The sequence below is a fragment of the Aptenodytes patagonicus genome, chromosome 7 (genome assembly GCF_965638725.1).
Source record: "Aptenodytes patagonicus chromosome 7, bAptPat1.pri.cur, whole genome shotgun sequence".
NCBI lineage: Eukaryota > Metazoa > Chordata > Aves > Sphenisciformes > Spheniscidae > Aptenodytes > Aptenodytes patagonicus.
The window spans coordinates 1859147-1978324 of record NC_134955.1 but is presented as its reverse complement, the minus strand read 5'-3'; the positions used below and the strand labels follow the sequence as shown (position 1 = coordinate 1978324).

The following is a 119178-nucleotide window of genomic DNA, read 5'->3' as shown; positions in this document are numbered from 1 at the left end:
CCTCCCCCCCCCCCCCCCGACCCCGGGCTATCAGGGAAGAGCATCGCTGACCAGTCCCTCGGGGAAATCCCCTCTCGGGGCGCCAGCACCCTCCCGGGGGGACGCGGCTCCCCCCAGACCGGCCACAGCGGTCAAGTTTGGCGTCTACCCCGGGGTCCCCCTCCTCCCCATCGCCGCTTCTCCTCCGAACCTTTTCTTCCGGCCCTAGTCCTGCGCCGCCGCTGCCGCGAAACCCACCTGCGCCCAAAACAACTCGCGCCCCCTCCGGCTCCTGACAGGGGCCAAGCCGCCCCCCCCCCCCCCCCCCCTTCCCGGTGCTTCCCCCGGGAGAACCGGCACAATCCCCCCCCTCTCCGCCCCCGCCGCTACCTTTGATGTCGATGAGCTGCTCCTCGGAGAGGGGCTGGTTGTTGACGGGGTCGGTGCCGTTCTCCGCGATGTACTTCTCGATCAGCCGCCGCTCGTAGACGTGGTTGGAGACCGGGGAGACGCAGGGGTGCTCGGGAACCTCGTTGGAAACTGGGAGGGGAGCGGGGGGGTTACGGCACCGCCGAGGGCCCGGCGGGCCCCGCCAGGGGCCTCCCCGCCAGGGGCCCCACAGCCCGGTAACCACCGCCCCCTCCCGCCGCCGCCGCGGGGCCTCCTCGGCGGCCGCCCGGCCTCCGCACTCACTGGAGCAGATGAGGGCCATGGCGGCGGGGGCGGAGGCGTTCCGGCCGTAGGCCGCTCCGGTTCCGGTGGCGGCTCCGGTTCTGGTTCTGGTTCCGGTTCACGGGCGGCGCGCGCGGCCGCCGCGACCCTCCCAACGGCTCACGCGGGCGCCGCCGCCGCCGGAAACGGAAGCGCTCCCGGCATGCACCGCGCCGCCGCCACCGCCCCCCCCCCCCCCGGGGAACGGCGCTTCCCGGCATGCCCCGCGCGCCGCCACGGGGCCGCTCCCCCCCCTCGTGTCCGTCCGTGTCCCCCCCCCCCCGCCGGGAGGGGGCCCGTTGCCATAGAGACCGGGTCCCGGCATGCAACGGGCGCGCGGCGGCTCCGGACTACAGTTCCCGTCGTGCCCCGCGGCGGCGGGCGGGCGGCAGGTCTGTCCGCGCGCTCCGGCCCGCCCGGCTCCGCAGCGCCCCCGCGCGGCGGCGGTGAGCCGCTGCCCCGCCGAGGGGGGGCCGGGGTGTGGGGGGGTGTGTGTGGATGGGGCGGGGGGGACCCGGGTGGGAGGGGGGGGTACCCCGGGGTGAGGCGGCGTGGGGGGGCCCGGGGGACCCGGTGAGGGGGATAGGTGGGGTGGTGGGCCCGGGTTTGGGGGGGGACGCGGGGGGGAATAGACGGGGTGGGTGTCCCGGGGGGGGTTGGGGGGGTCCCGGGGGGATTGGGGGGGTCCTGGGGGACGGGGTGGGGGACGAGGGGGGAGGGGGGTCATGGGGACTGGGGGTGGTTCTCTGGGGGGGGAAGGGGTACACCCCCCCGGGGGTCCCCAGAGAGACGGGGTGCTCGGGGGGGGGGCGGGAATGGGGCACACAGGGACCGGAGAGGGACAGGGCGCCCAGTGACCTGGGTGGGGGGCGGGATGGGGCACAAGGGGGAGCCGGGAGGAGTGGGGTGCCCGGGGGGGGGGTCTCCTGGGGGGGACAGCGATGGCTGCGCCCCATCCCGGAGCACCCCGCTCTCTCCTCCGGGACAGGGGGTGCCGGGGACCACCCCCCCAGCCGTGCCCGTGCCCTTGGGCAGGGCAGGCGCCCGCGTCCCGCTGACGCCCGTCCTAAAGATAGCCGGGGGCGGCCGGGCAGCGCCGGGCCAGCTCAGCCCCGGGGGGGGGACGACACGGCTGGGCCCCACTGCGGGGCCGTGCCCTCCCATCCCGCTCGGGGGTCCCCAAAGGCCAGCGGGGGGGACCCCGCTGCCTCCGTCCTCGGCCGTCCCCCAGAGACGGTTCTGGGCCGGCATCGGCGCTGCCGCTTACGGGTGGCGGAGGTGGCCCCGGCATGGAGGGGGGAAGGCGTCAGCGGCTCGGGGGGGGCGGTGGGGTCCCGCACCGCTCCCACCCGGCTCTCCCTCTCCCCACAGAGACCCCGGGCCGGAGGCAGGACCCAAGATGGGGAGTGACGCGAGGTGCCAGACCCTCCTGGCCGTGCTGCTGTGGGCCCCCTTCTCGGGAGGCGGCGGGGCACCGGGCGGAGGACGGCCAGGACGGCTTTCGGGGCCGCGCCGCCGCCGCCGATGACCTGCTGTCGCGGCTGGGCCGAGCCGCCTGGGAAGCCCTGGAGAGCTGGGTGGGACCCCAGGCCCTGCGGCTGGTGGCGGAGGTGAGGTCCCGGCCCCGCGGAGCACGAGGGAGCCATCCCCGGTGCCCCCTCCTGCCCCGCAGGGCAGGGACGCGGGGGACTGCCTCCCACCCACTCGTCGCCAACCCCACGGCTGCCCCCGGCACCGTTCCCCCCCGGCCCCCCAGCCCCGTTTCTCCCCGCAGAGCCTCGCCACCACCCTCTGGATCGTGTCCTCAGGGATCTCGGTGGCCCTGACCACGCTCTGCAAGATCCTGGGGGTTCTCCTGGCCGTCTCCGGCATCAGCGGTGAGCGGGGCGGGGGCCGGGGAGCGGCAGCCCCTGGGGTGGGGGTGAGGGGGAGAGCAACCCGGCTTGCGGGACGGGTTTGACGCCCAAGCCCCGGCGCGCGCCGCTGCCGTGGCCGTGCCGCCGGTGACACCCGCCTCCCTCCCCAGGGGACCGGCTGGTGCACGCGGCGGCGCTGGGCCCCGGCGAGGTGCAGCGGGTGCTGCTGTGGGGGCTGGCCGCCCTGGTGGGTTCCTGGCTGCTGTCGCGGCTGCGGGGGCTGCTGCTGCCCGCGCTCCGCTGGGTGAAGCTCTGCTGTTTCCTGGGTGCCTTCCTCCACGTCGCGGCCTCCCGGGAGAGCCCCACGGTGCAGGCGGGGATGCTGCTGGGGCTGTGGGTGCTCTACGCCCTGCTGGGGCACCTGGTGGGGTCCCCCGGCCCCAGCACCCAGCTGGATGCCACCGTGCGCAGTCTGGAGTGGAAGGTGGAGGAGCTGTGGCGGCGGCAGAAGTGGGGGGGCCCCCGTAACCGGGAGGAGTGAGCCCTCCCCCGCCCCCCCCCCCCCCCCCGGGGGACAGCCCGCCCCCCTGCACCGTCCCCAGCGCACCCCATCGGCTTGGCTCCGTCCCCCCGAGCGTGCGTCCTCCCTGCTGAGCCCCCGCGCCCCTTCCTCTGCCCCCCCCACCGCTGCCCCGGTTCTCCCGGGGGACCCTGCTCCCGTTAGCCCCCCACCCTGGGGTGGATGCCAGCCCGGGACCCCCCCCCCCCCGCCCCCCCGTCCTGCTGGGGGCACAGAGGAAGGGTCCCCCTCTCAGTGCAGCACCCCCAAAGCTGGGGCCCCGCTCCCCGTGCACACGCCACAGTGCCTTCATGCGAGCCAAGAGTGCCTTCCCCCCGGGGAGGGGGGTGGGGGGTCCTCCTACGGCCCTGGCAGCCCCCTGCACCCCCCCAGCCCCAAATCCAGGCCTGGCATGGAGGGGAGGAGAGTGTCCTACTCCCTGCTTGCCCGGCCTGGTGGCTGTTGTGCCCGTCCAGCCAGCTCCGGCAGCAGCTCGGCACGCAGAAGGGAACCCGTTCCCCACCCCGGGCATCTCCCCAGCCCAAAACGGGGGCTCCGCTTACGCGGGGGGGACACACGCAGCCCCCCTCGGGGCCGGCGGCCGGGCCCCACGCTGTCAGTCCTTGGGTTTTAAGCTGCTTTTTAAACTGTTTTGATACGGGGTTCTGAATAAACACGGTTTCATCCCGGCCCGGCTCGGCTGCTCTCCCCGCGGGGAAGGGGCACGGGGAGCAGCGGGCAGGCTTGCCCGCTCCGAGCTGGGAGCGTGGGGGCTCCCCTCGGGGGGCTGCCCGGCCCCCCCCACGCCCCACTCGGGGTGGACAGGCACGGGGCGGGGGGGGGAGCAGGCGCGGGTGGCTCGTTTCTGGGGCGCAGGGAGGGTGCCGCACACTCGCCCTGCGCGTCCCTCTCCCTCTGCTGAGAGGAGGAGGAGGAGGATGAGGAGCGGGGTGTGGGGGGGTGTTCATCCGTGCCAGGATCCGGCCCCTTCTCCGTGTCCCCATCGCCCTCCAGCCGTCCCCCGCTGCCCTGTGGCCGGCTACTGTGCCTCCCTCCCGCTGGCTCCGTGCCCCCCGGCCACGTCTGCCCTCCCGTCCCTCCCGCGTCCCCAGTCCCTCCCAGTGCCCCCCAGTCGCCTTGATTGGGGTGGGACGGGGAAGGATGGGCACCAGCTCCCTGCCCGGGGGGGGGGGGGGGGTGGGTGTCTCTCCACATGGCCCGTTGTCCCCGATGCTGTGCCCTGCAGTGGGGCTGGGGACGGGGAGCGGGGCTGGGGAGCGGGGCTGGGTTTGGGGAGCGGGATGAAGCTGGGGAGCGGGATGGGGATGGGGAGCAGGATGGGGATGGGGAGCCAGGGATGGGTTTGGGGAGCAGGATGGGGAGCAGGGCTGGGTTTGGGGAGCGGGATGGGGCTGGGGAGTGGGGCTGGGGAGCGGGGCTGGGTTTGGGGAGCAGGATGGGGAGGGGGATGGGGAGCAGGGCTGAATTTGGGGAGCAGGGATGGGGATGGGGAGCCGGGGATGGGTTTGGGGAGTGGGATGAAGCTGGGGAGCCGGATGGGGAGCAGGGCTGGGTTTGGGGAGCAGGATGGGTTTGGGGAGCGGAATGGGGCTGGGGAGTGGGGCTGGGGAGCGGGGCTGGGTTTGGGGAGCAGGATGGGGATGGGGAGTGGGATGGGGAGCAGGGCTGAATTTGGGGAGCAGGGATGGGGATGGGGAGCCGGGGATGGGTTTGGGGAGTGGGATGGGGAGCAGGGCTGGGGCTGGGGAGTGGGGCTGGGGAGCGGGGCTGGGTTTGGGGAGCGGGATGGGGAGCAGGGCTGGGGCTGGGGAGCGGGGCTGGGGAGCGGGGCTGGGTTTGGGGAGCGGGATGGGGAGCAGGGCTGGGGCTGGGGAGCGGGGCTGGGGAGCGGGGCTGGGTTTGGGGAGCGGGATGGGGAGCAGGGCTGGGGCTGGGGAGCGGGGCTGGGGAGCGGGGCTGGGTTTGGGGAGCGGGCTGGGACTGGGGAAGGGGGTCGGGGCTGGGGAGCGGGCTGGGGCTGGAGCGGTGCTCGGCGCCGCGCAGCCCGGGGGCTGGGGCTGGGTTTGGGGAGCGGGGCGGGAGCGGTGCCCGGCGCTGCGCAGGGCGGGCAGGGCCGGTGTTTAGGACCCGGCGGGACGAGGCGGCGCCGGTGCCGGTCCCGCCCCGGCCCCATTGTCTGGGCGCGGAGGCGGAGGGACGGGAGCGGCGGCGCCGCTCGCACGGACGCGCCGCGGAGCCCGCCCGGCCATGGCCCCCGCACCGGCCCCGGCACCGGCCCCGGGGACCCGGCTGGCGCTGCTGGCCGCCGCCCTGCTCTGCGCCTCAGGTGAGTGCGGCCGCACCGGCACCGGCACCGGCACCGGCACCGGCACCGGCACCGGCGCGGGCAGCGCCGGCAGCCCCGAGCCGGGGTCCGCACTCGATCGCGGGGGATCCCCGCCGTCCCGCGTGGATCCGCTCCCGCCGGGGTCCCGCGATCCGGGGCGACCTGCCTGGCCGCGTTCGGGATCGCCGGGATCCGCACCCCCTCCCCCCCCCCCCGCCCCGATCCCCCCCGATCCCCCCCGATCCCGAGGGGATCCGCTCCCCCGCGCACGCAGGACCTCCTCCCAGCCGGAGAGGAGCCGCTCCTCCTCCACCGCATGGGATCCCCCGCCATCCGGACGGGATCCCCCAAGGAACGTGGGATCCGCTGTGATCTCGGGGGGGGGGGGGGGGATGGAATCTCCCACCCCCATCCACACGGGATCCCAGCAGTCCGACGGGATCCGTTTCCCCCGGCTCACGGGAACCCGTGATCTGCCTCGGTCCTCCTCCCCCCCCCCCCCCCCCGCCGCTCACCGGATCCCCCGCGATCTGCCCGGGGAGCTGTCCCCTCCCATACCCGCGGGGAGCTGTGGATCGGGTGGGATCTGTCCCCGGGCCCGTGGGTAAGCCCTGCCCGGGCGTCCCGGGGGGGATCTGTTCCGTGCGCACGGGGATCTCCTGTGATCTGGATGCCGTGATCCTGGATCCCACCTTGCCGGGACACGGGGGGAGCGGGTCCCCACGCCACTGGCAGAGCGGGGCAGCCTGACGAGCGCCGCTTCGTTAGCGGGGAGCAGCCAGGCCTGGGGGAACCGTGCTGGCCCCCATGCTGGCCCCCCGACGCTGACCCTGGCGCTAGCGGGGTGCCACGCCACCCTCCAGCACCCGCTCCCGACGGGGGGGGGACGGGACACAGGGGGCTGCGATGGTGCAGCATCACACGAGGGACAACCCCCGGGGGCGTGGGGTGACCCTGTCCCCGAGGGGGCTGGGATGGCCGGGGGGGGGGGCGGGGGGGCTGTGCGGTGCCACGGCAGTGCCAAAGCCGGCTTGCTTCTCGTGGCACCAAGCTGCAGCCTCAGACACGGAGGTGGGCACGGAGACCCCCGCCTGCCACCCCGGGGCAGCCCTTTCCCTCCGTGGCCCCCAAGGCCGGTGACACAGCCCCTGTCCTCACAGCGAGGGGTGACGGGGACCCCCCCGACCCCGTGTACCTGCCGGCTGACCTGGAGGTGCTCGGCGTGCCCGAGTACTACCAGCTGCAGCGGGCAGACCAGGACCTGCCCGCCAACGCCTCCCTGCACGCCCGCACCGAGACCTTCCTGCTGCTGCGGCACGGCACCGCCGCGCAGCCCCTCGTCCAGGCCACCTACCCGCCCTTCAGCACCCGGCAGGTAAAATGGCCTCCGCCGCCCCCGCCGCCCTGGGGCAGCCCAGGCCCCCCGCCACCATCCCGGTCTCTTTGCAGGAGGTGCCCATGGAGAGCCCCCCGGGGAGGGACGGCTCGGCAGCCTGGGCCATCCGCGCCGTCTCCCTCGAGAGCGCCGTGTCCCCGGCCGAGCCCTTCGCCCGCGTCCTCTTCCACCTGCAGGGTCCCGACTGGTTGCCTGGGCAATGGGACCACCCCGGGGAGCGGGACCACCCCGGGGAGCGGAACCACCCCGGGGAGCGGGATCACCCGGGGGAGCTGCCCTGCGTCGCCCTCCATGCGCACCACCGGGGCCGGGTGGCCCGCGGGACATGCCGCCTGCAGGTCAGTGCCACCCACCGGGACTGGAGCACCCCCCGGGGTGGGGGGGCCACCCGGCTCGGCCCCCCCCCGTGAGCTGGGGCTCCACTCTCCCCCCCAGGCACCCCTGGGCGTCTGCGTGGTGGAGCTGGAGATCCCCCCACGCTGGTTCTCCCCGGCATCCCCCGCCCCACGCAGCCGCCGCCGGGCGACCGAGCACCCCGGGCGCCCCGAGCCCCCCGAGCCGGCTGAGCTGCACTACGGCGTGGTGGGGCCGGGGGAGTGCGGCCGTGCCGGGGGGCGGGAGCGGGGCCGCGTCGGGGAGGCACCGTGGTACTTGGGAGCGCTGGAGCTGCGGGCGGCCGAGCCGGCGCGGCGGCAGGAGGTACGGCTGGACGACAAGGTGCTGCTGCGGGTGCCCGACGCCACGCTGCGCCCGGGGCAGCGCTTCACCGCCACTCTCGCCCTGCGGCACAACTTCACCGCCGACCAGCTGACGCTCCGGTGAGACCCCCCCCCCTGCCCTGGGTGGGTGGGGGACCCCCGCGGAAGGTGGCGGGTGCCTGGAGGGGGGACATTTTGTGACGGGGGTCTGCCGGCAGGATCAAGGCAAAGAAGGGGCTGCAGGTGGTGGCCGCCCACCCCGGGTCCCCCACCGCCTGGACCGCCCAGCTGGAGCGCACCCGGGGCCCCAAACACTCGACGGCCGTGGTGACCTGCCGGCGGAGCGGGGACGCCCGCGGCAGCTGGAGGTAGGGAGCGGTGCAGCTGCCCTGGTCCCTGGGGACCCCCGGTACGGGAGGGAGCTTCTGCATGGGGGCCCAGTGCAGCCCAGTAGTGCCCGGTCAGAGCAAAGGGGACCTGTGCGTGACGCTGCCCCCGTCCCAGTATCACCCGGTTGGAGCAGGGGGACCCGTGTTTTGCACCGCTCCCATCCCAGCACGGCCCAGGGGGACCCGTGCGTTGCACCACTCCCATCCCAGTATGGCCCAGTTTGGAGCAGGGGCACCTGTGCGTTGCGCCGCTCCCATCCCAGTATGACCCAGGGGGACCCGTGCGTTGCACTGCTCCCATCCCAGTATGGCCCAGTGGGGGGGGCTGGGGGGCACGGGGCAGCCCCGACCCCCGTGCGGTGGCGCAGGGCGGCCGATTCCGCCGCGTTCCTGCACCTGGACCTGGCGGTGGAGAACGGGACGGGGGGCTGGCGCCGGCGCGGCCCCTCACCTGGCAGGTGGAGTACCCCGGCCAGGACCCCGAGGCCCAGAAGGACAAACTGGTGTGGGAGATCCAGGTGTCGGAGCGGGACGTCCGCGCCCTCGTCCCCCTGGTGCAGGTGGGTGCCCCCCATCCCGGCCACCCCCCCCCCCCCCCCCCCGGCCCCGCAGGGCCACGTGCTCAGCCCCGCTCTGCCCCGCAGGAGCTGGAGATCTTGAACACGGCCCCGCTGACAGGGGTCCCCCGCGCCGTGCCGGTGAAGCTGGTGGCGGTGGAGGCGGGGGGCGGCGTGGCCGAGCTCACCGAGCCGCCAGGCTGCGAGTCGGCTGACAAGCAGGTGCTGCAGGTGAGCAGGGCTCCCGGCGTCCCCTGCACCCTGCCCGGGGGCTGCCCGTTCCCCCTGCTCCTCTGCATGCCCCTCACCCAGGTCTCGGATGCCTGCGACGCGGTGTTCGTGGGGGGCAAGGAGAGCCGGGGTGCCCGGGGAGCGCGGGTGGACTTCTGGTCCCGGCGTTTGCACGCCTCACTGCGCTTCACCGTCTGGGCACCGCTGCTGCCCCTGCGCGTCCAGCTGGGCGACACCGCGCTGGAGCAAGTGCGGGGCTGGCGCCTGCCCGGCGGCCCCGAGAGGTGAGCCCCGGCGGCGGGTGAGGAGGGAGCCGGGAGCGGGTGCTGAGCCCCACCGTGCTCGTGACAGGTGCCCCTGCCCCGCTGAGCCCCATGGCACCCATGAGATGCACCCCTGCCCTGCTGAGCCCCACGGCACTCGTGACACACGTCCCTGCCCCACTGAGCCCCATGGTGCTGTGCACCCCTGCCCCGCTGAGCCCCACGGCACTCGTGACACACATCCCTGCCCCACTGAGCCCCATGGTGCTGTGCACCCCTGCCCTGCTGAGCCCCACGGCACTCGTGACACACGTCTCTGCCCCACTGAGCCCCATGGTGCTGTGCACCCCTGCCCCGCTGAGCCCCACGGCACTCGTGACACACGTCCCTGCCCCACTGAGCCCCATGGTGCTGTGCACCCCTGCCCTGCTGAGCCCCCACGCACTCGTGACACACGTCCCTGCCCCACTGAGCCCCATGGTGCTGTGCACCCCTGCCCTGCTGAGCCCCCACGCACTCGTGACACGTCCCCCCGTGGCACACACCACAGCAGCCCCACTGAGCCCCGCAGGGCTGGTGACACCGGTGTCCCTGCCACCCCCAGCGCCCCGGCAGAGGCGGAGGAGCCCGGGGAGGAGGCTGAGCGGCGGGCGCGGGGCTGCCGGCCCCAGTACCAGCGGACGGCGGTGAGGGTCCTGGCACACTTTGTGGCCCACCCGCTCGACGGCGGCCGTCACCTCGCCTACCTGCCCGGCCCCGAGTGGCTCCTGGATGTCACCCACCTGGTGGCCGGCCGGACCCGGGTGCAGGACCCCCGCGTGGCCTCTCTGGAGGGGGGCACCGTGGTGGTCGGCCGGGAGCCTGGGGTCACCTCCGTGGAGGTAGGCTTGGGGGCTCATCTTTTGGGGGGGGGGGATGCAAGGGGGTCCTGGGGGGGTGCGGGGGCTGGAGAGATGGAAATAGGAGGCTGGAGAGGGTCCTGGGGGCAGAGGGAGGGAAATGGGGGGCTGGAGGGGGTCCTGGGGGGAGCTGAGGGATGCAGGGGCTGGAGAGAGGGAAAAGGGGGGCTGGGGGACCAGGACAGGGCGGGTAGAGGATGGAGGCACGGAGGCCGTGAAGTGTGGGGGCTCACAAGGTCTCCCCGGTGCCCCCAGGTCCGCTCCCCGCTCTCGGACTCCATCCTGGGGGAGCAGATGCTGGTGGTGTCGGAGGAGAAGGTGACGGTGACAGAGCTGCGCTCCCAAGTGGTGTCGGGGCTGTCCCTGACGCTGCGGGCAGAGCCGGGCCACCCCGGCGTGGTCACCGCCACCGCCCAGGGGACGGCCACCCTGCGCGCCCCCAAGCAGGTGAGGGGGTGTGTGTGTGTGGGGGGGGCTGATCCTGGATGCTCGGGGCAGGTGGTGCCGGGGTGCCCGGTGTCGTGTGTGTGTCCCCCCCGCCCCGGTGCCATCCCGCTCGGCATCCCTGGCAGGAGGCGACGCTGTCCGTCTGGCTGTCCTTCTCCGACCGCACGCTGGCCCCGCTGGAGCTGTACGGCTGGCAGGACGCGTCGTTGACCGTGACCTCGCTGGACCCCGCCGTGGCCACCGTGGGGGGCTCGCCCGGTGTCCCCGCCGCCCGCCCGTGGGTGGTGGCGGAGGGGCCGGGGCGGGGGGCTCTGCTGCAGCTCAGCCTGCACCCCCCAGACGCCTGCCGCCGGGGCCGGCACCGGGTGGCCGCGCTGGCCGCCGGCACCGCCTGGCTTGAGGTGGGGGCTGGCCGGCGTGCCCCCACCCCTGGCAGCCCCCGGCCCCGCGGCGGCCGTCCCCGGCCCAGCTCGCCCTTCCCACGGGCCGAGGGGGCCATGTCAGGGGAGGCGGTGACGGTGGCCAGCGAGCCACGGCGGAGGGACCCCGCCGGCGTAGGACCTGCCTCCACCAAGCTCCAGGGGCTGGGGACTTCCTCCTCCTCCTCCGAGGAGGAGGATGGCTATGGCCACAACCGCGCCGGCGGGGAGGAAGAGGAGGAGGATGAGATGGTGAAGGCTCCCGAGCGGGTGACCGACCTGGAGATCGGCATGTACGTCCTGCTGGGCGTCTTCTGCCTGGCCATCTTCATCTTCCTTGTCAACTGCATCTTCTTTGTCCTGCGGTACCAGCAGAAGGAGCTGCCGGACGCCGGCGCGGCCCCCTCGGCCCCCCAGCCCCACAACTGGGTCTGGCTGGGCACCGACCAGGAGGAGCTGAGCCGGCAGCTGGACCGCCGGCAGCCCGAGCCCCCGGCCCCCGAGGCGGGCACTAAGGCCGGGCGTTGCTGCTGCGGGGTGCCCCCGGGCACCGCACCGGGCTCCGAAGCGGGGGGTCCTCCCGGCACCCCCATGCCCGGGGCTCCCCTGCCCCGCAAGGAGGGGGGTACGCCGGGGGGCGGCCGGAGGAAGCGGGTGGAATTCGTCACCTTCGCGCCCCCCCGGGTCCCCGAGGAGCCCCCCCAGCCCGCCCCCAACGTCCAGTCCATCCTGGTGGCCAGCGAGGATGACATCCGCTGGGTGTGCGAGGACATGGGGCTGCGGGACCCCGAGGAGCTCAGGAGCTACATGGAGAGGATCCGGGGCAGCTCCTGACCCCGGGGGGCGGCCCCCGCTCCCCCCCCAGCCCCGGGCAAACCAGTAAGGGACCAACCTCCTCCCCGCGCCGCCCCAGGGGGGGACATGTCCCCCCTTCCCCTGCCTGCAGCGGGCTGTGCCGCTCCTGGGGACCGCTGCCTGTCCCTCCTGGTGGCCTGAGCCCTGCCCCAGCGGGGCCACCCAAGGGACCAGCCCCAGATGCCCACCGTGGGGGGGAGGGTCTCCACCCAGCTCAGAGCATCCCCCTCCTCGGGGTCCGCGGCAGCCCCCCCCCCCCCCCCCCCCGCTTCGGTGGCAATGGGGAGGAAGCCGGGGTGCCCTTACTGCTTTGGGTCTCATTGCGACATTGTGTTCATAGTGATGATGATGATGATGATGATGAGTCCTGTGGTCTGATCCCCGGGGAGGGTCCCGTGCCCCCCGCCCCACCCGTGCCGCAGGGAGGAGGGGGGGGGGGGGCGCGCGCCCTCCCCACCTTCACCCCGGCCACGCATCCATTTTGTATGACTGGCATTTTCTACCTGTAACGCCCCGAGAAGGGGCTGCCGCGAGGGGCTGTTATTTATGGAAGATTTTTAATTCTGACGTTGTTACAAAAATAAAATATTTAAAAAAAACCTGGGCAGCCCCCCCACCCCCCTGGCATCTGCTCCCGCCGCCGGGTACCGGCAGGTCGCATCCTGCCACCGTCGGGCAGGGGCGGCAGGGATGGGGGGGGGAAGGATCTGGTGGTGGGGGCACCGCCGCGGTGCTGCCAGCAGGGACCGGCTCTGCCAGGCACAGCCAAGCCCGCCAGGCTCCTGGGGACGGGCAGATGCCCTTGACATTGATTCCACGTGGGGACGAACGTGGGAGCTGGTCACGGGAAGGGCTTGGGGGCCGGTCCTGGCCCTGGCCCTGGCCCAACCGGGTGACCTTGGAGGAAGGAGGTCCCTCACTCCCTTGTCCTGCCATGGGGAAGGGGCTGCCGCCTTCCTCCTCCTTGGCCCGTCCAGCCCCAACACCCAGGACCAGGGAGCAGCCCGTCCCTGCCCGGTCCCGAGTGTCCCCCCCCCGCAATGGCTGGTCCCTGATCCCCCCCAAACCCCAGCAAAGTGTCTCTCCTGCAATAGCAGCCACAGGCAACGGGCCAGCAGGTCCCTTTATTCAGGGATGCCATGGGGATTTCCACCCCTTCCAGTCCCCCCCCCTACCCCCCCCCCCCCCCAATCTGTCCCGGTGATCCCGAGACACCCCCAAATCGCCTTGGGTGATAGCAGGAGACACCCCGCCTCCCGTCACCCTGCTCCCGGCAGTCTCCCCACACTGGGCTGGCACCCACCCAACCTTCCCCCTCCCTCTGCCCCACACCGGGGCTCGAGCCGTCCCCGCAGCTCCCCGAAAACCCGGGGGACCACAGAGATGGGGTGACCGCTCTGGCTGCCCCGGGGTCCTGTCCCCCCTCTGCCCTGCTGGCACTGGGACCGGCATCCCCGTCCCCAGGGAAGCGGGGTGAGGTCCCGTCACCTCCCCGCGGCACCGCGTCAGCTCTCATCCAGCCCCGTGCAGAGGTGGTGGTGGTGGTGGGGGGCAGCCGGCCGCGGCGGTCGGCTCTGGTAGCGCCTGGAGATCCAGGCGAAGAGCAGGCAGGTGACCGACTGGATCCCCGCCAGCAGGAAGAAGTAGTTATCCATGCAGCAGCTGTTGATGCTCCCTGCCAGCGGGAGGGTGGTCAGAGCCGGGGGTGGGGGGGGGGGGGTGGCCCTCAGGACACCCCCGTGTCCCGCATCCCATCCCCGCTGGCCACAAAGGCACCCCAAGCAGGAGGTGACACCCGTGTCCCCATGCCAGCGCTCACCGTAGCCCTCTGGGCAGCGCATCCACCCGCGGGCGGGCAGCGAGAGGAGGGTCAGCAGCCCCGACCCCAGCAGCGAGCCCACCCCGGAGATGAAGAAGAAGAGACCCATGATGGCTCCTTTCATGGACTTGGGGGCCTCGGCGTAGGCGAACTCCAGGCCTGCAGGAAAGCGGAGAGAACACGGGGAAAGGCTTGAACCCTTCGGGGTTCCTCCGACTGCGGTGGATGCCCCGGGGCCGGGGAGAGGTGGGCACCGCTCACCGGGGATGCTGGCAAAGAGCTCGCTGACGCCGATGAGCAGGTACTGGGGGACCTGCCACCAGATGGGCAGCGCGGCAGCCAGGTAGCGGTCCTTGCCGATGAGCTGTGGCACCGTCTGGTTGCGGCGCACGTACTGCAGCCGCTCCCGCTCCAGGACGCCTGCGGGATGCGGGCAGGGGGCTGAGCGCCCACCGAGCCCCTGCCTGTGCCGGCATCCCACCCCAGCCCGGGGTCCTACCTGCCGCGAGGATGGAGGCGAGGATGAAGAACATGCCCAGGGCCATCCGCTTGAGCGCTGAGGGCAGCAGCCTCCGCCTGGCTAGGAAGGGGTCGATGACGTGGTCCTTGAGGGGCACCAAGGCCAGCAAGACCACCACGTTGGCCAGGAGCAGCCAGGCATCCGGGAACTGCGGGGCAGAGGCAGGTCAAGCCCCAGCCCTCGCCCGCGGCGGGGAGCTCAGCATCTCATGGGATGCCCCAGCTCCCGCCCCAGCCCTCACCCATCAGGTCCACGGAGCTGCCGGCCCTGTCCCTCACCGTGTAGCCCTGGAGGGTGCTGGCGCGGTCCTGACCGCGCTGGAAGATGCTGGGGATGTAGAGGTGCAGACCTTGCAGGTAATACGTCGACTGCATCTGAAAGGCAGCGGGACAGTGGCTCCACGGGCTCAGCTCCCGGACGGACCTGCCACCACCGATGGTCCCGGCTTGGTGCGGAGCCCACCCCGCGCCTCACCTGGAAGTAGACCATCCAGTAAGGGATGAAGGTCAGCATCACGGGCAGGATCCGGGCCAGCACCTGGAAGTTGGCAAGGTCCTCCTCGAGCGAAGGGGCTCCCGGCTGGGCTCCGCCGCTGGGGAGAGGATCCCCGGCCTCCCACCGGCGAGCGCTCAGCCTGGGGAGAGGGACAGCGTGGGAAAGGCCAGGGCTGGGAGGGTTCAGCCCCCCACAGACATTCCCCCCACCCCCCACCCCCCCTCACCCCTTCTCACCTGGCCCCGGTGCCCCCCAGCCAGGCGCAGCCGCAGCTCTGCAGGGCCAGCTTGATCATGGCAGAGACCTGGCTGCCCGTGGGGGGCTTGGTGATGAAGGTGGGGGTGGCCAGGAGGAAGATGAGGAGAGCCAAGGCCAGACAGGCGACGGGGATGAGGTAGCCGGCCAGAAAGCTGATGTTCTGCTGGACAAAGGCCACCACCAGCAGGGAGAAGACGGCCCCGATGTTGATGCTCCAGTAGAACCAGTTGAAGAAGCGCCGCGTGGCGTCACCGCCCTGGTCCCTCACCTGCCAGCGTGGAGGGACGGGCCCCGGGGCCGGCTCTGAGCCTCGGCAGCGCCGAACCTCAGCCCTGAATGCGGGGCTTCTGCTTCATCCCCTGTCCCACCGCCCTCCCACGTCCCCCCATGCCCCATCCCACAACCCTCCCACGCCCCATCCCATCCCTCACCTCCCGGCTTCCCTCCCTCCTTCCCCCAGCAAGGATGTCCCCAGGGTCTCGAAGGGTTTGGGGGTGATCTATGGGGTGCAACCACATCTCCTCCGCCCCACGGGAGACCCTACCCACCTTGGCTCGGCAGAAGGGGAAGGGAGACCCACCGGTCCACGGCAGCCCGGCGCGGAGCGAATACCCAGCCGGGAGGAGGTGGTTGGGAAGGGGGCAGAGGGAGAAGGATGCCGCCGGCCGCCGCGCTCACCTGGTCGGCGCCGAAGGAGGTGAGGTTGGCTCTGACGGAGCTGACGCCCAGCGCCAAGAGCAGGAGGCCGCTGTAGATGGTGGGGGCACAGTACTGCTGGGGGGGCTGCCCCCGGCACGTCCCGCCGCGCCGCCAAGAGCAGTTTTGGATGGTGTCGGCGGGCAGCTGCCCGCACACCGAGAGGCGCCCGTCCAGCCACGTGGCGACGGGCAGCAGGCACGCCGCCAGCAGGTACAGCAAGAAGCTGAGGGCCACGGTGCCGTAGCGGCCCAGGTAGACGTCGGCCAGCCAGCCGCCGAGGGGCGAGAGCAGGTAGGAAGCCCCCAGGAAGAACAGGCAAGCGCGGGACGCCTGGGTGCCCCCCCAGCCGAAGGGGCCGCTGGTGAGGTAGAGCACCAGGTTGGCCGTGATGCCGAAGAAAGCCGCTCGCTCCAGACCCTCCACCGCCAGCACGGCCGCGCACGCCGCCCTGCACCCCTTGAGGGGTGTCCCCCTCAGCAAGGGGCTCCGCTCCCCGTCATCCCCCGTCCCGGCCATGCCGTGCCCCGGAGCACTGGGGCTCTCGGCGTTGGCTCCGCTGCCCTTCACCACCTGCGCAGCCGGGAGCCCCCGTCCCGCCACGGCCCCTTCTCCGTCCCCCTTGGCCCCTCTCCAGGCTTTCCCCCTCGCCGGGTGGGGTGTCCTCCGCTCCTGTCCCTCCCCGGCTCCCAGTTCCCTATTCCTGTTGAACAGACACATCATATGACGGCTCGGAAGCGAAAATCCCCATCAGCCAGCGTGACTTCTCCTTCCTGGGGGCTTTCCCCGTGCCTCCCCACCTCGGGCGGGGGCTTTGCTCGCCCTCCTTCCCCCCCCCCCCCCCAGCCCCCCGAGCTTTTCTGGGTCCTGGGTACACAAACCCCTTGCTGAGGTTGGGGTCTCCCCCTGTTACGGGGGTTTCTGAGCCCCGTGCTGGGGGGATCCCGTGCGCGGGGGGGATGTCGTGCACCCACCAGCACGCACCTGGAGCCTCCCAGGGCCAGCGCAAAGCCAGGTTGAGCCGAATTCAGGGCTGCCACGCCAGCTCCCCCCCCCCGCCCCCAGCATGCACACCCACCCCCGCGCCCCCAAAATCCCTGACCCACGAGTGCACGGGGCTTTATTTTGCAGCCTGATTTCCTAAGGAAATGGGGCCGGGGGGGCTGTGTGTGCCTGTTTGCTTCTCGCGCTCTGGTATTTTCCACCTGACTCGGCAGCGAGACAGACAACGCAAAGCTTTTAAGTTTCCGTAAGTTTAAAAAAAAAATAAAAATAAATTAGTAGCTGAGAAAGGCAGGAAGCTCAGGCGTGAGACACAACGGGCAGGCACCTTCCCAGCCCTCCAAACCCCCAAACTCCCACCCAGACCACAGGAGTTTCCACCCCCTTACAGCATCCTCCAGCTCCTCCGTGCCCTTGCACCCCCTCCTGCCCAAACAAGCCCCTCCGGGCTCCCCCGGGGCAGGGGAAGAGCCCAAAGACAGCGCTCCCCAGCCCGCAGCCGTGGACTCCCGGCATCCTCATGGACTCCCGGCATCGCCGTGGTCCCCCCCCGGGCCATCAGGCGGCCCCACCTGGCAGGGGATGGGGGGACGGGGGTGTTTGATGAGCTCTGTGATGACCAGCAGCTGGGCAAAGGCAAAGGGAAGAGCCTTGAATCCCTGTTTTCGGCCGAGGCGGGGGGAACCCAGCAGAGCCCGGCTTGTTCGTAACGTCTACCTACCTGCCGCCGACCTCCCTCCTTGCGGGGGCTCGGCAGGCAGAGAGGCAGGGGAGGTGGGTGGGTGGCACATCTTCGGGGTCACCATAGGTTGTCCCCTGCGGGTCTCTGGTGCCATGGGATGGAGCAGGGTGTGAAGGACCCTTCAGCAGGCAGCACCGAAAGGCGCCGGCCATGTCATGCCCGCCCGTGGCCTCGCAAGCATCCTCCTGCCCACCTCAGCCCTAGAAAATGGGGGAGAAAGAGGGAGCCCCACGCTCTGCTCCATCACCCCAGGGAGGTCCCAGAGCTTGGGGGAGCCCGAGTCCCGTTGTGTCACCGGTGATGCTGTCCCAAGCCCGTGACATGGTGGCACACCAGGAGCTGCAAATCGTGGCTCCTGCGAGATCCGCGTCCCCCCGGGGGGGGGGGCTGAGCGTGACCTGGGGTGGGACTGCCAGGTCCCCGTGGCTCCCGTGACCCCGAGGGATGCCCGCAGGCATGTGGCGGGGTCCCCGAGCGGAGCCCACCTCCCCCCGACCCCCCGCTTTCCCCCCCGCCAGCGTGCGAGGATAGAGCCACCCCATCGCGCTCCTCCGCCCCACGGCGCTGAGCTGGCTTCCTGCAGCCCTCGACCACAAGCCGGGAGCAGAGAGCGCGCTGAGCGGCAGGCAGCGCGCGGGGCCGCGTCCAAACCATGTCCCCGAGCCGCTGAGAGAGGCGGCGGGAGGACGGGACCACCCGACCCCCCGGGCTCCCCAACCGCCATGGGGCTGCCCCACCGCCGCTGAGCAGAATGGAGGGGCTCTGCCTGCTCTTGGCGGCTCTCTCCGCCGCGGCGCCCGGACAAGGTACGTCAGCGTCCCCACCCTCTCCCTTCCCGTCCCCCTCCGCGTGCTGGGACCCCGGGGTGGTGATGGCTCTGCTGATTTTGGAGCCGGGTACCCGCCGCCTCCCCGGGCTGGGTCCTGCTGGGGCAGGGGGGTGCTGGTGCGTGCACACGGATGTTACCGGCGGTGGTTCGGCTCTGAGCGGGGTTGCTCTGCAGGCAGCTCTGCAAAATCGGGCTCTTCTCCTCCCCGAGGCGCTCGGCACGGCCCGTCCGACCTGCGCCCCTCCTCAACGCGCCTTTTGCTGCCTGGTGGGAGCAAGGGAAGGGGGTCCCTGCTTGGGGGCTGGGGACTCCGGGGACCCTAAAAAGACCCTCTGGGCCGTCCTGCCCGCCAGCTCCCACCCTCGGCCCCGTGGGGACAGGGCGATGCTCTCCTGGTTTTGGCAGGCGCAGGCCAAAACCCATCCCGTCCGCTCCTGTCACCGGCGTCACCCCGGCACGGTTTTTGGGGATGATGCCACCTGCTCCCCCTAGCCCGGCAGGGTTTAGGGTGGTTTCGCACCCGAAATGGCCGCCAGAAGCAGCCTCGACACCTCTGATCAATCGGGGAACGGTTGCCGTCGCCCTCGTTTCCGCTAACGGCTCCTTCCCGCACCTTCGCCGACGCGCTGCCGGCTGCCTGCGCCCTGCCTCCGGGCTCGAGGCACGGTGCTGCCCGACACCGGGACCCCGCGGGGGCGGCTCTTCCCCAACACGTCCCCCTCTCCTGCGCTCATCCCTTACCTTTTCCTTTAACATTTTTAACGCTAAGCCAGAGCCCACCGGCTAAAGGTGGTGGTTTCCCGTGGAGCCCACCGGCTCCCCAGGACGCCCACCCGATGCACCCCCCCAGCCCCCCCCCCCGCGCCCCCCAAATAGCTATAGATGCCTCTCGCAGCGATCGATGAGCAAAGGTGGGAGCGGGCTCTACCAGCACGGCGGGCTGACGGCGCGGTTGCAAAAAAGTGCCCTTTTTTTGGTCGGAAATGATTATTGCAATAATTGCATTATCGCGCCCCGCGCAGTCGGGGTACAGAGAAAGCCGCAATTTCGGCGGCGATGACGGCGAACGCACCTCGCCTCGCCCGTGGGGGCGAATCCTTCACCCCGGAGGAGCCAAATGGTGAATTTTTCCGTCGATAACCGCGGGAGCCCGGCGAGCGGCTCGGCTGCAGCGGGCTGCTGATGCGTGTTGAGGCAAAAGGACGGGAGAGAGGGGACAGGGAGGATGGGATCGAGCCCCCGCGCCCGAAATGATGCCGTGCCCTTGGGGTGCCCGGGGAGAGGGAAAAACCTAAAATGAGACCACGTTGGCAGCAGCATCCACTCACCCGCGGCACCGACCCGCAGGGGGCCGTGCTGGGGGTGCGGGCAGGCGGGTACAGGCAGCGGGCAGACCCTCTCTGTCAGCAGGGGCGGCGAGCCGGGAGGCGGCAGCGGCGACAGCAGCCCGGGCGCGTGACGGCACCCCACGCTTCGGCTTTCCCACCGGTGAGTCGTGTCCTAATATCGCCATATTTAGGGCCGGATTCTGCCTCTCCCGTCCTGCGAGCAGACCCCACGCCAGGATTTGGCCCCGGGGCATGTTCCGCCCCTCGGAGGGCTGATGTGAGGACACGGGGATTGACTTTTAGGGGTGCGAGAGAGCCGTGTCCGCGTGGCCAGGGCTCGAGGGGGCTCCGCACGGCGCCATCCATTTTGCGGCAGCCCGGGGATGCCATTTTGGCCATCCTTACCTGGATCAGCATCACTTTTCTGGGGGCCAGGGTGCACATTCCTGCACCCTCTCCTTCTGCTCATCACCCTCCCCGTCTGCCACCCACCCTCCCCACGGCTGTGTGCCGGGGTCCAGCAGAGCCACATCCCTCCAGTTTGCCATCTGTGAGCCGCCGAGCGCCCAGCAGCCGGCACGGGAGCGGTGAGGCGTCCGCTTCGCCTCCGGCGCTGGCAGCAGCCGGCCCGTCTGCTCCTCGCCGCATCCCCGCGCCTTGCCAGGAGAGCCGGGGCTGAGCCAAAAAAGGGGGTGGGGGGGGGTGGGTTTGGCCCCCCGATACCCACTGACCTCACTCCTGCTTTCGCCTCGACGGCTGCCAGCTCTCAGCGGGGCTCTGGGTGTGCATCTGTCCGGCGGCACATCCGTCTGTCCCGCAGCCATCAGCCCCATCCTCCTGCCGTGCTCAGAGGGGCCGTCCAGCCCCGGGCAGGGGGACGGGGGGGGGGGTCCCGGCAGGCTCAGCCCCTCACGCCCTCTGCCCCTTCCTCCTTGCAGCCCCGGCGGAGCGGACGGGACCTCCCAGCACCCTGGCGGGCAGCGTGGCTGGAAACGCCTCAGTGGCACCAGGTGGGCGTGGGAGGGCCAGGGACCCCCTCGCACCCGCATTTCGGCGGGGAGGGGGGAGCCTGGGGGCAGAGCGGCATCCCATCCCGCTGCTGCTGCCACGTGGAGCCGGCGGTGGCATGGAGGGACAGCGCCAGGGCCACCCCTACCCCCTTCCCCTCCGTCTCGCCCAGGTCCCCGTGCGCTGCGGCTGGCCGGCGGCCAGAGCCGGTGCGAAGGCCGGGTGGAGGTGGAGCAGGCGGGTGCCTGGGGCACGGTGTGCGACGACGCCTGGGACCTGGCCGACGCCGACGTCGTGTGCCGGCAACTGCGGTGCGGCCGGGCCGTGCGCGTCCACGGCGGTGCCGCCTTCGGCCGGGGCAGCGGACCCATCCTCCGGGATGAGGTGGGCTGCGAGGGGCACGAGGAGCATCTCTGGGACTGCCCGGCCGCGCCGGAGCATGACTGCAGCCACAAGGAAGACGCCGGCGTGGTGTGCTCGGGTGGGTCTGGCGTGTGCCGGGTCCAGCAGACGTCAAGCAGGGTTTGGGCTCCGGTGGGCAGAGGTATCTGGCAGGGTGCAGGCAGCGCATCCCCAGCTCCGCTCTCTGCCCGCAGAACACCAGGAGTGGCGGCTCTCCGGGGGCCGGGACGGCTGCGCCGGCCGGGTCGAGGTCTTCTTCCGCGGCACGTGGAGCACGGTGTGCGACAGCACGTGGTACAAGCTGGAGGCGAGCGTGCTGTGCCGCACGCTGGGCTGCGGGGAGCCCCTCCGGCAGCTCTCCTTCGGCCACACGCTGCCCGGCAGGATGCTCTACCAGTGCGAGAGCCAGCAGCCGTCGCTGGCCCACTGCCGGTGGACCTACAATAAATCGGCTCCCTGCCACCAGTCCCGGGCGGCCGGCGTGGTCTGCAACGGTACGGGACCCCACCCGCCTGGCCCCGCGGGTGTCGGGGGGGGGGGGGGGGCTGGCCGCCTGCTTGCGGCCGTGGGGGGGGTGTGGGGTGTGTGTGTCCCCTGCAGATGAGCTGCAACCTGGCTTCTTCTGCCCCCCGTCCCTCTCCCGCTCCTGCCAGGCTCCCAGGGCTTGCAGACGCCGACCCCGATGACCGTGGTGACGCTGAGCAATGTCACGCTCCTGAGCGGTGAGTGTCCTGCAGAGCTTCAGCCATGACCTGGGTCTGGGAGTGCTGCAAGGGAGCACCCAACTCGCCCCCCCCCTTACCTGGAGAGAGGACGTCCCAGGTGTCACGAGCTGTGTCCGTTCTCTGTCTCAGCTGAGGAGGGCTCCCCGGCTGCGGGGGCACGGTCCCCTCTGCACATGCCCCTCTTCGTCCTCTGCCTGGTCCTGGCAGCACTGCTCCTGCTCACTGTGCTGGCCTTCACCGCCACCCTGCTGAGGGTGAGGAAGATGAGCGGTAAGGAGCCCCCGTGGGGGCATGGCAGGCTCTGGCCATGGAGGGGGTGACACTGCCAGCCCAGCCAGGGCCACCCCACTTCCTGGGCTCAGCTCAGCCACGGGAGCGGGGCCGGCTGCGCCATGGAGCGGCTGAGCGGGTGCACCCCTCTCGTCCCCGCAGCCCACGCCGTGTCCTCCCTCGGGCTAGCCGGGCCGGTCCTGATGACTCACAGCGCCCAGAACCCCAGCGTGCCCTCCGAGACCTCCAACGACTACAGGGACATGCCCCCCAGCCTTCCCAAAGGACCAGGTAGGTCTGGCAGGTCACTGGCCTGCCCCGGGGGCTGTGGGGCAGGAGGTCCCGGCTGGCGATGGCTGCCCCGTCCCCGTCTCGTCCCCCAGTCCCACCGGTCACAGCCCTTCCCACTGCCAAGGACTCCGACTCCGACTACGAACACTACGACTTCAGCAGCAAGCCGCCTGTGGCCCTCTCCACCTTCTACAGTGAGCATCCCACCCGGCCCCGGGACCCCCGCCGTCCTGCCCCGGGGTGCCCTGGGGTGCCCCCTCTGATGCCCCCTCCTTGCCCTCTCCGCAGACTCGCTGCGCCGGCAGCCCGGGGAGCAGCTGCTCCCGCTGATGCCCAGCCGGGATGGGATGGAGCCAGTCCCTGCGGAGGGTATGACACGAGGGGTGCCTGTCCCTCTGTCCTGCAGCACTGGCCGTCCGCCCGTCCTGCCCGTGGGTGGGTGAGGGGCCTCCCTGCAGCCCGGGGCTGACGTGAGCCCTGTTGCTCCGCAGTGCCGGCCAGGCTGGGCCCCCCATCCCGCGGCAGGGCGAGCAGCTCCTCCACCTCCTCCTCCTCCTCCTCCACCGAGCCCTATTGCAATGACGGCGCGCCCCCCCCGCACGCCTGGGTCTGCCCGCCGCCCCCCGCCGATGGCACCCACCGGCACGCAGCACCCACCACCCACGGCTACACCGACTACCCCAGCACAGGTGGGCACAGCTGGTGGGCTGTGTGGTCCCAGGGATGGGAGCAGGGATGGGGACAGCCCTGGGGACAGGAGCAGGGATGGGGAGACCCCAGGGATGGGAGCAGGGATGGGGACAGGAGCAGGGATGGGGAGACCCCAGGGATGGGAGCAGGGATGGGGACAGCCCTGGGGACAGGAGCAGGGATGGGGAGACCCCAGGGATGGGAGCAGGGATGGGGACAGCCCTGGGGAGGGGAATGGGGGTGGGAGGACCGCAGGGGACGGGAGCAAGGGTGGAAGGTGCCAGTAAGAGACCCTGTTTCCCCCAGCTCCCCCAGCAATGCCCCGTGTGCCCACCCCAGGCCTCTCCCGCTCCTGGGTACCTGTGTCTCCAGCAGACCCCGATCCCGCCGACAGCTCCAGCACCTCCTCCGAGGAGTGGTACGAGAACGTGCAGGGCGTGGAGCCGCCCGGGGACCCGTCCCCACACCCCGGTGAGGACCCGCGCTGGCAGGGCAGGAGCGGGGCTGCGCGGGCGCAGGGCTCCTCTGTCCCCGCAGCATCCTCCTCCCGCTCCCTGCCCATCTACCTGACGGGCTCTCTCCTTTGCAGGCTGGCCGGCTCCGTCCTGTCCCTCGGGGGGACACGCGCAGGACCCTGACTCCTCTGAGGGCAGCGACTACGATGACATCCAGGGCTCTGCCTACTGAGGCTGCCCGACCGCTACGGACGGAGGGGCATGGCAGGGGGGGACCTGGCGCTGCGTGCAGCCGAGGACTCGCCATCCCACTGCCGACGTCTCCTCTGGACTTCTCCGGCTGTCACCTCCGTGCCGGGGCGCGGGCACCAGTCCCGGCGGCACCCGGGGGATGATCGGCACAGGCGAGCTGTGCCGGCCTGCGTGCTGTGATTAAAAGCTTTTCCCAGCAGGTCGCCGTGTCCCTCGGCCATAGGGGTGGCTGGTCACCGAGCCCTCAGCGAGGCTGGGTTGCCAAATGCTCTCAGGGGGTCCCAGTTGCCCACGGGGCAGCAAGGGATAAGTGACCCAAAGATGTCCCTTCCTGCAGTCCCCTGCCTGGCTGGTTATGGGGAGCAGCATCACCTGCACCGGCCGCAGGACCCGGCTGCCAGCGGAGGTGATGTCCCCTCTCTGCCCGCAGAGCTTCCCCCAAGCTGGGCAGGGCAGGAGCAGCCGGACCCCCCCCCCCGGTCCCCAGCCCACGGCAGCAGGGAGGGGGGAAGGCAGGGCCTGATCCAGCCTCACAGCACTGGAGATCCCCGTGGCTGGGGGTGACGAGGCCAGTCCCCGGGGCTGGCCCTGCAGGGAGACAGGTGGTGGGGACGTGGGGTGGCGGTGTCCCACAGCCGTCCCCGACACCCTGTGGCCACGCAGCAATGGATACAGAGGCCCCCCCCGAGCTTCCCCACATGCCGCTGGGCCATGGTCCTCCCCATCCCGCGGACACGCTGGCCACCGTGCCCGTAAAACCTAGCCGGCGGGCTCGAGGGATGCTGGCAGGGAAGGCGCTGGGGTCCCATCCCAAGCACACCGGACGGTGCTGTATGGTGATGCTGAGGGGTCCCGGACCCTTCTGACCCCAGCCTGGGGCTACGGGGCAGATACCAAGCCGGGAAATGGGACACAGCCAGCTTCCAGCCCTGGGTGGATTCGTCCCCCTTGCCCAGAGCTCAGGGGGTGGGGTACGGCCCCCGAGGGAGGGATAACCCCCCTCCAGCATCCCCCGGGCCGGGGGGAAAGCTGGGGCATCCCACGGTCCGCCCGAGCCCCGGCAGGATGCCTGAGCAAAGCAGCGTCACCCTGTGCCAGGCGCAGTTTGGGGACAGGGACACTGGTGGGCCGGGGGCTGCACCCAGCTGAGCCAAGCACAGCACCCAGCCATCATCCCTGGGGCTGGGACCCCTCCATCTCCCCGCCCCCGGGGGGCTTCCCTGCGCCCCGCATGGCTCTTTCCGCCGGCAAGCCGAACCCCGCAGCGCGTCTCCCACCCCGGCACCCGCCGGCGGGTTTCCATCTCCCCGGGCGCGGCGAGGTGGAGCCTGGGCAGAGGTTGGGGTTCAGACCTGCCCCCGTGGAAAATTTGCCCCCTGCCACATCCTTCAGCTGTTTACCGAGGCGAGAGGCTCCGGCGGCCCCGAACAAAGAGGCCACGCCGCAACAACGGAGGAAGCACCAAAATAGCAACAAAGCCCCAGACAAAGGGGAGAGGAGCGAGGTGAGAGCAAGGAGACGGCTGCTGCGAGCAGAGCGGGGGACAGGAGCGGGCGCGGGGTGGGCACAGGGGGTGCCCCCCGCCACACTCGCGGCTCCCCGTGCCAGGGCGGCGAGGCCGGGGAGAGGATGATGGCACCTTTGCAAGGGCGGCTGTCGGGACTGCTTGGACCGTGGCACGGCCGGGCAGCGACCCGAGGGATGCTGATGCCTGGGGGGTACCGATGCCCGGGGGATGCTGATGCCTGGGGGGTACCGATGCCCCGGGGGGGGGGGGGGGATAACCCAGTCCCCATTGGGGCATGGGGCAAAGGGCCCACGTGTCACCTCCGGCTGCAAGACAGGTACATCGGCGCCAACCGTTTATTCGGGCTGCTGCTGCTCCTGCGTGGGGTGACAGCTGCTGGGAAATGCCACTTCCACCATCATTAGGATAACAGCGGCGTGCTGACAGCCGACAAGCCCATTCCCGCTCACACCAAAGGCAGCTCCTGCCTCTTAAAAGTCTTCTCACGGGCAGGCAGCATGTCAGCACGTCCCAGCGCTCTCTCCCCCCCCCCAAACTCCTCCGGCAAGATATTATAATCATCCTTATCTGTCACAGCGTGCAGACGATGCTGAGCTGACTCGCGTTGCCGGCAGCAAGCAGGGATGCTCTAACCGAGCCACCGCGCAAACCCTGCCCACGGCATCTCTGAGACTCCAGACCCAGCCGCGGCTCGGAGGGGAGGTCTGGACCCCCGGCACCCCACGTCCATGGGGGTCAGGCATCTTCGGATAAGCGGGGGGAGGTGGACCTTCCCTAGAGGCGAAATGTCCCGGGATGCTTGGGGTGAATCACCAACCTCAGGTCGATTTGGGGTGAGGGAGGCTCGGCTCCCCCCCCCCTCCCCCGCAGACCCCCAGGGCTGGTCCCGGTGCAGCCCCAGCTGAGTCCCACGGGAAGGGTTGGCCCAGGAGCAGGTCTGGCTCTTGCACCCCTTCCCCAGTGCGTTGCCAAAGCCGTGCCAGCCCAGAGCCCGTGGGCAGGTGGGGGGCAGCACCAGGATCCCCAGCGCCCCAGGAGACACCCTGGCAGGGCTCGCTCCCGTCACAGCCCCAGCCTGGCCTTGGGGGCCAGCAGGACCCCCGGGATGACCGGGAGGGGATGGGAACGAGTGGGGGCTGCAGGGAACAGCCCACAGCTCTGCACTGCAGGGGGCTCAGCGCTGCCCAGCGCAGGCAGGGGCAGGCAGCGGCCCTGCTCTGCCTGGCCAAGGGGACGTGGAGGCTGCAAGAAGAAGCCAAAGGAGCCGGGAGGGGATTGCCGAGCTGGGTTACCTCCAGGGATGCCGGGGCCTGGCTGGAGATGGCGTGCTCATGCTGCCGGCATCTCCTGGCATCTCCGCCCGACCTCCCTGAGCATCTCTGCCTGGCTCTGCCTGCGCCTGGCAGCCCACGGCCGCCTGCCGCCCACCGCGCCCCAGCGAGCTTCCTCTTGAGTCATGGAAAATCTTCAACCTGGAGAGAGTTTTGGGGCAGGAAACTCGCAGGGGAGCCGAGTCCCCCGCTCCGGGGTTGGGGACCAGAGCATCCCGTGGCTCCGGGCAGCAGCCCAGGGCGGTGACAGCAGGAGGGGACGGGAGTTCTCCTTAACCTCACCGAGCTGCCTGGGAAGCCCAGTCGTCGTCGTCGTCGTCGTCGTCCCCGTCCCCCCCCTGCTCCCCAGGCACCAGCCGGGCGCTCTCCTTTCAGCAGAAATGCCACCGGGTCAATGGAAAACAGCTGCCTTCGTTAGCATGCATGACCTGGATTTGGAGGAATTAATTAGGGCACAATCAATTAACGCCTCTCCCTTCCCCGGTCCATCACCGCCCGTGCCCCATGTGCCCTCGCAGGGGATATATGGTGTCCCTGGGGTGCCAGCAACCGGGAGAAGCAGGGACATGCCCGGATGAAACCTCCCCGGTCCCCATCCCGTGGGGTCATCACGGCGCTTCGGGCGCTGCCGTGGCCCGCGGGGCACGTGGCGGCGCGGCGCGGCGCGGCACGCCATGGCGCGGCGTGCATCAGCAAGGAGCTCCTTTGCAGGAGCCGGCGGCACGGGCAGCGCCCGCCACGACACGTTTCCTGCCCCTGTGCAGCGGTGCCGCTCGCCTCGACCGGTGACCGCAGGCGGTGGTGAGGATGGCGGCGCAGCCGGAGCAGAGCCGGAGCAAGGCGGCAAGGAGGGAGGAGGGAAGCAGCCGCCGGCACGGGGAGGCTATTTTTGGCAGGGACCGGTGTTACGTGAGAGCGGCCTCAGGTCTCCCCACAGCAGCGAGGGTGGGATCCGGCCCTTGTGGGAGCTTGGGCTGTTGGGTTTAGCAGCCGTCGCTGGTTTTCCCCGCTGCAATCCAGCATGCCGGCTCCCGAAACAGCTCACCGGCACCAGGGAGCTGCCGCCGGGGCTGGGATTTCCCCTGGTGAATGCCGCCAGCTCCGACCACCCAGAACGCCCCCCCAACGCCCCCCGGCTCGTGCCCCCCAGCTCTCCTTTGGGTGCCAGCTCCGGGTGCCCGGGGGCTCTCGCTCGGCCACGCTGCCTTCCAGCCACCGGCAGCTTTGTGGGGACCCAAGGGACGGCTGGGGTCCCCCCGACCCCCCTAGCACTGGGTACATTCACCGTCCCCCGGGCTCACACCCTCTGCAGAGATGGGGGGGCTGATGGGGGGACCCTGGGACGGGGTGGGGGCTGAGCCCCCCGGGTTTCTCTCCCCTTTACTCTTGCTCTCGTGCTCGGCAGGACCTGGGGAGGCAGCTGCCAGGTTGAGACTTCAAACGAGCGTAGACGTGACGCAGAAAACCACAGAGGGAGGAAAAACAGCCTGTTCCTGCCCGTCCCCCCTCGCCTGCTTCCCCGGGCCGGGTAGCAGAGGCGGTGGTGCCCCCGGCAGCCTCCCGCTCAGCCGCCAGCGCCAGGGCAGAGGAGGCGGCCGGCCGTGCCGATGGCAGCCCGGTTGCCCGCCCTGCGCCTGCTGCTCTTGCTGGGGATGTGGGGTGAGTACGGTGGGGGGCTCGGCGCGGCGGAGGGGTGGGGGGCGCTGGGGCCCTGGCTGCTTTACCTGAGTGCACCCGCTGTGCCGGTAGATCCAGTGCCGGGGGTGCCCAGGGGGACCCAGCCTCGCCGCAGCCCAGAACCCCTGCAATCCCATGGCGAAACCCCCCGGCTTTCCTGCTGCCAGGCAGCTGGGCACATTTCGGGGGGCTCAGCCCCATGCGCTCAGCTGGGGCTCACCGATGCTCCCGTCTCGGCTCACTCACAGCCCCATGCCAGGGGTCCCACGTGCCCGCCCTGGGCAAGCCCCAAGCACGGCGGCTTGGGCCAGGCAGGGGGAGAGGGGCTGGTGACCAGCGTCGGAGCTGCCGAGCCCACAGCGAAACGCGGGCGGCGAGGGGGGGGGGGGGGGGGGCCTCGGCTGGGGCCGCGCACGTCCGGTCCCCCCAGCTCTGGGGGTCCCCAGGACGCTCGTCACACCCCGGGAGTGAGCCTGCAGGTGCTGGGGAGCAACCAGCCATCCCCCCATCCTCGTTCCCTGCCAGCTCCTGCCATCCCCAGCCGCCCCTTTTGACCCAGATGGCACAGCGGGCAGCCGCCCGCACCGTGCCGCTCCGGCTCATTGCGGTGATGGTGGCACCATCCGCTGCTGCTTGGCCGTACCTTCTTACCAGGAGTGATGTTAGCTAGTTAGTGGTAATTAGCAGGCGCCCTTGTCTGTCTTTTTTCAGCCATAATTATCCACCAGCAGACGGATGGGCAGCCTGGCAGGCAGCGCTACGGCCAGCTGCGTGAGGTCGTGCGTATTTATTTATTTTAATTAAAGGTGTGAGGAGGAGGAGTGAGAGCAAATTCACCGAGAAAGGCGGAAAATTGCCAAGGAAAAAGCCGGCACGACCCAGCCTCCTCCTCCGGCCCCTGGTGCCGGAGGGACACGTGGCCAGCCCGGGGCTCTGTCCCCACCGCTGAGCTTCGGGGACAGAGGTGTCCCCCCGGCATTACAGCCGGGTCGGCGCAGAGTATGGCATGGCCGGGGGAGCTCCTGGCCGTCACCGCCGCCACCGCCGGCTCCTTTCCACCGGCAGCATCTTTACCCCGGCGAAAGGCTGACCCGAGCCCCCAGAATCACCTTTCTCCCCCCCAAAAATAAGCGGCAACAGGCCAAGAGCCGGGAGCCGCTGCCCCAGCCTGGGGGGTCCCGCCTCCCCCGGGGCGAGGAGCAGGACTGATGCCCCGTCCCCCTCTCTCTTGCAGCTGTCCCCGGCCATGGAGGAGCCACCCCGAGCCCTGGAGGTGAGCGTGCGTGGGGGCAGCGCCTCGGGGACCGTGCCGGGGCTTCGTTAGCAGCTCCTCGGCCCCGGCTTCGTTAGCGTGGCGGCTGCCGGAGCTGCCTTGGCCGGGAAGCCGGTTCCACTGCCTCGCGGGCTTCTTGCAGCCGGGTCTCCCAGCTCAGCCCCACGGTGCCCGAGCCCCCTGAGCCCCCCGCCTGCCCACACAGCCCCCAATACGCACCGTTTCCTTCCTGCTCCACTTTGCGAGAAGCCCCGGCTGCCGTCGCGGGGGCACGCCGGTGCTGAGCGGCACGCCCGGCTGCAGCGACGAGCCGGCAAGGGCTTTTCCAGCCCCGGGGTGGAAAACGCGCTGGGAAGGGAAGGAAAGCCCCTGACACCCGTGCTTTCCCCGCAGAGCCCAGTCTGCAGCTCACCGGCAGCGGCTGCCGCTGCACCGGGATACTGGAGGTGAAGTGGGAGGGCAGGTGGAGCCGCGTGTGCCGGGACAGTGTGAGCGAAGTCGTCGTGGACGGCATCTGCCAACGGCTGGGCTGCGGCCCCCCCATCGCCGAGCCCCTCCAGCTCGTCTCCACTGGTGGGAAGGAGCCATACATGTGGCTGCTGAAGTGCCTGGAGTCGGCGGCCGCCCCGGCAGGGTGCTGGAAGCCAGCGAACTGCACAGAGCATGCCGTCCTCGCTTGCAGCGGTGAGCCTGGACCCCCACCCCGGCCACCCCCGGCCCTGGGGACCAGCCGCCCCGACCTGGCCCCTCTCTTCTCGTTTCAGAGCCGGTGAAAACCACTCCCGAGCCCCCGCCGACCACCAGCCCGGAGCCCACCGGTAAGAGCCCCGTCCCTGCCCGGCCCCGGGCACGGTGGAGGGGAGCGGAGCGTCAACGGCCAAACCGGGGGGCACACACGGCAAAGCAAACTGCCCCCCGCCTTGCGAGATCGCCTGATCTCATTAATAGCGTTTGCAGCATCAACGGGGCAATTAAGCTTCAGACGTGGCGGGCTCGGGGACTTTCTGCTCAATAGTGGAAAGAAATGTCGTCCCGGTCTGTAACGAGATGCTTTTTCCCCCATCCCTCGCCAGGACCCGCCAGGTTGCGGCTGGTGGATGGGAACTTCAACTGCTCGGGCTTCGTGGAGCTGCACAGGCAGGGGCTGTGGGGGGCCGTGGCGGGCAGCCCGGGCATCTGGCCAGAGCTGGCCACCCACGTCTGCCAGGCTCTCAGCTGCGGCACCGCCATCGACGGCCGTGGCCATGTCAAGCCAGAGCGGGAAAGCCACTTGCCGGTGCGGTGGGAGGTGGTGGAGACCTGCAAGAGCCATCGGCTCCTTGACCATCTGCTCCTCAACTGCTTCAACAGGACCAGCGCCCGGCGGGGGAAAACGCCCGCCTTCATCATCTGCTCCGGTGAGAGCTTGCCCCGGCACAGCCCCGCTCCTTCCCCCGGACCCTCCGCTTGCTCCGGCCAACTGGCTAGGCTGCCCCCGGCGTGCTCCGGGGCCGGAGGCTGCTTTTCCCCCCTGCAGAGGTGCCCCGGGAGGAGGGGGGGGGGGGAATAGCTGGGCTGGATGCCCAGCTGCGGGCTGGCCGGGCGGCTGAAGCCCTGAGCAGGGCAACAGCCCCATCCCTGTCTGCCCCATGCACCCCGTCCACCCACTCCTGCTCTTCCTCTCCTCCGTGCGAAGGCAAAACAGGAAATCTCCCCGGCGCGCTCGGTTCCTGGCAACGGCACCCCCAGCCCCGAGCTTCAAATGCAGCAGCGCTGCAAGTAGGAAAAGCCGGGGAGCGAGCGCAGCGCGCAGCAAGCGCCGCGTTAGCACCCCGAAACCCAACACGGGCGCGCGGGGTACGCCGGCAGAGCCCAGCACCGTGCTCGTGCACGCCTCTCGAGCCCCCGCCGTGAGCATCATCTCCCTGCCGTGAGCATCTCCCTGCGGAGCAGCTCGGTGCCGGCGCCGCAGGACGGAGAGCCAACCTGCAGGGCGAGGAGCGGGCTTGCTCCGGGTCCTGCCATCTGCCTGAGCTTAGAAGCCCACCTGCGGGGATTTGGGGGTTTAACGGGCTGCCCCGCGGCAGCTGGCAGAGGGGGCTTCCCCGCTGCGTTTCCCGCGGGGACAGCTCAAAACTCCTCAACGTGTGGGCCCGGTACGGCTCGCGCGCATCCCCCGGTCCCCGTGGCCCAAGGGGAAGCTGAGATGCCGTGAGCATCCCTGTGCCGAGAGCCGGTCCCGGGGGAAAGAGGACCGTGCGCCGGCAGGATGCCGAGCCCCATCAACCTGCCACGATGTCTCCCCGTGGGTCTGACCCCTCTCCGTCTCTCTCCCCCAGGTTCCCAGCCCCAGGCCCTGCGGAGGCTGGCGGCCGGCCCCACGCCTTGCGAAGGGGACATCGAGGTCTTTCACGAGGGGCAGTGGCGGGTGCTGTGTGACAACCAGGCGCAGCGAGCCGAGTGGGGCAGGCAGCTGTGCCGGGAGCTGCGGTGCGGGAACCTCTCCTCCAGCACCGAGGTCCGGGTCCCCTCCTCGGTGGGCGTCACCTGCGGGGTCCCCACCCTGCAATTCTGCCCCGCCAGCTTCAGGGCCTCCCGGACCTGCTCCCGGATCAGAGTCGTGTGTAAGCTGCCGTGCCGGGCCCCGATTCCCGGGGGACCGCGGGGTACGGGCAGTGCTGCCTGCGGCACCCGGTGCCAGGCATCCCCGGCTGACGCTGGGAGCTGGGATTTCCACGCGTGAACGCCTGGGGAACGGGCAGAGGGTGCGAGCTCGGGGCAGGGGATGGGAAAAGCCTCGCCGGGGCTCCCTGCAGCCCTCCCGGCGGGGCGGTGGGTGCTCAAGCTCTCGGCATCAGCCTCTGCCTGGGCACAAGGGTCTCGCCCGGTGACACTCGTCCTCTCCCCAGGCCAGGACTCGAAGCCCCATCCCACCGGCATGGCGGCAGGCACCGTCGTGAGCATCTGCCTGGCCCTGCTTCTCTTCGGCATCCTCTTGCTCATCTGCGGCCCTCCTGCCTACAGGAGGCTGATGAAGAGAAGTAGGTGACGAGCTGTGGAGCCTCTCCTCCTCCTCCTCGTCTTCCTCCTCCCGCTCTGCCTCCCTCAGCCCTGCCATCGCCACGTGGCAGCTCAGGGCTGGCAGCTCCGTGCATCTATCCCTGCCGCTCCCCCCCCCCACTCCCCCCGTCCCCCATCTCCTTGGGGAGGGTTGGGAGATGCACGTGCCGCTTCAGCCTCACAAATCCCCCCTGCCCCATTGTCCCCGAGCCTGCCCCGCGCGGTGTGGGCGCAGAGAGGGGGGTGGCCGGGGGAGCGGGGTGCGCTTTGGAAGGCTGCGGGGGGATTAGGCACCGAGCAGACACAGAAGAGCAGGCGGAGGGTCTTGCGGGGCGGCGGGGGGATTACCGGCTGGGGGAGATTATTCGGGACGGCATATGGGGCCGGTGGGGGGGGGGAGGCAGCTGGAGGAAGCGAAGCTCAGGGCAGGGACATCAGGCCGGTCCTCAGAGAGATTTCCCCCCCCCCCTCTCACCGCCCGCCTCCGCCTTCCAGTCTCCAAAAAGAAGCAGCGCCAGTGGATCGGCCCCACGGGACTCAACCAGACGGGTGAGGAGCAGCGCGGCGGTGCCACCGCCGCCACGGGGCTGGGGCTGGGTTTGGGGCTGGCTCGGGGGCCGCTCGCCCCCGGACCGCAGCAGCTGCCGGCGGGCGGAGGTGTGAGCGGGCTCGATCTTGCTTCCTGCCACTGCGTTGACTCATCGGCGCGATATTAACTCAGCCGGGAGAGCCGAGCCCCGGCTCGCGACGCAGGAGCGGGTCCCGCTTTTACTCAGCCCCCTTCCCCTCCCGGGCGGTGGGGCGGGTGCGTCGCCTCAAAGCTGCTGCCGCAGCTCCAACCCCCTCTCCCTCCCTCCCTCCCCAAAACCTGACTCCTCTCCCACCATCTCTTCCAGTCTCCTTCCACCGCAACAGCACCGTCACCCTGAGGCCGCGGGCAGAGGGGCAGCGGGCGCAGGGTGGGGACAACGACTACGCTCAGCCCCCCCAAAAGAGCTCCTACCTCTCGGCTTACCCAGGTAAGCAGAGGAGGACGCCGGGAACGGCTCCTCCGTGCTCCCTTCCCGCGTGCGCCGGTGGGGGATGAACCGCCCGGGCAAGAGCATCACGGCAAAACTTTTGCCGACACCAGGCGAGGGGCTGCGCCGGGGCCGGGGTGCAGCCCCAGCTTGCCCTGACGAGCCGCATCCATTCCCCCGCAGCCCTGGAAGGCAAGCGCAGAGCTTCCAACCAGCCGGACAACTCCTCCGACAGCGACTACGACCTGCACTCTGCCCGCAGAGTGTGAGCCCCCTCGCCGGAGCTGGGACCCCCCCCTCGGGCTGCCCTGGTCCCCAAGCGAGCCATCCCCTCCCCGCCCGCCACCCAGCGCCGTCCCGGGGCGGTCACGCGCGTGGCGGCAAAGCTGTGCAACTGCTGAATTAGCGGCTTTTCTTGCATTTTTGGCAAGCGACCTCGTTTCCTTCGTCGGCCGCCTTCCCGCCCTGCAGGCAGAGGTGGGACGCGGCGCGAGAAAGGTAAATTTTGAGCGACCCGATCTAGCAGAAGACGTCCCTGCCCAGGGCAGGGGGTTGAACAAGACGATCTTTGAAGGTCCTATCCGACCCAAACCCTTCTGCGATTCTACGCAACGATGAACCGAACGAAGCCGACGGAAGAGACGACAAATAACCTGCGCTGCTCACCTCGGATGAAAGCCTGCCCGCGTGTCCCCCCCCCAACACACACACACCCCCCCAACACACACACCCCTCCCAAAGTGCGATGGGAGACCTCCGGGGCCGGGTCCCCCCAGCCCCTGCCAGGCTCGGAGCCAAACCCACCCGTCTTCCTCCCTACCTGCTCGGTACCGGGCATCAGGCACGCGATCGCTCAGCTCTAACCCAGCTTAGCTCGGCTTCGGCTGCGCCCCGGTACCCGAGCACCTTTCCGAGGAAGCCGCTTCTCGCTTTTGAGCCTCGTGGGAGAGCGCGAGGTGGGGGTGGTTGTTTTTTAAGCTATTTGTATGAGTCTGAGAGGCAGCTGGGTTGCAGCAGGCTTCATACCTGCACTGAGAGCAGAGCAGCCGCGCTCGGGGCCGTCGGGAGGGGGTTTGCCGGCTTCCCCGTCTCTCAAAACCGGGATAACCACGCTCCTCCTCCCGCCCAGGCCGGGCCGAAAGCGAAATGGGCTGCTGTCTGCCAGGCGTTCCGATAGCGGGGCGCTGAGCTTCGCGAGAAAGACTGCGAGACCCGCGTCTGCCGGGTTCCCGGGGGGGGGGGGGGGAAGCTGCGGAGAGGCGCGCTTGGCTGCGTCCGCGTGGGACGGTTGCGAGATTTGGGCAGACGTATAAAGCAAAGCGCGGACGCGAGGAGCACGGGGAGGGCAGAAATACCGAGAACGAGTCCTGAGATATTTAATAAGCAATAACCGTTGTAATAAAGTTGTTTTTTCTAGTAATCGCATCTTGTTCTCTTCCTTCCAACGCTACCGGCGCCGTTCCTTAGACCATCTACTTCCCGGCCGGGGAGGGAAAATGCGGGACGGCGCCAGAGGAGGGGGAAGGACGGGCTGATGCGGAAGAGCCCCACGCAAACGGGCCCCTTAGGAAAGACGAAAACAAGCAAGCAGGAAAGACGAGTCTGAAGGAGACGGTCCCGCGAGAGGGCGAAAGGCTTGAATCGACAAAAATCAAGAGGAGGCTGGTGGAAGGATGCCGGGAGGGCACAAAAAGATCGATAGAGCGCGTCAGCTGGATGCCCCGAAAGCAACTACGGCCGTGACCCCGCGTGCAATTCATCAAATTTTATTACTGTAATTAGCCACAGACAGGGAATTGTTTCCATCAAACCCCACAAGCGTTTGCCTTGTTCTAGTCCGTTAGTAATCTTTCCTTATAAATAACTTACAGGGACAGAGGCAGGATCCGTAGGATAAAGTGCTGAGCAAAGCAAATCCCATTCCCCTTAATGCTAACTCGCCGCTCCCTCCGTTACCTAGTGTTTCCTGAGAAGGGGGAACGCGAGGAAGGCCGGAGCCCGTAGCGCCCCAAATTAACCGGCCCGTTCCCCCGGCGGGCACCGCGGGAGAGGCCGGGGATACAGGAGGCCGCCCGGCCCCAGCGTTTCACAGAGCTGGGCACGGGAGGCACGGACTCCCGCTCCTCCCCGTGACCCGAGGCGCGGACTCCCGCTCCTCCCTGTGACCCGAGGCGCGTGCCCCCAAAGCAGCAGCAGCAGCCCGAGACGTCGGGCCAGCCCAGTTTCCTTCAAAAGCACGGCTAATATCCGCGCGTCGAACTCCGGGGAGCTGCCAGAACCTTCACGCCCTCGGCGAGACGGCGTACGGCCGGCGCAGGCTCCGAAAGGCTCCCGCGCCGGACAGAAGCAGCAGCAGTAAAGAGGTGTTTGCTCCCCGGTGAGCTGGGAGCACCCGAACCCGACAGAGTTGGGAACAGCCTCCGTTTTGGAGCACGCCGGTACTCGCCGCGCAGGCGAAGCGAGCGCTGCGGAGGGCAGGGGGGGGAAGCCTGACCTCACAGCCGGCCGGGAACGGCTGGAGCAGAGCCGGTGTGGAAGTTAGCCCGCACCAGCGTGAAAACGCAGACAGATCTCAAGGCCCGGCCCAGGCGAGGGGCGAGCTAGCTGCTTCTCCCCACCGCCATCAGTTACAAATCGGCCCGCGAGCCGGGCCGGCTCTGCCGCCGGCTTCCAGGAAGGTCCTTGGAAAGCGGCGAGCATCGTGTGTCAGAAACGCCGTCAGAGATCCCCCACCGTGTCTTTCGAACACCCGTGAAAAGGCTTAGAATTAGGATGCCGCGTCCGTTACCCGCACGGCGAACGACAGGCGCGCACGCGGCAGCCTCTCTCGCTCACCCACGCACGCACAGAGACGGGGGGGGGGGGTGGTGTGGGGGTGTGTGTGTCCGGCTCTCGGCGGCCGCAATCGGCGTGCGTCGTTCCCCGCGTACCCTAGATGACTACCTGGCTTTCACGCCAGAGCCTGGACGAGCCGATTCGGAAGCTGCCGCTTCAGCCCGCCGGCCATCGTCACAAACCGAAGCTGAAGGGGTGCAGCCCGCGGGGAGGGGGTGGAGGTGGGGGGGGCGGGTCAGCGTCAAGCCCTGCCCGACCCCCGGAGCCGCTGCCGTCTCTTATCCTGCGTAATGCTTTCGCGCCGACGAGTCGAAGAGCGGTGCTCTCGGCTTGCTCTTCTTCCTCGGGCCACAAAAAGAGGAGGGAGCAGCAGAGGACGCTCCCCAGGAGTCCCGATTTAGTAGCCAGGCCAAGCAGGGCGCTGAGGGTTTGGAGGAGGGGGGTACCCAAAAGGTGGGGACGGTCCAGGAGGATAGGGAGGCTGCGGGGGGATTGGGAAACTAGGGAGAGCGGGCTGGGTCGGGTAGGGGCACTGCGGTCTCCCCGCCCCGGGGGGAAAGTAGGGAGGGTACCCGGATCTGGGTGGCGGCGGAGAGGGGTGAGAGCCAGGAAACGGTGGGGGCCGAGGCGGGCCCCTGGACGGAGACCAGGAATAGCCCGACGCCGGAGACGAGCCTCCCGAGGCGGGGTTGGGATACCCCGGCGCGGAGTCGGCAGCCTGCGCTGGCGGGTATCCGGGACCTTGAGGAGGCTTATAGGGAAAGGCGGGCTGGGTGCTCGGCTGAGAGGAAGCGACGTGTCCCACGGTGACCGGGGAGCCAGGGAAAGGAGCGGGAGGGAGAGCCCCGTGGGCCGTGGGGCCGACCGGCATGCTTGGGGCCGGGCTGTAGGGCAAAGGGAAGGAAGGAGCCCCCGAAGGGAAGGGCTGCGGCTTCGGCGGGTCTGCGGGCCCAGGTACGGGAGGAGGCAGCTGCTGCCGAGAGTCCTTGCCGGGCTCCTGCGCCGCTTCCGACTTCCTCAGTATCTCCTGCAGCTTTTCGACTCTGACCCGGCGCAAGTGGGACAACTTCCTCATCACGGCAAACCGCTCGAGAAACGTCTCCAGGGGCACCTCGCCCTCCAGGAACTTCTCGGCCATTTTCTGGAAGAGAAGACAGCCTCGGGTTCAGCACCGCAGCCCGCTACTCTTCCTCCCCAAGCCCAGCTTCGGATTTACGTCTCTGCCGGAGACACGCAGGGGACCACCGCGCCACACACAAGCAAACGAAGGGCAATCCGATTTTTTCGGAGCAACAAGGCCAAACTACAAAGAGATAATCCTTGATTTAAGGGATTAGGCTCGGGAGCGTAACTGCCAGTCTCCGAGGGCTAATCGCTTGAACTGCTAATGGATTTAAACCCTAAGCTCACCTCAGACTCCTCTTCGATTTTCTGGCTTTCCACCTGCAGGAGATCCAGCAAGGTCTGAGGATGCATCGCCGCTGAGAATTTCTCTGGGGAGACAAAAGAGAGAGGCAGAGCAAACCAGGGAAAAATCATTAGCACGCAGCCGTGCTGATCTCTCACGGGAGCGCCCTCCCGCCTTGGAAACCGCTGATGCAAGGAGAAAACCTGCAGAGGAAAGAACCGTAGCCACTGCTGCACGAGAAGGTTTTTTTTTTCCCCCCGGGACAGCATCCTCGACCTGTCCAACTGATTTTGACCAAGAAACAGGAGAATTTAGGTTTTATACCCAGCAGAGTCCCTTCCGCCGCCACCCTAAAGAGTTTCTCTGCTCCGTACGACCAAGGTAGGGAGAAGCAAAAGGGAAGGATGTTGCACTAACTACAGCCCACGTGACCCCGTCGGAAAGCGCGCAAGGTCCGCAAACCCTCACCCAGTTTTGCCTTTTGCTCTTTACACCGCTCAGCCAGCTTCTGCAGCTCTTCGTATTTGTTGGAGAGGTCGGCGCGCCCCATCTCCAGCGGCGCCTGGAACTTCAGGTTCTGCTCGGCCAAGCTCCGGTTGGCGGCAAGGGCCATCTCCCTCTCCAGCTGCAGCTCCTGAACCTGCGGAAGGAGAGGCGACGCTCGCCGCGGGCCGGGTGCTAAGGAAGGCCGGCCTGCTCCTCGCCGGCGTCACGTCGTCCGCGCGTACCTCCCGGGATTCCAGGGCCAGGCGCTCGATCTCCTCCGCGTTTTCCTGCAGCTCCCGGAGCTCCTCCACCGTCCGGTTCCTCAGGGCGTCCATCCTCCCAGAGGAGCTGCAGGCTCCTAGGACGGGGGAAAGGGAAGTCAAATAAAGAGGAGGTTTTCTAAAGCCAGCTGCAAACAGGCACTAACCCCGCTAGGGATTTAAAACCAGCTCTGCTAAACTGCTGGGAACGGCTGTGCCAGAGGGGTTCCCCTGCGCTACAAGGAATCCGCGAGGCCGAGGGCAGAGCGAGAAGGAAAACAAGAACGTATCGACTCGTTCCCGCTTCGGCAACTGTCGTCTTTTTTTTTTCCCCCCCCCTTTTCACAGCGTGTTTGGCAGGATTACTCGTGTGCGCCAGACGGTTTTGTCAAGGAAACGCCTACTCACAGCCACTCGATAGCAGGGCGACGTCACCCTGCCTCTCAAACCCCAGCTGGCTCCCAACCGCCCCGTCCCCTTCCAGATTCCCGTTCTGCCGAGCGAACCTCCCGGATCTGCTCGCACCCGAGCCTGCCCAGGGCCCGCGGTCGCCAGCGCCACCGCCGGCGCTGCCCGCGTCTTCCCGTCCCTCGCCACCTCTCCAGTTCCTCGGAACCCGTCTCATTCGATGCGTTTTCTTTCCGCGTTGTTTTCCTTTCTAGCTACGAGGTGCCACCGTTTCCCTCACTTATTGCTGCCGCCCTTCGAAAACCTTAAGCGACGGCATTATTCATAGGTGGTGAGCTCCGTCCGACACTTGTGGTTTTAAAAATCGGCGAAATGTTACTAAAATCAGGGGAAATAACGGATTTTCTGCGCTACGTCCACGACTTGGTCCAAACAATCCGGGCTGGCTGATAATATTTAGCAAACATCAGGCGTTCGTGTCACAGGTTCTAAGAGGCGGGATGCGATAACGCGGGAACGCGCCAAAAACCAGGTGAGAAACACGGGAGCCGCGCGCTCCCCGCCGAGGGGGAAAGGGACGTACCAAGCAGCCGACGGGGATTTCAGCGTCGTCCCAATTGCTCGCGGCTCTTCCGCCTTTCGGCCGGGTGAAACATCCCGACGATATCGCTCCGGGAAGGTTGCGTCAGCCCCTGCAGGTACCGCAGAAGGACAAGGTTAAGGCTCAGCGTTACCCAATCTCTTCAGCCGGGATCCGGCCAAACCCGTCCGAGCAACAACCACCTAAAAGCTGGGAAATCGGCTCCCCTCCCGTGGACGCGTACGTCGTTTCAGCGCTCTGCAAACAGAAATAAACTTATGGGGGGGGGGGTTGTTTTGTTTTGTTGTTCGTGAGGGTCACGGAGAGTGAGGGGCGAGGGGGGGGGGGAGAGGGGGAAAAAGCAGGAGTAGCGGCAAACGGAAAGCTCAATCCCCGGCGCCGTGCGGGCACGGAGCTCGCGGGTGGTCTGTGGGGAGACGGCCGAACGGACCCGCGGAGCTCGCGGGTGGCCTGCGGGGAGACGGCCGAACGGACCCGCGGAGCTCGCGGGTGGCCTGCGGGGAGACGGCCGAACGGACCCGCGGAGCTCGCGGGTGGTCTGCGGGGAGACGGCCGAACGGACCCGCGGAGCCCGCAGGTGGCCTGCGGGGAGACGGCCGAACGGACCCACGGAGCTCGCGGGTGGCCTGCGGGGAGACGGCCGAACGGACCCGCGGAGCTCGCGGGTGGCCTGCGGGGAGACGGCCGAACGGACCCGCGGAGCCCGCGGGTGGTCTGCGGGGAGACGGCCGAACGGACCCGCGGAGCTCGCGGGTGGCCTGCGGGGAGACGGCCGAACGGACCCGCGGAGCTCGCGGGTGGCCTGCGGGGAGACGGCCGAACGGACCCGCGGGTGGCCTGCGGGGAGACGGCCGAACGGACCCCAGGAGGGCGGACGCGAAGTGCCGGGCGCTGCCCCGGCTCCGGCCGGGCGTCAGCACGGGGCAGGGGCTCTCGCCTCGGGGCTCTCGCCGGTTCCAGCCCGCAAGGCGACGCTTTGGTCTCTCCGAGGGGTAAGGCACGGGCCCCCCCGTGGCTCGGAAAGGCCGGCGGTACCGGCGAGGGGCCGCCGCCCGCAGGACTGCCGCGCCCCGGTCACCGCCTCGGTGCTTTGTCCCCGGTTAGGGAAAGCTCCCCCGGTTCCCCGGGGGTGCCCGCCCAAGGCCTCCTCGCCGCACCGCCCCGGGGGAGCGCAGAGCCAGGCCCGCCCCGGGGCCGCTCTCCAACCGGGAAACGGCGGAGGATGCTCCGCCAACGTCAGGCCCCGTCCTCGGTGGTGGTGGTGGTGGTGGTGGTGGGGGAACCGGCTAAACCGGGAGGCTGCGGCCCACGGAGCGGGCGGAAGGGGGCTTCCCCCGCGGCTGCCGGTACGAGGCCTGGCCCGGCTGAGCCCCCCCCCCCGCGGAGGTCCCGGCGGGTAACGGCTGCAGTCGCCCACCGGAGGGGCCGGGGCCGCGTCCGCCTCCCCTCGCGAGACACCGGGGAGGGGGAGGGGGGGGGGGGGGAGGAGGGGGCGGCGGCCCCGTTACCGGCTCCGCCGCCGCCCGGGACTCACCGCCGCGCAACCGGGACCCTCCCTCCGCCGCGCGCTTCCGGCTTCCGGCGCGGGAGCGGAAGCGGGCGGTGCCACCGCGAGGTCGGGGCGGGGGGAGCGGTTCCCCTTCCCGGAGAGGGGGGAAGGAGGAGGAGGAGGAGGAGGAGGCGGCGGGTGGTACATCCCGCCGCCGCCATCTTGTGGCGGCGAGGCGGGCGGGGGGCGGCGGGGGCCGGCGGGCTTCGGTGTCAGGGCCGCCGTGCCGGTGCAGGGGGGCTGTATTTTATCAGTACCGTGACTTTTTTTTTAAATGAATACCGTGTCTTCTCCTGCCGGTGTAGCTCTCCTCGAGCTACGGCCTGCTTGAGCCTTTACGTCCCCCGTGTTTGCGGCGCGCGGGGCCTGCCCCGACACTCTGGTACCTTCCCCCAGCTGCCTCCCCTTATGACTGACTCTAATTGGGTTTTTCTTCTGCGCCTTCCTGGAAGGATTGGCAGTCTGCTAAATTATTTTGTGTTACTATTGACGCGTCCTGACCCCGGCCTTCCAACACCATGGCAATTAACCTGGGTACGGCCGGCAGCATTGCCCGACTCCGGCGTGAGCTTGAGCACTGCAAGCAACGGGTCCGTTCAGCTTCACGTGTCAGCCCAGGGACGGTAAAGCAGGAGCTGCTCTTCCCGGCTGCCGGCGAGCACCCGTTCTCCCCCCCGGTCGCCCTGCCTGCCCTCAGGGCCATCGAGGTTTGGAGCGGTGAGGGCAGCTCTGCGGTTCTTCTGTACGTTGATTCAAAGTCTCCCCCTGAGCCCTGAGCAGCAGCTGCTGCGTGGACACTTTTGTCTTCACCGGCTCGTTCAGAAAAGCGGAAAGCCGTAGAGCCACAGACAAAGATTAGGCGAGATTAATCATTATGACAAGAGTTAAAAGGAGAGCATTACAACAAAGCTTAGCGTCGCGTACAGAGCAGGCAGCTGGTTGAAATTCAGGCGTAGCGGGTTTGGGTTGGATTTACAGTGAGATTTGAAGCAGTTTCTGCCTTGTCATGACCTCATCAGCGCCTTGCAGCCGGGGCCTCCCACGCAGGCAGCCTCCTCCTGCAGCTCGTGTTTTGCGGAGGTTTAAGAGCAAGGAGAGCCGCTGCGAAGCCACGTTGTTCTCCGCAGGTCGTCTCGTGCTGAGTAGAAGCTGGTGTTACCAGCACTCAAACGCCTGTTGTTTCGGGTGACTCGGAATTCTGTTGGCCGTAATCCTGATAAGTCCAGCCCTGTGAGAAATGAAAATTCAATTAAAACTGCCTTGACGGGTAAAGGGATGGAGGCAAAGTGAGCGTGGAGAGGGAAGTGGCAGTAAAGGTGTAGCAGAGCTGGAGATGGGAGATAAGAGTTGATGGAAGTGCGAGAGAAGAGAGGACAGAGAAGCAGAGGAGGTGAGATAATGGATACAGAGTGCTTAGCTGTGGGCTGAGATATCGCTGCGCCGAGGCAGTACGTACAGACCTCAGCAACGTGCCAAAAATTCATACAACGGCGGTTTTTTTTTCAGGTGGCATAGCCGGAACCAAGAGATGAAAGCAAATCCCTCTGGAATACCTGCGTTAGCTCTTCCTCGCGTGAAACAGGAAAGTTCCTGAGCAGCACGAGACAGCGGAAGCTCTGATCCCGTCACCCTCTACGCGAAGCCAGCCTCCGCTTTTCCACCCGTACTTCCGCATTCCCGCAGACGCGAGCAGGGCTGAGGATTGTGTTAGGATGAGGAAAAGCTCCGCGTTGCCGGATGGGACGTGCTCGGGGCGCTGAGGGGAGAGGAACGTGAAGGAGGCCGCGGACGGCTGGGCAAGGTCACCCAGCTGTTAACAGAAGTGCTGCGATCCAGGTGCATGTCTCAGGAAAGGCACCTCTCGTCCCTGCCGGAGACACACGCCACGTGAGGCCTGTTGACTGTTGTATAATAAATACGAGTCATATGAATCCTAAGAGATACCCTATGGTTTAATCAAGAACAATTTGTCCGTAGCGTGGCTGATAACCAGGTCAAAACCCAATGTTACTGCAAGAAAGGGGACTTGACTTTCCAAAGGGAGATCGATATTTTCAAGGCTTGTTTGAGAAGCAGTCTCCACAGACGTAGAAGGGCTGGAGCACACTTAGTCAACAATTTATATTAAACTGTAAGGAGTGAGTAGAGGATAAACTAAGTTGTGTTCAAATTTGCTCTTTGCAGTGAAGGAAGAAACAGAAAAGTATCCGGTTAAATGATAAAGTGTTACCCAGCAAGCAAAAATGGGATAAATGGGTGTTTTCTGGTTAACACTGAAGGCTGTGCCCATTATCTGTTTATTAGCATCCTTAATTTGTATAAGAGATGGTTTCAGCTGGTCATTGTGACACATCACGCAGTTACTTTATTAGGTGAAAGACTCAAAAGCCGATATCCAATAGGCGCCGTGAGCGAAAATGACTGAAAATGGGTAAGTGTTCAAATGACGCCAAAGTACCAAATTTGGAGCCTGCGCACCAGCTGAGCTGTTCCGGATCAACAGAGCGCTCGTGGCTTAGGACAAAGCTGGCAGAAAGGAGTAAAACGTTTTCGCTAAGGAGCGTTCAGCTACAGAGCCGGCTTCTGAAGCGGCTTAGGTCAGTTGGAAGTCTTTCTACCCCGAGGAAATGAAGGTGTAATCCAGAAAGTGTTTTGGAGTGAGATGGAAACTTTCCGGAGGCTGCTATCGATGCAGGACCTCGTTAGCGCAGCTGATGTTTGCGGCTCCTTGGGCTCCGAAGTGGAGGGTGGCGGTGTAAGACTAGAGAGCAAATTAATGGACAGTCAGTGAAAGGTTAAAAAAACCCCAAAAAACCCCTCGTGCAAAGTCGATCTCGGCAATCCCAGTCCTTCGTCAGATTTCACCTTTTGTTTATTATCGGGCCAAGTTAATTTGTGGTTTTGGTTGAACGTTCCTTCTGAGCCCAGGAGTCAAATGAAATTTGAAGCGTTTCCCAACAGAAGGAAAAAAAAAAAAAATTGATAGTGCTGTTCTTTTTTCTTTTAACGTGATGCTATTTGTTTTCAAGACAATGGTGTCTGTGTTCCTCAACAGGGAGGGATTTGGATGACAGAAGAGCCTTTCTCGGAATTCCAGCCATCTTTTAATCGGGAGTTTATCAGAAAGCACCATTTCTCTCAGCTCTTCTCGGCACCGTGTCACAGACGTACCTCTGGCTTGGCTGGCGGCTCGCCACCGCTCGCCTCTCCCACAAGCGAGCCGCAACCGAACCAGTTCTGTTTCTGCACTTGCCCTTGTACAACGAGGAAGCTTTGTGGTCCGTGTGGTCCAGCCGCTATCTAGGCAGCCCGGTCAGAGAATAACGTTCGCTGATTTAGCGACCACAGACCGAGGCCACCAAAGGTGTTAGTCACCGTCTGGGATCACCCACGGGAGGTAGAGAGAGCTGGCCTGACCGCCCGGAAGGTCCTACCCCGGCAAAAGTCCGCCCACCACCGTCTCAGGAAGGATCAGCCTACATCTTTGGGGGCTTCCTTGATAACTTAATCAAATATTCTTGCATCAAATCGTAGGAGTTTTGACACCTCGGGAACCTCAAACCGGAGCGCTCTGCCTTTGTGCCTTTCATCTGACGGTTCTGATAAAGCAAGTGTGTGATGTGCGATAACGCCTTTATGGGAGGGACAGGAAAGACCGGGAACAGGGACTGGAAAACAAGTTTGCTTCCTTAATCTGCAGTTCCTAAGATAAGGTATATCTCAATAAGGTGATTTTTTCCAGGCTGAACTTTTCAAGCCCGCACAGATAAAGTTAAGGCGGTTCCTGAGCTTAGTCAGCAAAGTCCTTTGCCATACAGAAAGCCTGAAAATTCGTATACGGTCCTGTTTGGCCCAGGGGGTGAGCCCTGTGACGGTTAAACGCATCCTAAGTGGCGTTGCCTAATCTTGTACGGTTCCCATTGAGACTTTCAGGCACCTGGCCGCCAGGATTGATCGTATAATTTGCAGCGGTCTCCCGGCCTTGCGGCCACTGCGTTCCTGACAGGGATCCACACACGGGGATCGATTTGTTTGCCGCTCGGGGCCCATCTTGGAGCCAAGGCAGCTTTTGGGGGTGCCCATCTCCTGTCGTTCGTGACCTAGATTGCTCAGGGTGTCGTACGAGTTCCTTCCAGTGCATCTCGTGTAGCCTTTAGAGGGGCTGTCTCTTCGCACACGAATTGCTGCCAATCGCTGGAAGCAGCAAAGCATAAAACTTTCCTGTCACCGGTCCTGCACCGCCTCAGCCGCGGCCCTTCTCTGCGGGGGGGGGTCAAGGTCACCACCCAACTCTTCTGCCTTTGCAGTCAATCACAACCGCTTCAACCACCAGCTGTCCTCCACCCACCAGCCAGCCCCTCTGGGGCTGCCGGGTGCTTTGTTTTGGTGCTCCGTACGAGTCATTTAATGGCTCTGCATAGCCCAAGCCCATCGTCAGCCCAGGTAGAGCCTCTGCACGCCGGGAGTCAAATCCAGCCTTACTCGGGCATCAAAACAACAGACACCGAAATCTTAAATTTTCTGGGCACAAGCGTAACTCTCCGGGGATTTTATTGAACAGGAATCCTACCCCAGCCACAGCTGCATCAGGAACAGGCAAACCAGGACTAAAAGCCTCCAGATCCATCCCTCCAGCTGGTCTTCATCTGCTTTTGGAGAGCGCGGCGGGGATCTCCGCATCGTTTGGTGCCCTCTGCCGCCAAGCAGAGCTACAACAGAGCGGCCACCCTCTGCCACCCAACCCCGCGCCCAGCACGCCCCAGCACCCAGCCTGTGCCCCGCCGTGTGCCGCAGACGCTGCCTGCTCCCTGCCCTCCCCTCAGCCGCCTGCTCTGCCGCGGTGGGGATGCAGCGGAGTTGTGTTTCGAGCTCTTCGCATCTTGGTTTTGAATTTCCTCAGGGTTCCCTGCTCCCTCTGAGGGCAAAGGGCAGATTCTTCCAGAATCCGGCGTGTCTCGTTCCCTCCATTTCTCTACCGAGGTTGGAAATATCCAGGTCAGCAACCAGACCGTTGACCTGAGCCTGGCTCCTTTTTGTGCTACACCCCCTTTCGACAGCATCCCGAGCCTGGCCGTCCCCAGCATCGCTGCCTCCGGAGCCATCCCCCTCTTTACCAACAACAACGAACCCACCAGGCTGTTTGTGCTGCTGATTCCCCCCCTCCCATCCCAGGGCATGAGGCTGGAAGGATGTTAAGTGACAGACGGGGTCACACCAGATCTGCCACCAAACTCCCAAGGGTCTGACGTTCCCCAGAGGGCTCTGAAAATTGTAATAATAAAGGCTGAAGGGAGCCTGGGCGGAAAGGGCTCGGAAAAAGAGGTGCAGCTGCGGAATCACGCTGTCACCAGCACAGGGAAGCAATAGGAGAGGTCTGAAAGCCGGCTGTCCTGCCAGGCAGCTGGCTCCGGCTGCCTCACTGCAGTGGACCTGCCCTGGGGGATCAGGGCCAAGAGCCAGGTCCTGGAGGGAGAGGACGCACATCTCTGGAGCCATCAGCGTGAGCCGCTACCACTTCCAGCCCGGGAAAAACCAAGCCCGTATGTTTCTCCAGCAAAATCCTTCCCCCGGGAATTAGCCATCAAGATCGAAGGGAGCGGCGATGCCAAGTCCGTGTTGAGAGCTGTGCAGTGCCCAGGGCAGGGGGCTGGCTGACCTGCTTTAAACCTTCCCTCCAGTCATCAGATGCGCTTCAGGGCTTCTCATCTGAGAAAGTGTCTCCGTAGCCCTGTCGGAAAGTCATTTTGCACCCTAAAAGTGGTTATTTTCCATCCTCCCCCCTTTCTTTTGTTCTTGACTTCCAACGGTGCTAAATATTTGTTCTGAGATTTTTCTGGTGCTGAATTCCACAACTTCTTCATTCTGGGTATAACGATACATCCAAAAATCAATACCTGTCTGAATACACAGTTTTTCATTGGCTCCTGGCGATGAGATCTATTGACAGAAGAAGGAGCTTATCCTAAAACTTCCCATAATTTGACAAATTCTTTCTTTCCATTGAAAAACTGAAATCCTGCTCCTCAGTGATCACAGCTTGGCACGTGGAGCTCTGTTTCAGCAACAATTGCGTGCAGTAAGGGGTCTGCAGGAAAAGACTGGAAAATTGCTTTGAGTCTTCATTACGCGATACGAATCCCTGAATTTGGGATAGAGTTTGGGCGTTCGGAAGAGGCCGGCTCACCTAGAGGCCCGTATATCAGCACAGAAACACAGGATGCAGCTTTTTATCCAAACGGAGCAGGCGTTCCGCTGCTGCGGCTTCTTTAGGCCGTTTGCTGCTCTGGGCAAGGGAGCTTTAGTTGTTGGCAAACCCATCACTGCCAGGGCGACCAAGTTACAGAATAAAACAAGTTATGTTTCCCTAACATTACAAAACAAGTTACATTCCACTAAAAGGCTGGTCCTGAGCGTGAGGCTTTTCCAGTTTGTTTTTTAAATACAAGGAGAGCATTCACCCCAAACGTCCTCTTTGCCCGGGAAAGAGGTTAGTCCCTGCCTTCCGTGCCCAGAGAGGTTTATGTTATGTCTGAACGTGCTGACTGGCAAAATAAAAAAGAATTAAATTGATAAACAGCTCTTGAGAAACTTGTCATTTTCGTTTGCTCTAATGTTCTGGCAAAAAAGCGCAAAACTTGGCGGCCCCGAAAGCAAGGGAGACCAGGTTGAAGTGAGGCGTGACAGCGAGTCCAGACTTCAGTCCCCGAAGCCCAACTCACTAACTTGCTTCGAAGGAAGAATTTAGCGCTTGAAATGTTAGTGCCCTTCAGCTTTCCGTTTCTCAGGGAAGTTTCTCAGCTCGTTGCCAAAATGGATGCAGGATGAGCGTCGGTGCAGAAGGGCACCTTGGAGGCAGCTCACCCCTACGTCGCCCCACCCTGAGCAGATACATTCTGCTGAACGGGTGTCCCAGCTAACGCCTTTCCCGCAAATAGAGGAAAGCCCACCCTGGCATCACCGGCACCTCCATCCCTGCCCGAGGAGAGGGGGCACTTACCGCTCTCCTCCCCCACCTTGTCGCTCCTTGCCCGCACCCACCGGTTACCTCCCGTTCCCCGCTGTGGGCCTGGACCGAGGACCGTTTCCACCTTCCAGCAGGACCTTCCTCCCCATCGCAGGCTCTCTGAGGCGGGAGCCGCACCGACACGTGCCCGTGGCTACCGGCTTTGCAGAGCTCCGGCCGCCACCTCCGGCAGCCCGTGTCGGCTCCCGTGGACCTCCTACGGCATTATCTGCCCCGGCGCGGAGCACATGCCGAGCCCAGCGGCTCCTGAGCAGCCTCCCCGGAGGAAGCCCCAGGTCTCAGCCCTTGGAAGGTGAATGGGCGGGAAGGTGTGAGCTTTGACAGGTCTCCAAACTGCCCCCCCCCAAAAAAAAGCACTGCCATTGAGGGGCCGGGCTCTGCAGGGGTACAGGCTCTGCCTTCCACCAGCACAAAGGTGCAAGGAGACTTGCAAAGGGCTCCCAGCACAGGGGAATCAAGCAAGAGCCAGGCAAACCAGCAAGCTCCAGCTCTGAATCTCCCTTATATACCAAGGGGATTTGCAGCAGCTGTTCCTAATAGCTGCAAGCAGCCCGGGGAAATCACCCCGAGCCCCCGTGCCGGCTGTCCCCGTGGAGCAGTGAAACCCCCCCGCGTGCCATGAAGGAAGAGGCTTTGCCCGGCGGGAACAGCCTCTTCCCTGCGTGCAGACACCCGGTGTGTTGGGGGAACGAAATGCAATCTAGCAGCCCGTCGGAACAGTCCCAGGGCAGCTGGCTACGGCAGCTTCCCCGCCGAGGGACGCGTCCTCGCGCGCCCTGCTCCGATAACCTTCTGCAAATAAGCGCTTTCCACGCGTAGCGCGGCAAGGACGTGTTTGCAGCGAGCTAGCCCCTTTGCTAGGGCTGCTCCTTATCTGAGCTCGTATTCATCAAAACGCCCTGCTGCCTTGTGCGGGGCCGGGGGAGCGAGGGAGCGAAGCGTGAAGTAGATGCTGTTGTCTAATCTCTGATTTTCTTTGTAGTTTACAGCTACCTGCAGGCACAAGACTGGCTCACGAGGCCGGCGGGGAACACGATGCCAAGGCTCCACGCAGGGTTTTCAGGCTGTGGCCTCCTGCCAGGTCCAGACTTTCCATTTTGGGGGTCAGCCAAGACCTTCTCCTTTCCAGATCCCCACCCCCGAACCGAACGCATCACATCTTCCCTTTCGCTCAGGGAGAATTAGATGCCTCATCCCTTTTCTCCCAACATCACCCGTCAGATCCTACCAGGTTCTTACTCATTTCATTCCCCCAGTGCAATTTAGCATCTATCCTCAATTCTTTTATTATTCAGAGCTGGGTTGAAACTGGTGCCGAGGGAGGAGAGCCAGCTTCAGCCCGTGTGGTGCCTCTGGGCGGGCTGGTCCCCAGCTCGTGGGTGCAGGGTCTGGCTTTGTTTTCCCCCAAGCGCAGGACAAGGTGACCGTGCCGGCAACCACATCTCACGCACGTGGTGCTGTGACGGCGGCCGGGACGCCTGGTCCAGCGCCGGGCACCTCTGACACAGCCCGGCGTGGGCGACCTTGGCGTTGTTCAACCAGCGGCATCCCGAGCTGGTCTTTCCCTCGGCTGGTCCCAGTTTCACCCCCACACCCCCCCCCAGGCTGGTCCCAGTTCCGCAGGCAGCCCTGGGACAGGTGGAGGAAGATGAAGCCCCAGCATAAAAAAGACATGGACCTGCTCGAGCGGGTCCGGAGGAGGGCCATGAAGATGATCAGGGGGCTGGAGCACCTCCCCGTGAGGAAAGGTTGAGAGAGTTGGGGTTGTTCAGCCTGGAGAAGAGAAGGCTCCGGGGAGACCTTCCAGTTCTTAAAGGGGGGGGCTACAGGAAAGATGGGGAGGGAGTCTGTGTCAGGGAGCGTAGTGATAAGATGAGGGGTAACGGTTTTAAACTGAAAGAGGGTAGATTTAGATTAGATATTCAGAAGAAATTCTTGACTGTGAGGGTGGTGAGACACTGGAACAGGTTGCCCAGAGAAGTTGTGGGTGCCCCATCATTGCAGGTGTTCAAGATCAGGTTGGATGGGGCTTGGAGCAACCTGATCTAGTGGAAGGCGTCCCTGCCCGTGGCCGGGCGTTGGACCAGATGATGTTTAAGGTCCCTTCCAACCCAAACCGTTCTGTGATCTAGGACTCTCAAGCCGGGCCCCAGCAGCGCAGCTCCTCCGCCACGCTCTGCCCAGGCTGACCCCAGCCCCGGGGGCAGGGGAGGCAGGCGGGGGGGGGGGGGGGGGGGGCTGCAGGCAGCAGCTCGGCTCAGCCGCGGCGGAGGACGTGGGCTTCCACCTCCCCGCCCAGAGCCCCGGGGCAGGCGGACAGAGAGGCGCTGTGTTGAGCTAACAGGAGCCGGCATCTGTAATGGATAAAGCCGGTGAGGAATGACCGTGTTTGCCCGTTGGATGTAGGTGTAAGATTAAGCGAATTTACCCCGGTGTCGCTACCAAGCCCCTGGCACTGGCGTTCGGTGGAGCCCCTTGTGCAAACCCCTGTGTCTGCCGCAGGGTGACGGCCAGCCACGTCCCACGTGCTTGACGAAGCCGGGGCACGGCTGCCACCCGTGGGTGGGCACCCCAAGGCAGCCCGGGGCGCTCAGGGCAGCGGCGAGGGGCCACCATCTGTCCCCAGTCCCCCCCAAGGGACGTGCACCCTGGGCAGCAGCTGCAGGAGGGGCATGAGGCCGCAAGCCTGTCGTGGTTTAACCTCAGTCGGCAACTGAGCACCACCCGGCCGCTCGCTCACTCCCCCATCCCACAGTGGGATGGGGGAGAGAATTGGAAGAGTCAAAGTGAGAAAAACTCGTGGGTTGAGATAAAAACAGTTTAATAATTGAAATAGAATAATAATAATACACAAAGCAAGTGATGCACAGTGCAGTTGCTCACCACCCACCGACCAATGCCCAGCCAGACCCCGAGCAGCGGCCCCCCCGGCCAGCTTTCCCCCAGTTTATGTACTGAGCATGACGTCCCATGGTGTGGAATGTCCCTTTGGCCAGTTTGGGTCAGCTGTCCTGGCTGTGCCCCCTCCCGGCTTCTTGTGCACCCCCAGCCTTCTCAGTCGGTAGAGCGTGGGAAGCTGAAAAGCCCTTGACTAGTGTAAGCACTGCTCAGCAACAACTAAAACATGGGTGTGTTATCAACTTTGTTCTCCTCCTAAATCCAAAACACAGCACTGGACCAGCTACTAGGAAGGAAATTAACTCTGTCCCTGCCAAAACCAGGACAAACCCCCAGGATCAAACCCTCCAGCGAGGGGCTGGGGGGGACTAGGGGACCCCGAAGGACCGGTGCTCCCGTACCAGCCCCACATCTCCATGCCGGCTCCACCCTGACGAACCCCTCCAGACAGAAACTCCGTCAGGGCAAGGACAGTCCGGAGCAGCCCCAGGACCCTTCGTACCGCAGCTTCCCCGGGGCTGGGGAAAATGTCATCCCCTGCGGCGGCGGTGGCTACCCCGGCCAGGTAGAGCCAACTGGAAAATAAGTGCTTTTATCTAACGGCGTGTGATTTACGCTGCGGTTCCTCGGCCGCAACGGTGTTGTCGGCTTGTGTGATGCATGGGTAGTCAGATGGGGGGGGGGGAATGCCCAGAAATGGCCGCAGCCAGCCCCGCGTTCCCCTTACCAGCCCCCCCTGTCCCCCAGTGCCTTCCCTCTCAGGACGCAGAGTAACTGGAGGGTGCTTTTCTCCCGGTCCCAGCCTGCTGCAAGCATCCCTACGCCCCAGCCGTGGCATTCGACCCCAGCGAAGGTGGAGAGCCCTCAGCTTGACATTCCCCCTGTATCCGTTAAGGACATTGTGATAACTCCCCCCGGAGCTGTTTACCTTTCTTATCGGGGACGCTGGACAAACAAGTGTGGTTGGGATATAAGGAGCCGGGCTGGGGCTGGCGGCATACTCGGTGTGTCTCTTCACCTCGGTTGCTGGCTGTCAGCAGTCACCATGAAGCTGCTCCTGCTCCTCGGCTTGGTGACCCTGGCCCAGTGCCTTGTCTCCAGGTGAGCACCGGCGTGACGGGGTACCCCCACAGCCACCGCGGTCCCCAGGACCCCCAGCACCCAGGCTGGGAGAGGCAAGCGGGGCGACTGCCCGGCTCCCGGCACGCAGCAGGGATGGGGGGGGACAACCTGCAAGCCCCCCCCCCCCCCCCAGCCATTGCCATGGCTGAGGCTCCCCACAGCGAGGACGGCCCCCGGGTCCCACACGAGGGGCTGTGGGATGGAGGCACAGGGCAAGTGCACGGCGGGGATACCCGCCGCCCCCCCGAGGCACTTCCCTGCCCAGCTCCCGGTGACGGACCGGCTCCCCTCTCTCTTGCACCCCAGGATCCCTCTGAGGAGGGCGAAGTCCCTGCGGCAGTCCCTGCGGGAGCACGGCTTGCTGGATCGCTACCTGAAGCAGCACCCCTACAACCTGGCTGCCAAGTACTTCCCAACCAGCACCTCCGCCGAGCCCCTGCAGAACTACCTGAACGTAAGCATGGCGGGGCGGAGGGGCCAGCACCGGCGGGGCAGCCCGCGGGGCCACTGGCCTTTTACCTGACCCCCCTAGCCCCTTACCCATCCCGCTAGCCCCTTACCTGATCCACTAGCCCCTTACCTGACCCACTAGCCCCTCACCTGATCCACTAGCCCCTTACCCATTCCTCTAACCCGTTACCCATCCTGCTAGCCCCTTACCTGTCCCCCTAACCCCTTACCTGACCCACTAGCCCCTTACCTGATCCACTAGCCCCTTACCCATCCTGCTAACCCCTTACCTGACCCACTAGCCCCTCACCTGATCCACTAGCCCCTTACCCATTCCTCTAACCCGTTACCCATCCTGCTAGCCCCTTACCTGTCCCCCTAACCCCTTACCTGACCCACTAGCCCCTTACCTGATCCACTAGCCCCTTACCCATCCTGCTAACCCCTTACCTGACCCACTAGCCCCTCACCTGATCCACTAGCCCCTTACCCATTCCTCTAACCCCTTACCCATCCCGCTAGCCCCTTACCTGTCCCCCTAACCCCTTACCTGACCCACTAGCCCCTCACCTGATCCACTAGCCCCTTACCCATCCTGCTAGCCCCTTACATGATCCACTAGTCCCTTACCCATTCCTCTAACCCGTTACCCATCCCGCTAGCCCCTTACCCATCCCCTTATCTATCCCACTAATCCCTTACCCATCCCGCTAGCCCCTTATCCATCCTGCTAGCCCCTTTTATCTATCCCACTAATCCCTTACCCATCCCGCTTTGACAGACCGAGTACTTTGGCACCATCTCCATCGGTACCCCAGCCCAGGAGTTCACCGTTATCTTTGACACCGGCTCCTCCAACCTGTGGGTGCCCTCGGTGTACTGCTCCAGCCAGTCCTGCAGTAGGTATCTGGCAGCCCCGTGGCCGGCCGGGCAAGGGGTGAAGGCAGCGGAAGCCTCGGGCTTGGCCAGCCCCCTGCCCTGCCTGGCTCTGGGAGCCCCTGACGGGGCTGGGAGCCGAGGACGGCTCTGCCCTGTCTCTCCCGAGGGACGTCGGGCGATGGGGGAGGCACTGGAGGGTCATCCTTGGTCCCTGAGGACAGGACGGACCGTGACCGTCTTCCTCCTGTACCCACAGAAAACCACAAACGCTTCAACCCAGCGGACTCCTCCACCTTCATCAGCACCAACGACAGCGTCTACATCGCCTACGGCACTGGCAGCATGACCGGCATCCTGGGCTACGACACCGTCACCGTAAGGCGGGGCGCACCAGACGCCCTATCCCACGGGAGCGGGGCCACCGGGGCACCGCCTGCCCAAACCAAGCCCCTCTCCCTCTCCCCATCTCCCCGACCAGGTCACAAGCATCGAGGTCACCAACCAGATCTTCGGGCTGTCTGAGACCGAGCCTGGCGATTTCTTCTACTATGCTCCCTTCGACGGCATCCTGGGGCTGGCTTTCCCGAGCATCGCCTCCTCCGGAGCCACCCCCGTCTTCGACAACATGATGGCGGAAGGCCTTGTGGCCAGGGACCTCTTCTCCGTCTACCTGAGCAAGTAAGCCCTGGCCGGAGCCGCCCAGCCCTTGCCGAGGATTTTCTCCCGTTTCCCTCCCACTGGGGCTGGCTCCGGCACCATTCCCCGGTGGCGTGATGCCCCCGTGGCTCCCGGGGGACATGGCTCACCGGCGCCAGCATCGGCGCCAGCAGAGGAGGATGGCAAAGCCCCCCCCCCCGGCGATGGCACTGCCAGCAGAGTGGTTGTGGCGGGGTGGGACTTCCACCTGACTGCTCCCCCCTTGCAGGAACGAGCAGAGCGGCAGCTTTGTCCTCTTCGGTGCCATCGACCCCTTCTACGCCACCAACGGCATCACCTGGATCCCCCTCTCTGCCGAAACCTACTGGCAGATCACCATGGACAGGTAGTCCCGGCACAGCCCCCAGGCTCAGTGGCTCCCCTTGCCCTCCAGCCAGTGTTTTGGGGGGGGGTAGCCCCTCGTCCCGCGCCCGGGAGGCTCACCTCGCCGCCCCTCTTCCCCAGCGTCTCCATCAACGGGAAATCTGTCGCCTGCTCCTCGGGCTGCCAGGCCATCGTGGACACGGGCACCTCGCTGCTGGCCGTGCCCAACGGAGCCCTCGGCACCATCCTGCGCACCCTCAGCGCCAGCTCCGACGGCGAGGTGAGGCCCCAGGGGAACGTGCAGGGCTTCGGGGACCTTTGGGGCTCTGCGGGGTGCCCGGCTGAATGCCGGGGCTGCTCCACGGTGCACTGGTCCCCATCGCTCCTCGGGGCACGTGGTCCTTCTCGGGGTGGCTGCTGACCCCCCATCTGCCACCATGTCCCCCCCCCCCAGATCAACTGCAAGTCCGTAAGCACGCTGCCCGACGTCGTCTTCCACATCAACGGCAAAGCCTTCCCCGTGTCGCCCAGCGCCTACGTGATGGAGGTGAGCATCCCGCCGGGGAGGGGACCTGGGGGGGGTTTGGGGGGGTCCGGCAGCTGGTAACCACCATCCACCACGTCCTTGGCTGCAGAGCAACGGGTTCTGCAGCCTCGGCTTCGAAGGCATGAACGTCCCCACCGAGTCGGGCGAGCTCTGGATCCTGGGGGACATCTTCATCCACGAGTACTACGTGATCTTCAACAGGGCCAAAAACATGGTGGGGCTGTCCCCGCTGCCCTGAGCGTGCCTCCGTGCTGGGGACGGGGACAGGCAGCGTGCCCCGCTGTCCTGGCGTCCCCAGCTTGGTGGCTGGCAGGGCTGACCCTTGCCCAGCACTCCCGTCCCCTCCCGTTATGGCCACCGAGCACAATAAAGCCGTAGAGAAGCCTCCTTGTGCCGCGTCTCTCTGGGAAGGGCTGGCTCAGCTGCCACCACGTCCCTGGGCATGGACACCGGTGGGTGGGCAGGCGGGATGTCACCCTGGGTGCCAGCCTCACCCCGCAGGCAGAACCACCCCCTTGCCCCGCACCCTGATGATGCCCTTGACCGTGGGTGGCGGTGCAAACACCCCCGGCGCCTGTGCAGACCTGGGGCTGGAGGTGCCCGCAGGCTGCCCGGGGCAGAGCCGTGCCACCAACCGGGCGCCCGGGCAGGCTTTATCGGGGCGGCCGGTGCTCCTCATCCGGGGCTGGGGCGTGCTTCTACGTACCCCCACGTAAAGGCAGGTGCCCCAGGGCCACCGCTTTCCGTCCTCACAGCCGTGAGGCGGCTGTGGCTGCTGGGGTTGGCGGAGGCCAGGTGGGATGGGGAAGGTGTGGGGAACCACGAGGGACCAGGATGGGAGCACGGCTGCGGCTCTGCCCCTGCCAGCATCCGATGCCCACGTTCGGGGCTGGGGGGACCTTGCCTGCTGCGGCGCTGGGTCCCATCCTGGTGCTGGGGGTGCTTTGCGCCGCTAATCGCCATCTTTCCTTGCTGGACACTGCCTGGGGGAACCCCTGTGAAGCTCCCAGGAGCCACGGACCTGTCTTTTCGCCATCTCCCTGGGTAGAGCCGTGCTCTGGGAGCCCCTTCGCAGGGGCAGCATCAGCCTCAGCACCTTGCAAACGTTTCCTGGGACCGGACGCTTTGCTCGGGTCAAACCCCTGGCAAATCTCAACCAGGAGCAGCCAAAATCTGGAGCCAGCCCCCAGAAACCCCTCTCCCCCCGCTCAGCTCTGCTCCCTCGGGGTCAGCCTGCAGAGGCCCCGGCCGGCCGCAATGAAGTCCTCAGCCACGCTCCTGCCACTGGGGCAGGGCGCGTCCCTCCTGTCCCCAAACCCCGCTCGGGGGGGGGGGGAGGGGGATGAACACCTCCGGCACTGCCCTATTCATGCCGGGGGGGGGTCACTCACCCCAAAGCCCTCCCCGAGGGAAAGCCCCGTGGCTGGGTTCAGCATGCCAGCGGGTGCAAGCAGGAGCAGGGGGACGGGGCATAAATACCAGGGTGACTTTATTGGTGGCAGGGAGGGCAGCTCGCCCCCTCCCCGCGCCAGGAACCGGGGGCAGCGCCCACCCCAGGGGTGCGTGCCGTGCTTGGGGGCTGGCACGGGGCACCCCAGCCCGGCCAGGAGCATCTCCCAGCCCCGCATCCTGCGCCCAGAGAGCCGGGGAGGCTCGGGGGGGGACGACACGGACGGACGGACGGACGGGGACTTGTCCTGCCCCACAGTCCTGCCCCAGTGGGGCGGTGAGGGGCTGGGGGACCCCGGCACCCCGGGGCAGATGGGGACCGCCCAGCCTCTGCCCGAGAGAGAGGCAGTGCCCATGCACCCGTGGGAGCGGGGATGCACCCGTGGGAGCGGGGATGCTGTTGCCCACCCTGTCTGCTTGGCACCCCCTCCCCAGCCACCCACCACCCCGGGGGCCTGGTGGGCCAGGCCTGCTGGTCCTGCAGACCCCCCCCCCCACCTCCTCCTCCTCTCCTTCTTCATCCTCTTCCTCCTCTTCATCCTCCTCCTGCTCACGCCGTGCCAGGCACGCATGGCACCTGGGCCCTAGGGAGCCACGTGCCCGCTGGGGCTCTCCCCGCTGGCCGGTGGCAGGGCAGAGGGGTCCGCGTCCCCAGGGGGTCCTTGAGCCTCGGGGCTCGAGCTGGGGCTGTCTGTGGGAGCTGGGGGGGTTGCGGCCTCAGAGGGGGTGTCGGGGGGCAGAGCGGCTGTTGATGGGTGCCCGGGGGGGCTCAGCGTGGTCGGAGGGGGCTCCCCAGCCCCCGCACTCCCCAGAGAGGGGCCGAGGGGGGCTGCGTTGGGGAGCAGGAGCCGGGCCAGGCGGTGGCGGGGGGGCTGGGTTGATGCGGGGGGGCTGGGGTGTGGGGTGCCAGTGGGCGAGTCCTCGTGGGTTGGGGACAGGGACGGGTCGCTGCTCTGCAGCGGGAGCCGGACGTCTGTGGCTAACGGAGAGATGCTTTTAGTTAGCACCCGCCTCTCCCCGGGGACTCCCCAGCCTGCGCGGGGGACACCCAACCGCCCCGGGGTGCCGCAGCACGGCCACGTCCTGCAGGGCAGGGGGTCCCAAGCCAGACCCTGCCACCGGCATCCCGGAGCCCGGGCATCCCCCTTACCTTGGCAGGGCGGGCAGCAGGCAGCGGGCAGCGCGGCAGGCTCTGCGCAGGAGCGGGGACACAGCCTCTTCTCGCAGCTCACCTCCCCGAGCTGGCAGCGAGGGGCGAAGGCGGGGGTGAGCCGTCCCCGCCATCCCCTCCCCGGTCCCCTCTGCCACCGGCGCGGGCACCCTGTGGGCGCGGGCACCCCACGGGCACCCCCCTCACCTGGCAGGTACAGCGGGTGCAGGGCTGTCCCTCGGGGGTGAAGGTCTGGCCGTTCGCCACCTTCCTACCCTGGTAGTTGCAGTCTGCAGGGAGCGAGGCAGCGCTCAGCGCGTGGCGGGGGGCTCACCGGGCAGGGGGACGGGGCCCCCTGCTCCCCCCCACACACCCCCCCCCGGCTCCTACCGTTACAGACGGGGCAGCACTCGCCCTCGGGGTGGAAGGGATAGGTGCAGAAGATGGCACAGTCCACGGGCGAGCAGGCCACCGAGCCCAGCTGCGAGAGACGGGAGAGACGCGCGAGGGCCGGGCGTTAGCGCCCGCCGGGGTGGGCTGGGGAAAAGGGGGCAGCCCCGAAACGCCCGGGAGCTTTTTCCTGCAACGGAGGAAAAAACTGGGGCTCAGCCCATGGGGCAGGAGCCGAAAACATCTCGCCGTCCCCGGCGCGGCCCTCACCAGGCAGATGCAGCTGAGACAGGGGTCCAGGACGGAGGGGAAGGTCTCGTTGTTGTAGAAGATCCTTCCCATGTAGGTGCAGCCTGCGGGGAGGAGAGGGGCACTTGTGGTCCCCAGGTTGGCTTGGGGACCACCGGGAGACCTCTCTGCTTTAAGCCCAGGCTTGCTGGGTCTGGTCCTGCCCGGGACTGCGGGCAGGGGATGCGGAGGGGATGCAGTGGAGCCAGCACCCCTCCAACAAGCACCCACCGCCCCCATCACCTGCCGAGCAGTCGGGGCAGCACTGCCCGGGGATGCGGATGGGGTAGGGACAGGTCTCCACACAGTCCGTCCGCTTGCAGCTCACCGAGCCGTCTGCCTGCAGGGGAGAAGCACTTGACAGAGACCTTGGGTTGCCCAAAACCGCGGGGTTTAAAGCCCACGAAGCCGGGGAGCTGCTGGGGACCACGGCCACGAGCCCGGCATCCCAAGGGAAGGAGGGGGACAGGAGCCGTGCGCCGGGGCAGGGGCAGGTAGGAGGAGTGAAGCAGAGCAGGTTCTCATTCACCTGGCAGATGCATAACTCACAGGGATCGCCCGGAGACCAGATCTGTCCGATGGGAAACTCCACCCCGTTGTCATCCACGAAGCAACCTGGGGGGGGGGGCAGAGGGGGACACGGGCACCCCCAGCCCATCACCCTCCTGGTTGCACGCTCAGGCGTGTGCGTGCACTGCTGGACACGTGTGCCGTTCCCGTCCTGTGCCCACTCCCTGCCTCCAAACCCCATGGCCGTGCAGCCCCCCCAAATACCCTGCCGGTCCCCGTGCGCCCCCACATCCAGCTCCCCTGCTTTCTCCTGCCCTCCCCTACATCCCGTCCTCCTTGTCCCCAGCTGTCCCATACATCCCACCCTCCCTCTGCCCAGGTATTCCCCACATCCCGCCCTCCCCGTCCCCAAGCGTCCCCCACATCCCGCCCTGCTCATCCCCAGAGGTCCCCCACATCCCACTCTCCCTGCCCTCACCTGTGTCGTCCCCCCCCGATCCCACCCTGCCCGTCCCCAGGTGCCCCCCAGCGCGGACTCACCGGCGGGGGCCGGGGGGTCCCGGCAGGTGAAGCAGCACTGCCCGGGGCCCAGGTGCCGCTGGTGCTGCGGGCAGTCCAGCACGGGGCAGGGGGCGAAGGAGCACTCCACCTCGCCACCCTGGGGACATGGGGACGCGTCACCCACCGGCCCCAGCCCCATGCCCACCCGTCCTGCCTCAGCCCCGAGCAAAGGCTGGATTCCGCTCCCCCCCTCCCCCCCCCCCCCCCGCCAGGATGGTGCGGGGAAGCCCTGGAGCATCCCTGGGGACCCCCAGCCCCGGGGACCCCCCCAGTCCCCCGGGACCTACCCGGCAGACACAGGTGGTGCAGTCGTCCCCGTCCAGGCTGAACCGGGCGCCGTGCGCGTACGTGCGGCCCCGAAAACTACACTTTGCTGGGGAGGAGAGAGAGGCAGTGGGGCCGGGGCTGGGGTCGGGGGGCGAAGCACGGCTCCTGCCGAACGCCCACCCTGAACCCCCCTTCCCAGCAGAGCCCCGGGGTCCCCCGGCCCCACACGCCCCAGGAGCTGGGGGTCCCGGGGGACCCACCTGGCTGGCAGGAGCAGCAGTCAGCCGGCGAGGCGCTGGGGCAGGAGCCTGGGGGGCACTCGGGGGAGATGCAGGAGACGTTACCGGCCTGCGGAGGAGAGCGTGGGGCTGTCACGGGGCAGCCGAGGGGCGACGCGCCCCTTCCCCACCATGGGGGGACGGTGCCGGGGCGTCATCCGCCCCAGCTCATCCCGCTCCATCGCCCCGGAGGTGCATCCCCGCGGATGCGGGGGCACGCTCCCATCCCCATCCCGCCCCGGGACGGCGCGGGCTCACCAGGCAGACGCAGACAGTGCAGTTCCAGTCGGATGGGGAGAAGACGTCGCCCTCGGCCCGGGCCACCCCCTCGTGCAGGCAGCCTGCAAGGCAGGCGGGTCAGGGGGGGCCGCCCCGGGCAGCGGGGCCGGGGGGGCCGGGGCTCACCTGCGCAGCTGGGGCAGCAGCCCCCGGCCGGGGCGGGCAGCGGGTGGGAGCAGGCCGCCACGGGGCAGCTCACGGCCTCGCAGAGCACTCGTCCCCCCTGCAAGGGCGCACGCCGGCTCAGCCCAACGTCAGGCTGGTGCGGCGGGGAGAGGCGCGGGGAGGACGGGGTGTTTACCTGGCAGGCGCAGCTCCGGCACCCCGGCTCTGTCCAGCGAGCGCCGGGCTCCCGGGGGGCCCCCCGGTACCAACAGCGAGGGGCCGATGGGGCGGATGTACCGGGGGCTCCCACAGCACGCGGGGACGGCTCGGTGGCCGGGGACGCCGGGGAGGGAGAGGAGAAAGGGAGTTGGGTACCAGGAGCCGCGGCAGGGAGGTGGGGCGAGGGGGAGCCCCTGGGGACCAGGAGGGGTCCCCCAGAGCCAGGAGGGAGCAGGACAAGGGTGGGCGGATGCTGCAGGGACTGCAGGATGGGCGATGGGGCCAGGATGGATTTGGGGTAGCCTAGGAAGGAAGGAAGGAACAGACGTCACTTGGGGCAGGCAGGGAGCTGGGGGCATCCCGCCCCGCTCCCCTGGCCCGGCCCGGAGAAGGAGACCGATACCTTCGCAGGAGACCCTGTCGCCGCTGAGCCGGTACCCGGGGCGGCAGGAGCAGAGGTAGCTGCCCGGCGTGTTGTGGCAGGCGTGCTGGCAGGCTCGGCGCTCTCCCGGCCGCCGGCATTCGTTGACATCTGGGGGACAAGGGCACTTGTCAGTGCCCAGGCAGGAGGTGCTACACGCCGGGAAACGGCTCGGGAGGGAGCCCGGTGCCACCGAGCTGTCCCCTCCAGCACGGCCCGTGCAAGGATGAGGACGAGGTGGCAGCACCGTGCCGATGGGCTTCAATGGCCACCTCCATCCCCTGGGCTTTGTGGCACAGAGAGGGAAGAGGGGGCCGGGACACGGTGCTCACCCACGCAGGAGTGCCGGTTCCCATGGAGGTGGTAGCCAGGCCGGCAGGAGCAGCGGTAGCTGCCGATGCTGTTCTTGCAGCGATGCTGGCACGGCGTGGCCAGGCACTCGTCCGTATCTGGGGGGGCAGAGGCTGAGGGTCAGCAGCCCCGGCTGGCCCCCGCTTGCCCCCCGGCCGGCCCCCCGGCCCCCACGCACCCTGGCAGCTGTGGCGGTCGGTGGAGAGCTGCATGCCGGGGCCGCACTCGCAGACGAAGCCGCCCTCGGTGTTAACGCAGAGACCCTCGCAGGCAGCGCTCAGGCACTCGTCGATGTCTGGGGGCAAGAGGGGAGAGCTGGAGATGGGGGGCCGCCGCCGCCGGGACCCCCCGTCCCACTGGGACCTCCCCGTCCCGGCTCACCGGTGCAGCGGACGCCGTTGGCCGTCTCCACCATGGAGAAGCCGAGGGGGCAGACGCGGGCCACCTCCTGGCACCCGCCGTGGTTACAGGAGATGTCGCAGCCGTACTCCCCGCACGTCCCCGGAGGCTCTGAAACACGGACGGGGGTCCGCAGGGCACCGATGCCACCCCAGCGCCCGCCCGCCCTCCCACCCCAGGCCCTGCACTGTGGCACCCGCTCCCCGGATCCCCCAGGGTCTGCACCCTGCCCTGGGAGCATCCCTACCCCTGCCAGGGACGGGGACGGCGCCGGGGGGATGTTGCAGGGAGAGGTGACAAGGAGCAACGTGCCCTGCCAGGAAAGCCCGGGGGTCCTGGCTTTTGGCGCGACCGGGAGCGGGAGGGTACCTGGGCAGGTGATGCCCTGCTCTCCATCCGGGCACGAGCAGAGGTTGGGGGCGATGCACAAGCCGCTGCCGCAGCCGAAGGAGCAGAGCGCTGCGGGGAGCGGGGACAGGCGGCCGTCAGGAGGGCAGGGACCCCCACCCACCCCTGCACCCCCAGAGCCCATACTCACGCAGGGTGCACTGCCCGCTGCCCGGAGACAGCATCCACCCGGGGCAACATCCGCTGCCGAAGCCCGAGAAGCAGACGTGGGGCCCCACGCGGCGCCTGCGCGACAGACGGGAGGCTGAGGCCACCCTGCCCCGAGCCCCCAGGGCAGAGAGCAAAGGTCCCGGGGGAGCTCCTCCGGCCGGCGGGGAGCCCTCCGCCCCGGGAACGCGAGGACAGGGGGACACACAGGAGCGGTCACGACGTGGCCCACGGCCACCCCATCCTGGGCAGCGGAGCACAGCATGGATCCAGGGGGAGAGACAGGCACGTGGAACCGGGGTGCGGTGTGACCCCAAAACAAGGTGGGATGGAGGGAGAGGACCGTGCCCCAGCTAGCCTGGACACCCCAGCACGCGGTAACGGGGGAGAAACGTCCCCCAGCAGGACACGGGGAGCGGGACACGGATGCGGGGAGCAGGACCCCTGCGAGGGTCACGCTCCCCTGGTCCCGGCCACCCCCGGGCAGAGGGAGGGACGCATGGGGTGCCACCCCCTTCGGCTGGGACGGGAGGCACGGCCTGAGCCCCGAAGGCAGCCGAGGGGGCGGATGGCCGGAGCTCGGCACGGGACGGCACGTTGCCGTCCCCAGGTGTAGCTGGGAGAGGGAGAAGGAAAAGGGGAGGGGGGGGAACCCGGCTACCTCTCCACGGCAAAGCTGGCCGGCTTCTTCCTCCCGGGGTACACCCTGCCCTGGCCGCCCGGGAGGAACAGGGACACACAGGCAGCTTGGAAGAGCAGCTCGACCAACATGACAGGCGGCTCCAGCCGGCGGCACGCTCCCAGCGCCTGCCTTCCTGCCTGCCTTCCTGCCTGCCTCGGCGGCACGGGCGCCTACCGCATGCTGGCCCTTGGCCCTGCTCCTCCTCCCGCCCGCCGGGCCGGGAACAATGCGGGGGGTGGAGGGAGGCGAGAGCGGGGAACGCTGCGGGGGGAAGCCATCGGCACCCTCCTCTCCACCCACCCACCCACCCCGGCACGGGGGGGAAACCGCGTTGGCCCGGGGATGCTCGCCCCGAGGTTGGCTCGCTCGGCCGATGCCAGCGGCTCCATCCCGGCCACGAGCGCGACGGCTCTAGGACAGGGAGGGGTGGGGGTGGGGGGTCCCCCAATGCGGCGGGAAGCAGCAGCGAAAGCGTCCCCCCTTCTCTCCTTTCCCACATCTGGCAAAGCTCCGGCATGGCCTCTCCCCACCCCTCCTCCTCCTCCTCCTCCTCCTCCTGGCGGCACTGGGCCGCCTTCCCAGCCCTGCACAGGGACCCACCAAAGAGGAGCACGCAGCAGATAAAGGGGCCAAAGTGGAGCCGGGACGGTGGGGTGCAGCCGGCAGGGAGAGGGGCGCGGGATGCTGCGGGCCATCCGCACAGCGGCGTCACCGCGCTCTGAGGCAGGGGGTCACCCCCCCAGCCAAACACCCCCCCCCCTCCCCTCCCCGGCCCCTCACAACCCTTCCCGGGCTAGGGGCTGAAGCGAAGGTCGCAGGCAGGTAAATGATTTATACCAGGGAGCAAAGGGCTGGCGCTGCTGGCCCCCCGCGTAGCGCAGAGACGGGGTCAATACCTGCAGCCTCGCTGGAGAGGGACCGACCTGCAGCCTCCAGCTCCCCATGCGGTGCGGATTTCCCCCCAAAAACTACGTCGCCCCCCCCCCCCCCCCCCGCCCAAGGGTTGGTGTCACCCAGCGCAGCCCAGCCCCAGGCAGGACACAGCATCGCCCCCAGCACGGTCACCCCCTGCACGCTTAGAAGTTAAGAGTTATGGGGGTGCTGGGGGGGGGGGGGGGGGGGGGCACATGCTGGCTCTAGGGGCGCAGGACCCCCCAAGGAAGCCCCTGCCCCGGGAGGGACAAGGAAGCCACCGGCCCGAGGAGGCGGCCGCGCGAACACGGCTGGAGCATGGCCGGTGGCACGGGATAAACACCCGGCCCTGCCCCGGCCAGCAGCGTTTCTAACCCGGCCGCGGGAGGCTGTTTGCAGGGGGGAAAAAAAAAAAAACCAAAGGGGAGGCTGCCAGCATCGCGTCGGCACCAGCATCGCGTCGGCACCAGCATCGCGTCGGCACCAGCATCGCGTCGGCACCAGCATCCCCGGTTTTGCTGGGGGAAGGATAGCGCGTACAGGAGCCGTGCAGAGCCAGGGGTGCCGGTCTCCGCAGGCTGGTGCGCTCCCCGGGACCCCCTGGTTTTGGTGAGGGGCCAAGGAAGTTAAGTGGGCTCCGGGCAGGGGAACGCGGAGCCCAAACACCCGAGCGAATATAAAAAAAAAAAACCCAAACACACCCCCGTCTGCTTGCAGGCAGCACGAACACGCAGCCCGGGCTGGTTGCAAAGGGTCACAGTCCGCTTCCCCCAGTCCTAAACAGCCTCTCTGGGCAGAGACATGTCCAAATATAGCCTCCTCCCTGCGACCTCCTCGAAGAAACCGGGGCTTGCCCAACAGTTAAAGAGATGGCAGCGGGAGCCCAAGGATGCTTGCGGCACGAGCTGTCTTTCAGGACGCTGTCCGCCTCTTGCTGCTGCAAACGGCGCTGCTGCGGGGGGGGGGGAAGGATTTGGGGAAAACCTGTGCTGACGCAAACCTGCCCGGGATGGGACTTGGGGGGGGAGGACGGGAGGGGAGGGGGCTCACGGGATCTTAACAAGGTGGGTAACGGACGGGGCTCGCACGCCGGGTGAGCTCCAGGCTGGCTCAGGTGGGGAGAGCGGACACAGAGCCACGGAGAGGCCCAGGAGGAGGAGGAGGAGGAGGAGGAGGGCGGCAGCCAGGGACTCCTCTGCCACCCTCACGTGCATTTCGGCAGTAACCCATAGGCGAGGGCAGCGGTGAGCCAGGGCCAGCCCCTGGCTTGGACAATTTACAGCGTAAATAGACAACCGGAGGCTGGGAGGGTAATTATTAATCGGGATGCTATGCCCAGACAACCGCTGCCCAGCGGGGAGCGAATCGCTCCCCCCCCCGCACCCACGCCGCGCTGGCGGAGGGCGCGTTGGCAGACGTGGCTCCGCAGAACCAGAAGCGCCCTCGGGACGATTCCCCCTCGCGGGGAAGCAGCAGCCCAGGCCCTCGAGCCGCGAGTTACCGGCGGGAGGATTCAGCATCGTCAGCGCCAGTTGATGCTGGAGGAGGACCAGGCACTCCCCGGCGTCCCAGGAGGGCGGCGAGCGCTGCTGTGTCACCGCCGCCATGCGAGCTGGGCCCACAAGCTGCCGAGAAGCGCTGCTCCAGGGGAGAGGCAAGCCGCAGAGATGCGTTTCTTCCAAGAGGGACGTTAACGGGGTCAAGGTCTCCTCAAAAATTCAGCACGAGATCTGCCTCCCTCTGGGGGGGGGGGGGCACTCGGCAACACCGCTGCCAACCCGCTGGCACTAGGCCGCGGCCAAGGGGCGAAACTAAAATTTCTTTCGAGTCAAAGAAAAGCCATTAAAAAAAAAAAATGCGTCTGGAAAACAGACGCAGGCCCCAGCACCTGCAGATCGATCCGCTGAGCCTGCTGCCGCCCCCCCCCCCCCCCTCGCCCCCGGCTGCTCTCGCCGACACCAAGCACGGGACGGCGTCTCAACGCGGGGAAAACTGCCTTGGCTGGGGAAAGGGGGGGTGGGGGGGTGTCACTCTGGCTGGCCGAGGACCCGGCTCGGCACAGCGGGTGCCACCCCCGCAGTCAGGACGAGGAGCTCGGCGCCAGGAGACAGACCTTTCCTCTTGGACTACTTTATTTGGTAAAACTCAGAAACCAACGACTGATTGAGCTTCCCAGAACTTCCCTCCCTGAGCGAGCCACGGATCCTGTGGAGAGAGAGAGGGGAGCGGGCTGTCCCGCTCAGCTTCGTCACCCAGATGTAAAGAAGTCCTCCCCCCTTCCGCGCCCGCACGTCTCGCCAGCCCCAGATGACTCCTCCAGCCCTCGCCCTCACCCTACAGGCAGCTTCGCTTCCTCTTCCAAAAAACACGAATCAAAAAGAATCAAAAACGAAACCGAAAGCAAAAAAAGGAAAGAGAAAAAAAAAAGGAAAGGGGGGGGGGGGGGAAAAGGGGGAAAAAAAAAGATACTAAAGACAACAGTGAAGAGTGAATCCAGACAAGGGCATCGCATCAGCCGGGCGCTACCGGTCACCCAAGGAGAGCGACCAGCGAAACCCAGTTCTGGGTCAGCAGCCGAGTCCGCAGGATTCGTGAATCCAAGCAGGCGATGACAACGGTGCCTGACCAACGCCCCCCCCCCCCCCCCCCAAAATCCCCCAGCAAGCTGGCTCCCCTTCAGAGACTCCTTCCCCCACGTCCCCTCGGGCAAAGGGCCACCACCGCTGGTGTCCAGTGCAGCCGGCCAGGGGTCCCCAAGCTGCAGGGGGGTGGGGGGGGGAAAACAAAAAGACTCCCTTGCTCTACGCGGAGGAAGGTGCTAGGGAACGACTCCGAATCCTGCTAATGGATGCGGGTCAGCTCCTCCACAATCTTTATCAGGTCGTCTACGGTGGCCTCCCTCTTCATGCCGCTGCCGTCATCGATCTGCAAGGAGAGGGAACGGCGTCAGGGCACGGGGACATCGGCAGGCGCTGAAGAACGCTCCCAGACCATCGCGCGTTTGGGATTTACTGCAGCCTGGATTCCTCGAGCAGGGTCCCCGCTGCTGACGTTGAAGGGCCTCAGCTCGCATCACCCGTCTCACCTGCAAGTTTGCCACCACCTCCTGCATCTTGGGCCTGCTGATGTCCAGGAAGCTTTCGATCAGGTCACCGTCAATGAACCCCGTAGCCGGTTCTGTCTTGCGTTCGGTGTGAAACGATCTCCAGGTGCCACCGTCAAGGAGCCGAACCCACATGGAGTAACACCAGCCCCGGGCTACGGGTGCGCACAGCAGCTGGGCCAGACAGACTGACGATGCTGCGTCAGGAGGATCACAGAATTTGTGCCGCATTTTTAGGGCTACCGCAAAGCCAGATTCGTCCTTAAACCCTGCAAGGTAGACTCTCTACCGCAGGCGCCTTTCTCTTCGAGCACAGAGCCCCGGGCACCCGGCAAACGCGCTACCACCCTCTCCAGCTGATGTACGCTCCCACCGGAGCGTCCCAACCTCCAACACCCCACCCCGCGCCTGGCTCAGGCCAGATTCACAAGCCAGCCCCCAGCATTGACCGGCACACGGGCTCCTGACCGAACTGCGAAAGGATATAAGGAGTGCTCAATCTTGCCCACGCTCTTGATGACTTTATTCAGCCTGTTCTGCATGTCCAGGAGGAGGTTGTACCAGCTCTCCGACAGCGAGGTCACCAGTCCTGCAAAGGGCAAAAAAAAAAACCGGAGACGAAGGTTCAGAGCTCAGCCCAGGGCGTCCCGGCAGCTCCCAGCAGGCAGGGATCGGCAGGCTGCCGGGACTGGAGTCGTGCTGGAAGCCGATGCCTGGGAGGGCTTGGGACAAGGAAGGAGTTTTAAAGAAAGCCGGGGCACTTTCCTCTCCCGGAAGCAATCCGGAGAGAAAAGCAGGTTGCTGAGGGTAGTACGGCGCAGACCGTCACTCGACTGGGGAACAGAGAAGAACGGAGACGTGAGGAAACCCCAGCCCAGGTTCAGCAGCAGGGAAGGGAACCTGTTACCCTCCCGCTCAGGCTGGGGAACCCTGACCCTTACCAATCATGCCGTTGACCGTGCCGAAGAGAACCGAGCCCTGCGTTGGCGTGGACGTCTCACCCAGGTTCTGCATGACCAGAGACCCATGACAGAAGACATTGACGAACTCTCCGAGGTGGGACAGCCCCACCTCCTGCAAGTGCTGGCGCTCCTCGTCGGTCGTGGCCGCACTGAAATCCAAAGCACCCTGCTCAGCCTGTGCTGGGGCGACATGAAAGCTTCCCCTGCTCCCACCTCGCTGCTCCTCAGAGCTGGGCACGCTCCTCCCAGCTTTCCTGCCTGACACACGTGCCTCTGTAGCCGTAACGCGGAGGAGACCAGAAGGTCCCATCACCCCATCCCTCCCATGACACATTGCCACATCCCCCTCACAGCCAGCTCACCTGTCCTTCTGGCACACAAACAAATTGAAAGCGTTCTCCGCTCCCAAGAAGTTGTCATCGTCCAGGATCTCCACGGCACTCATCCAGTTCGGATTAAAGTCCCGGGCAATCTGGAAGGGAATGAGGGGAGAGGCAGCGTGCACAGATGGCCGGTCCTGTGATCCAGCATCTTCATTCCACCCAACACCAACGTTCAGGAGCAAGGTGGGACCCAGTCTGTCCCTCTCTGCTGGATGAAGCAGCCGAGCGCGAAAGGCGCCAAGCACCTTCCGGAGGTGGCCCTGGCCCGAGTGGCACTCGGACAATGCCGGGGCACTCCCTGGGGCAAACGCAGACCGGCCCGTGCCCAAGCCGTGCCCAGAGCCATTCTGACAATTTAAGCGCACAGGCTGTCTCAGGGCCCGGTCCGTCCCCCAGCTACGCTGCATTTGCCGACAGAGACGCAGCTACGGTCGCACCAAGCCATTCCAACCGTACAACAGGCGGTCCAGATGGCAGCTCCCCACCCCTGGCAGGCAGCAATCATGCACCCAAAGCCTGCTCTTCTCAAGGCTGCCGATTCATTGCCCAGTTTCCTGGAAGCCCGGGGATCCGTCTAAAAGCATGCGCAGGTGACGCTGCTCTCCTTGCACAGCCCTACAGCCTTGTCTTCAAAGGGCTAGCAAGGCGGGGTGGGCCAGGCTCCTTCTTTTATCACCTTAAACACTGTTCCCCCTGCCCAGAGCCTGTTGGAAGAGGCAGCACGGGCTTCCAGCACGCCTTCGACCAAGACTATTTAACAGCATTGATACCTCCTCGAAGTTTCCTTCCATGGGCTTGTATGCAAGGAGGAGGACAGACCGCATCAGATCTCCCACAAGGATGAAGTCTCCCTTGGTCTTCAGGTAGAGCGCCATGATGTTGTTGTAATGGTTGCACTCCGTGCGCAGCTCTTTCTCCGCTGTCCACTCATACAGGCGCACCTGAAGGAAGGGACACGGCTCTGAGCCGGCGTGGACGCCCGCGCCAGCCAAGGCACACTCCCCAACAGAGCCAAGACACACTCCCCAACAGAGATCGGGGACCCGGCTGACATCCGCACAGCTGGAGCGGCTTCCAGCTCTGAAACGCACTCCTAAAACAAGTCAGGGTCTTGCGAGAGCCCTACCGTGCTGTTGATGCTGGCTAACAGCTTCCCGTTGAACTCCACCATGGAATACACAGCCCCCTTGACCTCCTTCTCAGCCAGGCTCTGCAGCTTCCCTGGAATAAACCCATGCACCGCCCGGTTATTTGCCCTGCACCCCCAAGGGTGGCAAGCCCAGGGGGTTCAGACGAGCTGCTCTAAACATTGCTCTCCCTACAAACTGTCTCAGAGGATCTGCGGGCAAGTAATGCAGGAGTGACGTGGCAGCGGGGGCAGACACGGAAAGCAAATCCCAGAATCCAGTTCCAGTGCGGGATTCTTGGGCTTCTCGGGGAGATGGGAGGGAAAAGGGAACACGCCGTCATGGCCTGCAGCGGAGTGACAGCACCTACGGATCCTGTCTGCGGGCAGCCGACAGCAGGCCCCTCAGGAAAAACCTCTCTGCCTGCTACGGGGACGTGAGCTCTCCCGGGCCTGAGGAGCTCATCTCTGATCTCCCTCAAGCAGCTGGACTTGGCCACGCGAGAAGACCTTGCTCTTACCGTCACAGTAGTGGAAGACAACGATGCGGCCCTGTTTGGGCTCTGCCTCCTCGGGATATACCATGGCGGTGCCCACGATGAAGTAGGTGTTCGGATCCTTGCCAAGCTTGCAGGAGACCAGGCTGAGGGCGTACTCGTTTTGCAGAAACTGGTGAGCATGAAGCACTGTGCAAAGAGGGAAAAGCAGAAACAGCTGGGTCCCCCGGGTCCCGGCAGGCAGCACCTCCACGCGTGGGCAGAGCGGCTCGCCTAGGAGCAGCTGAAAACTTAAGACACGTCCGAGATGGCTGCCTGGAGATCCCCTCTCCTATTCCCCACCACCACCTTGTGCCATCAAAAAAAACCCAACCCACCCCACTATGCCCTGTGGCTGACGCTCCTCCAGGAAAAATGCTTTGACCGAAGGAAACGTGCGAGATCACAGATCTTCACAAGTCTGTGAAGATCACAAGTCTCAGCCGCACGCTGATGGGCTCGTCCTGGAGGAGAAAACTGGCCTAGGGTATGGCCAGCATTCGGGACTGGTACCTTCGAAGGTGTGCTGGTCTATGATGAGCAGGTTGTGCACCTCCACCTCCTCTCCGAAGGATGTCTCGTGTGGCGCTGTGCTGCTGGAGAACAGCTTGCTGGTGCTCACGCTGCTGGACAGGGCCTAGGACACAGTAATATCGGTCACATCCTTGTGCTACTCGGCACGTCCTCACGCTGCTCCACGTGGGCTGAGGCAACCGGGAACCAGAAGAACGAACGGGAGAGAAGGTGAAACAAGGAGCCCACTGGACCTGGGTAAAGGGACACGCTCCCTGCACCAGCAGAGATGTGTGACACGCACGGCAGAGGTAGCACTGCCGAGCAACAGCGTTAATAGAAGAGTTTATGCAGCGTTGTGGCTTCCACCAGAGCTACTGCCTGAAGGGGACTTGTGCCTGCGTCCCCGGGAGAAGGAAACCGTTTGAGACCAAACAGAAACCTGTACGGGAGACTGAAGGAGCAGCAGCACCCAAACCCAAAGGTGATCTGACAGAACAGTGAGCATGCCAAGGCTGCCAGAGAGCAGCACAGAGAGCCCTTCTCACCACCACGGGGAGATCTTACCACCCCATCTCCGCCCAGGCTGCCAAAGGGAGAGCTCGCACTCAGAGCTTTGGAAGAGAAGATTGTCAAGGAAAATCCGCATCACGGTTTGGCCTGAGGAACTGCGATACCCATAGCCCAGAGCTCAGGGACGATCTAGCAGCTACCCCTCACCTGGGTGCTGGCGCTGGGTCTGAGCGCAGTGGTGCCCCCACTGGCATCCTGCACCTCGATACGACTTGAGAGCACGCCGAAACACTGCGATACCTCTTGGTAGCAGATCTTCCTGCGGGACAAAGAGAGCTGTGTGGGCAGGAGAGCCAGGACAGGCCACTCCAAGGAGAGCACAGAGGCTCTGGAGACAAGAGGCAGAGCTGCTCACTTGCCCAGCCTGCTCTCAGCACAAGCCACCAATTCAGTCTGCGTGCTAACTGAGCCCCCAGCAGGAACGCTGACTGCGAAGTCTCCCCCCCAACCTTGCCCCATGCAGCAGAGCACGGGCCCTCAAGCCAGGCTCCCTCCCGCTGCTCAGCTCACCTGGGCGATTCATAGAGGGGAACCGTGCGGATGTGCAGCTTCTGGATCTCGTCGATGGTGCCGATTGTCAGGGTGCTGTTATTGGCCAACGCCAAGCTGTATGGGGGGAAAAAAAAACCACAACCACCAAACCCCATGAGCAATGGCGCTTATAAGGTGAGTGGCACAGCAAGAACCTCCCTCTCCTCCGCGCCCCTCAAAACTGCCGATCCCAGGATCCCCTCTGCCGATCCCAGGATCCCATTGCAGAGTCCAGACCCCCCCCCCCACCCCGTGTCACACAAGGCAAGGTGCAGGCTCACCTGTCAGGATACCCATCCGAGTTGAGGGGACACATGTAGTTCACCTCCTTCAGGTTGACATTGGAGAAGACCAGCTTGTGGTTACTGCTGTAGATGACGGTGGGGCGGTCAGAGCAGGCGAACACGTTGGTGGTGGAGAGAGAGCGGAAAGTCCTCAGGACGGTGGGCTGGGTCCCAAGGGTCACCTTCTTCCGGTCACTCAGCAAGCCTGCAGAAAAGGAGCACCGGTGTGTTGGGAGCCGCCGCAACGGAGCTCGCAAGAGCAGGACGGCAGAGTGCACCGCGGCCGCAACACCTTGGGAAGAAACGAGCACGGGTAAACGCATCCTGCTGTCAGCACAGGGCAGCAAAGGAACGGACGTAAGCATCAATCTCCCTTCTCCGGAGCCCACTGGAGAAATCCACCAACTCCCAGTGCCCACAGCCAGTCCCACCTGAGCACGACCCCGTCGCAGTGAGAAAGCAAGGAAGAGAAAGATCTCTTCAGAAGGATGAAAGAAAGCACGTCAGGCAAGTCAGAGGGCACGAGTCCAGCCACCCTCTCCAGCAGCCCGCTCAGTGCTAGTGCCTGTAGTCACCTGTCTCGAGGCTGAGCCCGAAGTAGAAGAGAGCTCCATCCCCCAGGGCACACAGAAGGTAATGGCTGCTCTCAAAGGTCGTCATCAGGATGGAGCGAGGGATGATTTCTGCAGGGAGCAGGAGAAGAGAAGGCTGATGTCACTCACAACTCAGCCAGGTCAGCGACCGCTGCCACCACCCGGCAGCCCCAGGAGAGCCCCACCTCCTCCCAGCATCTCTTTGTGCAGCAGTTCAAACGAAGGCAGCTTTAGGATGCGGGCGGAGATGTCAGTCCAGAGCCCAATCGCACACAGCGGGGACCTGCCGTTAGTGTCCCCCAAAGGGGTGATGTCCAGGCAGGCAACTTCATGCTCCATTTCTGTGCAGCTGGCAGGAAGGAGGAAGCAGACAGAGGTGTCAGTCTTGAGCCCAAAGACAGACAGCAGAGGCTGAGAGCCCTCGGGCCAGGACGAGACACATGCACCCACCTGATCTGCCTGAGCTCCTGGGGTCGGATCTCCAGGTAGTACAGGGCTCGTCCCACAGCCACCACTACCTGGTTACTGTTACAGGAAGCCACGCTGATGTTCTTTCCGTTGGGCTCTTTCCACTCGCTCACCAGGGCTTTGGGGTCCTGACTAACCAGTCTCACAGAGGCAGAGGTGATCTGGGGGCGGGGGGGGGGGGAGAGAGAGAGAACACTTCTGCTCAGAGCCATCTGACATGCTCCCTTCTGACATCGGTGCAGGAAAGTACTGCAAACCCTGCCCCTGATGAGCAGCACAGATCTAGGTTAGGCCCATGATCAATAAGGGCTGTAGGGTCACCGTGAGAGAGACATCTGCATTTCCCTAGAACTGGCATTACCTGGATCAATTGCTGATGTGCCACATTGCCACAGAAGAAAGTCTGCTGATCATCAACAAACCCCGTGAGCTCCGTCTCTTCTACTTCCTCTCCATTTAACATAAGAACCCTGAACAGAAAAGGGAACTCCTGTTACATCATGCTCCAACATGTGGCTAAGAGCCTGGCTCAACGTTAACCCCACCTTACCTGGTCTGGCCAACAAAGGACAGCACCAACGTATTGTCCGTTTCACGATGAGAGTCCGACCTCAGGGGCCACAAGCCTGCAACAAAGAGAGGCCACGTTCGCTCGCAGTGAATATTCCACAAGCTGGTGGGTGGCAAGCCCCCTGCCCCACACCCCAACCTCAGCCTGCGCACACGGCGTGTCCCCCACTGGGCCCTCGCAGGCTGCGGGTTGTATCCGACAGCACCGAACAGCTCACGCACCTTTAATCCCCGGCAAGTCAATGCTGGCGTGCTCATGAATCCCAATGCCGTTCCGGATGATCCGCAGCGAACCCTCTTTAAAAGCACCCGAGCACGTGACCAGCTGGAGGAAAAGCAGATGATCTTTACCAACCATTGCTGGGAAGCTTCCCTACTCCTCCTTGCAGCGACGGGTTCAGGGGAAGATGGGGTACCCATCTCCTCCACTTCTCGGAGGAAGTTTTTTGGCAGCTGATCCTTCCCCGTTGCACGAAGGCATGAAAAGGGGTATCCAAGAATTAGCCTCCCTACCCATACCACTCTTCAGTGTAAGACCTCAATACCATCCCTGCACCTGGACAAGACTTCGACATCCTCCAATAAATGGTTTGTAGACTTTTCCTTCCACGGACAACCCACGCATACATCTGGCCGGCCCAGACATCCCCAGCACCGAGAAAAGAAAAGCAGAATCGACGTTACCTGCCCTTGGCCTTGTCTTTCCAGGTCTACCACGCACATGTCGACGATGGGACCGAGGTTGGTGAAGGTCTCCATAGCCACTACATAGGAGCCCTGCTCGTTGCTGTCCACGTTGAGCTACGAATAGACACAAACAGCAGCTTTCAACAAGCAAGACCAAGCAAGCGGAAAGGGTGTGGGGCAGACAAGGAGAAGAAAGGGAAAAAAAAGTTATCCACATACACCTCTCAAGGCGACGATGAAAATAAATATGTACAAAATCCCGTCTGAACACACAACTAAGCCAGAAGACAGCTGCCATGTACCTTCACAAGCTGGGAATCCCCAAGCCGAGAACCGACAAACACAACTCCGTTGTCCAGGTAGGTCAAGCACTCCGCAATGGATGTCTGGGAATTGAGAAGACGCAGATGAACCGCCACTAGCGTGAAAAGGACCCTGCCACAGCCCGCAAGCAATACATCTGAGCTGCGGCCCAACAGGAAGACCCGGGGCGCAGGAGGGGAATTTAATCCCTTTACAAAACCCACAGAGAGTCCAAACTTCTCCCAGGAACAGCGCACAAGCACTAGGCAAAAACCTGGGAAGATGGTGTAAACTTTCAAGTGCCCAGCTCGGGAATTTCCCAGCAACCAACAGTTTCAGAGCTGTAACAACTGTGAAACTTCACCCCACCCCAGCCTTCCAAAAGGAGACACCGTTCCTACCGCTCAGTCCTCAGCGGAGCATTTCCAGGCTGCAGAGCCTCCCAGCCCCGCGGTGAGGAGCGACAGGGACAGCGCACGCGATGTGGCCGAGTCCTACCTCGCCGAGCAGTTCCACGCGCAGGTCCTTCAAGGTGACAGTGCCGTCCATCTGTTCCTCCTTCTCCAGGAGCAGCATGAAGAGGCGTCCTTCCATGTCCCCCAGCAAGTAACGGGACCCATTGGGATCCACACGGTTGTGGCACACAATCGTACTTTGCTGCACGCAAAGGAGGGGGGGGGAATTTTTAAGAACCCGTTGAAACGGCCCCAAATGGGCATCTAGCAAGGACCACCGCTGTACACGCCAGAAGGGAACAACCACATCCACGGTGCACCAGCTGCTGGCCGTAACCCCAGCAGGGTCCCGCTCCTCCTGCCCAGAGGGAGAAGGCTGGATTCGCCCTTCAATAAACCGTATCAGCGAACACAACCAGAATCTGTGGTCAAACGGTCTCGCTTTCGGTCACTAGGAACCACCTCACGTTCCTAAATTAAACATGTCGCTAGCTCGTTCACAGCCCAGGAAAGATGCCATCAGAAAGGCTGTTTTCCTAATGCTGGGCCTTCCACAGATGCAGGGATGCTCTTTGGGACCTGCAGAGCTCTAAGCCTGCTGCATCTCCGGACCCAAGCTCTGCAGACGTTTTGCTCTGTTGGTGGATGCTGCCTGGCCTCCTGTCAACGTATTTGGCTCTGGTTTAAAAACCCCGATCTTGCGGATCTTCACTGTATGCAGACATCCCACTGGCCTCGAGTACAGATGTGCCTGCACTCTGCTTGCAGGTCAAGGCCCAGATCTGTATGGCAGCAGAGCACAGGCGACTCGCTCCGCCTGCTCCAATATAACAGACTCTCCATCAGAGCCTCAGCAGCGGTCCGAGAGCCTGTAGGCATTCAGGCAACAATATTAGTATTTCTTTACCCAAGATTTATAGCTCTTTTCTAGCCCGTCATTATTTCCAGCTTAAAAGGACCTTCTGATCACAGCTCAAGCCCTCTTTCAGCCCCGAGCGGCACCTCAGCCGTGCCATTTGTGCTTCCTGCACGATTTAAATGTGGGAACTGGCCCGTCCCTCTGACAAAAACCACGAGCTCAACTTCTGTCACAAACTCTGTAAGTCTTTTTTCCTTTGAACAAGTGCCCCAATCATACACCGGTGGACTCAAGTCTCCAAAGGGCTCATTCATATCTTTTGCTGCCTGAACTGAAACCAGGCTCTGGCCTGGTCCCATGCCCAAACCACGCACTACCTCCTAATTAATCCCCTTCTCTGGGGCCCAAACAAGACTTCCGCTTCACTCCGCCATTTCCGAGCACTCCACAGAGAACAGAGCCACACGCTGCAGCGCAGGCACACGCTGCCACCCGTACAAGGATCACATACATCCCTCAGTCCCCAAAAACACAGACCAGGCATCGTGTGAAACACCCACGCTCGCCAAACCTCTGGGAGTGAGTGGTCCTACTACAGTGGCCCTACTCCAGGACTACACCTGGAGACAAGAGCAGTTTAAATTCTTGAGTACAAGTAGCCCAATACCCTACCAGCACCCTGAGAGACGCCTGGGAATGGAGGACTTACACGGGACGCGTTTCTAGATCTCGGTAGTCACTCACCTTGATGATAGGTGGAGCGATAGCTAGGTATTTATCTCCGTTGTGATAGGTGATAGACTCCTGCCCAATGATGATCGCGCCTCCAAAAGGCTCTGGCACTGTGCAGGGGAGAAGACAAATGTCTTATTAGAGAACCCGCGCAGCACGACTGAGGCATTCAGCCTTGAGAAAGAACCGGGAGGGGAGATCTTTTACAAAGAAGGACCAACCTGCGATGACCATGGAGGCTTCAGCCTCCACGTTCTCCTGTTTCCAAGGACCTTTGTTAAACTCCTTCTCGCGCAGGGACACCTCGTACGTCTTGACGTGGCGACCCTGAGGGTCCTGAAAGAGAAGCCACAGATGACGATGTACGCTGACGACAGCCTCGCGTGCGCAGCGACAGAGGCTCCAGAAGCAGAGCTGACTAGCAACCTGCGAAGCAAGGGGACTCCACCTCACCTCCTGCAAAAGCACCGTCACCAGCGAGCTGCTGAGGCTTCCCACCCTGCCCACCTCCTCTTCGGTCTCTCTCAAACCACACACGTGTCTGAACATACGCGCACTAATGTCCTCCCTAACTTTATCCATATGTTGAGCAACCTTTGAATAAAGCCCTGTGCCAAAAAAAGACTGAAAACTATTTTTGTGTTTTTATACAAGTGATTTTCTGGGACTCATATTCATCTGACGCACAGCTCTACAAATCTGGGCATGAGTGGCACTACGCAGTACCGCCACCGCCTCCAGCTCCAGCAAGGCGTTCAGGAATTCAGCTCTGCTGTAGCGGCGCAGGTGCCAGAGCAGCTGAGCTCCCGTCTCGATGCTCCTCAGGCCTTTCAGCCTGGTTTCCCGAGGAAACATAATCTGCTTGCCGAATAATCCCCCGACGGCTCTGCCGTCCCAGTAATTCCTAGCCCAGTGGGCAATTTCAACCAAACCTGACACGCACAGAAGTCTCCAAGGCAGCGAGTCCACGCAGGCTTCACCGAAACAAGCGGTGGGTGGAAAAGAGGCCCCCCCCAAATCAGCACCCCGCTACGGGAAAGGTGATCTACGCTAACAAGCGCTTGGGAACCCGCATGGGGAGAAGACGTATGAGCACCCAAAGCAGAGAGAGGGCTTTGAACATAACCCACTGACCAATTTCACGTCTCAAAAGCTAAGACAAGGCTCTAAACCACAGGGAGCCAGGTTTCCTAAGTCACGTTGTTCACAGAACTACTCAAAAAGAGCTGTTCATCTTTTGATTTATTATGCCCCACCGCTTTCCAGATCTGAGTAAAAGCGGGGTTTGTTTCCCCCCCCCCTCCCTGTGGCCGCCAGCTCTGTAACCAAACACTCGCAGGAAAGCTGGGCACCTCCTGGCTCACCCCTCACAGCCTCCGCCGCTTGGCAAACATCCTCACCGACGGCGCTCCAGAGCCCGAGGTCCGGGCGAGAGCCAGCGGCGCAGCACCGAGGGAAGCAAAGAGCAGTATTGGCTGACAGAGAAGGGGAAGCCAGGAGGAGAAATAGTTCCGCGGGGAGGAGAAAGTTGAAGTGGGGCTGTTAAAATGGCAGAGGAGCCATCAATGAAACTTTTGACATTTCTGGACCTTTTCACTCCACGCCACAGCAGCTCTCAAGCCTTTTTTTATCGTTATGAACTTCCCCTTTTTGCGGTATCTTCTTCTGGTTTCAGAACCACACAAAAATTCTCTCAGACACTGCTATTCTATTCAGTCCAAACCCTGTGATAATGATTAATAAATTAAGAAGGAATCAAAGCAGCAGCTTGGAAACGTTCCCCTCTCCACATACACGCAAGTCAGACACCCAGGGACCAAAACAAAGCCAGAGTTTTATGTAAGGCCTAATGAGTCAGACAGAACTTGTATCTCACTCCTGCTGCGAGTCAAATCTAGAAATACGCAATAAGCCAGCCGCCCTTAGCGCGTATTTCTACAGCAAAGACTGGCTACGAGCGTCCCTTCCGACGCCACGTTTCAAAGTCAGCGCGGCTGCGTGGGATAAAAATACGGTCCCCACGTACGCTCCCCGGTCACACGGAAACAAGGCGGCCACGCGTTGTAAAAGCGCGCACGACACAGCCCTCCCGGTCAGGCTCCACTCCGTCGTACGAGGGATCACGGCTCCCCTCTCCCCTAAATAGGAGAAGAACGGCAGTGCTTTTGGTAAGAAAACGGTGCTTGTTCCTACGCATTTGCTGAAAATCCTTTGCTTTTTCAGGTGGAGCCTCTTAATCAAACCCCTCCCTGTTTTCTTCCTTTTTTTTTCTTTGTGCACACCGTTAAATCATCACGCAAGCGCCTGCGAGGTGGGCGGGATACGCGGCGGCTGGGGACGCTTCCCGGCAAGGCTGGAGAGAGCACGCTGACGTTCGTTCAGGTGACAAGGGAGAGCACCAGCTACCCACAGGGCAGGGGAAGAGCACTGTCCCGACACGGGGGGAACCCGGGCTGCCCTCCCAACCCCCAGTTACACGGCGACAAAGTGATTTCTGCCCCGTGCCTTTGCTCAGTAACTGTCAGGGGGGCGTTCAACAGCACCCAGATAGGGAACAATCAAGTCACTGCTGCCACGTGGTTAGTAGCTCTTACGGTACGAGTTTGCCGCTAAGAACCACACCGAAGCTGAACCAAATTCACAGCAGATCCTGTGCGCTGCCGTCTCAGGAACTTTCAGCTAGGCCCAGGCTAGCCCAGAATTCGACAAAGCAAAGATAATCCCTCGCCCAGTCAGCACAGCAAAGGCTCTTTGGTTCAAAATAAGCATTTAGAGAAGGGCCTGCAAACGCTGCCTCTGTGAGGACCCAGGCGACAGGAGAGGTTACGGCCCCTCTTTACGCTCCTGGAGCGGCCTCCCAAATACCAAACAAGACATATCGCCTTTTTTTTTTTTATTATTTTTTTAAGGGGAAGGCTCAAGTCTCACAGCAGTGCTACAAGAAACAACTGACTCTGGCTCTAATCCACCCGCTCAGCACTCGCTGGAAAGACCCAGGCACTCCTCCTGAGTGTTTAACAAGGAAAAGGTCCCATCCGAAGCATCAGCTGCCCAGCTCTCGGGTGGGAGGGCGTTGCTTCCTCTCTCCCAGAAATGGAAAAAAAAAAGCAGCACAGAGGAACACGGACTTTCCTCGGCTACACAATGAGCCTGCAGGAGCCAGAACCGTCTCTCACCCTGTCCAAAGCACTGCTTTCCATTGGCTCCGGGACACTGCTGCTGCTCCAGGTCCAAGGAAGGCCTTTAGAGACCTTGGCTGGTGCACCAGCAACCTCCAGCACCCTCCGCCCGAGTCACCAATCGAGAACAAGGTACCTGGTAGACGAAGCAGATGGTTGGAGCCTGACAGCCATAGAGAAACTTCACATCGATGACCTGGAGCTCTTCCAGGCGGATGTTAAAAGCCTTTAACTCCTTGTTCTCCCGGTCCAGGGGAATGACCTTGAAGAGGCCATCATAGAGCCGCAGGCCGATCATCCGGCACTCTGGGTCAATGATGCCAATTATGCCGGTCTCTGAGGGACGACCGATGCGATCCTGAGCGAGAGATCCGCGGAGAGGGGAAAAGAGAAAGGGCAATTAGCATTAGAAAAAGATCCCCGCGGAGGACTTGGGAATAGTAGGTACAAGAGTTACCACCCTTTGGCTGAGGAAGGGCTCCCTGCACACCTCCCAGCAGGCTTTAAAATACCACCTGGCAAGCCAAAGGCGAGTCAGGCATCTCCTGCCTAAAGCAGCAGGTCCTTTCCACCCAAGGGCCTGGCAGAACTCCCACGGCACACACCTCCTCTCTCCCGGGAACCAGGCGCTCCAGGAGCAGACCCTGCAACTGGTTTTCTAATCCCAACTCTCTACTGAACGGCCTCAAGAGAAGCCGCACCGCTGCCCCGCGCCTCCGCTTTCTGTCGCTGACGGAGAGCGATGCCCTCCGCTGCTGTGAAGTGCTTTGATATCCATGACCCAACATCAGCCTCCAGAAATCCAGCCCTGTTTATCAGCCTCCACAGACCCCTCGGCGTTACTCGGCGGGGGCCGATATCAGCGTCTCCATACGTCACGAGGCAGAACCTCGGCACGGGAAGATTAAACACTTTTCCCCAAACACTCTTAACGCGTTACTGACAGGACGTGCCCACCTACGTCTCCTGTCCGTAACCCCCTGCTCAGCTTCACCAACAGTAAGTCAGCAGAAGCTCAGTGCCTGGAAACAGATGGAAGATATTTTGGCTTGGCAGCTGATGGGAATCATTTGGCTAATGACTAACAAAAAGCCAGGGAGACGTGCGGATTTCTGACCTGCTCAGAAGGCGTGATTTTAATCCACGTAAAACAGAACAATGGAGAACGTCTACAATGGTAAGAGTAGCTTCAGCAGTCAAGCTTCTGGTATGCAACGTGGAGAGACCAGCCACGAAATACCGGAGGAGTCATTTCCCAGGGAAAACTCTACCTTACCTTGAGTTTTGAGCGCTAATTCTCCTTGCAGCGGGAGTACCTCAAATTAACCTTGCTATCCTGCAAACTACCCCGAGAACACAGCTGTAGCCGTGGCCTCAGTCCCTGAGCCCGAGACTGACTCACTGCAGGCAAAAACCTCTGGAAACGCCAGTGGCAGCAGGTGAACCATATCGGAGTCGGCGGTAGGCAAAGAATCATAAATAACAAGGCCAAACCCCGTCACCTAGGCGCATCCTCGTCACCAGCAAAGTAAAACCACCCCTAAGGAAGGGAATTCGCCCCTTCCAGGTGCTGCGGCTTCACTCACCTGCACGTTGCCGTGGGCACGTGTTATAATATCAATGCTGTCCCCGTTCTGCTTGTACTCGAGGATGCAGGCGTTATACTTGGCTGTCAGGATGAACAACAAATCCTTGCTCTCCCCCTGCCAAAGCAGAGCGGCGGCGTGCCTTCAGGAGGGCGTCAGAGCCAGCGGCCCCGGCGCGCCCGCGCCTGCCCTCCCCAGCTGGCAGGCGGCCCCCTCCCCGCAGCGCACCCACCTTGGGGCGGAAGAGCTCCATGACGGCGGTCTTGCCGTACATCCCCACCTCCTTGACGGGCCGCAGCCCCTCCGCTGTCACCACGTAGATCTCCAGTCGCGTATTCTTGGCGATCAGCAGGTTCAAATCCTCCGCCGAGGTGAAGTGCCCTGGAAAAAAGGAGAGAAGAAATCACCGCTGAGCCGCAAAGAAGCGACGAGGCGGCACCTTGGGGTGCTCTCACTGAACAACCTGCAGGAGTCTGCTCATTCTAAGGGGGGGTCTGGCCCGCAGCCCCACAGCCTCAGACCGAGCACCAGCCTCCCTGTGGCAACCCCCCCCGGCCGTGGCATCCCGAAACCCCAGCACCTTCCTCCCACGACACCTGGCCCCCTCAGCCACCGCCTTCCCTGAGCTCTGACTTCTCGTCTTTCCTCAGGGAACCCCACTCCCGGGGGCCCTACGGCCTACCACACCCCCTCTCCAGAGTACACTGCAACACCCCAGAACACCTCGAAATAAGCCAAGCCACAGAGACAGACATCGTCACCACCTCTCCCCGCAGCACCCCAAACCTCTGCTGCTCTCTAACCCCCCCCAAGGAACCCCGCTTCACCCCAGACACCAAAACCCCACTCAGCTCTCAGAAACCTCAAGCCCGGCCCAGATCCCCCAGAGAAACCCCCCACTGCACCCCCAACTCCCCCCCACCCCCAGGAACCTCAGCGCAACCCCAGTGCCCCACACCACCTCCATAAACCTAACCGCGGCCCCAGTGCCCCACAGCCACCCCCCCCCCAAGAAAACTCAAGACACCCCAGCTCCCTCAGGGCCCCACAGCACCCCAACAAACTTTTAAGCCCCCCCCCCCCAGCTACCCCTGGTGTCCCACAACACACCTACGAACCTCAGGGCACCCCCAGAACCCTCAGCGCTCCCGCAGCCCCCTCCCCCCCCCACCTCAGCACGCCCCAAGGCACCACAGTGCACCCACAGCCCCCCCCCCCGGACCTCGGGGAACCCCCTGCCCGCCCCTCCCCGTGCCCCCCCCGGGGCCTCAGCACCCCCCAGCCCCCCGCTGAACCCCAATGTCCCTCCAGCCCCCCAGCGCCCTCCAGGCACCTCCGTGCCCACCAAGCCCCCCCACAGCGTCCCGCAGCCCCCCGTCCCCCCCCATGGCCGCACAGGCCACGCCGCCCACCCCCCCCAGGCGCCGCGACCGTTAGGCCGGGGGTCCTGGCGCCGCTCCCCGCCGGTACCGGTGACGCAGCCGTTCACGGCCGTCGGCTTCTGCGCCGTCACGACGTAGTTATAGGACATGGCGGCGGCGGGCGGGGGTCGGTAGGCCGGAGCAGGACCGGGGCAGGACGCAGCGCGCACCGGGAGCGGGGCCTGGCGCGGCCTCTCCGCCGCCGCCACCGCCCCTTCCGCCCGCCGCCGCTGGGACGTCAGCGGAAGGGGCCGCGCGGGGCCGCTCTAGGCGGCCGGGAGGACCCAGAGGAGCAGACGAGAGGGCAGGTGGGGAAGGGGGATGCTGCGGCGGGTCCCTGCTCCGGGGGTCCCCGCTGGGGGCGGGGGGGGGGGGATCTCCACTTCGGGGTGCACCCCCTGGCCCCTCCCACACCCCGGGGGATCCCTGCTGGGGAGGGGATGCTCCCACCCTGGTCCCACCCCGTATGCCGGGCGGGACGTCCTCATTTTGGGGGGTGCAGCCCCCCCTGGTCCTTCCACTGCGACCCGGGAGGGGGGCCGTGCTGGGAGGGGGTGTGCACCCCCTGGTCCCCCCCACGCAGCCCGAGAGGGGGTCCCCGATGGTGGGGTGCATCCCTCCTGGTCCCCCCAGACCCCAAAAGGGGGTCCCTGCTGGGGGGGTGCACCCATCGTGGTCGCCCTCTGCCCCGGGGACAGTGCCCCCCCCCCTTCCCCTCCACCCCAGGAGGGGGTCCCCTCAGGGGGATGCTCCCACCTTGGTCGTCATCCCCCCAACCCAGGAGGGGATAACTGTCGGGGGGGGTGCTCCCACCCCGGTCCCCCCCCACCCCAGGATGGGGTCCCTGCTCGGGGGGGGTGCTCCCATCCTGGTCCCCCTCCCCATGAGGGGGTCCCTGCTGTGCGGGTTGTCCCACCCTGGTGTGTCCCCCCCGACACCCCAGGAGGTGGTCCCCGTTCGGGGACGACACTGAACCCAGCTCCCCCCCACCCCCCCGATCAGGCACCCCATATCCCACCCCGTCCCCCTCCTGCCGTCCCTGTGCCAGGCCAGGCCGTCCCCGCGGGACCCCTGGGTGGGACGGGGGTCTGTCCTTGCCGGCGGCGGACCTTGCCCTCCCTCAGCCCCCGCCGCCTCCCGACAGAGTTTGGACTCGGAGCTGAAAACTGCGCGGGATCCTCCGCCATCCCCACCACGCCGCCCGCATGGAGGTGAGCCCGGGGCGGCGGGGAGCCCCCTGCTTCCCCCCCCACCCCCGTGGGGTTGAGGTGCCACCCCCGTGCCCCGCCACCGCCACCCCTCTGTGCCTCCAGGTCCCCAAGAAGCTGGTGAACTCGGTGGCGGGCTGCGCCGATGACTCGCTGGCGGGGCTGGTGGCCTGCAACCCCGGCCTCCGGCTCCTGCAGGGACACCGGGTGGCCCTGCGAGCCGACTTGGCGGCCATCCGGGGCCGGGTGGCCCTGCTCTCCGGGGGGGGCTCCGGCCATGAGCCCGCCCACGCAGGTGAGCCCCCCCGCCGCCGCGGGCTGGCTGCCCCCGGCACAGCCCCGAGCACCCCGTCCTGTTCCGCAGGTTACGTCGGGAAGGGCATGCTGACCGGCGTGGTGGCCGGCGCTGTCTTCACCTCTCCGGCCGTGGGCAGCATCCTGGCGGCCATCCGGGCGGTGACGCAGGCTGGCGCAGGTAGGGTGGCACGGCGAGGCGTGGGTCGGGGCTTCACCCCCTGCCGTGGCTTCACCCTTGCCGTCCTCCCCCTTCCAGCCGGGACCCTCTTGATCGTGAAGAACTACACCGGGGACCGGCTCAACTTCGGGCTGGCGCTGGAGCGGGCGCGGGCGGAGGGGGCCGACGTGCGGATGGTGGTGGTGGGGGACGACAGCGCCTTCGCCGCCCCGAAGAAAGCCGGGCGCCGCGGGCTGTGCGGCACCGTCCTCATACACAAGGTCCGTAGAGGGTGTCGCTGGTGCCCAGGGCCCCACCGCATCCCTGTGGGGACGTGGGATTTTGGGGGACGGGGCCCGGCAGTCTCTCACCCACTGCTGCCTTTCGTAGGTGGCGGGGGCCCTGGCCGAGGCGGGGGCGACCTTGAATGAGATCGTCGAGAAGGTGTCGGCGGCCGCCAAAGCCATGGGTACACACGCGGGACGCCTTGCTGCCCTGTGGGGACCCCCAGGGCTGCTGTGCCTTGTCCCCCAGGCCCGGCCCCCCCATCCCTCTTGGCAATTCACAGCCTCAGGGCAAATCAGAGCGCCCCCCATGCCCCCCACCGGCCCCAAATCCCCCAGGCTTAACCCCGTCTTCCCTCCCCGCGCAGGCACCCTGGGTCTCAGCCTGTCCCCCTGCAGCGTCCCGGGGTCCAAGCCCACCTTCCAGCTGGCTGACGATGAAATGGAGCTGGGCCTGGGTGAGGAGCCGCCTCCCCCCCCGTGTCCCGTCCCCCCCCCATGCCCCGGCGGGGGCTGAGTGCCCCCTTGTCCCCCGTGGGGCCGGCATGGCTCGGTGCGGGAGGTGCCCGCAGCATGGGGTGATGCCGCCCCATCTCTGCAGGGATCCACGGCGAGGCGGGCGTGCGCCGGATGAAGGCGAGTGGGGCCCCGCTGTCGTTCCCCCTCCCGCTCCCCGCGCCCCCCCCCAGCTCTGCCCTCACGGCCTCCCTGTGCCCCCCAGATGCTGCCGGCAGACGAGGCGGTGGAGACGATGCTGGTGCACATGACGGACCCCTCCAACGCCTCCCGCCTGTCCCTGAGTCCCGGTGAGCCCCCCTGGCCCTCCGTGGCCTCCCCCCCCCACCCCGGGCGGGGGGTCTCATTCTGCCCCCTGTCCTGCAGGAGCCTCTGTGGTGCTGGTGGTGAACAACCTGGGCGGGCTGTCCTGCCTGGAGCTGGGCATCGTGGCCGGCGCGGCTGTGCGCCGCCTGGGTGAGTGCAGGGCAGGGGGGTCTTGGCTCTGGCCCTTCTGCTCCTGGGGACCCTTTCCTGCAACCCCCCCCCCCTTGCTCACGGACCTTCCCCACCCCGTGCCCGCAGAGAGTCGAGGCGTCCGTATTGCCCGGGCTTTGGTGGGCTCCTTCATGACGGCGCTGGAGATGGCGGGGGTCTCCCTCACCCTCATGTCGGTGGACGAGGAGCTTGTGGGGCTGATCGGTGAGCGCCCGCCTGCGGGGACGCGGCACTGGACGGTGGTGCGGGGGTCCCCAGGCGCTGGGTGACGGGACGGCCAGGACACCGGGTGAGCGAGGTGTCCCGAGGTGCCCCGGAGCTGGATGCCTGGCTGCCTGCGCAGGCAGTGCTGCCGGACATTTTGACAAGGATCCAGCAAGGGTTCTGCCGAGCTGGCGCTCGCTTCTCTCTCTCACCTCCTCCTACTCCAGATGCCGAGACCACGGCCATGGCTTGGCCCAACCTGGCCGCGGCACCTGCGACGAGCCAGAGGCAGGAGCTGCCAGCACCGAAGGAGGGACCGGGGACCGTGCAGAGTGAGACCAGCGCGGGTACGGGCAGCCCCAGGGAGCTCGACTCCCCCCCCCAGGAGCTGTCACCTCCCTGTGCCTCGGTTTCCCTGTCTCCCCCGGGGATGGGCGGGGGGTGACGTCTCCTCCCCACAGGGCCTGACGCAGCGTGGGTGCAGCTGGTCCTGGAGCGGGTGTGCAGCACCCTGCTCGACATGCAGGAGAAGCTCAACGAGCTGGACCGCGCGGCGGGCGACGGGGACTGCGGCCACACGCACGCCCGAGCTGCCCGAGGTGGGTGCTGGCACCCTGGAGAATGCCGGGGTGGGGGGGGGGAGGCCATCGGCAGGGGACTTGTGGGGAGAGGGTACCCCAGCCATCACCTCCCAGGAGTGGGGTCTTCCCTGGGACATCCCTTCTCAGGGAGTGGGGAACCCCGAGCTGTTCTCTCCAGCTGGGGAGCAGGATCTGCCCCCGAGCTGCCCCTCCCTGGGGTACAAGGTCCCCCCCAGCTGTCCCTTCCCCACCCCCTGGGAGTCGTGACCCTGAAACATCTCTGCTCCCAGTGGCAGCTGCCTCAAGGCATGGGGGGGGGGGGGTCCCTGCTTGTCCCCGAGGGACAGCGAGCCTTAGGTGCCCCTGGGGCACTTAGGGGTCTCCGGCTGCCCCCAGGGGAGATGGGGGTCCCCGGGGCCCTGTGGGAGGCATCCCAGCCCAGTCTTGCCTCCGTCCCTGCAGCCATCCAGGAGTGGGTGCGCACCCGGCCCCCGCCGGCAGCCCCGGCCCAGCTCCTCTCCGCCTTGGCCGACCTGCTGCTGGAGAAGATGGGTGGCTCCTCTGGCGTGGTGAGTACGGGGCGAGAGGAGGGGGCGTGGGTCTGGCTTGTCCCCCCCGTGGGACCCTGGCTGTGCCACCACCGTGGGCGGTAACGGGGATGGTGTCCCGGCAGCTCTACGGGCTGTTCTTGACGGCAGCCGCCCGGCCCCTGCTCAACCGCAACGACCTCTCAGCGTGGGCTGACGCCATGGATGCTGGCATCGAAGCCATGCAGCGGTGAGTGTCCCCTGGGCCCTCCATGGGTCCCCCAATCCCTCTGCAAGACCCTAACAACCCCCTGCACCCCGCGCAGGTACGGAGGAGCTGCGCCGGGGGACAGGACGATGGTGAGTGCCGGCATCCTGGGGGACCGGGGCCGGGGGGGCAGAGCCACCCCGCTGCCCGCGAGCCACGGGGGCTGCCGGCCTGGCCGCGGCCCTGGCTCTCAGCCCCCCTTCCCCGTCTCTCCCAGCTGGACTCGCTGTGCGCTGCGGCGCAGGCTCTGCGCGCCCTGCGCAGCCCCGACGCCGACCTGCTGCCGGTGCTGGCTGCCGCCGTGCAGGTAACGGGGCCGGGGGGGGGGGGAGCCTGGCAGGCAGAGCCCGGAGCGGGCGGCGCAGAGCCGGGCTGGCAGGGGAAAACGGGGTAGGAATCACGGCGCCGGGCCGGCCCCGGGGCGTGCCAGCTGCCCCAGCCGCATCCTGAGCACACCCCGGTGTTTGTTTTTGTCCCCCTGGCAGAGCGCGGAGGCGGCGGCGGAGGCCACCAGGCACATGGAGGCCGGGGCGGGCAGAGCCAGCTACATCAGCTCGGGCCAGCTGCTGCAGCCCGACCCGGGGGCGGTGGCAGCGGCGGCCGTGCTGCGGGCCGTGCTGGAGGGGCTGCGGAGCTGAGGAGCCGCTGGGCTCCTCGGCCGCCCCGTCCCCGTGGCTGCAGCGGTGACGGGGGACTTGGCAGTGCGCCCCACGTACCCCCCAAATAAACCTTTGTGGTCCCCCGGAGCATCCGTCCCCATGCAAGGGACGGTGGGGATTATCGGCTGGCGGGGACGCAACCCAGTTCATCCAGGACATGTCCCCACGTGAAGGGGGATAGGAGCGAAGATCCAGCCGGTCTTGTGCTCCAGCGTGAGCGTGACTGTGCTGGGGAGGAAGGAAGCCGCTGGGCCGGCCACGAGCTCTCCCCACCGGGTGCTGGGAGGGGAAACCGCAGGGCTCACATGGCCCCGGGCACCGGGCCTGGAGGAGGCTCTGCGAAAGAGACAAAAAAGAAGCAGGGGGCGGGGGCAGAGCCTGCTCTGCAGCATGAGGTGGCCCCAAGCTGGGGCAAGGGCCTGGGGTGAGCAGGGGGACTGGGCAGCAGGAGCCCAGGCTGCCGGGGGAGCTCCAGCTACCGGCGGCGGAGGGGAGGGTCGGAGCCAGCGAGGACAAGCCAGGCCCTCAGAGGGGACGCGACCCCCCCGAGGCAGCACGGCTGGGCTCGGCCAGCACCGGGACCTGCTCCCCGGGCACCCACCTCTCCCGCCCCAGCTCCTGGGGCTGGCCCACCCCCCCTTTGTCCCCAAGGATGCGGGTGCGGGAGCGCCGCAGAAGCCAGCGGTTTATTACGTGTCCACGAGGGCCCCAGGAGGTTGCTCGGCGGGTCCCTCCACCCGCACCCGCGGGCCGGAGGGAGAGGTACAGGCAGCCCGCTGAAGGGCAAGGCACGGTGCGAGGGTCCCCGCCGTCCCGAGCTGCGCCCCCACCCCCACGCAGAGGAGATGGTCCCGGGGCAGGGGGGGGCAGCAGCGCTGGGCAGGCACAGGGGTGCTCCTCCGGTGGCTTCTGACCCGACGAGGCTCTGACAGCTCCGGCCGCTGCGTTGAGGGATGGCACTGCAGGGTCAGGGGAGGGCTCAAGGGCAGCCAGTTTGGCACGGACCGAGGTCCAGGCGCAAGGGGCCAGCTGGACCCGGCAGGAACTGGCAAGCAAGAGGCCCGAGGATGCAGGCAGGAGCATCACACTGCGGCTGCCCTCGTCCTGTGGCAGGCAGGAGGCCAATGCCGGGCCACAAAAGAGGCAAAGAGATGTCCTCGCTGCAGCAACCTCTCTGCCGTAAGGGAGCCGAGCCCGTTCCTCCCCGGGGCAGACGGGCGTCAGGCGCAGACAGCGGGAGCCCCCGGTGAGGGCGAGGCGACAGGCAGAGCAGGCGGGGGAGCGCCGGGTTCGAAGAGCTCAGGGCTGGCAGTCCCGGGAAGGCAGGGAGAGACCTCGGCTGCTCGCGCAGGCATCAGCGCTCGGCGGTGAGCAGGGGCTGTGGGGAGAGTGGCGGTGAGCCCGGTGGCTGCACCCTCTGCCCCCTCACCCCCCACCCCGGGGATGGGCCAGCCGGGGCTGCGGTGGGAGGCAGGTCCCCCAGCTCAGCTCCCCGAAGCCACCCTGCGACCCGGCGGGCCCCCACAGCGGAGCTGGTACCTGGCAAGAGTCCGGGGAGTCGGCGTCGGGGCGCTTCCAGCTTGGCCTGGCCAAGGCGCCCAGCACCAGCACCCCGAAGAGGAGGATCAGGAGCCCCAGCGTGTTGGCAAAGACAGCCTCGGCGGGCAGGCGCTTGTACTCCGTCGTCCCGTTCTTCCTTGGGAGAAGAGGGGCCGAGAGCTTTCCTGGACGTGCCCAGCCTTCCCCTAAGCCCACGCAACCCTGTACCCACCCCGCAGCAGGGAGCTGTGCAGGTTAACCATGCACCTGAGGCGGGGAAATCACCCACTTCCCTTCGCCGTCCCATGCTCGGTTTCACTCGATGCCACTTCTGGCACCGAGAGCCAACGAACAGCCCAAACCACCCCCCTCAGAGCCTCCCTCCCTGCAAGGGCTCTCCCCACGCCCGCCGCGATGCTCACAGGCTGAAGAAGAGCTTCTCGTTGATGCCCGACACGCACGAGGCCACAGACAGCATGAGGATGGTGGAGCCGAAGAAGACGTGGACGGGCTTGTAGAGGGCACGGAGCCAGGCAGGAGCCCAGGGCAGGAGGAAGGCACCGAAGCCGGCCAGCCACTGCAGGGAGGGGAGGGGAGGGTGAGGGAGGCGGCGGGGGGCCGGGGCGTGGGGGGTCGGGGCAGCACCCACCTGGCAGGAGAAGAGCAGCACGGTGGCCAGCCCCAGCCAGCTGTGCAGCGAGTACATGTTGGGCGTCCCGTGGTCGTTGTGGAACCGAAAGACGGCTGCCAGCCCCAGCACAGCCAGGCCGAAGGCCGCCAGGGCCAGGGCACCGTGCAGCACCTTCCAGGGGAGCTTGGGGCCGCTCCAGGTGGAAGGCAGGCGGTACACCAGGGCCGCTGTTGGGCGAGAGGGTCAGGCAGGAGCCGCGCCGGGGTCGCGCCGCGCCACACGCCCCGCTCACCTGCGCCGTACAGCACCACCATGCCTGTCACCATCAGCACCGGGTGCCAGTTGAACGTCTGGGCGCTGCCGTCCAAGGCGAAGCCGCCGCGCCAGTGCTGGCACCAGGCGCTCACGAAGGCCACGCACACGAAGCCCAGGCCGCCCAGGAGGACGCAGAAGGGCAGGAAGGGCAGATCCAGCATCTCCGCGACGGGATGGTGGCGCCTGGGGGAGAGCGAGGCGCCCGCTCAGTCTCCACTGGGGCTCTCCGCCCGCGCCGGCTCTCGCCTGCGCGCAGACACCCCCCAGGGAGGAGCCAGACTGAAAGGGGAACCAGGCACCCCGAGGAGGGGCGGCTCTGGACCAGCTGCTGCCTGACCAGGGAAAGATGCCAGGACTGGAGCTGGCCAGCTGGGGACGTGCAGGGCGAAACCGGCCCCTGCAGAGCCAGGTCCCTGGGCAGCACCCCACCGCGCCGCCCCGGCACGCTGCACCCCAGCGCTATGCCCAGGGAACAGCAGCAAGGGCCCCACAGGGGGTCCAGGTGTCTCCTGTAACCCTGCAGCCACCCCCAGGCCCCCCAGCACCCACAGCCCCCCCTACATCATCCCCAAAACCCCACTCATCTGATCCCTTCCCTCCCTCTCACATATTTACACCCTCTCCGTCCCCCCAGCACCCTCAAACCTGCACCCCAGCCCCGCTTCCACCTCCCCACTGGCACCTGTGCTCCCTCTCAACCACCCACCAGTACCTTGTACCCCTCCAGCTGCACCCACGGCACCGGGCTCGCCCCAGCTGGGTGCGAGAAGGCACCCCTGTACCCCCCTCACCCGGACCCTGGCAGCCCCAGCACCTCCGCTCCCTCCTGCCTGCTCTGGGCCAGCCCTTGCCCCACCTGCTCCACTGGGGTCGGGGAGGACCCGCGGGCAACAGCCCCACAGCCCTGCCTGGGCTGGGCAGCGGGTCCGGCAGGGCCCTGCCCTGCGTGCTGCCCTCAGCCCACGGGGCTCGAGCAGGTGACTGGCAGGAGCGGAGCTACGCTCATTTGCCTGGCGATTTGCATCTGCCTCCAGAAGTAGATATTTATGTCTCCTCCCGGGGCGGGGGAACGGTCCTGTCCCCCCCCAGATCAGCCGCCCCACGGGACTGTGAGGCAAGAGGTGGGTGGGACGTGGCCCCGGCGCAGCGTGGGGATCAACGAGCTCAGCCACCCACTCGCTCCAAGACCTTGCAATGCTCACCACGGCGCTGAGCGGCCCCACAGCTCCCTCAAAGCCTGAGCCCCACGGCTCCCCTGGGCCTGGGGACGTGGGGCCTGACCCCGTGGCTCCCCCAAAGCCTGGGCCCCGCAGCTCCCCTGGGCCCCGCAGCTCCCCTGGGCCTGGGGACGTGGGGCCTGGGCCCCGCAGCTCCCCTGGGCCTGGGGACATGAGGCCTGGCCCCACGGCTCCCTCAAAGCCTGGGCCCCGCGGCTCCCCCGGGCCTGAGGACACAGGGCCCACTACCACGGCTCCCACAACGCCGGGAACACGGGGCCCGGCCCTACGGCTCCCCCGGGCCTGGGGACACGGGGCCCGGCCCCGAGGCTCCCCCGAACCCGGAACACGGGGCCCCGCTGCCCCTCCCGGCCCCGGGAACACGGAGCCGACCCTCGCAGCTCCCCCGGCCGCGGGGACGCGGGACGCGGGACCCGGCCTGGTCCCGGGGCCGTACCTCAGCCCCGCCCGCCGCCCGCCGGGCCCCACCGCCCCCTCGGCCTCGCCGGGCGCCTCCATGTTGGACGGCGCCGCTCTGGCCGCTCGCCTCGGTGGTGGCTCCCGCCCAACCCGCCCGGGCCCGCGGCCAGCGGCCAGCGAGAGGCGGCGGGTAGAGCGGCCCCGGCGCCGTTCCTCCAGCCGCGCGCTTCCGCCCCCGCCTCCGTGCCTGCGCCGTTGCCGTGGAGACGGAAGATGGCGGCCGCAGGTCAGCGCTCGGCCGCTCCCGGGGTGCGGAGGGTGGGACGCGGCGGGGACCGCCGGTACCCGCAGCCCCGGGCACCGCGGATTGCCTGTGCACCGGCGGGAGGCACGGCGGTCTAACCGGGGCGGCTGCTCGGGGCGGGGGGGGGGGGAGGGGGTCTGGGGGAGCCCCGGTGGCACTACGGCCTCCTTAGGGACTGGGGGCGGGGGGCCGGGGGCTACGTGGGGACACAAGAGGGGACCCGGGGGCCACGCACGGAGAGGACGTCTGCGTGGTGGCTGCGTGAAGGGGGGGGGGGGGGGAGCACGGGACCTGGGGGTGCTGCCCACCCACCCCCCCCGGCCCTGTGGCTCCCATTCAGAGAAGGAAGGCCTCAGCACAGCACTCTCCTGCCAGGACACGGGGGATCCCCCGTTCTCCTGGACCCCCCCCGTCCCCCCGAGCACCACCTTACCTCCCTCTGTGTCACGACCCTCCTTCCCCGGCGCTGCCGTGCCGCCGTCCCCAGGCAACGCAGGCTCCAGGCTGGCTGTCAGCGGTGGGAGAAGCGGGCAGGAGGGCCCTGCCTCCTCGCTTGTCCCCAGACAGCCCCGCTCCCTCGCTGTGTCCTCGTCTCCTCTCTGACCAGCTGCCCCAGGCAGGGTGCGGGGTGGGGCGAAGGAGAACGATGCTGGGACACAGCGTGCCCAAACCTGCCCCCGTAGCGTGGCCTGCTCAGCACTGCCAACGGAGCCATCGGCACCTTTAGGGTTTGTCCAGCGCGAGAGGTGTGAATAACCTGCCCGGACGCTGCTCCCCGGGACTCGCACGTCTCCCTCGTCCCTGAATTTCTTCCCGTCCGTTTCCCGAGATCGGGGCGGCTGTGAGGCTGGAGGGTGGGAGGGAGAGACCGAACCTGAGCCCGCCACATGGTGAGAAGAGAGGGGAGACAGCTTGTTCGTGAGAGCCCAGCCTACAGAGCAGGGGCAGAGCACAGCTCTGCATCGGCGTGCTAGAAGCTGGCAGGAGCTGCTGTCGGTTTGACCCTGCTTTGGGTTTCCTGGCAGAGGAGGTTTGCGAGGTGCAAGGGGGGGGGTGCATGCCGCCCTGCCAAACGAAATCTCCGCTCCCCTTCCAGGTCCCGGCTGTAGGGAGAGGCGACGCTGAGCCCCTCGGCTCCCGACCATGAGCTGGCTCTGCCGCTGGGGATGCCGGGGCTGAGGGCTCCAAGCCCCGGAGAAGGAAGATGCTCCAGACCAGCAACTACAGCCTGGTGCTGTTCCTGCAGTTCCTCCTGCTTTTCTACGACCTCTTCGTCAACTCCTTTTCGGAGCTGCTCCGCACGGCCCCCGCCGTCCAGCTCGTCCTCTTCATGTGAGTGCCAGGCGGGCGTAGCGGGTGGCGTGGTGGGGCAGGAGGGCTGGGGTCTCACCGCGTCTCTCTCCTCCTGCAGCATCCAGGACATCGCTATTCTCTTCAACGTCATCATCATCTTCCTCATGTTCTTCAACACCTTCGTCTTCCAGGCCGGGCTGGTCAACCTCCTCTTCCACAAGTTCAAGGGGACCATCCTGCTGTCGGCGGCCTACCTGGCGCTCAGCATCTCCTTCCACATCTGGGTTATGGTAGGCTGGGGCGGGCTCGGGGCTGCCGGCTTCTCCCGAGGGCAGGCAGCACGGGCAGCGGTCTGCTTGCTTTGCTGGCCTCAAGCCCCTGCTCCCTTCAGTCCCTCTCCCGTGAGAGGAAGGCCACGATCTACCACCACAGGGACAGTTCGGTGTCCCCCTGCGATTCCCTGTGCGATACCCCCCCCCCCCGTAGGCATTGGGCTGGAAGGGAGCTGCCCCCGTGCCGGCCCCTTCCCTGAGGGCTGTGACCTGCTGGAAAATCCTTTCCCCAGGGGAAGCCCAGCAGCTCCGGCTCTGTGCTGGCACAGAAACCCACGCTGGGGTAATCCCCGCTGAAGTCCGTGACAGCAGCTCCTGGTTTACCTGGGATTAATCCCCAGCAAACACCAGCGCTCAGAGCCTGGGGGCAGCCCCCTCCCCGCTGGCATCAAGCAGCGCCGAGGGCTGTCAGGGGTCCTGGCTCTGTCCAGGCAGCATCTTTCCCCTTCTCTCCCTCGTCTAAACTCCCTTCTGTCCCCCGAAAGAGCGGCCCACACGCCCTGCCCAGCCCCTGGACACCCCTCCTCCATCGGGCTCTCGTCCCCGCCCGCCTCCAGCCTCTGAGCGAGGGTCTGTCCCCGCCCCGGGGCAGGGGTAGCACTTAGAGCCGGGCCGGGGGCCGCCCTGCGCCAGGGTGCCCGAGCAGGCAGCCGCGCTGGTGCTGCCCGCGCCGTCCGGGCGGGGGATCGACGGGGATTTGCAAGGATCTGAAGTCTGAAGCTAGAATAGGTCCCGGCTCGCTGGCTAAATCCCCTGAGCTGCTTAACCTTTGAGGTGGGGGGCTGCTCCCCCAGCCGCCGCCGGCGCCCCTGGCCCGGGCACAGCCTCGGGGCCGGCAGCACACCGGGCTGAGGGAGCCTGAGGGGCGGGGTGCTGCCCCCAAACTAACGCAGGGGTTATTTCTGGCTCCTGTCTGTCTGTCTGCCTCAGAACCTGCGGTGGCGGGACTCCAGCCGCTTCGTGTGGACCGAAGGCCTGCAGACCCTTTTTGTTTTCCAGCGGCTGGGTAAGGGCTCGCGGTCACAGGGTCCCTGGCGCGGGGTCCTGCCCCTTTTGGGGAGCCTGGGGGGGGCGAAGGTGGGGGCCCACCCTCACCCCCGCTCCCTCCCTCCCTCCCTCCCGCAGCGGCCGTGCTCTACTGTTACTTCTACAAGAGGACGGCGGTGCACCTGGGTGACCCCCTCTTCTACCAGGACTCACTCTGGCTGCGCAAGGAGTTTGCGCAGTTCCGCGGCTGACGGCTCCCCTCGGGCTCCGGGTGACCCCACCGTCCCTCCCTTTGGCTCCCCGGCAGCCCCCGCCTTCTCTCTGCACCTCACGGGGCCCCGTTGGGGACTGCTCCGCCTCAGCCACCTTCCTCCTCTTCCTCCCCGGGGACCAGCCCTTCCGCCGGTGCCGGCACGGCTCGTGCGGATGCCGGCCGTCGGTGGGAGGCTGGCGGTGCATCCCGGCGCCACAGCCCCTGTTGGGACTCGAGTGTTTTTGTAAACGGCAAAGAAATAAATTGGCTGCGTTTTCCAGTGGCTGCCTGGCATCTCTGCGCCCCGGGTCCCCGTCCCCCCCCCCCAGCTCTTCCGATCCTCCCGGTGACAGCGGCCGCCATCCCGGCAGCCTTACCCCGGCCAGCTCAGCGCTGCGCTTACAGCCGCGGAACAGGGCTCTTCCCACCTTCCGGCGTGGGACCCTCGGCCCAACGTAGGAACGCAGGCAGAGCCGGGGGGCGGCCGGGGCTCCCCGCCCGCCCCAGCCGGGCTCCCGGCCCCGCAGCCCCCCCCCGTGTCCCGTCCCGTCCCGTCCCCCCCCCCCCGGCCGGGCGCGGGACTCGAACCCGCGGCTCAGCGTCCCAGTCCTCCTGAGCCATAGAGAGCGCGGAGAGAGCGGCCGGGCGCCTTCCCGCCCAGCGCTCCCGGGAGCGAGGGCGGCGGCGGCGGTCCCCATGGAGACGGAAGATGGCGCCCAGGAGTGAGTGCGGGGCCGCCGCGGGTGGCGGGGGCCAGGACCGGGGGCGCGGCGGGCCGTAGGGCGGGCCGGGGAGCGGGCCGAGGCACAGCGGGGACCTGGACCGCGTCGGGAGCGGAGTTCGGCGGGGCTGGGGCCGGTCCGCGTCGCCCACGGCCGCCTTACGCCCGCAGGCCGCCAGCACTCCTCGGCGCCGCTGCAGGTTCTGCTCTCACTCAACGGGTGGTACAGCGCTACCTACTTCCTCCTGGAGGCCTTCATCTTCGTGTACAAGGGTGAGCCCCCCCGCCCCGGCCCCCCCCCCAGGGCAGCAGCCCCCTGCCCTCAGGCCCGGGGTGGGCTGTCGGTGCAGGCCCTGAGGGCAGGGGGTGGCTGCGCCCGCAGTGCTGCTGCTGCCGTACCCCTTCACCAACCTGGTGCTGGACGTGGTGCTGCTCTTCCTCTACCTCGGCACTGAGGCCACCCGCATCTTCTTCGGTAAGTCCCGGGGACGGCGGGGCTGGGGGAGGCATCCCCCGGGGCGACACCGGGCTCCAGAGGCCCCGTAGGAACCGCTGGGGCAGAGCCGGGATTGCGGTGGTGCCGTTTACCGTGTCTCCTCCTCACTGCAGAGTCCTGGGGGGGGGGGCCCCCACGGGCCCTGGGGGGGGACACCCCCCTAACTGCATGCCCCGCAGGGTCCAAGGGCAACCTGTGCCAGCGGAAGGTGCCGCTCTCCATCAGCCTGGCCCTGACCGTCCCGGCGGCCGTGATGGCGGCCTATTACCTGCTGCTGCAGACCTACGCCCTGCGCCTGGAAGCCATCCTCAACGCCATCCTCCTGCTCTTCTACGCTGCGGAGCTGCTGCTGGGCGTCCTCGCGCTGGTCTCCTTCTCCAGGTACCGCTGCCCCTCCACGCCGGGCGGGGGGAGCTGGGTAACGCCGGGGCGCCGCAGGAGCTGGCACGGTGAGCCGCCAGGCGGGTTTGGCGCCGACACGTCCCCCTCTTTCCTTCTTCTCAGCGTGGATTCATACTGAGACGCCGCGCCACGCCAAAGGACCAGCCACAGAGCGGCACAGGTACGCGAAGCGGCAGGGAGCCAGCGGCCCCGGCGCCGGCTCCACCGGGCCAGACCCACGCCGGTGCCAGCAGGCAGCCCCTGCCCGCAGGCAGCGCCGGGCAGGGGAGGTCTCCACCCTGCCTGCTCTCCGCTTCGCCCGCAGCACGCGCCAGCGACCTGCCCGGGCAGCACCAACCCGCTGCCACCCGGGACGCGGCCCCCAGGGCTTGTGACGCGCAGGTCAGTTCGAGGTACGGAGAATTATTACTTTTTTTTTTTTCTACTGCCTTCTCAGAATAATTCACTATTTTCCAATAAATGTTTATTTTTACCTGGTGCCTGGGCGCGTGGCTTCCCCCTGGGGCGGCGGGCTGGGCATGAAGCGCTCAGGAGCTTCCGGCGCCGCGCCGTTGCCCCACAGCGCTGCCCTGAGCCGGCTTGGGGGGGGGGGGGGGGGGGCCACAGGAGCCCCTCAGAAGCCTCGGGGAGGACGGTGAGGGTCAGGGACGGCGGGCACAGAGGCACTAACGGTCCCCAAGCCCTGCTCTGCCCTCCCGCACAGCGGCCCTAAAACGCTCCCACCCGTTAACCTAAAAGACGGTCGTAGGGAAGAAACCCGACAGAAGAGCCCCACAGCGCCATATAAAAGATTGACAACGTCATCAAGTTTATTACACAATTTCCAACCTATCAGAAAGACAAACAAATCTAGTCACTGCGAGCAGGAGGGGCAGCGCCTCGCTGGGTGGTTAATAGGGGTTTGCTCTGCACTTTTCCCCGCTATTTGGAAAGAAACTAAAAATTTTTGTGTCGGTAAGTAAAAAAAACAGAACTCTCCCAACCGAGCGCTCCCCCCCGGCACTCACCCGCTAAGCCGGCACCTCATGGTACTTTACAAGATGGAGGTGGGGGTTTTTTTTTTGTGTGTATGTGTGTGTTTGTGTGATTTCACCCTAAAAAGACCTCCAGAGCCGGGTTTCTCCTGTCCAGCAACAGTTCAGAGGGCGACAGCGCCCGGCCGGCAGCCCTGGGGGCTGGCACCCGCTCTAGAAGTCACCCTGTGTCTCCTCAGCTCACCCCGACCCTCCTGGGCTCTCCCTCTCCTGCCAGAGGGACCTGTGCGGGACGGGGCTGGGGGGCTCGGGGGGGGGGGGGGGTCCCGCCTGCCCGCGCACTGCTCTGCGCAGCGGACGGACCCCCGCAGCGTCCCCACCACCCCCGTCTCGGCCCGTGCGACACAGCCGGGCTGCTACCGCGCGCGGAACCGCCGCGCCGCCTGTTAGGAAGGGGCAGCCGGGGGGACGGACGCGGGGACGCAGCTTGGGAAAGGGAGAGCCCCCCCCCCCCCCCCAGCACCCGTGGGGGACGGGGGGGGGGACGGCAGCCGGACGGGGTGGGGGTTGGGGGTCGCAGCCTGCCCTGCCGCGCTCTGCCTCCTCCGCTTCCTCTAAAACAAGGAAAGCGCTGCGGGAGAGGCCGGCTCCGCGCGGGACCCCGCCGGCGCTCCCCTTTGGGAGACGAGCGTGGAGGTGGCAATGCCGCTGCGGCCAGCCGGCGGGGAAACGTCGGGGCAGAGGGAGGGGGCGACCCCCGGGCCCTGGCTCCAGCCTCCCCCTCCCCAGTTCTCAGGCAGAGCCGAGAGGGCGAGGGGGGGAGCGCGAGCCCCTGGAGGGGAATCGGCCGCGCTTCCCCTCCGTCAGAGGGGGGAAAGGAGGAGCGTGGCACAGTGTCCTGTGGGACCCGGGGGGGGGCCCCCCCCCACGCTGGGGCGATGGGGACAGGAACGTCCCCAGACGAGGCGAGAGGATGATACGTGGCGGAAGACCCCGTACCGCTTCCAGCGAACCCAGGCACGGGGTTGGGAGCCGTGCGCCTCCAAGCCCCCGCGCCGCACCGGCACGGGGAGGGCTCCATCCCCTCCAGCGACCCCCGGAGAGGAAAGGGGCTCAACAAACCTCCCTCCATGGAAAAAAAGCACCATTTCTCTTTGGGTCCGAGTGTCCACGGAGCGGAGCAGGGCGGCCCGGGCGCGGGCGTTCGCCGCCTCCCTCGCCTCTCCCCGGGAAGCAGCAGTAGCGGTGAGTGCGGGCGAGGGCTCAGGCCCCAAGGCCACGAGGTGTCGGTGAGAGTCCCGCCAGGGCGCGGCACGGCTTTCCTCGGGCGCCCGGGAGGGAGCTGGGGGTGGCGGGGAAGGGGTCGGGAGGGGGGAAGAGGGGGGGGGAGGGTGGAGCGGCCTCGGTCACGTAGTCCTGGTCGAGGTGAGGAGATACGAGTCCATTAAAAACCACTTACTGCCAAACTCCTGCGGGGAGAGACGAGAGGAGCGGTCAAGAGCAGCGCCGAGCACCCTTCCCACCACCTCGGCCCTTGCTCCTCAAGGGTGACCCCCAGAGACCCCACACCGGCGGCGCGGCAGCGCACTGGCAGCAGCTCACCTGTCTCAGTGGTGCCGGTCCCTCTCTCTGTCCCTGTCCCGATGTCGCTCGTGCTCCCGGTTCCGCTCCTGGAAATAGTCCTCGTGCCGATCCTCGCTGTGGAGCAGGTCCCGGTGTCGCCGGCTGCTCTCGCGGGACCGGCTGGGAGAGCGCTCCCGAGATCGGTGTCTTTTCCTGGGGAAAAGAAGAAGAAAAGAAAAAGCTTTCGGTCACCACCGGAGAGGATCTCGCCGGGCTGGGGGCAGAGTTGGCGAGCAAAGCCCCAAGACGGGGTGCAACGAAGCCACCCCCACGGGGCTCCAAGCCCCAGAGCCGTCGGTACCTGGAGGAGCTGCTGCTGGCGCCCGTGCTGTAGGACTTGGCTTCGATGCCGTGCAGACAGTCTTTGAGGGACGAGAGGAGGACGCGGCACCGCTCGTCGTTAGCCACGCGGGACTGCTTGATGACGGCGATGGCCGTGAGGAGGGTCTCGATGGCGTCGCTGTAATCGCCTGGGGGAGCGGAGCAGGGCTGAGGGATGCGGACCTGCCGCGGGATGGGCGGGGGGGGGGACGGGACGGACACATACACGACACACACACACACGGGGACACGGTCACCGTTACCTGCGCTGGCGCCGGACACTGCCTTGGAAATGGCGCTGCTGGAGATCGCCCGGTTCCTGTTCATGATCTCCTCAAACTCCACTTCGCTCACAGGGGGAGGTGGCGGGCCGAGCTCCCGGCTGCACAGGAGGCACACGCGGGGGTTAGCATAGCCCCCCCCCCCGCTCCCCCCCCCCCCCAGTTTGGTACTGAGCAGCACGCGGCCCCCCCACCCCCCCACCCCGTCTCACCTGGTGTGGTTGTAGGGGGCCATGGCCTTGCCGTAGGTGTCCGGTGGAGGACCCAGGGCCGCGTTGGGTGGGGGGAAGAAGGCGGGGTTGAGGTGCAGGGCGGGGGGGACAGCCCCCGGGGGTGGCACAGCCAGGTGGGGGGGCAGTCGAGGCGGCGGGGGCATGAGATGCTGGTAGTGGATGCCGGGCGGGGGCGGGGGGACGCCGAAGCCGGAGGAGAGGGGTGGCGGGGGTGGCATCGGGGGCGGGGGCAGCCCCATGAGGGGCAGGGCAGCGGGGGGGCGGTTGAAAAAAGGCAGGACAGAGGGGGGTTTCTCCACGCGGGCAGGCGGCAAGGCATTCTCCGTCGGCGTGGCACGGCCGTCCACCGAGTCCACGGAGTCCCGGGAGTGGGCCCTCGGCGGCACACCTGCAAGCGGTACAGGAAAGAGCCATGAGTCGCGGCCAGAGGGCCTCCAGGTCTCGGAGACCTCCTCCTCCTCCTCCTCCTCCTCTTCCTCCCCACCCGCAGCGACCAGCGTGAGGACCGTCCTCTCCCGCAGCCCCGTGAGGTCCGGCCTCGGGAGAGCTCAAGGTGCCCAGAGAAAAGATCCAGCCAGCCAAACGTAGCCTCCGCTTCCACGTGCCTCGAAGAGGGTACCAGCTCTCCAGCAAGACCCCGGCTGCCCGCACAGCGCCCCGGGGACGCTCGCTCTCGGCCAGCGTGGCTCTGCGGAAGCCGCCGAGCAAGCGGGTTACAGGGACAGAAGCGAAAAGCCACAAGAAATGGTGAGAGGTCCCAGCAGAGAGGTCGCTGGGTCCCCCGAGTCCCCGAAGACATTAAACGACCCAGAAAGCCCGCGATCCGCACGCGGGCTCAGAAAGGCCTGAGCGTGGAGGAACACGAGGGGACAGCACCCAAGTGCCGACAGCAACGGAGCTGCTGGAGGAAGGAAAACTCGGCGCCCGTCTGCCCCTGAAGAGAGGGACAGGAACCTTTGCTGTGTCCAAAGAGGCTTCGAGGATGAGACAGGAGAGGTACGACGGAGGACACCGCCTCTGCCCGAGCCCCTCGGGGGAGCCACAGCTCCCCACCGGGCCTTGCCGCTCTGACGGCCGTCAAGCAGAGCACCGTTCGGTCACCGGCGCTGCCGAGCTGGCGGCAAGGGTTTACGCAAGCTCAGCCATGCCGGTGGCAAGGCCCCTGGGGTCAGGCTGAAACTCAGCCTCCTCCCCGTGCCCGGCGAGGCAAGGGAGAAGGGAACACGCCCCTGCTCCACCAAAACGCGAGGGCAGGTCGGGACGCGGTCTAACAGCGCATGGCGCTGCCAAGCAGCGGATCACCGCCGGCACCGGAGCCGAAGGGAGGGTGCGAAGGTCACAGCTACCCCACTGCAACTCGGCCAGGGCGCTTAGAAAGAAGGGCTTCCCTTGCGTGAAACGAGCCACGGGATCTACAATGACCACAGCTGGCCAAGACCTCCTCGTACACGCTCCTGCCAAGACAGTCCCTGCGGCTCCGCAGAGCCCCCCGGCACGGGGCTGGGGCGTCACATCGCTGCGGAGTGAGGCGAGGACCACCTATTGCCATTGTAGAAAGCCCACGGCCAGGCCCCAGCTGGAATACTGTGTCCAGTGTTGGGCACCTTACCTCCGCAGGGATGGACAAATTCTGGAGGAGATCCAGAGAAGAGCTACTAATAGATATGGAGGGTCTTAGCTATGTTGATAGGCTGAAGAGCTTAAGCCCATTCAGTTTGGAGAAGAGGAGGAGGAGGCTACGAGGGATCTTCGCAGTGTGTGAGCACCTAAAAGGGGATCATAAAGACTCGGGTCAGGATCTAATCAGACTCAGCAGCAATAGGAAACAACCCCCAGAGTCTCCTGGCAGCGTCCCCCCCACCCCGAGGTCTCGGTGGGTTCGGCCTGACAGCTCTGCTGGGGATCTGCGGGGCCCGCGGGAGCTGCTGCGCAGCACGGAGGCCCCCCCCACCCGCGGCGTGCCTTCGCCTCACTCACGTTTGCGAGCCTGCGCCTCGAACTGTGACAGGTTCTGCCGGGTTGCCAGCCTCACCTCCACCTTGTCCCCGTTGAGGATTTTGCCGGGCAGGAGCTCCAGGAGTTTGTGGACCGAGTTCTCAGAGGCGACCACCACCTCTGCGTACCTGCGGGAAAGCCCGGCGGTCAGCCAGCAAGAGCCGGCCCCAGGCGGTTCAGCCCCTGGTAGGGGGTAGGGACCCCCGTGCCAAACCCCACGGGGCTCCATCTGTCCTCGCTGGCGGAGACCATCCAGCACCGCCTCCCGCTGCCTTCCCTGGCAGCTGAACCCAGCCTGGCGTTGCACGTCCCCTCTTCCCTTTCCCGTGCTGTCTGGGAGCCTCCGCTTTACCATCCCATCTCCAGGCGAGCTGTGCATCACCTGTGCCAGCCAGGAAAAGCACCGGCTGCCCCCTCACTCCCCCCAACACAGAGGACGTGGCCGCGAGGGTCTGGCTCTCCCCCCGTTCCCCCGTGTCCCCCTTGGCTCTCACCCTTTTGACTGGCCATTGGCTCGGTTCTCCGCGAATTTCAGCTCTACTACGTCGTAGACACCGACTGAGCGGATGGTCTGGATCAGCTGCTGGTCAGTCGTCCACTGAGGGGAAGAGGGGAGAGGCCGGTGTCAGCTCACGCAGCCCTTCGCGGGCCCCGGTGCCCCCCCCCTCCCCCCCAGCTAACCCAGGCTCAGGCAGCTGGAGCAGGGCGCTTGAGTACAGACACCCTCAGAGCCCCTACGGGGAGTTTAAAATCAACCTCAAGTCTGAAACAGGCCTCGGGCACGGCTACCGGAGGTGTCTCTGTTCTCTGGACAAGACAGAGCCTTCCCAGAACTGTCCCCGTATCCGTCAACAGGAGAAGGGGACTCGCCCGCGCAGCCCCCAAGAAGGCAGAGCCAGGCAGGGGCAGCAGCCGGTGCGAGGGAGGCACTACAGCCGCTTGCCCCAGCCTGGATCTGAAGCCCCTCGAGGCCACGAATCCCTTTTCCCTGAGGATGGCAAGGTCAAGCCCAGCTCACGACCCGGCTTGGGACACTGGGGGTCAGCGTGGATTGAGGAGGAACAGCACCCCCAAAGAGCCCTGCAGCCCCTCGGGGGTTTCTCTGGAGGACCCTCATCTGCGTACGCACGACAGGAGACCCAAGCTGCCCACGCAGGTGGTCTGGAGACCCCCCCCCCAGCAGGCCAGCACAGCCAGGCAGCGACCCCACTCACCCAGGAGAAGCTGCCCACGTAGACGGCGGCTCTCTTGTTGCGCAGCCCGCTGTACGTGTACAGGATGGCGGGAGATTTGCTGTTGGGCTTGGGGGACGGCTCCTGGCGGATCTCCGGGGGTGCCTCCGAGCTGCTGGTGCGGCTTTCGGGGGGCTGCGAGCTGGCTGCTAACACGTCGTCGTACAGGTCCATCTGATCAGCATTACTGAACTCAGAGTCCTGCGAGGGGAGACACCGTGAGCACCACCACAAGCGGGGAGACCCCGGGGGTGAAGCCGCAGCTCGGGAGGGGACCCGTGGGCTGTTAAGAGCCTAAACGAGGCTCTGGAGGACTGCCCCGTTCCGCTGGAGTCCTCCAACACCATCCAGCAGAAGCCAAACACCAACCACCACAGGAGATGCTTAAAAGTCATCTCACAGGGCCGCTCTGCCGCAAGCGCCCCGCTGTGCCGGGGGCTGCGGACGATCGACGCTGGAGGTTAGGAAGCCCCCTTCACAGTTTGCAAACCGGTCGTCCCAATTCACCGGGAGCCGGCGCGCCCGAGCCCTTTCGAGGCGGCGCAAGCCGAGCCCAAAGGTTTAGCGCCCAAACCGCTTGTCTTGGGTCTGTTCACAGTTCGGTGGTGGTGAATCACTGCCGTGAACGAAGCCACGGCAAACAGGTCCGGTGCCTGTTATCTCTCACGAGCCAGCTCCTCTCGCCCGGAGCCCTGTCCCCTCCCCTCGGTGGCATGCCGCCGTGGCGTGTGTCCTCTTTCAGCGCTTCATTTTTGCAACGACAACTCCTCACGCTTCCCCCCCCCCCCCGGCCCAGCAGACCCCTCTCAGCGCCGCGCTGCTCTTCCCCGTTACTCCGCTGGCCTGCAAAAACACGTCGCGCCCCAGGCTTACGACCGCCCCTCGCTCGTGGAATCCGCCACAGCGTCTGCTCTTCCTCCCGGCCGACGTGGAAACCCCTCTTGCTCACGATCAGCACCGAGCGAGCCCTCTCGCACATCTCCAGTCCGGCCGCCCGGCTCTCTGACCGGCGAAGCATTAACGCAAGCCCCACAACAACGGGATCGACGCCTCCTTTTCCCGGCAAGGAGGATTACTGGTGCCCTGAAGACAGGGCGACAGGCTCTGCTTTGCGATGCTTGACATAACCCCGGAGCACGCCTTACACGCAGGGAGGCAGAAAAAGAGAGGGAACACTCCACGGAGCAGAGCCGTGAGGCTTCACCCCACCGGCCACCTGCGCCGGCTCGATCTTCCTCCCCTCGACTTCAACTAGAATCATAGAATCATAGAATCATTGAGGTTGGAAAAGGCCTCTAAGATCATCGAGTCCCACCGTCGACCCAACACCCCCATGCCCACTAAACCATGTCCCTAAGTGCCTCATCTACTCGTCTTTTAAATACCTCCAGGGATGGGGACTCAACCACTTCCCTGGGCAGCCTCTTCCAATGTTTAACCACTCTTTCAGGAAAGACATTTTTCCTCACGTCCAATCTAAACCTCCCCTGGCACAACTTGAGGCCGTTTCCTCTCGCCCTATCGCTTGTTCCTTGGGAGAAGAGACCGACCCCCACCTCGCTACAACCTCCTTTCAGGTGGTTGTAGAGAGCGATGAGGTCTCCCCTCAGCCTCCTTTTCTCCAGGCTAAACAACCCCAGTTCCCTCAGCCGCTCCTCATCAGACTTGTTCTCCAGACCCCTCACCAGCCTCGTTGCCCTTCTCTGGACACGCTCCAGCACCTCGACGTCCTTCTTGTAGTGAGGGGCCCAAAACCGAACACAGTATTGGAGGTGCGGCCTCACCAGTGCCCAGTACAGGGGCACGATCACTTCCCAACTACGAGCCTTTTGCTTTTCCATCTGCTCCTCCGCTGAGCTCCAGCACACGCCCTGCACGAGCAGAGGACTGGCTCCCCAAGATGTCAGCTGTCCTGAGCGACGAGGCAAGACACAGCTTGCTGCTCTGGGAGGCTACCAGGAAGCAGCTCACCTTTTGTAAGCGCGTGAGGGCAAGAGTTCAGGGGGGGAAAACCAAACGCCCTCGACGGACGAGCCTCTCGCTCCTTGGCGGGCAGACGCTTCGCAACAAGTCCAGCCTGGGGGGGGGGGGGGGGGGGGGGGTTTGCGCACCCACCCTCAAACCCTGGGACGTGCCACCGCAAGCTGACACGTTTTTGGGCCAGCAGAGCCCTCTTCAGGGTAGGAGCTACACACGCCGTCTGCACACAGAGATGCACGCACGCCGTCTCCCCTCCCCTCGGCAGCACAGCCTTTCGCGGCACGAACCAGCCGCCGAGGAAGCTTCTGAGCTGCGAACTCAAGTGTCCTAGATCTGCCTTCCAATTCCCACTCTGTTCCGGGCTATATTTAATTTGGAGTGTACAGCGAGCGCTGTGTTTACTACGGATCTTCAGACTAATTGCTCACCCGGATTCGGCGTGCGCTGAGCAGCGTTTCATGCTACAAATTACTACGTTAGTATCTGTCCCACGGGAGCAACGCGTAGGTCCCGTGCAGCAGAAAAACCAGAGGCTCCGCTCCCAGATTTTTAATTCCAGGACTTCAAAAGGCAGTTTGGACAACATCTTCCGCTAGAGAGAGCGCCAGGTGGTTAAACCCCCTACGCTGTGACGGTCAGGGAGCGGCACGCATGCAACGCGGCCCTTTGTGAGCTCAGGGGAGAGACGGGGAAGGGCGCTCAGCACACGGCTTTCAAAGGGTTGCGGAGGTATAAAAAAATCAAACCATTTTCCCCCCAGACGCCCTTCTTGACAGCAACGTCCATTTCTAAGGCAAGTGGTAACTTCTGCATCCGGCTATTTCGGCTGCGGAGCTGATAAAAAGGTTACAAGAATTTCAACAGGGAGCAGTATTTTTGTACTCATTCTCAAAACAGCTCAACTGTTTGTTTAATCCGCCTCCCACGCTCCTGCCCGCACCAAGCGCCTTTGGGCACGGCCCAAGGCTGGAAGATTTCTGCCCGAAAGTTTCAGAAAGTCGAGAGCAAAAACAGGGGGGCTAGAGGAGAAATCGCTCGGAAGCCCTCAGTTATGCTGCTTAGGGGATGCTTCAGCTTGGGAGTTTTTAAGAGATCCTCTGGGTCCGTTCCGTTTTTGACGCTCTCCTTTAAAAACTAACAGCCCGAGGGGAAGATGGTGTAGAAGTACTCGCGGCCCAAGCGCTCGCAGTCCACTCTGCTGCTCTCTGCCCTTGCCGTCGCACTGAATTTGCGGAGCATCACTGGAAACGCACGGTAGCGAGGGGCTTCTTGCATCCCCCGCCGCCCCGCCAGCTAACACCTTCGCTGCCATTCAAACCCCGACACGGCAAACGCCCCCTGAACCCAGGCGCGACGCCTTGCGAGGTGCACGGGGACGAAGCCGGGCGCCGTCGGCGGTAATTACCACGTGGGCCGAGGGATTTGGAACCACGCTGGCCTCCCTGGCGTGCCACAGGGACCGGGGGGCAGCCGGGGCACCTTCCCACCGCGCTTTGATCCCACGCACGGCGTCGCGCACAGATGAACTCCGGGTTTCTTCCTGCCGCCGCGCAGCCTGAGGCGAGCGAGACGCTGGAGTCGGCAGCCTCGATAATCACTTCCAGCTTGAAGAAGCCTCCATCCGCTCGGCTGTGTCAGAGATCTTTTGTGTACTGTCCCCCAAACCCTCCAGCTACGTCTTTCCGCGCCGTTTCCCGCCGGGCAGCCAGGCTTGCTCCGTCCTCCTCTCGAGGCTGCTTAACTTCTTTACTCCCAAAGATCCCCGAGACCAGACCAGACTCATCAAAGGCCCCATCAGCTCCCCAGCAGACTTCCCCGCGTCAACTCAAGCCACTGCTTTTGTCACCCTTCCCGCTCCAGGCTTCCCGGGGAGGGGGGGGGGGGGGGGGGGGGGGCGAGCCTTCGCGGGAAAGCTCACCTGCAAGCACAGGCAGGACGGGCAGCACCGGACCGTCTCCGCAGAGCGCCCGTGAAGCAGCAGCAGAGTTCTCCTGTTAAGTCCCCCCCACCTGTTTGCCGTTCATCGGTTGTCCTCCGAGACGTTACAGGCTTTCCAACCCGCACCCGCCAACGTCACGGTTCTTAGGGACATGGTTTAGTGGGCCTGGTGGTGTTGGGTCGACGGTTGGACTCGATGACCTTAGAGGTCTTTTCCAACCTCAATGATTCTATGATTCTATGATTCTCCAGACAGTAGATACCGCGTCCGCTTTCGCTGCTTCCCTTTGGAAGTAACTGCCATAAATGACGTTTCCCCGGTTATTCCGTGCGCTTCTAAACTCCAGCCCAGCGACCTCCACGCATTTTCTTAACCTGCACCTTCCATCCTGGTCCCCGCAGCTAGCCAGCTCTCCCTTCCGCTCCCAAGTCCAGGTATACCTATTTCCCCGATCCCGTTCAAAGCGAATTGCGTGAAAACGTACAAATTGAGGCCATTCCCGAGGCAGAGCAGTTCCCTTCGGTCCCAGCACAGTACTAGAGAGTTGAATACAGGGGGAATTGGGTTTATTCCGGGAGTTTTTCCAGGAACGGCGTTGCAGAGTCAGAAGGTGTCCGGGCAGGGCTGCCCGGCTGCTACAGGCAGCACGGCCATTTGCTTTGCGACTCGCCTTTCTAGTGAGGTTCCCGTTATTTCGGCGACGTCACGGCCAGCTTGGACCCTCTGCCCTCCTCCAAGGCAACCGCTCTCAGCGGAGAACTCCCGCTTCTTCCCGGGAGGCTGGAAAGCACCTCGCAGTCCCCTCGCCTCCGAGGCGGTTAGCGCCGTTTCCGCTCTTCCCTGAAGGTCTAACCCACGGCGTATTCTCACCTGATAACCTCCCGCCTCCTCCGAACGAAGGGGTTCGTCACCCTCAGCTCCTCTTCAGCCCTCTTGGGAGCTCACGGCCATTCCTTCCTCCGCGTGCCCTGCTTCCAGTTCACGCGGCTTGCTCTCTAGCGCAGACCAACCTTCCTCCACGGGCTTTCCGCGGCAGTTTTTAATCTTCAGACACTTGTGTTCACACTTGCTCTCCCGGATCCCCAAACTCACGAAAATCTGCTTCTCTAACAGCTACACGCCCCCCCCCCTTCTCTGTCATTTCTTCCCACGAGTCCCAGGCAGCCCCGGGGTGGGTGAGGTGGCATCTCTCCGGCCGCAGCGAGTCCCCGCCACGGCTTCCCAGCCTCGGTGGCCCCGCGGGTTCGGCGCTCTGGGTCCCCTCACTGTGCAGTTTCCCCGGCAGCGCCTCTTCCAGCTTGAATTTCTCATTTCTCCAACCAGGCTGCAACCACCCTCTTCGATCCCCCCTCGCCGCTGCCCCGGCAAATGTTCCGGTCCAAACCCCGCCTCCCCCTCCCAAACATTTTGTGACCATCCGCGTGTTGAACCTTCGGCGAAACCCTTTATTCACGGCTCGAGACGGCAGCCACCAGGATTTCGGAACGGTCCCGGCCCTCTGTTCCCCACAGGGCCTCTCCAGCGCTGCACCGCCCTTTTTCCCAGGCACACCGATCGCACCTTCTGCCTCGGCTCAAGGCGTACGCGCCAGCCGGCGGGGTACGTCCACGCTAACTGCTCCATCGCCTCGCCAACCGGTCGGCTGACGCCGGTTACGGCGCTCTCCCCCAGAAAGGGGGAATCACAGAATCATAGAATCATTGAGGTTGGAAAAGACCTCTAAGATCATCGAGTCCCACCGTCGACCCAACACCCCCATGCCCACTAAACCATGTCCCTAAGCGCCTCATCTACACGTCTTTTAAATACCTCCAGGGATGGGGACTCCACCACTTCCCTGGGCAGCCTCTTCCAATGTTTAACCACTCTTTCAGGAAAGACATTTTTCCTCACGTCCAATCTAAACCTCCCCTGGCACAACTTGAGGCCATTTCCTCTCGCCCTATCGCTTGTTACTTGGGAGAAGAGACCGACCCCCACCTCGCTACAACCTCCTGTCAGGGAGTTGTAGAGAGCGATGAGGTCTCCCCTCAGCCTCCTTTTCTCCAGGCTGAACAACCCCAGTTCCCTCAGCCGCTCCTCATCAGACTTGTTCTCCAGACCCCTCACCAGCCTCGTTGCCCTTCTCTGGACACGCTCCAGCACCTCGACGTCCTTCTTGTAGTGAGGGGCCCGTAAGTGAGGATCTGCAGCCCCAGCCCCGCGGCCGGACGCGCAGCTCACCTGGTTGAACTCCTCGTCGGCGTAGATATCGATCAGATCCACTCCCTCGGACATATTTCCACAGACGGGAGCAGGAGCCCGGGCTGGGACCGGGGCGAAGCGGGAAGACGGAAGGTGCACTGCAGTGGGGCGAGGCGGGGAAGGGGGGGGTCAGCCAGGCCGCTGGGGACCCGCTCTGCATGTCTGTGCCCCCCCCCCCCCCCCTGCAGCCACCCACCACCCCCCCGGAGGGGCCCCCAGCCTCAGCCCGGCCCCACCCGGGGGCCGCAGCCGCCCCTCGCCCTCCGGCCGGGACCCACCCCGGGGGCAACCCCCCCTCGACTACCCCCCCCCTTCGCTGAGGGCCACCCCCGGGAAAGGGGGGGGGGGGGGGGGGGGCGGGCAACGTGGCCCTGATTCCCCCAGACCTGACCGACCCCTGGGGGCAACGACCCCCCCTCGGGGGGCAACCACGACCTGCCCCGGGGGCCACGGCCCCCCCGAGCCCCCTAACCCAAACCCAGGCGCACCGGCCCCCCCCCTCCAGCCCTTCCCCGGTGAACACACACACACACCCCCACCCCCACCCCCCCCGGCAAGCCCCTCCCCAGTGGCGAGGACCCCGGGGGAACCCTACCGCTCCCCCCCCCCCCCCTCCCCGCCCCGGGGCAGCGCCGCCGCCCCCCGGCCCGGACCCCCCCGCCGGGGGCGAGACCGCCATATCGGCCCGGCGCGGCCCGCCCCTGCCGAGCGGCGGGGCCGGGGCCGGGGGGGAGGCAAGGGGTGGGGGGTGGGGGGGCGAGGGGAGGGGAGGGGAGGGGAGGGGAAGGGAGGGGACGGCGGGTCGCGGCCCCCCCCGGCCCGGCCCCGCCCGTTACCGCCAGCAGGCCCCGAGCGCGCGCGCCAACCGCGCTCACCGCCACCGCCAGCGCCGCCGCGCCACGCCACACCCCTTCCGGTTCGCGCCACGCCCCTTCCGGTCCGCCCCGCTTGTCTCCCCCCCCCCCCCCCTTTCGTCTTCCTCCCCGCCGCGCCATAGAGTCGGGCCGCCCCCCGTCACAGAGCGGCCCGGACGGAGGCTAGAGGGGCCGCGCGGGGCTATGGCGGCGGCCAGGGTGAGGGGGGGGCGGTGGGTCCGGGGGGAGCCTGTGGGGAGCCTAAGGGGCTGGGAGGGGCGGGGGAACCGAGGGAGACCCTGGGGGCAGCAGGGTCGGGGGGGTGGGGTGGGGTGTGTGTTTATGGGATGGGGGGGTCAGGGGCAGTAGGGCCTGGGAAGGGTGTGTGGGATTGGGGGACCGGGGGCAGCAGGGTCTGGGGGGGATTTCGGGGGGGGGGGGGGGGGTGTTAGGGGCAGAAGGGCCTGGGGGGTGCGGGATGGGGGTTTGGGGGCAGCAAGGTCCGGGGGGGGTTACAGGATGGGGGCGGCATGGCGGGGGGGGGGGGGGGGTTATGGGATGGGGGGGTCTCGGGGGGGCAGCAGGGTCTGGGGACGGTGCGGGACAGGCGGTCCGTGGCCAGCAGGGTCTGGGGGGGCCGTGTGCGTGCTGGGGATCTCCCTGTCCCCGCTGTGCTGGAGCAGCCAGGCCTGACCTCCCCTGCGCTGTTCCTGTCCCTTTCACAGCTCCGTTCCCTGCCCGGGCGGGCTCTGTGCCGACACGTTTTGGGGCCGGTGAGCCTGCAGCGTGGCTACCGCGGGGACTCCCCGACGGACTCGGGAAAGGACGTGCTGGAGATCCCCTTACCCCCCTGGCAGGAGCGTCCCGACGAGCCGCTGGAGACCAAGAGAGCCCGGCTGCTGTACGAGAGCCGGAAAAGGGGGATGCTGGAGAACTGCATCCTGCTCAGGTGAGGCGCGGGGTGCCCGTCCCCGCTCCCGGCTTCTCAGCCACCCTCCGCCGCTTGTCCGCCTCCCTGCCGTCAGGGCGCCCAGGCTGCTCTGTCCTTCCCCACAGCGCCCTGACAATTTGTCCCCCGCAGACGGGGGCGGGCAGGGATGGCCTGTACTTTACGGGAGAGAGAACAGCAGGTCTGGAGAGCTGAGGGAGAAAGGCCGGTCGAGGTGAGCGTAGCTGCTGTGCGGTTCAGCTCCCTAAGGATCTCACAGGTTTTTAATTAACAAGGAAGAGCCCCGAGCATCGCGGGAAAGGGTTTGGTGGGGTAGTGCACAGCCATAATCCAAACCCTAAGGAGATGAGATGTTGCTTAGAGGATAGAAGGCAGGCAGGAGGCTGAGCTGTTGAATAAATCACCGCGGGAGCTTTGCTCGCGTAGGATGCAGCGATCAGTGCTGCTGCCGGGCAGGACGGAGCAGAGCCAGAGGCAGCCGGAGACACGCGAGAGCTCTGGAGGAAGCTCCTAGCTGATGGCTGAGCCGAAATCCTTTGGGAAGGATGTATGTAATTTCTGGGACGTATGAACGAGGCAAGGCCGGTCGGGTTTCCGGACTGAAGTGGTGGTTAACAGAGAGCAGGCTGGGGCTTAAGGCAGGAGGCAGCTCGCTTGCGACCCAGCTCCTCCGTGTCTTCTGGCATCGCCTGGAGAGCTGGGCGCCAGCCGCGGTCGGGAGCAGCGTGCCAGCCCGGCTCTTCCTCCGGTCACCCGCGCTCATCCTCGTACACTCTCTCCAGCCTCTTTGCGAAGGAGAACCTGAACCGCATGAGCGAGCAGCAGCTGAATCTTTACGACCGGCTCATCAACGAGCCCAGCAACGACTGGGACATTTACTACTGGGCCACAGGTACGGTGCAGCCGCCTGTGGCCCTGCCCGCTCTGACGCCAGGGCACCCTCGCCGCGCCGGGCCGTGGGAGCTGGGCTCGGTGGGGTGACGGCGGTAGTTGGGTGCTTTGGGACAGGACGGAGCCGTTCTCTGGCTGCCCCTTTCTGTTTTTACCGCAGAAGCGAAGCCCACGCCGGCCGAGTTCGAGAACGACGTGATGGCCATGCTGAGGGAGTTTGCCAAGAACAAGAAGAGGGAGCAGAGGCTGCGGCAGCCGGACCTGGAGTACCTCTTCGAGCCACCCCGCTGACGGGGCGGGGGCCGCCTTCTCCCTCCCCATCCCCTGGAGCAGAGGAGGGGCACGGGGCCCCGTGGAGACACCGATGCCGCTGCCCTCCCTGTGGCTCTCCTCCTCCTCCGGCAACGGCTCCCTCGGACTCTTGGGGCACGACGAATAAAGCCGTGGCTGCTAGCCCTGCCGCTCCTGCCGCCTCCCTGCTGCTGCGTTGGGAGCGCAGGGCTCTGCTCTTCGGCGGCGGCAGGAGCGGGCGCTCGGGGGAGGCCGCGGCAATCCCGGCTCGCGCTGGCACGTGGCAGCTCACCGCCGTCTCCAACCCCTACCCCGTCCCTTTGAAACCCTTTTTCTGGGGGCCCCGGGGAGGTGGCCCCACACCCGGGGGGGGCTGTGGCCCCCTCCGCAGGAGGTTGGAGTGGGGCGTCCTGCTCCCCGGTGCCCGCTGCGGGGTTTCCCAGCCGGGCCAGCGGTCCCCGGGTGGCGGTGACAGTCCCTCCGCGGCTGAGGTCCCCACGCGTCACCTCGCCGGTTACCGGGAGACGGCATCGCCATCCCAAAGTCTTGCTTCCACCGGGACATTCCACAGCCACCCCTGCCCTCCAGACCCTCCGGGCAGGCAGGGAGCTGCTCCGGCACAGCCCTACCATGGCGTCTGCCTGTCTGTCCGTCCGTCCCCATCCCCGTGCTAAGCTGCGGTCCCTGCCGCAGGGCTCGCCTGCCGCGGGGCTGGGCACTGTCTCCCCCTCGGCGAAGGCGCGCACCGGGGGAAGCGTCGACTTCATGAACTTCTATGCCACGAGCTACGCGGTGGCCCACGGTAGGGGGTCCCGAAGGCCTCCCCGAAGGCGGGAGGGGGGGCTCGTTCCCGGGGCTGAGCCCCCTCTCCCTACTGTCACCCAGGCCAGCCGTGTTTCCGTCCCCGCCTCGGCCACCACGCCGGCACCGGTTATGTGTCCAACAACCACTCAGCCATCTCCTGCCTGCTCTGCCCGCGGCACGCAGCAGAGGGGTAGGTAACCCTGCTGCGGGCGGGGGGGGGGGGGGGGCAAGTTTTGGGGCCACCCCGTCACAGGCACGCTGGCCTCCCGCCGCAGCCACTGCCAGGACACCGTCACGTCCACCGCCGCCGAGCACTTCAAGCCCTTCTGGTTCCCCGACGGCCGGAGCCCCCTGCCCCGGCACGTCCACCAAGCGGGGAGCGGGTACCCCCAAGAGTCCTCTCTTTCCTGCCTCCGCGCTGGGGCGGTGAGTCCCCAGCACACGCAGCATCTCCAGGGCCCCCCCAAAACATCCAGGGAGCACAGCACAGAGAGCCGCCGCACCGGTCCTGCCCAGCCAGGTGTGGTTTTGGGGGTGTCGGTGGTCCCGGGGCCAGCTCCGACCCCAGGAGGTTTTGGGGGTGTTGGTGGCCCTGGGGCCAGGTCCGTCCCCAGGTGGTTTTGGGGTGTCGGTGGTCCCAGGGTCAGCTCCAGCTCTAGGGGGTTTTGGGGTATCGGTGGTCCCGGGGCCAGCTCTGGCCCCAGGAGGTTTTGGGGGTGTTGGTGGCCCTGGGGCCAGGTCCGTCCCCAGGTGGTTTTGGGGTGTCGGTGGTCCCAGGGCCAGCTCTGACCCAAGGAGGGTTTGGGGGTGTTGGTGGCCCTGGGGCCAGGTCCGTCCCCAGGTGGTTTTGGGGTGTCGGTGGTCCCGGGGCCAGCTCTGACCCCAGGAGGTTTTGGGGGTGTTGGTGGCCCTGGGGCCAGGTCCATCCCCAGGTGGTTTTGGGGTGTCGGTGGTCCCAGGGTCAGCTCCAGCTCTAGGGGGTTTTGGGGTGTTGGTGGTCCTGGGGCCAGCTCCGACCCCAGGAGGTTTTGGGGGTGTTGGAGGTCCCCTGCCCTGCGTCACCCATCCCTGCCCACCCCCAAACACGGGGGGAGAGGCAGGGCCCCCAGGCTGTATCCGGCGCCGTCACACCAGGTAACGCCATGGCTGGCTGCGGGGCCGAGCGCAGGCTGGGCTGGGGACGGGGCTGGGGACAGCGGAGCTCCCTCCCTGCCCCGTCTGCTCCCCACAGGCGTCCTGCGGAAGATGACCATCGGCACCACGGAGCAGTCGGGCTTCACCAGGCCCACCCTGAGGAGCGACGGCATCCTGCCAGCCCTGCCGGGCCAGCCCGTGAGCCCCAGCCCCACCGGGTCCCCTGTCCCTCACCAGCCCCCCCCACACACACTCCCTCTGCACCCCAAGGGACACTTATTCTCTCCCGCAGCTCGGCATTAGCATCACCGCAACGGATTACCTGCCCTCTGTGCGCAGCCACGTAAGTGGGGCGAGAGGAGGGGGCAGCGAGGCGAGACCCCCGGCAGGCAGGGCTGGGGCACGGGGTGGAGGACATCGTGTCCCAGCTGCCCCATCTCCATCCTCCGGCAGGGCGGCGAGACGCTCCCGGCGCTGCCGGCGGGCTCCGAGAGAGGCAGCGGGTTCAGCCGGGAGGTGCCGGGCCGCCTGGGCACGGCGGTGAGCAGGACCCCGTCCCACTGCCCGTCCCCACGTGCCCTCCCCGTCCTCACCTGCTGTCCCCACCCAGGGCTTGCCCACGGCGGGCCACCCCGTCCCGCTCGTCTCCCGAGGGCTGCAGGCACCCCGAGCGACCCAGGCCAGCCCGCTGGGACAGCAGGGTGCTGGCAGGAAGGTGGGTGCAAGCATGGCCCCGGCCCCGTCGGACCGTGCACCCAAACCACCTCCGTCCCTCAGGAGCCGTCGGGGTTCGCCACTAACCACGGCCAGCACGTCACCCCCCGCCCACCCCTGTCCCCCGCAGCGCCAGGTGAGTTTGGGGTGGCCCTGGGGGGGGGGGGGTGTCCTCGCAGCCCCCGGGGGGGGGCTCCAGCCTCACCACCCCTTCCCTCCTGGATTTTCCAGCCCGGTGTTGGCGGGGTCCAACCTGGACGGTGAGACCCATGGGGGGCATCCAGCCCCAGCGGCTTCGGCACCAACAACCACCCCACCGGGCTGGGGGACATCATCAGCCACTCCCCGGCGTGCCCCCCCCCCCCCCAGAGTGGCCCGAGGTAGTACTGCTGCACCCTGGGGGTCCCCGCCTCGGCAGTAGCCCCGGCTTCTTTGGGGACCCCCCCAGTCCCTGGGAGCACGGGGAGAAATAAAGACCCAAAACAGTCTTCCTGGGCACAACGCCGTTGTCACCCCTGCCCCCCCCCCCTCCCCCGAGACCCCTGCCCACAGCCCTCGTTTTGGGGGCTGCCTGCACCCCGAAGGCTGGCAGGAGGATTTTGGGGGGGGGACGGGGACGGTGCTGCCCGGCCGGCAGCCGCTGGAGGGCTGTACGAGCCCGGCTTTCCAGTGCTGGCTTTGGGATGACACAGCTGATTTGCGGCAGGGAAAAAACCAGGCAGGGCTGGCTGGGGTGGGCAGCGGGAGGAGGAGGAGGAGGAGGAGGAGGAGGAAGGGGGAGAGCCCCAGCCTGTCCCGCAGGACCCCGCAGGGTGGGCAGCCGTGGCGCGGGAGCGGGTCACTTGGGGTCTCCATCCAAGCCCTCCCTGGCCATGGGGCGTGCAACCAGGCTCGGTGGGGTGTGAAAGGGCGCCGGGGAGGGGTGGCTGTGCCGGGGGGGGGGGGGGACGACGGGGACGACGACGACCCTGCAGCATCTCCCTGGGGGTCCCAAGGGACGCGGGTGATCACAGAGGGACACCCCCACCCAGCCCAGCGCCCCGGGGAGATGCTGACCCCAGGGCTGCCGGAGGGCCCGGCCGGGCGGAGCGGGGAGAGGGGTGCGGGGGGGTGCTGCCCGGGGCGGGGGACGGGGCGGGGGCGCGGGCAGGGCGTGGCAAGGGCGTGGCAAGGGCGAGGGCCCTCCCCTCCCCGCCGCCGGGCCACGCCCCCGCCCTCCCATTGGCTGACGGCCGGTCGCCTTGGCGACGGCGTGGGCCCGGGCCCGGGGCCCGGGGCCCCCGCCGCGGGGATGGGGAGCGGCGGCTCGGCGGGGCGCGGGGCGCGGCTGGCGGCGGCCGAGGGCCCGGGGGGGGGCGGCGGCGAGGGGCGCCTGGAGGTGCGGGGCGGCCGGGTGCCGGCGGCCCCCTGGGCGCAGCGGGGGCTGCGGAAGCTCTACCTGAGCGACGCGGGGCTGCGGGAGGTGCCGGCCGAGCTGGCGGCCCTGCGGCACCTCCGCACCCTGGCCCTGGACGGCAACGAGCTGCTGGAGGTGCCCGAGGCCCTCTGCCGCCTGCCCCGCCTGGCGCACCTCTACCTGGGCCGCAACGGGCTGCAGGGGCTGCCGCCTGCCTTCGCCCGCCTGCAGAGCCTGCGCTGCCTCTGGCTGGAGGGCAACTTCCTCGCCCGCTTCCCCCGCGCCCTCCTGCTCCTGCCCGACCTGCGCAGCCTCCAGCTGGGCGACAACCGCCTGGCCCGCCTGCCCGCCGGGCTGCCCCGCATGGCCGGCCTGCGGGGGCTCTGGCTCTACGGGAACCGCTTCGAGGAGTTTCCCCCGGCCCTGCTGCGCATGGCCCACCTCCACGTCCTCGACCTGGACCGCAACCGCATCGCCCGCTTCCCCGACCTGACCTGCCTCTCCGCCCTGTGCCTCCTCTCCTACGACCACAACCCCGTCCGGCAGCCGCCCCACGTGGGGGATGCCGTCCGGCTGGTGGGCAACGGGGCGCAGGAGTTCATGGAGGCGCGGCAGGAGCGCCTGCAGAGCCTCCAGCACCAGGAGGATGCGGAGGAGGAAGGCGCCGAGGCCCCACCGGCGGCCCCCGGGGATGGCTCCCCGCCGCTGGAAAATGGGGAGGGCGGCTTTGCAGCCCTGCCGGGCTCCCCGGGGGAAACGTGAGCCACCATGCTGCAGCCAGACACCTGCAGGGACGCACCGCAGAGGGATGGGGAGCCTCCACGGGGCTCCCAAGGACCACCGTCTCCCAGCTAGGGCTGGGGAAGAAGGAAGTTCATGGCCTCCAGGCGAAGGAAAACAGACGGTCCGAGGACAAGCGTCTCCCAGCTGGGACAGCAAAGAGCCGCCGCCTGGATCTGCAGGGCTCGTGGGTCACCGCTGGGATCCACAAGCCCACCTTAGAGCATCCCACGTAACCGCAGGGTGCCTCGGATAGGGGAAACAGCCCTCTGCCCTGACGGGTGACCCCACAGACCCCACTTGCCTGCTGGACAGGCCCTGGCAGGCAGCACAGTGTGCTGAGAGCCAGGCGTCCCCACGATGCCTACCCACGAGCACGGGGGCCTTCCTACCACACGCTGCAGCTGCCCCGCCACCTCCACGCGCGTCCTTCGCTCCTGGCTCCGTGGGGCAGGAGAGGAAAAAGCAACGCCGTTTGGACCCGTTCCACACAGACCCCGTCACCCTGCAAAAGCAGCGAGGTTTGAGAGCAAACGCACAGACCCCTTCTCCCCCCTGAGATCCCCCGTACTGCCGCTGGAATTGGGCTGGGGGAGAGAGAGAGAGGTCTCCGCCGGGCTCCTCCCGGCCGTCAGGTTTGGGAAGGAGCCGATGGAAGCCCCACCTGGACACAAGCACTGCCCATCGTGCCTGGAAAGGGTTTTGCCTCTGTATGGGAAGAGGAGCCCCAGCTCCGGCTCTGCCTGCCCCAAAACGGGCGCCGAAGCCAGGGCTGCTGCCTTGTCCTTCCTCTTCCCTTCCCCAAGCTCCCTTTGTACCAAACTCAAGCAATAAAAAGCACAAACCCAAGAAAACCCGGTGTGAGAGAAAGGTGATGGGGTCGGTTCTCTGGGGGGCTGCGGCAGGGAAGGGGGCTGTTCGGGAACCGCTGGAAACACGGCGACGCATCCTGGTGCAAGACCACCGGCTCCTCTTATTTTTAACGTTCGAGGGAGTCCTGTTTTCCTCCGCCTGTCTCCGAGCCGTGCTCCCACTCTCCACCGAGCCATCCCGGTGCGGCGGGGGAGCTCGGCCGCACCGGCACCGAGCGCTCCCTCCGAGGGCTGGGGCACGCTGGAGGTTTCAGACCGCGCGTCCGCTTTTAATTGCGAGGGGTCTGGTGGCTGGGAGGCAGCCGGCGCTCCTGCCACGTCCTCTCCCGCGCTCACGGGGCGGATGCTGCCCGGCTTTTCCACACACACCCCCACCCCCCTTCCCCGCTCTGCGGCGGGAACCGCGGCTATTTTAGATGCGGTGGAGCATCCTCGTCTGCGGGATGCGCAGGGCCTGTCGGTGCCAGCCCCTCCGGCAGCGGAGGCTGACGAAGCCCCCGCGTTTCCAGCGGTAACGAGGCCCCGTTTCCATTCCCGCTTGCAGATGGCGGATTTGGGGCTTGGCAAGGAGCTCGGCTCGCTCTTCCCCCTCGGGTTCGGGACTGCCCGCGGCGGGGACAGGTACAGGCTGTCGGTCCCTCTTGCCACCCAGGCAGCTTTCACCATCCTGGCTTGTAGCTGGCAGAGCATCCTGGCGTGGGACGCCCCCGGCACCCAGCCCTACGCGTGGCACCCTGGGGTGCGAGTATGGCAGTGGGTGGCTCCCGGCCCCCAGGGGTGCACAGGGATGACGCCATCCATCTGGGGTGCTGCTGCTTTGCCTGGGGAGACAGTGCTGCTAATTAGCAGGTAATTATCCGTCGCCCCGCGGGGTGCTGGCCCTGGCAAAGACCTGCAGGACTCCGAGCCCCAGCTATGAGACGTCCTTTTCTGCCTGGCACGACCCCTCTGCTGCCACCGGCTCTGTGCAGACCCCTCGCCAGCCCGTCTGCGCTCGGCAGGGCGAGGGGTGCAGGTGGCCCCGGGTGCCACCAGCCTGTCCCTGCAGCAGGGGCTGGATCCAGAAGCTCTGACACCTGGGGAGGGGGGGGTCCCTGCCTCCCTGCAGCCTTCCCCCCCCGCCCCAGCCTTTCGCAGCCCTGGGTTTCACGCTCTGGCTGG

The 119178-nt window shown here is 66.2% G+C and overlaps 17 protein-coding genes and 1 long non-coding RNA gene across 27 annotated transcripts; 12 read left to right on the top strand and 6 right to left on the bottom strand.

Annotated features, from left to right (window-relative positions):
* Positions 1 to 1020: 1020 nt before the first annotated feature.
* TMEM109 (transmembrane protein 109) lies at positions 1021 to 3108 on the top strand. Its single transcript, XM_076343714.1, is given in 5 exon segments — positions 1021 to 1082; positions 2062 to 2151; positions 2153 to 2300; positions 2465 to 2567; positions 2717 to 3108. Coding segments are annotated over 4 exon segments (684 nt in total). The 5' UTR covers positions 1021 to 1082; positions 2062 to 2089; the 3' UTR covers positions 3088 to 3108.
* A 1702-nt stretch (positions 3109 to 4810) lies between these two features.
* TMEM132A (transmembrane protein 132A) lies at positions 4811 to 12205 on the top strand. The gene is given in 14 exon segments (XM_076343488.1): positions 4811 to 4834; positions 5229 to 5344; positions 5346 to 5452; positions 6613 to 6827; positions 6902 to 7186; positions 7284 to 7666; positions 7765 to 7914; positions 8304 to 8362; positions 8365 to 8495; positions 8580 to 8723; positions 8805 to 9007; positions 9591 to 9867; positions 10141 to 10332; positions 10458 to 12205. Coding segments are annotated over 14 exon segments (3414 nt in total). The 3' UTR covers positions 11586 to 12205.
* An 833-nt stretch (positions 12206 to 13038) lies between these two features.
* Positions 13039 to 15913, bottom strand: SLC15A3 (solute carrier family 15 member 3). Its single transcript, XM_076343487.1, has 8 exons — positions 15377 to 15913; positions 14677 to 14966; positions 14420 to 14579; positions 14224 to 14319; positions 13925 to 14093; positions 13687 to 13845; positions 13426 to 13584; positions 13039 to 13281 (listed from the first exon to the last, which is right to left on the bottom strand). The coding sequence occupies exons 1-8, from the start codon at positions 15911 to 15913 to the stop codon at positions 13112 to 13114; spliced, it is 1740 nt and encodes a 579-aa protein (XP_076199602.1). The 3' UTR covers positions 13039 to 13111.
* Positions 15914 to 17889: 1976 nt separating this feature from the next.
* CD6 (CD6 molecule) lies at positions 17890 to 23401 on the top strand. Its single transcript, XM_076343681.1, has 13 exons — positions 17890 to 17944; positions 19378 to 19455; positions 20234 to 20305; positions 20476 to 20784; positions 20900 to 21199; positions 21359 to 21427; positions 21560 to 21700; positions 21863 to 21991; positions 22084 to 22185; positions 22280 to 22360; positions 22483 to 22656; positions 22988 to 23138; positions 23290 to 23401. The coding sequence occupies exons 1-13, from the start codon at positions 17890 to 17892 to the stop codon at positions 23366 to 23368; spliced, it is 1740 nt and encodes a 579-aa protein (XP_076199796.1). The 3' UTR covers positions 23369 to 23401.
* A 4453-nt stretch (positions 23402 to 27854) lies between these two features.
* CD5 (CD5 molecule) lies at positions 27855 to 33939 on the top strand. Its single transcript, XM_076343682.1, has 10 exons — positions 27855 to 27906; positions 29159 to 29197; positions 29591 to 29881; positions 29962 to 30015; positions 30271 to 30594; positions 31516 to 31800; positions 32086 to 32217; positions 32732 to 32785; positions 33133 to 33255; positions 33439 to 33939. The coding sequence occupies exons 1-10, from the start codon at positions 27855 to 27857 to the stop codon at positions 33522 to 33524; spliced, it is 1440 nt and encodes a 479-aa protein (XP_076199797.1). The 3' UTR covers positions 33525 to 33939.
* Positions 33940 to 35005: 1066 nt separating this feature from the next.
* VPS37C (VPS37C subunit of ESCRT-I) lies at positions 35006 to 40821 on the bottom strand. 3 transcript variants are annotated; one of them, XM_076343687.1, is made up of 6 exons: positions 40788 to 40821; positions 39236 to 39344; positions 38227 to 38342; positions 37967 to 38138; positions 37501 to 37583; positions 35006 to 37231 (listed from the first exon to the last, which is right to left on the bottom strand). In XM_076343687.1, exons 3-6 carry the CDS (start codon positions 38317 to 38319, stop codon positions 36488 to 36490), a joined length of 1092 nt encoding a protein of 363 aa, XP_076199802.1. In that variant the 5' UTR covers positions 38320 to 38342; positions 39236 to 39344; positions 40788 to 40821; the 3' UTR covers positions 35006 to 36487. The 3 variants fall into 3 exon arrangements, with proteins under 3 accessions (XP_076199802.1, XP_076199803.1, XP_076199804.1); XM_076343688.1 differs by lacking the exon at positions 40788 to 40821 and adding an exon at positions 39436 to 39477; XM_076343689.1 differs by lacking the exon at positions 40788 to 40821 and adding an exon at positions 39433 to 39452.
* Positions 40822 to 40996: 175 nt separating this feature from the next.
* On the top strand, positions 40997 to 42729 carry LOC143163063 (uncharacterized). The gene is made up of 2 exons (XR_012995831.1): positions 40997 to 41544; positions 42309 to 42729. It is a non-coding gene; the product is annotated as an uncharacterized LOC143163063 (long non-coding RNA).
* A 9040-nt stretch (positions 42730 to 51769) lies between these two features.
* Positions 51770 to 54980, top strand: LOC143163045 (pepsin A-like). Its single transcript, XM_076343690.1, has 9 exons — positions 51770 to 51825; positions 52153 to 52300; positions 53078 to 53195; positions 53432 to 53550; positions 53654 to 53853; positions 54101 to 54217; positions 54337 to 54475; positions 54650 to 54742; positions 54831 to 54980. Exons 1-9 carry the CDS (start codon positions 51770 to 51772, stop codon positions 54978 to 54980), a joined length of 1140 nt encoding a protein of 379 aa, XP_076199805.1.
* A 1742-nt stretch (positions 54981 to 56722) lies between these two features.
* VWCE (von Willebrand factor C and EGF domains) lies at positions 56723 to 62792 on the bottom strand. Of its 2 annotated transcripts, none has more exons than XM_076343672.1 (20): positions 62626 to 62792; positions 61948 to 62042; positions 61779 to 61868; positions 61392 to 61520; positions 61189 to 61305; positions 60992 to 61108; positions 60642 to 60770; positions 60216 to 60541; positions 60041 to 60137; positions 59894 to 59976; positions 59618 to 59705; positions 59378 to 59463; positions 59070 to 59187; positions 58549 to 58634; positions 58251 to 58359; positions 58002 to 58084; positions 57732 to 57822; positions 57549 to 57631; positions 57342 to 57432; positions 56723 to 57170 (listed from the first exon to the last, which is right to left on the bottom strand). In XM_076343672.1, the coding sequence occupies exons 1-20, from the start codon at positions 62733 to 62735 to the stop codon at positions 56776 to 56778; spliced, it is 2523 nt and encodes an 840-aa protein (XP_076199787.1). In that variant the 5' UTR covers positions 62736 to 62792; the 3' UTR covers positions 56723 to 56775. The 2 variants fall into 2 exon arrangements, with proteins under 2 accessions (XP_076199787.1, XP_076199788.1); XM_076343673.1 differs by having other exon boundaries at positions 58263 to 58359.
* Positions 62793 to 66226: 3434 nt separating this feature from the next.
* Positions 66227 to 82621, bottom strand: DDB1 (damage specific DNA binding protein 1). The gene is made up of 27 exons (XM_076343666.1): positions 82472 to 82621; positions 81234 to 81382; positions 81002 to 81118; positions 79552 to 79773; positions 76458 to 76572; positions 76249 to 76346; positions 74689 to 74847; positions 74190 to 74273; positions 73885 to 74001; positions 73423 to 73525; positions 73181 to 73256; positions 72992 to 73100; positions 72613 to 72791; positions 72348 to 72511; positions 72145 to 72252; positions 71567 to 71774; positions 71265 to 71360; positions 70902 to 71013; positions 70182 to 70305; positions 69654 to 69818; positions 69133 to 69227; positions 68777 to 68947; positions 67986 to 68095; positions 67603 to 67772; positions 67148 to 67250; positions 66644 to 66767; positions 66227 to 66483 (listed from the first exon to the last, which is right to left on the bottom strand). The coding sequence occupies exons 1-27, from the start codon at positions 82530 to 82532 to the stop codon at positions 66400 to 66402; spliced, it is 3423 nt and encodes a 1140-aa protein (XP_076199781.1). The 5' UTR covers positions 82533 to 82621; the 3' UTR covers positions 66227 to 66399.
* Positions 82622 to 82714: 93 nt separating this feature from the next.
* Positions 82715 to 87687, top strand: TKFC (triokinase and FMN cyclase). Of its 3 annotated transcripts, none has more exons than XM_076343680.1 (18): positions 82715 to 82730; positions 83567 to 83633; positions 83736 to 83925; positions 83995 to 84105; positions 84184 to 84365; positions 84475 to 84553; positions 84737 to 84826; positions 84970 to 85004; positions 85090 to 85174; positions 85251 to 85340; positions 85449 to 85565; positions 85793 to 85912; positions 86027 to 86164; positions 86609 to 86715; positions 86820 to 86923; positions 87000 to 87033; positions 87159 to 87248; positions 87427 to 87687. In XM_076343680.1, exons 2-18 carry the CDS (start codon positions 83628 to 83630, stop codon positions 87577 to 87579), a joined length of 1731 nt encoding a protein of 576 aa, XP_076199795.1. In that variant the 5' UTR covers positions 82715 to 82730; positions 83567 to 83627; the 3' UTR covers positions 87580 to 87687. The 3 variants fall into 3 exon arrangements, with proteins under 3 accessions (XP_076199795.1, XP_076199793.1, XP_076199794.1); XM_076343678.1 differs by having other exon boundaries at positions 83471 to 83633; XM_076343679.1 differs by lacking the exon at positions 82715 to 82730 and having other exon boundaries at positions 83436 to 83633.
* Positions 87688 to 88407: 720 nt separating this feature from the next.
* CYB561A3 (cytochrome b561 family member A3) lies at positions 88408 to 92646 on the bottom strand. 3 transcript variants are annotated; one of them, XM_076343698.1, is made up of 6 exons: positions 92460 to 92640; positions 90063 to 90268; positions 89789 to 89997; positions 89562 to 89716; positions 89140 to 89296; positions 88408 to 88978 (listed from the first exon to the last, which is right to left on the bottom strand). In XM_076343698.1, the coding sequence occupies exons 2-6, from the start codon at positions 90244 to 90246 to the stop codon at positions 88955 to 88957; spliced, it is 729 nt and encodes a 242-aa protein (XP_076199813.1). In that variant the 5' UTR covers positions 90247 to 90268; positions 92460 to 92640; the 3' UTR covers positions 88408 to 88954. The 3 variants fall into 3 exon arrangements, with proteins under 3 accessions (XP_076199813.1, XP_076199814.1, XP_076199815.1); XM_076343699.1 differs by lacking the exon at positions 92460 to 92640 and adding an exon at positions 91760 to 91797; XM_076343700.1 differs by lacking the exon at positions 88408 to 88978 and having other exon boundaries at positions 89149 to 89292; positions 92460 to 92646.
* TMEM138 (transmembrane protein 138) lies at positions 91983 to 95174 on the top strand. The gene is made up of 5 exons (XM_076343701.1): positions 91983 to 92008; positions 93123 to 93358; positions 93438 to 93609; positions 94582 to 94657; positions 94777 to 95174. Exons 2-5 carry the CDS (start codon positions 93231 to 93233, stop codon positions 94887 to 94889), a joined length of 489 nt encoding a protein of 162 aa, XP_076199816.1. The 5' UTR covers positions 91983 to 92008; positions 93123 to 93230; the 3' UTR covers positions 94890 to 95174.
* Positions 95175 to 95579: 405 nt separating this feature from the next.
* On the top strand, positions 95580 to 96981 carry TMEM216 (transmembrane protein 216). 2 transcript variants are annotated; one of them, XM_076343704.1, is made up of 6 exons: positions 95580 to 95613; positions 95784 to 95885; positions 95995 to 96087; positions 96288 to 96489; positions 96613 to 96670; positions 96815 to 96981. In XM_076343704.1, the coding sequence occupies exons 1-5, from the start codon at positions 95601 to 95603 to the stop codon at positions 96626 to 96628; spliced, it is 426 nt and encodes a 141-aa protein (XP_076199819.1). In that variant the 5' UTR covers positions 95580 to 95600; the 3' UTR covers positions 96629 to 96670; positions 96815 to 96981. The 2 variants fall into 2 exon arrangements, with proteins under 2 accessions (XP_076199819.1, XP_076199818.1); XM_076343703.1 differs by having other exon boundaries at positions 96613 to 96981.
* Positions 96982 to 98872: 1891 nt separating this feature from the next.
* Positions 98873 to 110217, bottom strand: CPSF7 (cleavage and polyadenylation specific factor 7). 2 transcript variants are annotated; one of them, XM_076343683.1, is made up of 10 exons: positions 110208 to 110217; positions 109312 to 109430; positions 103152 to 103370; positions 102432 to 102535; positions 101920 to 102065; positions 99922 to 100330; positions 99692 to 99810; positions 99409 to 99577; positions 99087 to 99260; positions 98873 to 98953 (listed from the first exon to the last, which is right to left on the bottom strand). In XM_076343683.1, the coding sequence occupies exons 2-9, from the start codon at positions 109363 to 109365 to the stop codon at positions 99092 to 99094; spliced, it is 1389 nt and encodes a 462-aa protein (XP_076199798.1). In that variant the 5' UTR covers positions 109366 to 109430; positions 110208 to 110217; the 3' UTR covers positions 98873 to 98953; positions 99087 to 99091. The 2 variants fall into 2 exon arrangements, with proteins under 2 accessions (XP_076199798.1, XP_076199799.1); XM_076343684.1 differs by lacking the exon at positions 110208 to 110217 and adding an exon at positions 110169 to 110191.
* Positions 110218 to 110325: 108 nt separating this feature from the next.
* Positions 110326 to 112491, top strand: SDHAF2 (succinate dehydrogenase complex assembly factor 2). Its single transcript, XM_076343702.1, has 4 exons — positions 110326 to 110405; positions 110912 to 111135; positions 111918 to 112027; positions 112187 to 112491. Exons 1-4 carry the CDS (start codon positions 110391 to 110393, stop codon positions 112315 to 112317), a joined length of 480 nt encoding a protein of 159 aa, XP_076199817.1. The 5' UTR covers positions 110326 to 110390; the 3' UTR covers positions 112318 to 112491.
* Positions 112492 to 112686: 195 nt separating this feature from the next.
* SAXO4 (stabilizer of axonemal microtubules 4) lies at positions 112687 to 115353 on the top strand (the record flags this gene model as incomplete). The annotated part of the gene is given in 10 exon segments (XM_076343486.1): positions 112687 to 113119; positions 113122 to 113311; positions 113397 to 113641; positions 114353 to 114453; positions 114548 to 114598; positions 114709 to 114795; positions 114866 to 114970; positions 115033 to 115105; positions 115201 to 115252; positions 115254 to 115353. Coding segments are annotated over 10 exon segments (1437 nt in total), but the record flags the coding sequence as incomplete, so codon positions are not given.
* A 907-nt stretch (positions 115354 to 116260) lies between these two features.
* Positions 116261 to 117989, top strand: LRRC10B (leucine rich repeat containing 10B). The gene has a single exon (XM_076343696.1). It carries the CDS (start codon positions 116261 to 116263, stop codon positions 117125 to 117127), a length of 867 nt encoding a protein of 288 aa, XP_076199811.1. The 3' UTR covers positions 117128 to 117989.
* Positions 117990 to 119178: the final 1189 nt, after the last annotated feature.

Excerpts from the sequence above, each read along its gene's own strand:
- SLC15A3 (XM_076343487.1), bottom strand. The coding sequence starts at position 15,913 with ATGGCCGGGACGGGGGATGACGGGGAGCGGAGCCCCTTGCTGAGGGGG. Across the intron at positions 14,094-14,223 it reads GCACCCTCCAGGGCTACACG|TTCCCGGATGCCTGGCTGCT; the intron begins GTGAGGGACAGG and ends TCTGCCCCGCAG. Across the intron at positions 13,846-13,924 it reads CGCCTCCATCCTCGCGGCAG|GCGTCCTGGAGCGGGAGCGG; the intron begins GTAGGACCCCGG and ends CGCATCCCGCAG.
- CD6 (XM_076343681.1), top strand. The coding sequence starts at position 17,890 with ATGGAGGGGCTCTGCCTGCTCTTGGCGGCTCTCTCCGCCGCGGCGCCC. Across the intron at positions 22,186-22,279 it reads GGCCCTCTCCACCTTCTACA|ACTCGCTGCGCCGGCAGCCC; the intron begins GTGAGCATCCCA and ends CCCTCTCCGCAG. Across the intron at positions 22,361-22,482 it reads GGAGCCAGTCCCTGCGGAGG|TGCCGGCCAGGCTGGGCCCC; the intron begins GTATGACACGAG and ends GTTGCTCCGCAG.
- CD5 (XM_076343682.1), top strand. The coding sequence starts at position 27,855 with ATGGCAGCCCGGTTGCCCGCCCTGCGCCTGCTGCTCTTGCTGGGGATG. Across the intron at positions 29,882-29,961 it reads TGCCGTCCTCGCTTGCAGCG|AGCCGGTGAAAACCACTCCC; the intron begins GTGAGCCTGGAC and ends TTCTCGTTTCAG. Across the intron at positions 30,595-31,515 it reads CGCCTTCATCATCTGCTCCG|GTTCCCAGCCCCAGGCCCTG; the intron begins GTGAGAGCTTGC and ends TCTCTCCCCCAG.
- VPS37C (XM_076343687.1), bottom strand. The coding sequence starts at position 38,319 with ATGGACGCCCTGAGGAACCGGACGGTGGAGGAGCTCCGGGAGCTGCAG. Across the intron at positions 37,584-37,966 it reads AGAGCAAAAGGCAAAACTGG|AGAAATTCTCAGCGGCGATG; the intron begins GTGAGGGTTTGC and ends TTGTCTCCCCAG. Across the intron at positions 37,232-37,500 it reads AAATCGAAGAGGAGTCTGAG|AAAATGGCCGAGAAGTTCCT; the intron begins GTGAGCTTAGGG and ends CTTCTCTTCCAG.
- LOC143163045 (XM_076343690.1), top strand. The coding sequence starts at position 51,770 with ATGAAGCTGCTCCTGCTCCTCGGCTTGGTGACCCTGGCCCAGTGCCTT. Across the intron at positions 53,854-54,100 it reads TTCTCCGTCTACCTGAGCAA|GAACGAGCAGAGCGGCAGCT; the intron begins GTAAGCCCTGGC and ends CCCCCCTTGCAG. Across the intron at positions 54,218-54,336 it reads TGGCAGATCACCATGGACAG|CGTCTCCATCAACGGGAAAT; the intron begins GTAGTCCCGGCA and ends CCTCTTCCCCAG.
- VWCE (XM_076343672.1), bottom strand. The coding sequence starts at position 62,735 with ATGTTGGTCGAGCTGCTCTTCCAAGCTGCCTGTGTGTCCCTGTTCCTC. Across the intron at positions 61,306-61,391 it reads CAACGGCGTCCGCTGCACCG|ACATCGACGAGTGCCTGAGC; the intron begins GTGAGCCGGGAC and ends TCTTGCCCCCAG. Across the intron at positions 57,823-58,001 it reads GTCTCAGCTGCATCTGCCTG|CTGGGCTCGGTGGCCTGCTC; the intron begins GTGAGGGCCGCG and ends CGTCTCTCGCAG.
- DDB1 (XM_076343666.1), bottom strand. The coding sequence starts at position 82,532 with ATGTCCTATAACTACGTCGTGACGGCGCAGAAGCCGACGGCCGTGAAC. Across the intron at positions 81,383-82,471 it reads CGTGAACGGCTGCGTCACCG|GGCACTTCACCTCGGCGGAG; the intron begins GTACCGGCGGGG and ends CCTTTTTTCCAG. Across the intron at positions 74,274-74,688 it reads GCGTGGAACTGCTCGGCGAG|ACATCCATTGCGGAGTGCTT; the intron begins GTAGGACTCGGC and ends CTCAATTCCCAG.
- TKFC (XM_076343680.1), top strand. Across the intron at positions 84,827-84,969 it reads TGAAATGGAGCTGGGCCTGG|GGATCCACGGCGAGGCGGGC; the intron begins GTGAGGAGCCGC and ends CCATCTCTGCAG. Across the intron at positions 86,924-86,999 it reads GGCATCGAAGCCATGCAGCG|GTACGGAGGAGCTGCGCCGG; the intron begins GTGAGTGTCCCC and ends CACCCCGCGCAG.
- CYB561A3 (XM_076343698.1), bottom strand. The coding sequence starts at position 90,246 with ATGCTGGATCTGCCCTTCCTGCCCTTCTGCGTCCTCCTGGGCGGCCTG. Across the intron at positions 89,717-89,788 it reads TGCTGCTCTTCTCCTGCCAG|TGGCTGGCCGGCTTCGGTGC; the intron begins GTGGGTGCTGCC and ends CCCTCCCTGCAG. Across the intron at positions 88,979-89,139 it reads ACTCCCCGGACTCTTGCCAG|CCCCTGCTCACCGCCGAGCG; the intron begins GTACCAGCTCCG and ends CTCTCCCCACAG.
- TMEM138 (XM_076343701.1), top strand. The coding sequence starts at position 93,231 with ATGCTCCAGACCAGCAACTACAGCCTGGTGCTGTTCCTGCAGTTCCTC. Across the intron at positions 93,359-93,437 it reads GTCCAGCTCGTCCTCTTCAT|CATCCAGGACATCGCTATTC; the intron begins GTGAGTGCCAGG and ends CTCCTCCTGCAG. Across the intron at positions 93,610-94,581 it reads CCTTCCACATCTGGGTTATG|AACCTGCGGTGGCGGGACTC; the intron begins GTAGGCTGGGGC and ends TGTCTGCCTCAG.
- TMEM216 (XM_076343704.1), top strand. Across the intron at positions 95,886-95,994 it reads CTTCATCTTCGTGTACAAGG|TGCTGCTGCTGCCGTACCCC; the intron begins GTGAGCCCCCCC and ends CTGCGCCCGCAG. Across the intron at positions 96,088-96,287 it reads GGCCACCCGCATCTTCTTCG|GGTCCAAGGGCAACCTGTGC; the intron begins GTAAGTCCCGGG and ends CATGCCCCGCAG.
- CPSF7 (XM_076343683.1), bottom strand. The coding sequence starts at position 109,365 with ATGTCCGAGGGAGTGGATCTGATCGATATCTACGCCGACGAGGAGTTC. Across the intron at positions 103,371-109,311 it reads CCGACGAGGAGTTCAACCAG|GACTCTGAGTTCAGTAATGC; the intron begins GTGAGCTGCGCG and ends CTCCCCTCGCAG. Across the intron at positions 102,066-102,431 it reads GCCAATGGCCAGTCAAAAGG|GTACGCAGAGGTGGTGGTCG; the intron begins GTGAGAGCCAAG and ends GCTTTCCCGCAG.
- SDHAF2 (XM_076343702.1), top strand. Across the intron at positions 111,136-111,917 it reads GAGAACTGCATCCTGCTCAG|CCTCTTTGCGAAGGAGAACC; the intron begins GTGAGGCGCGGG and ends CACTCTCTCCAG. Across the intron at positions 112,028-112,186 it reads CATTTACTACTGGGCCACAG|AAGCGAAGCCCACGCCGGCC; the intron begins GTACGGTGCAGC and ends TTTTTACCGCAG.
- LRRC10B (XM_076343696.1), top strand. The coding sequence starts at position 116,261 with ATGGGGAGCGGCGGCTCGGCGGGGCGCGGGGCGCGGCTGGCGGCGGCC.